This window comes from Schistocerca americana, chromosome 4, assembly GCF_021461395.2.
Source record: "Schistocerca americana isolate TAMUIC-IGC-003095 chromosome 4, iqSchAmer2.1, whole genome shotgun sequence".
Classification (NCBI taxonomy): domain Eukaryota; kingdom Metazoa; phylum Arthropoda; class Insecta; order Orthoptera; family Acrididae; genus Schistocerca; species Schistocerca americana.
The window spans coordinates 484060285-484204463 of NC_060122.1; the positions used below are offsets into that span (position 1 = coordinate 484060285).

General features: G+C 43.0%; 1 non-coding gene across 1 annotated transcript; it reads right to left on the minus strand.

Moving 5' to 3' along the window:
* Positions 1-12989: 12989 nt before the first annotated feature.
* On the minus strand, positions 12990-13062 carry Trnaa-cgc. The gene has a single exon. It is a non-coding gene; the product is annotated as a tRNA-Ala (tRNA).
* Positions 13063-144179: the final 131117 nt, after the last annotated feature.

The window sequence follows — 144179 nt, forward strand, 5'->3', positions numbered from 1 at the left end:
ACTGTGGAGACCTCACGCCCCACGTGTTGAGCAATTCGGCGGTACGTCCACCCGGCCTCCCGCATGCCCACTATACGCCCTCGCTCAAAGTCCGTCAACTGCACATACACGGTTCACGTCCACGCTGTCGCGGCATGCTACCAGTGTTAAAGACTGCGATGGAGCTCCGTATGCCACGGCAAACTGGCTGACACTGACGGCGGCGGTGCACAAATGCTGCGCAGCTAGCGCCATTCGACGGCCAACACCGCGGTTCCTTGTGTGTCCGCTGTGCCGTGCGTGTGATCATTGCTTGTACAGCCCTCTCGCAGTGTCCGGAGCAAGTATGGTGGGTCTGACACACCAGTGTCAATGTGTTCTTTTTTCCATTTCCAAGAGTGTAGTTTCCGCAGAACACTCGTTTGGTTGATCCCTCTCCTACTTCCTTGACGCCTCTTAGTGACGTTACCACTGTGTATTACTGTTGCTAAAATGTTAGTTTCATTACTTTCATCAGTTGCTTCTCTTTTTCCTTGGCGTATTTTATTCTCCATACTTCCAGTTCCTAGAACATTTGTTTATATTGTTTGCAAAGACAGATCGTGAGTCCTTGGCGTGGTCCGGATACCCTTCAGTATAGGAGCGCACCGCTGCTCCAAGAGTTTCGCGACTTTCGCCATATAAGATACTTTTTCGACTGTCATATACATTGTGAATGTCTCAATAGCTTAGCGGGTAAGTTACCCGATTTTCACAACTGCAGAACACAGAATGATGGGATTCAAGGGCGCAGGTAAACACAAGAATCATATTAACCTCAGTTACGTTTTTGCTTACGTATGATATAATGGGGCAGACGTTACTGGTACCTCCTCTCCTGACGCCGGGACTGTGGTTACCATCGCTTTTATCTTGATGCTATTTCATCAAATCCCATACATGCTTTGTTGTTGAAGTTCCCTTAGAAGATTCTTTCCAATGTCACAGAAAAATTAACAGTTCCACTAAAAAAATGCGTGTCATAATTCGAAGATTATAAACGACAAAAAGTTACTTGCGAACGCCAGGAAATTCGCCATATTGTCCGCTATAGATTGTCGAAAGCCGCAAGTCTATATATTTATTCATATTTGACATATTTGGGGTGGTCTTGGCTGTCTCACATTGTGTATTCATTAATGTCCTTTGTCGTTACTCTGTTCAGAATAAAAAATAGTGAAAAGCGTAAACACGACGCTAAGACCTCTACAACGACTCTAGAGGCTAAGGACGTATTTACATGAGTACGCAAGTGTTCAACAACTACCGGAGAACATTAAATGCCATGTGCATAAAGTAGTGTAGTTTAAGACTAAATTAAAGCTCTTTCTATTAAGCAACTCCTTCTACTCCACTGAACTCTTAAATTTAGTATTTTAAATTAATGCAAAATTAGAATTAGCACTGTAATACTGTACTGCAACGTCACTTCACTGGTTTGTCCTTAAATTAAACTTACATCCTTGACTTCTTGACAGCTCCCAGAGGCCACTCGCCGTGGGATCCATGGTAAAAAGACTAATTAATGTAATGTTCTATAGAAATTTCCATTTGAGTTAATGGAGCATTCCCGTTGTTCGGACCAACCACTAACAAAACTAGCTGCATGCATCTCAAATGCTTCATTGTCTTCCTTTAACACGACCTGGTGGGAATTAGAAACACTTGAGCAGTGCCCAAGAATGGGTCGCACAAGTGTTCTGTGGACGGCCTCCGTTATGAATGAGCTACACCCTCCTAGAATACTCCCAATTTCTGAAACATTTGCCTACCATACAATCGACCTTACATGATCGTTCCAATCCGTGGCGTTATGCAAAGTCACACCTCGATATTTAGTCGACGTGGAAAGCAACATGCCAGTATTACCGTAGTCTAATATTAAAGGACGGTTTTTCCTCTTCATCTGCATCAACTTCCAGTTCTCCACATTTAGAACAAAGTTGCCATTCATAATACAAAATAGAAGTTCTGTTCAAGGAATCCTTTATCCTCCTAACCGACCGAGGTACCTCAGTTGCTAGCGCACTGGACTCATATTCGCGTACTAATCAAACCAGCGTTTGGTCATCCTTATTTACGTTTTCCGTGATTTCCCTACCGCGCTTAAGGCAAATACCGGGATGGTTTCTTTGAAAGGGCACGGCCGATTTCCTTCTCCAGCCTTCCCTAATCTGAACTTCTTCTCCATCTCTGATGACCTCGCTTTCGACGGGACGTTGAACATTAATCTCCTCCTCCTGTATCCACCTACAATCACTCAACGACGACAGTTTCGCGTATTCTTAAGTGTCAACAGTAAGTAGTCGCAGACAAATCACTCGACTTGTTTCACATCTAGGAGAACTACTAAACAATTGAAAACCCCGTATTAGTTTCGGCATAATGGTTTCCATGGGCATATCCAGTACTGATTGGCGTGCCTGGAGGCGAGGTGGCATGGATAGCAGTTGCGTCACCTCAAGATGAAAATAACCTTTACAAACTGAACTCGTATCTTGCCCCAGTATCAGTTTAGAGATAGCCAAAGCATTTGATGGATACCGACTAGTGATAAGAGTCCCTGGAAACATCTATCGTGCAATCTCGAAACTATTTGCCTTTCTCCGCGAAAGCAATGAACTTCCGCACCCGTACCCCCACTACCTTAGACCATTCTGTCCAGTGTTCACCGCCATATTTTGTTTTTTAAATTCCCGCATTCACTTCAACCTGACATGTGCAGTTCCAAAGTGCATTATGCTTACTACCTGAGTCCACATATAACTCTGTTACTCGCTCCTGTGAATGGGAACGCGTTGTGCAGATCTTGGTGCCTCTCGCGTCCATCTAGAAAAGATAACCTGAAGATGCCTAAATAAGGCGAAACGCGTCGTTGAAAACTGAAAAAAACTAAAATTCTAAAATTGCAACCAAGACTGTTTTTAACCAATAATTCCAAAGTGGGTAAAGTATTAATTAGTTATACTAGAGAAATCCCTGAACAATAAATCACAAAAACATTTAAAATGATGTATCTATAAATAATACATCAAAGCGCAATAGAAACTGATATAGGCATGCGTATTCAAATACAGAAACATGTAAACAGGCACAATACGGCGCTGCGGTCAGCAAAGCCTATATAAGACAGGTATCAGGACCAGTTGTTAGATCGGTTACTACTGCTACAATGGCAGGTTATTAAGATTTAAGTGAGTTTAAACGAGCGATGTGGCACGGCATCTCGGAGGGAGCTTTGAAGTGGGGATCTTCCCGTACGACATTTCACGAGTGTAACGTGAATATCATGAATCCGGTAAAACATCAAATCTGCGACATCACTGCGGGCAGAAAAAGATCCTGCAAGAATGGGAACAACGACGACTGCAGACAATCGTTCAATGTGACAGAAGTGCAAGCCTACTTTAAGTTGCAGCATATTTCAATGCTGGGCCATCAACAAGTGTCAATGTGAGAACTATTCAACGAAAAATCATCGATATGGGCTTTTGGAGCCGAAGGCCCTCTCGTGTACCCTTGATGACTGCACGATATCAAGCTTCATACCTCGCCTGGGCCCGTCAACACCGACATTGGACTGTTAATGCATGGTCGGACGAATCTCGTTTGAAATTGTATCGAGCGGATGGACGTTTACGGGTATGGAGACAACCTCTTGAATCCATGGACCCTGCATGTCAGCAGGGGACTGTTCAAGTTTGTGGAGGCTCTGTAACGGTATGAGGGTGTTTGCAGTTGGAGTGATATGGCGCTCATGATACGTCTAGATACGACTCTAACAGGTGACACGTACGTAAGCGTTTTGTCTGATCACCTGCATCCATTCACGTCCATTGTGCATTCCGACGGACTTAGAAATTCCAGCAGGACAATGAGACACCCCACACGTCCAGAATTACTACAGAGTGGCTCCAGGAACAGAGTTTAAACACTTCCACTGGCCACCAAACTCCACAGACTTGAACATTATTGAACGTGCCTGGGTTGCCTTGCAACGTGCTCCTCAGAAGAGATCTCCGCCCCCTCGTACTCTTATGGATCTGTGGGTAGCCTTGAAGGATTTATGGTGTCAGTTCCCTCCAGTACTACTTCAGATGTTAATCGAGTCATGCCACGTCATGTTGCGGCATTTCTGCTTGCTCGCGGAGGCCCTACTCGATATTAGGCAGGTGTACCAGTTTCGTGGTTAGACACTGGACTCGCATTCGGGAGGACGACGGTTCAATCCCGCGTCCGGCCATCCTGATTTAGGTTTTCCGTGATTTCCCTAAATCTGAAAGGGCACGGCCGACTTCCTTCCCCATCCTTCCCTAACCCGCTGAGACCGATGACCACGCTGTCTGGTCTCCTTCCCCAAACCAACCAACCAACTGTACCAGTTTCTTTGGCTCTTCAGTGTATATCTCAAAGTTACTAAATATGCGATACAAAAATAAAGCAGAAACAACGAATCGGAACAATAGTAGGTGTGAAAGACCTTTAACGACTTATGAACAGGACAAAGAGAAACGTAAATAGCAACCAGTGCCGTATTTCTAAGCAACTATTGCTCTTGTCCATTAATTTCATTAAACGGCCAATCTAGTACGTAATAAACTGAATGCTATAATATTGCTTTTTCTACTCTGTATCCCTGCACCTACTGGCTTTCTCTGGAAATCATAAATACTTGACCTGAGCTAGCCGTACTGCTGCTTAACTATTCTAGAGCTCGTGCAGCACTAAATGTACAATTACGTAATCATTCAGTCATGGACGGCTGCGATCGAAATGCTGACTTCCAGGTACTACGGGATGAGTCCAGCTACTGTATTCTATCCAGTGCTAAAGCTGCTTACAACATTTTAATGCCCCCCCCCCCAGGGATAGGATTAATTAATTATTCCCACAGGGAACAGGTTACTATTTTATGAAACTATGAAGTCTAGGCATAAATTAACTGATGTTTGGTCTACAATAAACACAAAGAAATGCAGTCCTTCATTATACTAAACTTCCGCAAAATAACTATTAATCAACGCCAGAGCGTTCGACATTCAGTTTTATCTCTACAAAAGAGCAATACACTCGCCTAATACAGCAAATACCTTCAAATCCAACGCTAACGCACGAGCGCGATTACGGTGCACGTATCAAAAAGTGGATGGTAAACCTAATTTTAATGACGGAACTGACAGTGTTTGCAAACGGTGACCTAAGCTCGTTTTTTATGTTGAATGAAAGTAACTGAATATGTTAGTCAAAGTGATGATGTCGCAGAAATGAAAGAAAAAAAAATTAACTGTTTTATCGATGCTGAAAGTTTAATCATCATAGCACGTGAGAACTGTTAATGCTAGCTAGTTGGGTTCCTCGCCAACAAATCAATGAAATGTTAAAACTTTATTCTTTCACATGTCCTGTACTCTAACTCAGAATATCAAAACAGTTCGTCACTCATGAAAACAAAGAAGCAAAAAATGAAACAAATATTATGCAGTGACAGTAAATTTAGTTACCTACAGAGATACAGCACAAATACAGATCGATTATATGGTTTCATGCAATCACAAGTGATCTTAACTTACTTGGAAAAGATAAACAGCTCATGTAAATATATAAACAACAACAGTCAAACATATGTCCATGACCTGTCAAATTTGAATACGGTGCCTGTTGCAGCTCACATCCAATAAGAGACAGTTTATGATAGCCTATCGGGAGCAGCGTTTAGAGGCGGACAGAAGTTTTATTTGCCTCTAAAGTGAAAATATTTACTAGCGCAAACTCGCAACCTGGCAGTTTTTGTATTTTACACTAAGTGAAAGAATGCACGTGTTCTTCCTAGAAACTTGCAGAAAAGTTGTATGATTTCAAATGAGAAAGTTTAAATTTTGTGGTGGGCTTTGCTGGCGCAGAATGTAATAATAGTGGAGATTAATTTCAATGCCTGCAACAACAATTCATTTTTAAATAATGTTTTGATGCTATATCACATTACAAAGAAGCATTTGGCAATCAGTACTAGCCTAGTGATGGACTTATAGTTATACACTCACGAAGTTTATGAGCATTAAATTAAGCAAAGTATACTTTTGCAGCGAAACTAGTGTGGAAAACCATTGTCCTATATGAATCAGTGATGAGTTGGATACGTCTCAGTAGGAATTAGTTTATGAAGGTAGGGACTGAATGTAGTGTTTGTTCCACTTAGTCTGTTGTTCATTTTAACTTTTTTATCATTTCACAACTGGTTTGGCTTTTTAGGTCATTATCCAATGTTCAGCTAGGAAAAGGTGACATACGTGTAAAAATGGCAGCATGTTCTTGCACTCTCCAAGGTAGTATTATAGACCTTTTGCTGTTCCGTATCTATATAAACGATTTAGGAGACAATCTGAGCACCCGTCTTTAGGTTGTCTGCAGATGATGCTGTTATTTATCGACTAGCAAAGTCATCAGAAGATCAAAACAAATCGCAAAATGATTTAGAAACGATATCTGTATGGTGCAAAATTGGCAATTGACCCTAAACAATGAAAAGTGAGAGGACGTCCACGTGAGTGCTAAAAGTAATCCGTAAACTTAGGTTACACCATAAATCAGTCAAATATAAAGGCCGTAAATTCAACTGAATACCTAAGAATTACAATTACGAAGAACTTAAGTTGGAAGGAACACACAGAAAATGTTGTGGGGAAGGCTAACCAAAGACTGCGTTTTGTTGGCAGGACACTTAAAATGTAACAGATCTACTAAAAAGACTGCCTACAATACGCTTGTCCGTTCCCGTTTACAATACTGCTATGTGGTGTGGGATCCTTACCTGATAGGACTGACGGTGTATATCGAGAAAGTTCAAAGAAGGGCAGAAGGTTCTGTATTATCGCGAAATAGGGGAGAGTGTGTCACTAAAATGGTACAGACTTTGGGGTGCACATCAGTAAAACAAAGGCGTTTTTCGTTGCGGTGGAATCTCTTTACGAAACTTCAATCATTAACTTTCTCCTCCGAATGCGAAAATATTTTGTTGAAGCCGAGCTACATAGGGAGAAACGGTCAAAATAAGGAAAATCAGAACTCGTACGGAAAGATATAGGTGTTCGTTTTTTGCGCGCTGTACGAGATTTGAATACTATAGAATTATTGTGAAAGTCGTTCGATGAACCCTATGCCAGGCACTTAAATGATATTTTGCAGAGAATCCATGTAGATGCAAATGAAGATTCTTCTACCACTCCAAGGTTGGGCATAAGGTCTGTTCTGGGCTCGCCATCTCTTTCTCAATCTCTTTCTCTACATGGTTTATAACCCATTCCTAGTGTAGTAAGTCTTTATGATGGCATGCGAAAACCCTGAATTTTTTTATTGCAACGATGAACGTGTGATACAATTCGACTACACAGGGCTTTAACACATATCTCATAAGCACCTATTACACATGAAATCTCACTAAATGTTATTTTGAACCAAAAAGGAGTTGTTTTCTTTATCTTTCAGCAGAACAACTATAGCTTGCAGTACTGCATAATGAGGGCAAATATTTGGAAAGCAACTAATTACAACTGGTGATCTACTATAAAGATCGACAGTCCACATCAGACACTTGAACTACTGTCAAACCAATCCCTTACTTGTATTATAACCATACTTCGATAAAATTACGGGGGAAAACCAACTTCAGATGCATGGACGTGAAAACTGGGAGACCACACAAAGAGGGGAATAATTCTGCATTGACCCGCGTCATAGTGACTAAAAGGGAGAATTCCTTCACCACCACCACTGAACCACATTGGTGAAAAAGACTGTGCTACAGAATGGCTGTTTCCAGTGTCAGGACATTTCCATTAAAGTTAATAAATTCCGTAACGACTATTATATTTGAAACACATTATGCAAACTGGGATTCATTCCATTTAGAACCACTTATTCCGCTCTATAGGAATGACGGCTGTGCTCACATATCTTTACTGTTCACACGTGTGGGCCCGGCCACACAAAATACACTACATCAGAAACAGAGAAATACCTTCAAATCCCATGATCAAATTTATGTAAATACGCATCAAGACTGCGAGCGTATCACTGCAGGCGATAACTTTCACCAAGCAGTTGCAGACTTTGTCTTACTCTACATAAGGATCAACACAAATCGTCAGTTGCTTATACTGGAAGAAATTAATTTATATCAGCAGTGTTATCCTTGAAAATTGAATGAAACGCTTAATAAAATTGCCGGAAGATTCCCATGTAAAGAGACACCAGTGCTTGTCGCATATGGTCGGTATTGAGATGAACAGAGGAAGAACTCAAGTTGAAACATTGCTAGAGAAAATGATCAGGAAAAGTATTTAGTAAGATTAATTAAGCGATTTCCTAACAAAATACAAGTATCTGCCTTAACGTATCTGTAATAATGGATATCGCACATGCCGGCCGCTGTGGCCGAGCGGTTCTAGGTGCTTCAGTTCGAAATCGCGCTGCTGTTACGGTCGCAGGTTCGAATCCTGTCTCGGACATGGCTGTGTGTGATGTCCTTAGGTTAGTTAGGTTTAAGTAGTTCTAAATTCTAGGGGACTGATGACCTCAGATATTAAGTCCCATAGTGTTCAGAGCCATTTGAACCATTTTTCTCGAATCCTGCCTACGGCATGGATATGTGTGATGTCCTTAGGTTAGTTAGGTATAAGTAGCTCTAAGTGTAGGGAACTGATGACCTCAGACATTAAGTCCCATAGTGCTTAGAGCCATTTGAACCATTTGATATCGCACAAGAGTACGTTCCGAGGTTCATTCATGCCTACCAACTTGGCGGCGGAACCCCAGAGTGGCTCTCTAAAATACCAGCCAGTGACGGTTGCCGTGAAGGTCAGATTTTTTTTAAATTATGTGGTAGAAGATTTCATAGCCAGTAGTTTGGAGGGAAATAGCAGGAACGTCCTGAATTGCTAAGAAGCAAGTTTGTCAGAACTCTGCAGAGAATATTTTCAAGGTTCGCACTACACTACCACAGAGTACAAGAACATCTCGACTTTCCTCGACGGCAGATTTGAATCAATGCACCCACACACTCCTACTTGTAGAGATTATACTTGGATGGAGAGTGTGTAAGGGGAGTAAGCTGCTTGTCTCACAAAACAAAAATTGTCGCACCACGCGTATTCCCTTTCCAAGCGACAACAACATGCAGAAAAACCATCTTTGAAAGTGAGCTTAGACAACCCCCATCCATACATTACAAGCTTCCATGTCAACGGTGACTCGTGATGCTGGCATTTGACAATCATGATGCGGAAAATGGTGATCCTCGATTCTTTACCCGTCTGTTTCACGTAGTGTTACAACTGTTGTCTGTTTTAGCTACTGACTGGCCAGGCAATCCTTTTTTTTCTTTTATACGTCATTTTTTTTCCAATCGAATGCAACTAATCGCTGCGGCGGCGTCAGCTGTATGTATGTTCTTGCCTCGCTTTCATGGAGTAAGGGATTTCAGTCACCAGGGGAATCCGCCATAGTTCACTCTCACACCAGCCGACACATCGCATGGTGAACGAAGGGGGAAAATAAAGTGATTTCTATTTTCTCTTGCGTGCCAACACTCAATATTTACCAAGATAATGACATATTTTTGTGACATCGAGAAATGCAGTGGGATTACTGGTAAAAGAAATAAGCATTTCAAAACATACTAAAATAGATTTTATAATCACTAAACTAATGTAACCTTACATCGTTAACAGTAATTTAAAATGAAAAACATGTAAATTCTAGCGTTTCATTGTTTGCTTCGGATTTTTACTTGTATACTTCAAGAGAACCAGTGCAATCCTCAGGCTAAAATGTATCATAAAAACATTCAAAGCATAAAAATTCAGAATATAATGGACAGTTTGTGAAGGCACATACACCACAGTCGAATAACGAGGGATACCTTCGCTCGTCCGACGAGTCAATAATATACAGAAATGGCTCCATTTTTATGGGTCACAAAACTTCGTCCAGAAACTGATGATAGGTACTTTTGCAAGCTTTCAAGACTTTGTAGCTGTTGCGGACACATTACGATGCCGTTCCGCTTATTGGTTTACGCCTTGTTGGACTCGAGGACTATATTTGCCGCTAACTTCTTGGAAACAAACAAAAAACTATGGTAACAGTTTTCCAAAGAGTGTTAATCTGTACTGGACAATATACTAACGCGTAAACTCGCAAATACGAAACAGCTATCGTGACGGAGAACCTAAGTGACAAGAGGGATCCCATCGATATTAATATAAAACGATCGACTCAAGGGTGTTCGATCGTTTTACAGAAACTAGAAACAACGGACATGTGGTTTCTGCATGAGCATTACGGCCGTCGGCGTTGGCAGCAGGACGCCCTCATTGCTGTCGCAAAGTTTTGAATGCAAAGCCTCAAACATTTGGTGCTGTTCTCTCAAGAGGAAACACACAATTCAGCAGCGTCATGTCACCAGATACATCAGTACCAAACACAAGCGTACGTTTGATGAATTATTGGGAACAACAACAATGTTCCAACTTCAAACCTCCACTATAATTCCTGAATTCCACTCTGAATTTGTTATAAGTATAGATCACACAGAATATATCACTTCACTAGTAAGAGAACCGCATTGTTTTGAAATGAGAAAGTTACAGAAAAAGCTGTCGCCCAAATGAAACAAATAATCTATCATCACTTTTTGGACAAAATTTTGCAGCCTTGCCTAAAAATGAACCCGTTACTGTATTTTATTTACTGATGGGATTTACAAAGCTATCCGCCCTCATACAACAGCCCAGTTGTCGGTGAAATTGGAATGTCGACGTATTCATTGAAAGTAATTCAACCAAAGTGTTTGCCGTTCTGTTAAACCTACGACGTGCACTTTACCGCCCAGTGCAGAAGCGCCCTATTTAATCGCACAGAAAATGAAAATTCCAAGCAGAAGCGATGCAATTAATAAAATACACGCCAGCAGTCGTAATCATTTTCGGGCTCCAGCTTTCGATAAATGCTTTGATACGCTTGGTTTGCCATGAAATTACAGCCAGAGTGCGAGGTATTTAGCAGTGTTAACGAGGTTGCTTTTCCTAATGATATTCGCACAAAAAAATGTGGCATATGGTCCTTTACGCGTTGCTCGTGGTGCTCTGAATTTTTATGCTTTGAATATTTATATGATGTATATCATCCTGTGGATTGCAATGGTTCTCTTGGAAAATAAAAGTAAAAAATGAAAGGAAACAATTAAGTACTATAATATAATTTTCAGTTACTGTTAATTTCAGAAGATTACATCGGGTATGTGATGAAGATCTGAAATGCTTTTTTCTTTCACCAATAATCGAATTGTATTTCTCGACATCACAAAAAATATGTATGTCATTGACGTTACATACTTCTGCAACAGCAAAAGGAAAAATAGAAACAACATGTGATTGGATTTAAACACGGAGCGCAAAAATTCGAAACTGTACTTTTAGCCACTATGCTACTGACTCGGTTGGTTTAATGCCATGCGTGCTATCGGATGAAGTAGCATCAAAACTTTGACTGTCATTTTCTCGGAACATATTGAGTGTTGGCATCTAAGAGAAAAGAAGTGTCTCTTTATTTCCACCCTTCTTCCACCATGCGAAGGGTCAATTGTGTCAGAGTGCGACAAATATTGGGTTACCCTTCTCAGTGTGAGCCAACCTATCGGTCCCAGCTCTGACATTCGCGTCAGTTGTATGAATGTTTTCGTTCAGTCGCCTCGGGTGAATAATTTTACTTACGCACTTTTTCACCCCTTTCACTTATATATGAACAATGACCAGAGTGTCCGCCTCCGTAGCGCAGCGCTTACTGCTTACCACGCAAGGGGGCCCGGCAGGTGACTGGGTGTTGTGTGTCCCTCATCATCATTTTCATTATCATTGACATGTAAATCGCCGAAGTGGCGTCAACTAAAAAGACTTACAATACAGCGGCCAATAAATGCCATACGATCATTTCATTTTTTTTCAATGACCAGGGTGACAAATAACTTACCCTATTTTAAGGTATAGTCCTAAAAATGATGCAGTTACAAAATTCGTGTAGTTACTTATTCGAATACTATTTTGTCGTACTTATGACTTTAAATACAGATTTTTGGTTGATTTAATAATTTAATAAGTGGTACTACATTATACATTTATTTTTAAATAGATGATCATTCACTTTTTTATTTAAATTTATCAAATCTCTCTCTCTCTCTTCTCAGTGCTTTGCAACCATAATTGATAACTCTCTTGTCATAAATGCTTTAAATTATATTTTTAAAAATGTTTGGTGACTTAATCACTGGCTTTCTCAACATATACACTTATCGGAAGTGTATATTTTTCTCGAGAAATACCTGTCCTCATTCGTTAATTTCCTTTTAATTTTTTTAAATTAATTAATCACTTTTATATCCAGTCATGATTTCTCCATTCGAAAGCCACTCCCACGTTTCAGCATTTTGATACAGACACAAAGGTCACTATGAAGTAAAAGTACATTCACAAACATGGAAAAAAAAGTGCACTAACAGCTACTTGTGGCTCTCAACAATCAGTGAATATTGTACCAACAATAACAGTGACAACAGCTCGTTCGATGATTTGTTCCTCGGTTTACTCCTAAGGAACTAGAAGTGTAAAATAAAAATATAAAAACGGACTATAACAGAGTGCAGTCAATAACGATAATTTAAACAGTACAAAAAGAATCGAATGTTTCCGCTTAGATGTGAATGCACCGGAAATGAGGCGACTCCAGTTGTAGCTCCCAGCGGTCCAGGAGGAGGAGGATATTAGTGTTTAACGTCCCGTCGACAACGAGGTCATTAGAGACGGACCGCAAGCTCGTGTTAGGGAAGGATGGGGAAGGAAATCGGCCGTGCCCTTTCAAAGGAACCATCCCGGCATTTGCCTGAAGCGATTTAGGGAAATCACGGAAAACCTAAATCTGGATGGCCGGAGACGGGATTGAACCGTCGTCCTCCCGAATGCGAGTCCAGTGTGCTAACCACTGCGCCACCTCGCCCGGTCCAGCGGTCCAGGGAGGTGTGAACGTGGTTGCAGATTGCTTACAGCGGTGGCTACAGAGAGACTTAGCTACGAAACTGAAATACTAATGTCTGCACGTGAATGGTACTTCTTCATGTTAATGAAGTAGTATACTTGCTACTTTCAAAGACTGTAAAATGTAAAGAGGTTAGTGTGTATGGATATAATTTGTACGCACGTATCCGTGACGTAATTTTCTGCACAATGTATTCATCTTCCACTCAAATAAACAGCTGAAAAAGTGTTTAAATGCTAGATTCAGATAATTTTTAATTGATTGGCGTTATCACACCTTTTCGTATAAAAGAATGCAAACAGTCGCTAAAATGGGCAATGTTCCTTTCTTCTTGACATACTCGTAAAGGGAACTTTTACATTTGGCAATACTCTTTTCTTCTTTAAGTACCTAAAGAAACCTCTGTGCTCTAATTTGTACCCCAACGGTACATTAGCTTCATTAGATATGTGTTAATTGCATTTGGACGAACTTAACCCATAGAAATATATTAATAAACATTGAATGTGAGAAGAGGGCTTTCGCTCACAAGGTTGAGTGGATAGCAGATAGCACAGTCAACTAAAACACGTAAGAGTCATTTCAGCTGAAAAAATATCGAACACGTGTTTCAACTGACAGAAAAACTACTTCACATGAAAAGAAAGAATGAGTAATCCAGTGACTAGACAAAACTACAACTAACTGTAACGGTTGTTTTCGTTCTGTTGATCCCATAGAACGGTGTCACTCTATAGAATGAATAATAGTCGAACCGATACTACAACCGAATGAGTCGCTTGTTTCGCAACAACAGACTGAATCGATTATTTTTATTTTCGAGTATCAAGAAGTGTGAACACGTATCAAACACGTTTCTGTGAGGCACAATTACATGTGCATTATGTCACACCGTAGCACTCAATAAACTGTAATTACCCATTTAGTTACTAAAACAGTTCACAGTTTATTCACCGTTAATCACTGTCCATCTGCTGCCCGTCTCAATACAGTTACCGTGTTATGTTCGGTATGTTAGCAGCGATACGGCACATGAAAGCGACGAGCACCCACTCGGTTCCGTCACGATATCGCACCCGACTACCTACTATCGATAGCTAATTTTCAACTGTTTCACCGTATCTCACAACAAAGATGATTTACTGACCAAATAAAACTGCAGTAATACACGCGTATTATCCAATGCAGGAGTCTGAGAATTTCTAAACTTACAATATTTCAAAAGTAATCCAATAGGTAGCAAAATTATTTGTAGCTTTTTTCCCCATTTGTTGAAAAATATCTGCTATTCGTAAATAATTGTAACGAAATTTGGGATACATAAGTAAACCCAAGTTTCGTAACCAACTGTTACAATACGTCTGCCTCGTAGATATACAATACTGTTTGCAAAAATTACAACACCAAGAAAAAGACATAAGATTACAATGAAGCTTACACCACAGATTAGGTATATGACTACCCAAAAATGATTGGAATTATTACAGAACTGTAATTGTACTTGGGCCGTGAAAATTCAGTACGGTGTGGTGCCGCCACGTGCAGGAACAACAGTCACTAGACGTTGTGGCGTGGAATCAAAGAGGGATTCAAATATTGCCACGTTGTTTGTAGCTGCGATACAAATAAGAACAACCAAGTGTCTTAATTCCACGCAGCAATTAATAAAAAAGAAACTGTCCATGCTGCAGTTAATTCGAAATAACATAATTTCACTTTAACGAAAGCGAGTACGGTAACGACGTGATCTTCGTGGACACAGAGCTCCTATATAATAGGCTGAATCTTCCGCCATGTTTCCCCAACTCCGAGGATTCGGTAGTGTTTACCTTGAGGGTAGTTAACTTATTCACGCAACTTTTACAATATTTCTTAAAAATTCTTGATATTTCATGTATGAGGTGTATGGAACAATAATTACTGTTTATAGGGATATTTAGAACGCCCATTTTGTTCCGGCGTAGCGACAAGCGCCGACACGAAGACGAAGATCGCAAGAGCAAAGAAGGCGGTGAGAAGACCTTAGCCAGTAGCTCGCTGACTAGGACGGCACCACGACAGCCCTCTACCCGAAAAGAATATAAACGCCGCTCCTTCCAGCCTCGGGCGGAGAGTATTAGCACAGAAGTACCCCGGCGCTACGATAACAGTGACGTGTGAGCCATGTAAACAGCTTACGTGGACCTTGTATGCTGCAAAGGACTCTGGCTTGTCCGCATGTCGTCCATCGCTTGCGACACCGATCTAAATTCAAAATTAAGTCTTGTCAGTCTTCTTTATTGCAATAAAAACTATTAATGTGATTTGCCTGAATTGCTGTATAGCACTCCGAGAACGCAGCATCCTTTACGCACTCTAAACGAGGCGAGTGGGCAAGATCCCACACTTTTCGTACAAAAGAAAAATTAAAGTGTAATATTACTCAGCTATAGAAGCTTGCGTGGTAGTTTGTAAATATTAAATGTAATGAGTTAAGAATTCGGTAGTACCAATGTCTTCAAATATGAATGTTATGCTGACTTGCTGGCGCATCAAAACTCGGTCCCATATCAAGTGCATCTATAGACTTATGAACATGAGAGTGGGAAACTGCAGTGATAAATTATAAGTCAATATAGTACGATGCTACTACACATTATTAATATTCAGATTACGTACATCCCCCCCCCCCCCCCCCTCCGCCCATGAACCATGGACCTTGCCGTTGGTAAGGGGGCTTGTGTACCTCAACAATACAGATAGCCGTAGGTGCAACAACAACGGAGGGGTATCTGTTGAGAGGCCAGACAAACGTGTGGTTCCTGAAGAGGGGCAGCAGCCTTTTCAGTTGTTGCAGGGGCAACAGTCTGGATGATTGACTGACCTGGCCCTGTAACACTAACCAAAACGGCCTTCCTGGTTTGGTACTGCGAACGGCTGAAAGCAAGGAGAAACTACAGCCGTCATTTTTCCCGAGGGCATGCAGCTTTACTGTATGATTAAATGATGATGGCGTCCTCTTGGGTAAAAAATTCTGGAGGTACAATAGTCCCCCATTCGGATCTCCGGGCAGGGACTACTCAAGAGGACATCGTTATCAAGAGAAAGAAAACTGGCATTCTACAGATTGGAGCGTGGAATGTCAGATCCCTTATTCGGGCAGGTAGGTTAGAAAATTTAAAAAGGGAAATGGATAGGTTAAAGTTAGATATAGTGGGAATGAGTGAAGTTCGGTGGCAGGAGGAACAAGACTTTTGGTCAAGTGAATACAGGTTTATAAATACAAAATCAAATAGGGGTAATGCAGTAGTAGGTTTAATAATGAATAAAAAAATAGGAGTGCGGGTAAGCTACTACAAACAGCATAGTGAACGCATTATTGTGGCCAAGATAGACACGGAGCCCACGCCTACTACAGTAGTACAAGTTTATATGCCAACTAGCTCTGCAGATGATGAAAAAATTGATGAAATGTATTATGAGATAAAAGAAATTACTCATATAGTGAAGGGAGATAAAAATTTAATAGTCATGGGTGACTGGAATTCGGTAGTGGGAAAAGGGAGAGAAGGAGACGTAGTAGGTGAATATGGATTGGGGCTAAGAAATGAAAGAGGAAGCCGCCTGGTAGAATTTTGCACAGAGCACAACTTAATCATAGCTAACACTTGGTTCAAGAATCATAAAAGAAGGTTGTGTACATGGAAGAAGTCTGGAGATACTGACAGGTTTCAGATAGATTATATAATGGTAAGACAGAGATTTAGGAACCAGGTTTTAAATTGTAAGACATTTCCAGGGGCAGATATTGACTCTGACCACAATCTATTGGTTATGAACTGTAGATTAAAACTGAAGAAACTGCAAAAAGGTGTGAATTTAAGGAGATGGGACCTGGATAAACTGAAAGAACCAGAGGTTGTACAGGGTTTCAGGGGGAGCATACGGGAACGATTGACAGGAATCAGAAAGAAATACAGTAGAAGAAGAATGGGTAGCTTTGAGGAATGAAATAGTGAAGGCAGCAGAGGATCAAGTAGGTAAAAAGACGAGGGCTAGTAGAAATCCTTCGGTAACAGAAGAGATACTGAATTTAATTGATGAAAAGAGAAAATACAAAAACGTAGGAAGTGAAGCAAGTAAAAAGAAATACAAACGTCTCAAAAATGAGATCGACAGGAAGTGCAAAATGGCTAAGCAGGGATGGCTAGAGGACAAATGTAAGGATGTAGAGGCTTATCTCATGAGGGGTAAGATAGATACATCCTACAGGAAAATTAAAGAGACCTTTGGAGAAAAGAGAACGACTTGGATGAATATCAAGAGCTCAGATGGAAGCCCAGTTCTAAGCAAAGAAGGAAAAGCAGAAAAGTGGAAGGAGTATATAGAGGGTCTATACAGGGGCGATGTAATTGTGGATAATATTATGGAAATGGAAGAGGAGGTAGATAGAGATGAAATGGAAGATATGATACTGCGTGAAGAGTTTGACAGAGCACTGAAAGACCCGAGTCGAAACAAGGTCCCGGGAGTAGACAACATTCCATTAGAAATACTGATAGCCTTGGTAGAGCCAGTCCTGACAAAACTCTACCATCTGGTGAGCAAAATGTACGAGACAGGTGAAATTCCCTCAGACTTCAAGAGGAATATAACAATTTCAATCCCAAAGAAAGCAGGTGTTGACAGATGTGAAAATTACCGAACTATCAGTTTAATAAGTCATAGCTGCAAAATACTAACGCAAATTCTTTACAGACGAATGGAAAAACTGGTAGAAGCCGACCTCGGGGAAGATCAATTTGAATTCCGTAGAAATGTTGGAACACTTGAGGCAATACTGACCCTACGACTTATCTTAGAAGAAAGATTAAGGAAAGGCAAACCTACATTTCTAGCATTTCTAGACTTAGAGAAAGCTTTTGACAATGTTGACTGGAATACTCTCTTTCAAATTCTGAAGGTGGCAGGGGTAAAATACAGGGAGCGATAGGCTATTTACAATTTGTACAGAAAACAGATGGCAGTCATAAGAGTCGCGGGACATGAAAGGGAAGCAGTGGTTGGGAAGGGAGTCAGACAGGGCTATAGCCTCTCCCCGATGCTATTCAATCTGTATATTGAGCAAGCAGTAAAGGAAACAAGTTCGGAGTAGGTATTAAAATCCATGGAGAAGAAATAAAAACTTTGAGGTTCGCCGATGACATTGTAATTCTATCAGAGACAGCAAAGGACTTGGAAGAGCAGTTGAACGGAATGGACAGCGTCTTGAAAGGAGGGTATAAGATGAACACCAACAAAAGCAAAACGAGAATACTGGAATGTAGTCGAATTAAGTCGGGTGATGCTAAGGGAATTAGATTAGTAAATGAGACACTTAAAGTAGCAAAGGAGTTTTGCTATTTGGGGAGCAAAATAACTGATGATGGTCGAAGTAGAGAGGATATAAAATGTAGACTGGCAATGGCAAGTAAAGCGTTTCTGAAGAAGAGAAATTTGTTAACATCGAGTATAGATTTAAGTGTCAGGAAGTCGTTTCTGAAAGTATTTGTATGGAGTGTAGCCATGTATGGAAGTGAAACATGGACGATAAATAGTTTAGACAAGAAGAGAATAGAAGCTTTCGAAATGTGGTGCTACAGAAAAATGCTGAAGATTAGATGGGTAGATCACATAACTAATGAGGAGGTATTGAATAGAATTGGGGAGAAGAGGAGTTTGTGGCACAACTTGACAAGAAGATGGGACCGGTTGGTAGGACATGTTCTGAGGCATCAAGGGATCACAAATTAGCATTGGAGGGCAGCGTGGAGGGTGAAAATCGTAGAGGGAGACCAAGAGATGAATACACTAAGCAGATTCATAAGGATGTAGGTTGCGGTAAGTGCTGGTAGATGAGGAAGCTAGCACAGGATAGAGTAGCATGGAGAGCTGCATCAAACCAGTCTCAGCACTGAAGACCACAACAACAATAACAACAACGATGTCTTCATCAGAATTAAATTTTAACAACCGTAAAGTTACATTGCGAGAAGGCAATAGTCAATGTTTCGAGCAGACAAGTCAAAACGTGTAAACGTGTGGTGTGGGATAGTGATCCTTCAGTTTGGCCCATTTTTCATAGGCGGAACACTACTCGCACAAGTATCGCAGCCTCCTAACAGACCATCTGTCACGTATACTCGAAGACATTCCTTTGCAGACTAGGAGAGACCTGTGGTACCAACATGCTGAACGTCCAGCCCATAGTGCACGAAGTACTACAACATGCCTTCGCGAACTGTTTCCAAATTTTTGAATTGGACGCAGATGACCTGTACCATAGCCGGTCCGTTCCCCAGATTCTACAAGGATATACCAATTACACCCGATGATAAGCAACGACAATTACTGCATCCCGCTCGGACATCTTCACTGAAATGCTAGCACGTGTACAGCAATCGTTCCATACCAGACTGGAAGCGTGTATTGCCGCCGCCGGTGGACATCTTGAACACAGTCTATGATGGTCAGTTGTCTCGTTACTGATCAGAATTCACGTAACTAATATATGCAGTTGTGTTGTTCTTTAGCGTGTGTTACCACAGATATTGAACAAGAGTTGGTGTGGGAATTTTCCAAAATATATAATCTCGTAAACGACTCCACTAGAATTCTGCAACAAACGTCTCTCACTGACATTATAAGTTACCGTAATTTTAGTTTCTTCATGTCAATAGCCACAGTTCTATTTAAGAAATCGTAGTCTATGTCTGCACAAAAATTCACTTTCTAAGTACTATTATAATCTGTTAATAGGCTATCAATACGCGTCTCTGACTACCAATCCATTCTGTGAAAATCGCACATCGATAGCACTTTCCATTTCCACAATATATGCGGTGCACGTTTTAGGCCATTCGCCTTGTATATCTCAAAACCACAGAAGAACTTACAGCATTCCCTGTTATTTATAACGCAATTATTAAGTGTACATTGTGTAATGAAACATGTTAATGGGTTAATTTTTGTAGACGTCTGTTTGTATTTAATTGCCACCTTGTCTACTGACAGAACAAGGACGTAATACCGAGAACAAACAAACCGAGATATTATTTAAAGAAAATTACACTAATGGCCGTTAAAATTGCTAAACCAAGAAGAAATGCAGATGATAATTGGATATTCATTGGAAAAATATATTTTACTAGAACCGACATGTGATTACATTTTCACGCAATTTGGGTGCATAGATCCTGAGAAATCAGTACCCACAACAACCACCTCCGGCCGTAATAACGGCCTTGATACACCTGGACATTGACTCAAACAGAACTTGGATGGCGTGTACAGGTACAGCTGCCCATGCAGCTTCGACACGATACCACAGTTCATCAAGAGTAGTGACTGGCGTATTGTGACGAGCCAGTTGGTCGGCCACCATTGACCAGATGTTTTCAGTTGATGAGAGATCTGGAGAATGTGCGGGCCAGGGCAGCAGTTGAACATTTTCTGTATCCAGAAAGGCCCGTACAGGGTCTTCAACATGCGGTCGTGCATTATCCTGCTGAAATGTAGGGTTTCGCAGGGATCGAATGAAGAGTAGAGCCACAGGTCGTAACACATCTGAAACGTAACGTTCACTGTTCAAAGTGCCGTCAATGCGAACGAGAGGTGACCGAGACGTGTAGCCAATGGCATCCCATACCATCACGCCGGGTGATACGCCAGTATGGCGATGACGAATTCACGCTTCCAATGTGCGTTCACTGCGATGTCGCCAAACACGGATGCGACCACCATGATGCTGTAAACAGAACCTGGATTCTTCCTAAAAATGACGTTTTGCCATTCGCGCACTCAGGTTCGTCGTTGAGTACACCATCGCAGGCTCTCCTGTCTGTGATGCAGCGTCAAGGATAACCGCAACCACGGTCTCCGAACTGATAGTCCATGCTGCTGAAAACGCTGTTCGTGCAGATGGTGGTTGTCTTGCAAACGTCCCCATCTGTTGACTCAGGAAACGAGGCGTGGCTGCACAATCCGTTACAGGCATGCGGATAAGATGCCTGTCATCTCGACTGCTAGTGATACGAGGCCGTTGGGATCCAGCACGGCGTTCAGTATTACCCTCCTGAACCCACCGATTCCATATTCTGCTAACAGTCATTGGATCTCGACCAACGCGATCAGCAATGACGCGGTACGATAAACCGCAAGGGCGATAGGCTACAATCCGACCTTTATCAAAATCGGAAACGTGATGGTACGCATTTCTCCTCCTTACACGAGGCATCACAAAAATGTTTCACCAAGAAAGGCCGATCAACTGCTGTTTGTGTATGAGAAATCGGTTGCAAACTTTCCTCATGTCAGCATATAGTAGGTGTCGCCACCGGCGCCAACCTTGTGTGAATGTTATAAAAAGCTAATAATTTGCATATCACAGCATCTTCTTCCTGTCGGTTAAATTTCGCGTCTGTAGCACGTCATCTTCGTGGTGTAGCAATTTTAATGGCCAGTACTGTACAAGCCGTGCACAACATCATACTAACCTTCTACCAGTTTAAAGAAATGTTAATAATAATAGCAATATCTCTAGCATGGTGCAGACGTAATTACGTCGATCCAAAATAGTTACAAAAATATGACTCACGAATGCACTTTATACGGTTCTAGGCGCGCAGTCCGGAGCCGTGCGACTGCTACGGTCGCAGGTTCGAATCCTGCCTCGGGCATGGATGTGTGTGATGTCCTTAGGTTAGTTAGGTTTAAGTAGTTCTAAGTTCTAGGGGACTGATGACCACAGCTGTTAAGTCCCATAGTGCTCAGAGCCATTTGAACCATTTTTGCACTTTATAAGAAATTTCTTGTTTCTGCACTGCAACAGAAAGTTGTGATCTCTGTGATGTTTGGGCCTTTGTCCCGTGACTCCACCGCATGTTCATCATTCTTCTGACCACGGCATTCCCAGGAAAAGGAAGCTCAGCGAAAGCCCTGAATTTCTTAGCAGACGATCTGAAACAGATTCTTTTCCAAAAATGTTGACAGTAAAATTTCCCTGCACTTGGCGGCCTTCATCTTTTAATACTGTTATATTTTTCCTACTTGTATTTTAAATTAATGCTTTACCAATGTGGTTATGGTACACTAACTGATTAACGGTGAAACAATTTCCATTTATTGACAACCCAAATTTTTAATTTGATTTACAATGAATTATTCTGCTTCAGCTCATGAAAATATAAGCCCAAGAGAATAACAATGACAAAAGTACACTAAATGAAAAATTTTGCTCCGTACACAATATTACAGCATTAAACAACAAGTTGCTACAGCAAACTCAGAACGGCAGTTACATTCATACGTAGCATTCCTCCAAAATTCTAGAGATAACAATAATTGAAATTTGACACCGTTTTCAAAATTATAGCGCAAAAGACAAAATGGTTCATCAGGGTCAGAATGGCACTGAATTGAGAGGATCAGTATTTCCTTCATGTTAAACAACGAATGAGGAAAAATATCAAGCAGTTAAGGATAATAATTACAATAAAGTCAACAATTACGAATGATGCCTTGGCAGAAACCCAAATATTTCTAGTCAGAATACAGCCGTCACATAGGCCTTAGTACTGAAACTCAGTCCCCCAGCGGATACAAGGAGAGTTTACAGGCTACCCAGCAACAACTGAGTGTTAAACGTAGGAAACTAGAAATTCTTGGTGTGGCCAGACAGTATTGCACACTCTGTAGAAGCTTGACAAACCGACTGCACATCAACCACCTGCCGTCCTACAGGGTTACGGTTGGAGAACAGTTACCTAACATTTAGAGAACAATAGTAAAACATTCGACCGATTTATAGGCAGTACAGGTAATCATAAAACTGTCCGTCATGAGAATTCTATCGCTACATAGAACCAGAGGACAGAATGTGTCGTCAAAATCCGTTAACAAAGTATGTTGGCTCACTCACTGTAGAAACCACAAAATGGCAACATGCAAATACCAAGACTCAGTACCTTTTTCAATCAAGAGTATATATGAATTTTTTGTGCTTCAAACTTCAACAGACATACTGTAGTAACTGCCGCAAGCTCATGATGCACCGTTTCCAGACTCTACAAGACAGCGGGCCCGCTGTCGCTCAGTGAGTGCCGCCGGCCCATAAACAACCGGCACTAACGGCTTGCGGAACAGCTCCTCCCGAGCGAGCAATCGACCGCCTTTCCTCACGTGGCTCCGACAGCGATCGAATGATGCCTTCCGTGTTCTGTCCACCGCCAGATAAACACTTTGGCCATCAGCGAGGCAAGAGCACACACCGTAGGAAGTATAGCCAACCTAAGTTCAAAATGGTTCAAATGGCTTTGAGCACTATGGGACTTAACATCTATGGTCATCAGTCCCATAGAACTTAGAACTACTTAAACCTAACTAACCTAAGGACATCACACATATCCATGCCCGAGGCAGGATTCGAACCTGCGACCGTAGCGGTCACGCGGTTCCAGACTCCAGCGCCTAGAACCGCACGGCCACACCGGCCGGCAGCCAACCTAAGTCTCAGAGTAGCTAACTAGAGATGGTTCGTTCGCGAACTAACGGGTCCAAAGGAACGGTTCACCAAGATGAACTGAAGGAGCGAGTAAAAAATTATTGAAAGGGTCCTGTAGCCACCTTTCATTAGTCCGGTAGCCCATTTTCATTATCATTTCTCTTTCTTTTCCTTGTTTCTCTATTCTCTTTACTCTCATAGTAGTGTGATTGAATGAATGTGGTTGTGTGTCACGTTGCTAGACGGTGGCGTAGTCTGCTGCAGAAAGTCTGCGATAGTCGTACAGATTCAGCAGCAGTTGTACAGAATAGCCAACTCTCGTAGTGGTCAAGTAGGCAAAGAGGTTTCCGCTACTTGTGAGAAATCCACCTGCGTTAGGTTGGTGGCGGAAATGGCATCTTGGTATTTTCCGGTCCACGCGGAGCGTGGAAGAGGCTGGAGAAGCGGGAGGCAGTCTGCCGCCGGCACGGGAAGCGTCCACAGCTGTGCTCCAATCGAAGAAGGGTGAGTTAGACTGACCGCGTGGCGCGTTGTTACTTGGCGAGGGGAGAGCTGTTAGCCTTCGGTCTCGCTTTTCAAATCTGGAAGATTACTTTGCCTTGCCGCAGCAAGGAATGCAAAACTTTGGGAGATTTTTCTTTTAGCAAATTTCTGTAGCAGACTTGGATCCGCCGGAAGAGCGCCACACAAAGGTGTCGATAAGAAGTGAGCACTCGCTTCTGTATGAATGTCTGTTTGCCTTCAGCTGTGCCTGCATAAGCTTTCACCTTTCTAAATATTTAGAGCCTTGCCTTATCGTAAATTTTCCTTGCTTTATGTGTCTTTCGTCCGTGGGGAGCCAACCACGTGGTAGAACATTATAGTTGTTGGGCTACCGGCATCACTAACTGTCCGATCGCATGTTTGTTTTAGATAATGTTAACATGATTGTGTGATGTGATATTGTCGGAATTTGGCACTATGCCTAGAAATTGTGTCTCCACAAACCACGTGTTATCAGGAATCGTGTACATGCCTCACATCCTTATCTTAGGAATAAATGATTTTACCTACAATTTTCTCTTGTGTTCCGAGATTACGTTTTTGCGCCTAAGCCACTCACCTCGTAGCTTTCCCGTTAGCACTTCCAATGCGTTTCCTTATGCACAGGTCCAGTGATTAGTCTCCCCTTGTATTTTATAACAAATGCTGTAGATTAAGTCTTATTTTCAGGTGTATTGCTGGGAGCTGATCTTCTGCACAGTGTTCTTGCATGTGCTATTTTATTTTAAATGTTTGATTGTCGTGAACAGTGCGCGGGGAACACTATTAATTACATCGTATCCCATATGAGCGACATAACAACGTATGCATGTTCGTGAGTTTTTGGTCTGTAATCAAATTAATTTATTTTCCGACTCGACCAAATCTTTGATTAGTTGTATGGTTAGAGTCGGTGGCGACCCTATTCTTCTCACGTTGACTTCATAAGCAATAAGTATTTCCATTCCCAATAATAAGGAATAACCCGTAGTAACAAGTTAGTTACATTATAAAGAACGGTCTTTCATAGTTCACTTCGGCCGCGGCTTTCTACTTGTAGTTCCCGGGAACGGAAGAGGTCGGTCTCCCTCGGCCGGACTCGTCCTTCTTCGCGTGGCCACTCGTCTCAGTTCCACTGCCGACTGCTCCTAGTTAGTTCAGTATCGAGTTGTTGCTCGTTACGTTCGCTGCGCATGTTCATTCTAGATCTGCTTCAAACTTTTTTTGAACTCTCGACTTCTGGTTATTTCGTATTCTATTCAGCGTCCACGACCAGTAATTAAAATGTGTTTTATAATTACGTAAATTACATAAAAATTACGCTGTATGTAATCACACATCTATTCAGGTAACGGAAGGACATGTCAGCTTGTTTCACTATTTTGATAGACAACCGAAGACAAAAAAAGGCAAGTTTTTTTTGTTATTACACGTAGTAAGGAAGTCGGCACGGCACACAGGAGTGGCCATTCTCCGTCTTTTTTTGATCCAAGGTAAAACAGCATATTCATTGTTATGGAAGGCAGACAGACTTACAACCTGCGCACCATAATCCAGTCTCTGGTGACATATTTTGTAAAGAGCTTATGATAACATGACAATATTATTTCAGTGCTACACGGTGGCGCACGAAAAATCGACCCCGAGTACTAGACTGCTCATTGTCGCCCACCAATTGTCATCTCTTGTTTCGAAGCTGCTGTTTGCATTAGCTTATTTGTTATTTCTTTACTGCCTAATTATTACATGTTTATCTATTTTGCTCGTAGCGAGCAACAAATCGCGCATAATTGGCGAGTAGTCTGTACTCGGGGCCGGTTTTTCGTGCGCCACCTTACATTATTTCACTGCTATCAGCCACATAACGCTACAGTTGGCTAAACGAGAGATTTTGTAGAGTCACGAAAATTACTTCTACAAGTGTGTGAGGCTTCTGTAATTAATACAAACTCTGTACTCCAGGGGGGAGGGGGGGAGGCAAGGCCCTCTCTTGGCGCCTTCCGTCTTCAGTCACCTACTATGCTACTAATTTTCAATTTTTCATAATAACCATATACCATGCACAAATGAACGGTGAACGAGTAAAAATGAACGGTTCTCAGGAAAAAGCGATCACCAGCGAACTAGTTGCCATGGATGAACGAGTTTGCCCATCTCTATTGCTAACACCAACCTAGGTAATACTGCCGCACACGGCGCGACAGGCATTAAGGAAACATATGTAACTAGACCGTTACAAAGTACAATTACCATTCTTCAAATAAGTATGCTACGTCTCTTCCCCAGTGTTAAATTACCCAAACGATATTAGATCTTTTCGTCTATTTACACGCATAACGTTTACTTATGTTTCAAGTCAACTGTCATGTACTGCATTCAGCACTCTTCATCTCTTCCCCGCTCTCTTCACTTCTAAACAAGTTTTTCTAGCGATGACCCCTCCTGTACACAATTGTGTCGTTTGGAATAACCTCCTAGGATGCAGGAATCCGCCAGGTTACTTACAGACACCGTCAACAGCAGCCATCCTAACACACAACCAGGCTATGCACCCAGATGCTGCCATTACTTCCGACGACACCTCTGCATTAAGATCGACAGACGGAGTTCTGTCTGGTAGGGAGTCTACGCTGCAATCCCCTACCTATTCGAATACTGTATCATTCTGGAAATCAAGATGCGTGGAATTAACATGAACTCTCCTATCAACTGCCTTTATGAAAGAGAGTGAAAGCTCGATTTATTTAACTCAGTGAAGTAATACTAATTGATTAGGCTAAATTGCTTAATTTTCTATATCACATCATAGAAACCGAAAGAAAAGAGAAATAAGCACTCTTCTTCACACATACGGTAGCCAGTCGTAGCAATGAAATATTATATACTGACAACGCGCAAGACAGGTCCGCACTAAAGTGTAAGCTATCCACATTGAAGTTTAGGGGTCCACACCACACGGGGGCCTTCAGCTCAAAAGACTTAAAATAAAAATATGACATATTTCAACGACGCAGCTGCATTTGAAAATACCCACAGGCCGAAACTGGCCACTAATGTACACTTAGGTGGCGAAACTCATGAAATACCACCTAATATCGTGTCGGACCGACTTTTGCCCGGCGTAGTGCAGCAACTCGAGGTGGGATGGACTCAATAGGTCGTTGGAATGAAACTTCCTGGCAGATTAAAACTGTGTGCCGGACCGAGACTCGAACTCGGGACCTTTTTCTTTCGCGGGCAAGTGCTCTATCATTTGAGCTAACCAAGCACGACTCACGCCTCGTCCTCAGAGCTTTTCTTCTGCCAGTATCTTGTCTCCTACCTTCCAAACTTTACATAAGCTCTCCCCCGAACCTTGCAGAACTAGCACTCCTGAAAGAAAGGATATTGCGGAGACATGGCTTAGCCATAGCCCGGGGGATGTTTCCAGAATGAGATTTTCACTCTTCAGCGGAGTGTACTCTGACAAGAAACTTCCTGGCAGATTAAAACTGTGTCCCGGACCGAGACTCGAACTCCGGACCTTTGCCTAGTCCTGCAAGGTTCGCAGGAGAGCTTCCGTAAAGTTTGGAAGATAGGAGAAGAGATACTGGCAGAAATACAGCTGTGAGGACGGGGCGTGAGTCGTGCTTGGGTAGCCCAGATGGTAGAACACTTGTCCGCGAAAGGCAAAGGTCCCGAGTTCCAGTCTCGGTCCGGCACACAGTTTTAATTTTCCAGGAAGTTTCATATCATCGCACACTCCACTGCAGAGTGAAAATTTCATCCTGAAGTCGTTGTAAGTCCCGTGTAGAATTATTGAGGAATGCTGTCTCTATAGCTGTCCATAATTGCGAAAGTGCAGATGGTGCAGGATTTTGTGCACGAACTGACCTCTCGATTATGTCCCATAAATATTCGATGGAATTCATCTCGGGCAATCTCATTGACCAGTTCACTCGCTTGAACTGTCCAAAATGTTCTTCAAATCAGTCGCGATCAGTTGTGCCCCAGTGACATGGCGCATTCTCATCCATAAAAATTCCATCGTTGTTGGGAACATGAAGTCCACGAATAGCTTCACATGGTCTCGAAGTAGCCGAACATAAGAATTTCCAATCAGTGATCAGTTCAGTTTGACCAGGGGACCCAGTACATTCCATATTAACACAGTCCACACCATTATGGAGCCGCCACCAGCTTACACAGTGCCTTATTGGCACTTGATTCCACAGCTTGGTGGGGTCTGCACCACAATCGAACATCAGCTTTTACCAACTGAAATCGGGTCTCATCCGACGCGACCACGGTTTTCCAGTCGTCTAGGGTTAAACTGATGTGGTCACGTCCCAGGACACGCGCTGCACGCGATGTCGTGCTGTTTAGAAAACGCTGCTGCCCTAACCCTTTGTTTGGACGTGTCACATGCGTGTATTGCACTCAGTGTTAGGTTTCCTTTAGCACTGACAACGCTATGCAAACAGTGCTGCTCTCAGTTCTTAAATTAAGGGCGTCGGCCACTGCTTTCTTCATGGTGAAAGGTAACGCCGGAAATTTGGTATCCTTGGAACACTCTTGACACTGTGTATTTCGGAATACTGAATTCGATAACGATTTCCGAAATGAATTATCACATGCGTCTAGGCTCAACTACCATTCCACGTTCGAAGCTGTTAATTCCCGTCATGCGGCCATAATCATGTCGTAAACCTTTTCACGTGATTCGTCTAAATACGAATGACAGCTCCACCAACGCACTGTCCTTTTATACCTTGTCAAAGCAATGCTACTGCCATCTGTATATGTGCACATCGCTGTCCAATGACATGTCACTCAGTCTAATGTAATACATGATACAATGAAGGTCATCTTTCATAAAGAACTTGACAGCCTGTAGAGGATATTTAAAAATAAATGGTTCAAATGGCTCGGAGCACTATGGGACTTAACTTCTGAGGTCATCAGTCGCCTAGAACTTAGAACTACTTAAACCTAACTAACCTAAGGACATCACACACATCCATGCTCGAGGCAGGATTCGAACCTGCGACCGTAGCGGTCGCGCGGTTCCGGACTGTAGCGCCTATAACCGCTCGGCCACTCCGGCCGGTGTGGATATTTCAAACGGTTTCATCAGTGAAAACTTATGTCGAGATTGTGGACCCATAAATGAAGAAACTAATAAACGTTATCATTTTTTTGGCTTACTCGGCTGAATTTCTCAGTGGACAGTTGATATGAAATAGTCAACATACACCTTTCAAAGGCCGCTCGCCCTCTCGGTAAGACCTTTAAAAGAGCAGTTAAAGGAATTTTGGTAGTTCGAAGTGAAGTCTGTTCGACTTCGGAAGGCCCACTTCTTCCATATCTCATTTCATCCAGCCCTCGAAACGGGGCAGCAGAATGCTTTTCGTAAGTGTTAAGTGCGCCTGGCGCTTTAGCATGCTGACAGTGTCTGGTCTTTCTGCAATTTGACTCACACAGCAATTCGTAGCCTCCAGAGCAAATGTGGTTATTTTTTCTTACGCTGTCCATTTCGTGTGAGTGAGTAATGCAAGAGCGCGAGATTTCTGAAATTCGCTCTAGCGTGGCCGGAGTTTTATAGAGCGGTGGCACTGCAATGCCAGTTTATTTTGTAGACAGTAGTGCTCAAACCAAAGAGGTTGGCCAGTGACCGGGGGCAGAAGTCTTCTTTTGCACAATACAGTTGGATAGCTGTTGACGAGAATCTCCTCTTCCACGGCAGGCGGAAGGACGCTCTCGGATAAGTAAACTGTAGACATCCTACCGTCGAGCCTGTTAAGCAATGGATGCTTTCTTAAAGTGCTCCTCTGGCATCATCAACAAAGACATTCTGTTACAGTTAATTCTTTCCATTTCTTTGCAAAGATTAGGCAAATAATCCATGATCCTTTATTATTCTTAATTTTCTTACTTAAATTCGCGTGGTGATTGTAACTTTGTGTGACTCGCTTTCTGTCGTTAAGGAAGCCACAAAAACTGTGTTCTTACTGGGATAACGTTAAATTATCACGAGTGGTTATATTTTCAGCATCATGTTGCTATCTTTTTGTTATTCACATACAGAGTTCTAAGCAACAATTTTTCGCAGATTCCGATGGAATATTCTATGTGACTGATTGTCTAAATTCTGACCCCCAATCTATCACGTGATCCCCACTAAGAGATTGTTGTTAAATGGTATTGGTTAAACGACAGAACTCAAAGCCTTAGTGTAATGAATACCCACATGCGCGTGAAATTTCTATTTCTTTCATGGTTTTTGAATTCACTCGAGATGGTCTAAGTTGTGGCCCTCAGCCGATTACATGGCTCTTTCTTAAAGGTTACCGAACAGTCGCTTTTCTTAGTGCTCAACACCCTGAGTATATTAACACTTACATGTATGTGTAATTTATGTTTGCTCTGCAGATGTATAATTTACTCAAGACTGTCTACACTCTGGCTCTCAGCTAGTCATGTGGCCCTTACTTAAAGGTTATTGATCAATGGCCTTGCGTAAACGATAGAACTCAAAGTCGTGTATGTAATGAATGCTTACATAAGTATGGAATTTTTATTTGCATCGTAGAGTTCGAATGTACTGGAGATTGTGTAGACTCAGGCCCTCACCCAAATACAAGGCACTCACTTAATGTTTATTGAGAATTGGCATTCCTTAACCAATTGAACTTGGAGCCCTAAGTATCATAACAACATGGGTGAGGAAATTTTGTTTGTTTTCTGTATTTTGAACTTATTGGAGTTCCAGCACTCAGCTGATTACGTGACACTTACTTAGAGTCTATTGATAAATGGTATTGATTAAACGATGGAACTCAAAGCCCTGAGAGTAATGACTACTAACATGTACATGAAATTTTAATTTGATTTATTGAAGATAATCTGAATTTTGGCCCTCACTTGACTACCTTCATTCAAACTTGATCACCTTCGATGATTAATACAAGTAGTGTTTAAGACTGGTTAACTGCGAATACAATGACTAATTACATATATACACACACACAGGGTGTACATTTTAACTGAAGACATTGAAATATCTCGAGAACTACACATCGGAGCATAAAAGTTACAATTCCAATTTGCTTGTTTCAGAAAGGGACATTCAACGATACCACATTCGACCCCCCATCATAAGCCGTGCGTGTGTGCCAGGGGACGACTCTGAAACCTTCAGGTGGAAGCCCCGTTTTTAACTGCAGATTACAATTCTACGTTAAAATCCACATACGTTTTCTTGTGTGAACGGTTTTCTTCCTTTCGCCACAGATGACGCTGTAATCGGAGGAATAGAAATGGGTACACAATTGAAAATTACGACATGCTACTCAATGGCTCGTGAATATCAAATGGCATGTGGGACCCACATATATGCTGCGAGGGTAGGACAGGCCAATATTTTATACGAGGGTAATCTCAAAAGTAACGTCTCCTATTTTTTTTTATAAGTACAGAACGCCGTTTGTGTGGCAGTTGGTCACACTGTTATGAAGAGTGCTTCACGCACTGTGTGTAAACATCCGCACGCCGCGCTGAGGCGCTCAGTATTGGCTTGGCAGCCGTTGAGAATGGAGCTCCCTTTGGATGTTACCACCAAGTGCGAATTGGGCGCAGTTATTCGGTTTTTGAACGCAAAGGGCACTACGCCGATTGAAATCCATCGCCAATTGACGGAAGTGTATGGTGAGTCGTGTATGAATGTCAAAAATGTTCGTAAGTGGTGTAGAGAATTTGCAGTTGGTCGGACCGAAATTCACGACGAACAAAGGAGCGGGAGGACAGTGAGGGGACAGTGTTGAAGGTTGAGAAAAGTATGCATGAAGATCGGCAGATCACCCTAGATGATCTCTGCACGTTGGTTCCTGAGGTTTCCCGAAGCACTGCCCACAGAATTTTAACGGAAACATTGAACTACCGGAAGGCGTGTGCAAGATGGGTGCTACTCATGTTGACTGAGGACCACATGCGGCAACGAGTTGATGCTTCTCGCGCATTTCTTCACCGCCTTGCCGCCGAATAGGACAACTTTCTGGGCTCAATTGTCACGGGTGACGAGACTTGGGCATACCACTTTACCCCTGAGACCAAGCAACAATCACGCCAGTGGTGGCATCCTTCTTCGCCAAAGCCACGGAGCTGGCGGCGAGCTGGTATGACATGGGTCTACAAAAACTGCCACAGCGTCTACAAAAATGCATCGACAGAAATGGTGATTATGTCGAAAAATAGCTAAATGTTCAAGCTGTAAACTGATGTAAACCATTGTAGAAGTAAACAGGTCTATGTACTTATAAAAAAAATAGGACACCTTGCTTTTGGGATTACCCTCGTACCTTCCAATTGGAAACCTCATTCGCAACGTTGTATTCCTCCGAACTATCGAACAGGGGCTACTCGACACGCTCCTGGGGCCGGCTAGCGAACTATGACGTATCGTAACAGGCAGCACAGTGCGACTGGAACTCACGTATTGCGCAGACGTAGAACAGATAGCAGCTCTAAACGTTACAATACTTGCGCAGTGTTTATTGCCTGCACAGCTACCTGTCATTTGGACAAGAGAGGTGCAAGTGGACGTTGAACGTTGCAACCACAGACGAGAAAACTGAAATGATCCTGATTTACGGAGAATGTAGGAGAAATGTTGCGGCTGCTGTTGCCTTGTATGCCGAGCGTTTCCCAGAGACAACTCGCTCTTGTTCGTTCTTTTACAAGGCTTTGAACGCCTTTGTATCTGATTTCAGCGGACAGACCGGCAACAGAAAACGAAGCAAACGTATTACAAGAGAATGTAATGAAATAGCTGTACTAGTAGTAATGCACTACAACCCACAAATAAGCGCCCGACGGTTACACCGCGATTACGGGATGTCGGTAGGTAATGTTGGCACAATACTGCACCGTCATAAGTATCACCTGTACCACGTGTCACTGCATAAAGAACTTCATGGCGCCGATTTACATAGCCGGGTAGTGTTTTGTGAATGGACACGTCAACAAATGCAAACGGCCCCCACGTACTTTTTTCTGATGAGTCTAGAATCGCAAAACGTGGTAGCTTTAACAGGCATAATATGCATTACACGAGTCTAGCCAATCCCCACTGGCTACGGCAAGTTGACCATCGACGTCCTTTGTCGGTTAATGTGCAATGTGGCATCATGGGCAACAAACTCATCGGTTCGTATTTTATCGAAGGCAAGTGGAAAGGACGCAAATGTGATCGTTTTTGGAACAGGAACTACCGATACTACCGCAGAATGTTGTTCTGGATGTTCGACGACGTATGCGGCTCCAGCTTGACGGTTTCCCAGCCCATTGGGCAATTAAAGCACGGGTGGTACTAGACTGTGTTTACATTGGGTGGTGGATCGAAGGACCTGGCCCTATTAATTGGCCCGCTACGTCGCCGGATCTGTCGTCGCCGGAGTTCTTTCTGTTGGGTATTCCAAGGACAAGTTACTGTAGAACAGGCAGTGAAGACATGGTCGACTGCATCAGAAACGCCTGTGCTGACATTCCCGAAAATAAGCCTCTGTCCAGTGTACAGTCATATGAAAAGCTGATCACTGTGTGTATTGGCGGTACTACGCGCGAACCCTTTCTCTAGTTGGAAAAGTAGGATAGCGTTCGCCTCGAGCCACAACCACAGTGACATGTCGAGTAGTCACCTGTTCGATATGTTGGAGGAATACAGCGTTGCGAATGGGGTTTCCAATTAGAAGTTATGAACTACTGGCCTCTCCTACCCTCGCAGCAAGGAGATGACGTCCCACGTGCCGTTGAATATTCAAGGTTGGTTGGCTGATTCGGGGAGGGGACCAAACAGCGAGGTCATGGGTCGCATCGGATTAGGGCAGGAAGGGGAAGGAAGTTGGCCATGCCCTTTCCGAGGAACCAGCCCGGCATTTGCCCGAAACGATTGAGGTAAATAACGGAAAACCTAAATCAGGATGGCCGGACGCGGGTTTGAACCGTCGTCTTCACGTATATTCATGAGCTACAGAGTACCATGTGGTAAATTGCCATTGTGTACCATTTCTATTCTTCCGCCATCTGTGGCGAAACAAAGAAAATTGATACGCCCGCTAAACCCGTAGGGCAGAACAGGTGATTAGGATTGTGGAAAGGGCCAAATAAGGTGGCGGTCAGTTTCACTTCAGAATTGTAATTTATTGTAAATTAACAACACATTTATACCAAAACGGCACATAGCCGAATCTTTACAACTATGAGTTTCGAAATCCAATTCTTTCACGCCTGAAGGCCTCCAGACAAGAAATATTAAAAATCAGCAAATTTCAAATAAAATAATTATATATATATATATATCACAGCTCGGCTGAAAGCCTCAAGACAAAAATGGATAGAACAAACATAAACAAGGTGTAATACCAACGGCTGAAGGCCACGATTAAATTTCAAAATTTTAAAATATAGTACCATAATCTTTCGAGGCAGAAGGCCGCAATGTTTTCGCTTAAGGGGAAATTTTGAAAATAAGGTTTTAAGCGGCTGAAGGCCCTCAATTGATTTTCCAAAAATTCAAAATACCTTAAACCTTTAAGTTTTAAGTGGCTGACAGCGCACTAAATGAAAAGATAGCACAACAATAGTAACTTTCAGCAAAGTATCCACTTGCCAGAATTCAAACTTACATATATGGGCTGAAGGTCCTTCATTTGCATAAAACACAATATAAAATTTATCCTTTAAAGCATTGGCTATAATATATTACCAACAGACCATTAAACACCCATGAAAAGGACAGTATAGACAACGGTAATCAGAGGCCTCCAGCGGTGAGAGAGAGGGGGGGGGGGTGGGTGAGGCTGCTCTCGAAACATTAACGTTCACTTAGGTGAGACAGGTGGTGGACCCAACTACACTTGATCCGCCCGTAACCATACCAAGAGACAGTCACGGACCGACCGACCAAACGACTTGCTACTCACCAGTCGGTACATGAAAATTCAAAGACCAAACTGTTACGGACATGATTATCCACAATGAAATATGTATTAAGCTGTCAAAACTACACACCGTGTTGGACAGCGACAACAGGTGAGAAAAGGACACTGCCTGAAATTATGGTTCAAATGGCTCTGAGCACTATGCGACTTAACTTCTGAGGCCATCAGTCGCCTAGAACTTAGAACTAATTAAACCTAACTAACCTAAGGACATCACACACATCCATGCCCGAGGCAGGATTCGAACCTGCGACCGGAGCGGTCGCTAGGCTCCAGACTGTAGCGCTTAGAACCGCACGGCCACTCCGGCCGGCTGCCTGAAATTATGTTAGTGGCCAGGGCAGGTAAACGGAACACTAACTGCCACAAGGGAGAAAATTCCGCTGGTACACTTGAATTTGAAATAAAGTAATATAGTTAATTCCAATAAAAAAGAACACTACCTGAATTTACGTCAGTTGCCAGGGCAGGTAACCAGAACACTAACGGCCACATGGCAGAAAATTCCGCTGGTGCACCTGAATTGTAGTGAACCAATATAGCTAATTCCACCGCACAGCATCTCGATTTCACCACTACAAACACTCGGTGTTGCTCACAGGAAAAGATCCCCAGCAGCGAACCACTGAAACGAACGGCACAACATGAACGGACGTGGCTTGAGGTACTTAATACACCACTCAACCTTGGCGTCCTGGGTCGGTGAGCCACGAAACTCGTAGCGATCTGACAGTTCCACACACGCTCCGACACTGCGCAGGGACCGCCAGCGGACACAGCCGTCAGAGCTGCATGGAGGTATCCTCCCTCGTCCGCACCAACCGAGCGACTGCCCACACAACCCCTAGCCGCAAACTAATATGCACAAGACCAAAGATGGTACACGGTGCAAATATCGATACACATCGCTGCTGCCACACGTAGAAGGAGGAAGAACCATGGCATAACCGCAACAATGGCGGGAAACCAAACACAGATAGACAGCCAAGTTCAAGGAAACGCATAGTTTGGAGTGAGCACGGCTCAAAAATGGTTCAGACAAAATACCTTAGATATTAGTTACTGATTTTTGTATATTCGCTCTACTTTATGTAATGGTCATAGATACAGCGTGCCGCATTAGATGCAGGTCGCTGGCTCTCCCACACACTCTCTGAGTCTCAGTAAGCTGGCATACTGCAGAATTGAAGTTGCTGGGGCCCTGCATGTCTCTGTACACAAAAAAGTTAATTTCTCCACTTCCGTTTCCAGTACTGTTTCCACATCCCTGAACACCGTACTCCGCTCTTAGTATTTTATAAAGACCCGTTCGTTAGAGGATCATAGCAGAATAGTATTTCCCCATTGTGTCCATGTATTGTGGGATTGTATCCCGTGACCACTTTCACGATTCATAATTGCTGAATACACTCACCTTATGCCTACTGAATCTCCTGACAATTTATCCCATCCCCATGATCCACAATTCCTCTTTTCTGTCTGAGACCCCAAAGTACAAATATGAAGTTTGCTTTTAGTCGTGTCACGAGTTGAGGCAAGTGTGGTATTGTGTAAGTAAATTTGATACAGAATCAGAAAAAAATGCACTGCTAAAGAAATCAGTTTGCCTGTGCTCCACATGCAAAAATGTGTGTGTGTGTGAATTCCTAAGGGACCAAACTGCTTAGGTTACCGGTCCCTAGACTTACACACTACTTAAACTAACTTATGCTAAGAGCAACGCACACACGTGCCCGAGGTAGGACTCGAACCTCCCGCGAGAGGGGCCACGCAGTCCGTAACATGACGCCTCAAACTGCGCGGCCACTCCGCGCGGCTACTCCACATGTATATCGAGTGATCAGTAGGTGCTCATCCTAGTTATCTGTTGCACATAAAAAGCAGTAATGATCATCTTATTTCTTTGAACGTAACTTACCTGATGGACATGCAGCGCTGTGAATATGATGCACATGAGCGAAATTTGAGTGACCTCAGGTGGCCCTAAACTACGACACAAAAACAGAGGACACTTACAACTTTTTATACTCAGCCCTTTCACACTATCCGATTAGAAGAATCATGACATCCCTATGTAACGCGAATTGTCACGAGAAGCGAACCAGCCAGTATAAAACGGGGAGGAGAGCTTTGCGTTGTCAATAGAGAAGCAGTAACCGCAGAATGGGCTCAGTAAATTCGAACGTGGGGAAGCTGTTGGCAGTCACCTGAGTAACTGATTCATCGTGCACTCTTGAACCCCTATAATACTGCTCAAGTCAACAGTAGGTGATATGAGTGTAAATCAGAAACGCAAAGGATCAAGCACAGCTAAATCAAGGCTAGGCAGTCCTAACGTAATGACGATCTAGTACTGATATAAATAATGTATATGAAATCAGCGAACGTAATCACTCGTGAATTCCAATCGGGAATTCCAATGTGCTATCCAGCTAGCACAATGACTGTGTGCAGGGAGTTAAAGAGGTTGGGGCACATAGGTCGAGCAGTTCATCAAAAGCCGCACACATCTGTAGCCAATGCTAAGCGAAGCTTGAGGCGACGTTAAGGACGACTTTCAGTGATGAATCATTCTATACCCTATGGTAATCCGATGGAAGGCCTTTGGTCTGACGAATGCCTGTAGAATGTTACCTGTCACCATGCGTGGTGCCAACAGTTGTAACCTCCCCCTTACTAACTGGCCTCTCCTGCTTGCAATATAAAATATTACCATGGATCGCTTGTATGCCTAATGGATTTTTACTAATTGCAAGATTTTAAACATGGCTGAAATTGGATAAGGCTATCTCTCCTGAAGAAATAATATTGGTAAGTTGGAGGAAAGTATACAACAGACCCTTCTGATGGAAAAGTCTACAAAAAATAAAACGTTATTAAACCGAACAGGGTTTTAATTTGGAAAAATGAAAGTTATTTTGTGCATTCACTCACGAACAACACCGAACAGAAAATGGGTACCACTGATCATGAATCCGGAAGTTACACTAATGAACGAAAAGGAAATAATTAGCGGTCACCTGTCCACTAGGGCAGTTTACATCCAAAATCCTGTACAAGATGATGGAAAAGAAAAACATTTGTTATTAAACACTACGTGGCAACTGAAGGTTGTCACGTTTTTTGACGCTAATTTTAAGTTAGTATGTAATGATAAAGAAAACTGAGGAGTCACTCTTACTTTATGTTTGCCATTAAATTTTGAAAAATAAACAATCGAGTAATGATTTGAAAATATGCAATTAAACTGTATGTTAGTGCTGAACTTCGTTACGTGAACAATGACTTTCAGTGACCTCAACGTAACGTCATCAAAGAAATTTAGAAAAAAAGTAAGCACTTTCTACTTTGCAGTTACTTATTTTGCAAACTAGATTTCAAATTATTGTCTGAACAACTGAGCCTTTTTATTGACTTGAACAGAAATAAATAATATAATACGTACCAAACCAAACAGCCATGTGGTCCAAGCTATATGTAAAATAAATAAAACTTCTGTACTCTTAATTTGTCCATTTCTTTAGACTTGGATTTTTTCCAGTGATTGGTTCTCAAACTTGAAAAATGAAATTGTTTTACTTTACTCATATACTGAATCCTCTGTTGTACAACGGTTAATTGCAAGTAGGCTAAAATTCTTAATAGTGAAATTATTCATTAATAAACTGTTTGTTTGTAATGACACTCGGTTAGCATATAAGGAAACAAGAATCAAGGACCCTGCTTGGTAACAGTGTCTGAGGACAATGAGGACATAGTTGCCCTGAGTTTAACTGATTATTATTTAAATCAAATCACATCAGTTGTTCTGCTGGGTTAGCCGTTAATACTTCTACCAATGAATAGTCTTACTTCAGTACTGCGCATATGACGAAACTCGGAGCCGACGACGTATCTGCGTTGATGGAACTGCTGCTGTTGTTGAAGACGGAAGCATCTTGCGGAGCATGGATAATTACTCGGAACGGGCAATCATAATACAGCCTCTACCGCCCGTCCTCTGTACTTGCTCCTGCTACTAGACATCTGGCCGGCGCGCGCACATGATGCCGCCGAAACGGTACACTCTCTTGCAAGAGCATGAGCACCGCTCTTCCGCACACTACAAGCGCTGGAACCCGTCTCTCTCTCTCTCTCTCTCTCTCTCTCTCTCTCTCCACACGCTCCGCGCAACAACTTACCCAAAGATTTTACAACGCACAAGCAGTGCTATTATCATTGCTAGTCGATGCAAATAACAATTCCTTTGGCTTTTTCCAAGACCTTATAAGTTTCACAGTAAGACACAGATAAATACAATGAAATGTCAACAGACTTCTACCTAAATTTACACATACAGTGAAGCAATGTCCTTACTTATTAAAAAAAAGCATTTAAATTACAAATATTTACATACAATTCAGCAAAAAAAAATTATATATCGGTAGCAGGTGCCATGCATCCTGCATTTTCGGCGTTACACAGTGAAGTACAGAGGTGATGCTACGGTACAGGGGACTGGAAGGAGTGGGTTCGTGGCTAGGGTGTGAATCGCGTATTGCGCTGATGAATTTAAATGTGTTTTACAGCATTGTGTGCTGCATACAGTGGAAGAACAGTTCGCATATGATGATTGTTTGTATCAGCATCGCAGTGCACCTTGTCATGAAACAGCATATTTGTAGCAGTGGTTTGTGGACAGTAACATAGACTAACCTGCCCAGCGTCTCATACTGAAGCCAATGGACCACCACTAAGATGAGTTAGGACGTCTACTTAAATACAGACCCCAGCGTAGAATGTTTTCTGGTTTCGGCTGCTGAGTAATGGACTGCCATTCTTCCACAGACATTGAGACACCTCATTCGGAGTATCCTCAGTAGAGTAAAAGCCGTCACAAAAGTGATGTATGAACGCAACACACATTAATGTCTATTAATAAGTGTCCAGATCCTCTTGAACACATGAAATGAAATGACTGTGTGGTACCATTGCCCGGAAGACCCCATCTGGGGTAGCTAGATCGTCTAGAGCAAGTCTTTCTATTCGACGTCACATCGTCAACTTCCGCGTCTTTAAGAATGACGTGAATGATGAAGATAACACACCCCCAGTCCTTGTGTAGAGAAAATCTTCGAACGGGCTGGGAATCAAACACGGATCCCCAGGATCAAAAGGCAGCATCGCTAACAATTAGACCATGCGTTTCAGACTATTTGATCAACTAGTGTGCAATGTGTCGCCAGAAACGGGTTCTTAAGCTGTTGCACCAGAAACTTTTTCCACATTTTTGTTAAATGTGATACCTGACCGAGGGCTTCAGATTTTTGCCGATTTCTGCCGACTAAGGACTGGGGCGTGAATGTATGAGAGACCTGCTTCAAAGTATATGATACAGTAAGAACTTAAATGAAAAACACTTCTCACATGCATCACATCATTTCTTCTGACTTTAATTTCCCTTCAGGAAACGCATTAAATGGAAGCTCTGTATCTGATATTTAAAAATGCTTCGCTGATTTTGGTGCCGAATATACCAGATATATTGATACAGCGAAACTAGATAACGAAATAGTTGCTTTCGAGTTCTAGGTAACATTGAAACTCCTACCCGTTTGGATATTATGAATGTATTTTCAAATTATGGATTCGGAGATGATTCTCCAAATACGTAGATAAGGTTCGAGGATATTTATTACAATACCAGTGACTGCAACATTTGTTAACACATTAAAGATGATAAGAAACTACAAGGGGAGTCAAATGAAAACGAGACAGGTGACACAGAAGTAAGCACACTCTTTATTACGAGGGTTGGAATTTAAATAGTGGCAACTATTTATTGACAACCGATAGAAAAGAATTACATGTTTGCATCTGTTACTGTCCTTCAAAGTAGTCACCAGCGTTGTGTAGAACCCGTTGGCAGTGATGTGGAAGGCGTAGTATACCGTTAGCAGAGCCTGTTCTGTTGATGGTGTGAATGGAGTGGTTTACTGCCTGTCGAATCTCTGGAACAGTTCTGAAGAGAATGCCACGAAGTGGTTCCTTTGAGAGGCACCCACATGCCTTGCTCATACTGTGGCGTCAAGCAATCAGGCTTGCAAGATGAGTGGTCTGCCAAGCGAGTGGATTCATTCTTATTTATTGAGTAACGTGAACTCTCGTACTCACAATTAAGTTACAAATTATCCTCCTGTATGAATATTACGCAACGGAAACGCACGTCTGACTATCAGTAATTTACAGAACTCTGACTGTTCACTATGCACTGGCAATACCACATTTTCTTTCTTATTTAACGGCTTTGATCAGCACGTGGCCATCGCACTGAATATGAATGGCGCACACATTATAAATTCTGGATATCATGACAACATACAATTCGAAGGAAAACGCCACCAATCTTTTTCTTTTCACTATCTTATTTATTCCGATAAATTCTATAACCTAAACACACAAATTCCATAACCTACAACAATAACACATTAGAAATTCCGCCCAGTGGGCATGGCTTTACATTGGTGATTCTCTACCTTATGGTCTCGTAATTATTTAACGCTACAGTGCACTTTCTGGATAGGATGGTGGATCTTTTTCTATATCTCACACTTCGACTCTCACAACCATCATCACGAAACTTTCCTCCAGACCGAGCGGTACAAATGGAACATGCATAATACACTAGCTCTGAAACTACCTTGCTACTCTCCCATGCAAACCACACATGCTTAAATTACATGACATACACCACACTGCAACAAGGAATACAACACAAGGAATAGCCACAACATTATAATCACATCACTTTCAGCTTTCCCACTTCATTTAGTATTTATCCCAGTTTCACGCGACACTGCCCCACTTCGTAATTTTTCTTTCCTACTATGAACTCTGGAGGATATATGCACGTCTTCCTGTGCAATGCAAGCCATGTGGCGTTGCTGGATAGACGGCTGACTCACCTTGCTTCTCTCTAAGAGTATTATAGTTTAAATCAAGCGTCACACGGAAACATAACACGCAAAGTAATATTAAGAACATATTCATCACACACGTGAGTCCTCAACTGATACCATGGACGAGTACTTCTCTTTATCCTTTGTCTCATACACAGATTGAGACTCACACAGTACTCACCACGTGGAAGTACTCGTCTCTAATTTCAAGTCCTGCACACGCCTTTTCTTAAATATTTCCAACTTATAGTACACGCGCTAGTAATTCAGCTTAACTTAAGCACTCGGAAGTATTTCAACTTATTGCTACACGTGGTTTCATTGTGACCGTTGGCCACTCCCGAAGATTACTACGATCCCATTAATATTACCTGCCTGACATTTAATTCTCCGCACAAAAGTTCCTGAACAGAGAAATTATTATTCTAAACTACTCTTAAGTATTTCACATGCATACCATGTCTCCACTCTTTTGTCCTTACGGAGCACGCCTAAGACAGGTCTTACCAACACTAGATCCAGCGGCAGAGTGCCGAAACATGGCCGTTCTTCAGGTCCTCTCGCACATCTGCCGAAGTGGGGGAGCACCTTGCTACCGTATTGGTCAGCCACATTTCAGGCACTCAAAGCTCAGGTAAATTTCATCTCTTTGGTCCCACCAAATGTGGCCAAAGGATCGTCTCAAAGATGATCATATATTCACATTCACTATCTGCGGTTAGCAGATGACCATACATTCATTCATTTCACAGATCTCACCAAACTGGATGTAGGGATTTATTTTGTGGGAGTGCACATGTGATCAATTAAATAAATAAATTCCCACACTGGTATCCGGCTTCACTGTATTAATTGAAATTGAGTTATTTTTACAAAAAATGTGTTGTTCTGACAAGAATAATGAAGCATGTTGTACCTATTTTCAATGTCGGGCGGTACTGTACCCTTTCACCACTGGCTACCCATGCAGTGAAAAATGGCATGGTACTCTCCTTGCAATGCGGGGGTAGTTCCAAACATTTTTTTAAGAAAGCTGTATTAGAACAAACGTAGCAAGTCATCATAATAACCAGGAGGAGACCTTAGCCCCTGGTGACCTCAAATAGACGACCAAATGCTGTTACTTTACCAAATTACTGACACAGTTGTTGCATTATTGTACTCTCCACAATCCGGAGTAACGTACACATACAAATTTACATCAATCTAAATGACAAATAAAACATTACATCATACAAATAAAAAATAATGGTGAGATAAAAATTTGCTTAGTTACTGGGATCTCCGTTATTTTTAGGAGTAATCCAAACTTCAATAGTTCTAAAACAAATAAAAAAAATACTAATTGTACTAATAAAACTTTAAATAGCTCACCGTCCAAACACAGAACAAATAATCTGACATTCATAAATTGCGTTGTAATAATCTTTACACAGCAATGGCTAAATACATAACAAAATCAACAAAAGAAAAAAAGTTGTGTACACTAGTTACATGTATAATGTCAGGCTCCATACCATTACCCTAAAATGTACATCAAACCTACAGAGAAAATAAACTGAGAAAAAAAAAACAATGAAATATACCACAAGTTACATACTGGTTACGTAATATAGTCAATCTATGACATCATGTCATACCTCATTAACTATCATCACTTAAGCAATTGCCACCCACTACTCGACTGTGAGTTCAACCTTATCCTTGTCCACCAGTACAAATACCTGCTGCTGAGCTAGTCAGTCCATCAACTTTGATCAATGCACGCAGTAAATAGTTAGCAAGAAGTGCTTGAATCCACCAGTAGCTCTTGTATCTTACTCTACTGCTCATTTCTCTGTTGTTATACATTTAGACGACAAGAACGTGCATTTCGACTAGCCTTCGTTACACTTTAATGTGAAATATCACCAATGTGATAATGCAAATAATTGGCTTCATTCAACACACCAACAAGATCATTACTGTCCACGACATCAAATACATCAGTTAATTCCGGTATTTGTTGTGCAACGCAAACTCTTGTCCCCTGTGACAACCTTACTGACCAATGCAACAAGAGCCGCTATGTTAGTATTACGCCACTGGCTAATAATTAAAGCATCATTGTACCAAACATTCTAATAAACATGCTACGTGAACTTGATAACCCAGAACAAACAAAAAAACACTAACTATTCTAAACACAAATGTTAATAAAATACAATTACACTTGCTGTCCCTTCAGGAATGAAACACATAAAAAAATTTACACGATTACAAGTACAAATACATTATTCCCTATCTTGGGAGTCACATGGAATCATTTCATTCTGTGATTTTCTTGGGGTCAAAAAGTTGCTGATAGTTTTCCTAGAAACACCGTCTCGGTGTCAAAGCTCTCCCATGGTTACCCGGACGAAAGTCTTTAAGTCACTCAAATTGGCTTTTTGAATACATTAAACACAAATGTCATAGTCACTCTCAGAGTACCATCCACACGAATCTGGTCGTCCAGAAATGGCCCTACAACTACTATTACCCACGGTTCTGTCCTTTCAGTTCATGGTGTAATTAAAAGTCGTAAGTTCCAACAAACAGCACTTATTCCCGCACCAATTAAAGAAATGTCTCCTACTACAAATGCAAATGTCAATGTGCCACTTTAGTTTTTTTTTTGCGTTCAGACAATAATTAGTCACCAAATGACAGCTGTCCTCTTTAAGTATACCAAGCGTCCCACATGCAATTCACAACGCACACTTAACAAGTCACTGCCAAAAGTTTATGGATCCCACCGTTCAGTGGTCAAGACAAAACAAAACAATCGTCCTGTGTGCTAAAGACAAAATCTTTTCCACCACTCACACCATGGAAACACCAGTCCTTCACTTTCCAACTTATTGAGACACATGAGCAGTCATCTTGTTTCACGGCTCCACACTCCAGTACTAGTTAATAGTTGCTGTTAACAAATGCCCGTCGGACTCTGCCGTGCGTCGTTCATTCTGCCGTCGCACCGCCGCTGCGCGAGCCGTTGAGCAGAAGAAACCACCCACTGTTGCCTCCGCGGGACACTGTATCCAGTCGTAAGGGTGGCGGAACTTATGAATGGCGCCCCAGGCCATTGACCTGCTGTAGCGGGCGCATGGAGTGTACCCCGACTGACAGTGGCGTGGGGAGCACCGCGGCTCTGTCGCCTCTTCCATGGCGACGTCAGCTTGGCCTCACGCTTTGTTTTTGTGTAGGTATGGGCGCGTTCTGCGTGGGCACCCCAGCGCTACAACACCCAATCAGTCAGACCCTTCCGTGCATCTCGCAACATTACAGACAAAAGGATATTCTTACAGTATTTAAATACTCATTGATTACATGTATGATCTATTACATACATTGGTAATAAAAGAATCTTTGTTCTAAAAAAAACATAAAATCATACACCCTAGTTTTCTACACATACAACATCAACATTTATCTCTTTTCTATATACAGCCCACACTTGTGCTATTGATTGTACCTGTCGTCCCTCATAAAAAACATGAAAGTGTCAAAAAAAAGGGAATAAGAAACAATATATACAGCTCATAATTACAATATCAAATAGTAGACTACTCTAACATCCTATCACAGTGAAAATATTAGAAACTGTTGATTCTAAAACTACAATATACAATGAACCTTTGTGCTTGTGACAGACTGAAATTAATACCCCTTGAAAGTGTTCTAACAAAAAAAAGAAAAAGAAATAATCTACACAGCTCATAATTACCTACCACATGTTGTTAAATAGTAAACTACTTTAACATCCTAACACAATAAACATTTTAGAAACTGATGACTCTAAATCTACAACATACAGTGCACCTGACAGACTGAAATTAGTATCTCTTTATATATTTTACCTTTTTATTATGTATAACAACATTTCTAGGACATGTATGTACCATCCACATGATGTCAGATCCTGACCTGCCATCGAGGTTCATCCAAATCAAACAATAAAACACAATAATGTTTTAGTTATGGATCGGTAGCATCCCCTTTACAGGAGTGTGCGCATTGATCACACTACTCTACGACTCTCACTCACCAGACATCACATTTTCCTTCTCATTCAATCCATTAATACACTAACAGAATAGGTCCAGAAGTCAGCTAACCTTAACACCACCACACTCACGACAACATACCATACCTTTGCTCCCTTATACTCAACCACATAACACATGAAGCTGTTTCGGAGATAGCATTCCAGTCTCCGAATTCGTCCTTTCACTCTGGCACCTCTCTCCATCAGCTTACCTCTGCATTCACTTTACCGATTATTCATCCTGCTAAACACCAACTTAGAATTGCGACATTTCATCTAAGAACAAAAAATACACAAATTATTCATCCTGCAAAATAACTGTACACATTCTTTGTACCATTTTGATTAGTTATACCGGTACCAGGCATCAACAACAAAAACAAAAATTATTTTTTCATATTGCAAATGTTATGGTAAGAATTAGATTTACACTTATATTACATCTTACGTCAGTATTCCACAACGTTCACCATCTGGATCTCATACTCCCTTTATGGCCTTTCACGTTGTGCAGTTGTCCTCATCTCTTCATTCGTATTTCGGCTCTCCGTCGGTCGGTTACTCCATCATTTCCTGGTCTTCCTTCGCCAATCGCATCAATCTCGATTACAGCATACACAGGCCTCTCTGTAGCATACATCTAAGACAACTCCACATTATTAATTCTACTCACCTTTATTTACCACTGTTTCATCACGTCGAATCTCTCTTTATTAATCACACTGCTTCACGTCGCTTCTCACCTTAAATATCACCTTTATCCACTACTATTTATCGTGTCGCTTCTCTTTCCATCTACCATCTTTATCCACTCATTAATCATCACGTCGTTTCTGCTTGATCCTTATTCATATGACAAAAAATACGTACATACACCACTCTGTCGACTCCTGTTCGTGACTCATTCGACCAGTCTATTCCGTCATACTTCCTGACATCCCGCCTGAAAATTCTTATATTCGATTTGACCCTGCACAACGTTACACACCACAAATAAATACACTATCTATCATACTTGCCTACTTTCGATCTATCCTTAACTTTTCCATAATTTGATGTCAGAAATGTGATGAAGCCCACGCGATTGTTTTCCCCTGATCGTCTCAATCAGTACAGCATTTTCATGGACATTCCGCCTCACTCTGAATGGTTCACTGTACACATTAAAGAATTTGCTAATTAGGAATCTGTGCTTACATGAAAATTAAATGTGTGCACAGAGTATACAAGCTGGGAGAGATGGGACAGCCCAAGTGTTAGAAACTTTGGTGCTAGTGGCCTCTTTCCCTAACACCAGATTCTGAACAACCATACGCGGCACCTCATAACGCTCACTATGACAATGACATGCTACCGATCAGATGGCAGCTAATCTAAAAACTTCGGTCACAATGTTGACTTTTTACATTACGTGTTAAGTACCTGCAATAGTCAAATCGCACTAAATAAACTGGACTCATTGGCATTATTACATAACATTTTTGCAAATTTTGCTCTGAGAGACCAGCCTAACAGATTCCATTACTGGTGTTTTATTCTGTGATCAGAAGTATGGTATTTGCACTCCTACATATCAGTAGAGTATGTCTGCTACATAGACAATTTTCAGTGCCAGTGGCAGGGCTGATATGTTGGATTAGTTTCTCCTATCCATCAATCTATTACAACAAGAAAGAAATGCCAGGATTCCATGCTCTCCTGTCATTCTGATGGTTTCTGCCGTTCCTATCCTCGACTCTGTCTGACCTATGAGTCGTGTCTCTGTTCACAATGTTGCTCTCATTACCAAGTTCCTGTACCAAGTGCTGAAATGATGCAGAATCGTCTAAGCCTCTGCCTGCTATCACTATAACTCTGCGCAATCTCACTGGCAACTTAGTTATACAAATCCGAATGAGCTCCCCAGTTTTGTATGGCACATCCAAATACCTATTTCGTCTCAGCATTTCCTGATAGCACACCACAGGATCTCTTATACCACCTTCGTTACAATTTGGCATCATCAGTATGCTTTGCTTAACATGGTCCTGCCTACTTTTCGACCAGAATTCATTTAAAAACTTGTCACAAAATATCTTGTAGCTACTACAGTCTTTAATAACTTCCCGCATTTTCGCTCTAGCCTCGTCCCTCAAATGGTTACACACAAACTTCATTTTGAGGAGCGGTCCCCACGATGAAGGTAATGTATCTTGAAATTGAGACAGCCACAGGCATGGATGATGGTAGTTATCAGGATCCAGAAAACAAGTGTACGTTTGTACCGACACGAAGTGCCTCCTACATTCTTCTTCCGAATTTATGTTTTCCGACCTTGGACTATACCCAGCTGGGTTTGACACCTGTTTTATCCGACACAACCGTTCTTCTAACTCTCTGAGTTCGTCTTCCTCTTTCTGCCTATTTTCGTTTTTTGAATTTATCTCCCTCTCCCTCTGAAATCTACCTGGTGGTGTTTCACCTTCGCTATTGCACGCTAATTGCAACTGTGCTAGTTCTTCCCTATGTTTCCTATTTATTTCTAATTGTGCCTCTTTAAACTGTAATAGTGATTGTATCTCCTCCTGGTCGGCATGAACCTCTCAGAGCCTGTTTCGCCTCTTATACTGATCTTTTCTACAGCTGCGCTAATCGTATTCATTCTGACCACTACCTCCGCAACTTCATCCCTGTGTTTATTTAGCGCCACTTCCTGCCGGATGACTTGAGCTTCCACGCTGTCTAATGCCTCTTGTTTATCTGCAAGTAAGTCATCCACTATCTCTTTGATTCGCTCATCCGGCAACACGTTCTACGTTCTGTAATATCACTCTCTATTGCACTTATTTGTACCTCCAAATTATTGGCTTTTTCTTTCACGGCATCACATACTTGCTTCAACGCATCCAGATTCTTCTCTTCCTCATCTAACCGATTATTAACTGTGGACAGACGCTCATCGATGACTGTGTGTAGCTTCCTCATTGCCTCTATTTCCCTTATCCATTGCCTCCAACCTTTCCTTATTTGCTTCCAGTCTTTCCTTAGTCTCCCTATCTCCCTCCTTATTATCTCTATCCATCGCTTCCAATCTTTCCTTATTATCTCTATCCATCCTCTGTAAAAACTGCAGTAGCACATTGTCATTTGCTACTTTCAGTGCGCTCACCTCATTCGCCTGAGAAACCGTAGCTTCGCTAAGGGTAGCTACACTTTCACTGCATACCTGATCTAGTCCTGGCTCACCCGCGTCGTCGGGAAAAGCCCCCGATTGTGGACAAAGCCCACCGCTTAAAGGATCACCTAGCCACGGTCCACTGAACAATTCAGCCCCTTCCTAGTGTTTGCTGTTCTCGCTCATTAACCCAAGTTCGACACCTACTTCCTGCTGCACTGCTACATTCACCCCAGAATCACTATTCTCCATGCTGACTACACTTTTCGACTGCAACCTAGTTACTATGGACATTACGCAAAAAAAATTTGTACAACGGCCATCCAGCCTTGGACTACGTAACAAGCGATTACATAAAAAAAAATTAAAGATCCTCACCAATCCAGAAAGAGATTGCAAACAAAAAAAAATTTACTTCTTAACGCTATCACAATATATTCCATTAAAAAAAAAATCTTAACAGCAAACTCTAACAGCAAAATCCTGGCAGGGTCGAAAGTATGAGAGGCACCCACATGCCTTGCTCAAAATGTGGCGTCAAGCAGTCAGGCCTGCAAGATGAGTGGTCTGCCAAGCGAGTGGATTCATTCTTATTTATTGAGTAACGTGAACTCTCGTACTCACAATTAAGTTACAAATTATCCTCCTGTATGAATATTACGCAACGGAAACGCACGTCTGACTATCAGTAATTTACAGAACTCTGACTGTTCACTATGCACTGGCAATACCACATTTTCTTTCTTATTTAACGGCTTTGATCAGCACGTGGCCATCGCACTGAATATGAATGGCGCACACATTATAAATTCTGGATATCATGACAACATACAATTCGAAGGAAAACGCCACCAATCTTTTTCTTTTCACTATCTTATTTATTCCGATAAATTCTATAACCTAAACACACAAATTCCATAACCTACAACAATAACACATTAGAAATTCCGCCCAGTGGGCATGGCTTTACATTGGTGATTCTCTACCTTATGGTCTCGTAATTATTTAACGCTACAGTGCACTTTCTGGATAGGATGGTGGATCTTTTTCTATATCTCACACTTCGACTCTCACAACCATCATCACGAAACTTTCCTCCAGACCGAGCGGTACAAATGGAACATGCATAATACACTAGCTCTGAAACTACCTTGCTACTCTCCCATGCAAACCACACATGCTTAAATTACATGACATACACCACACTGCAACAAGGAATACAACACAAGGAATAGCCACAACATTATAAGCACATCACTTTCAGCTTTCCCACTTCATTTAGTATTTATCCCAGTTTCACACGACACTGCCCCACTTCGTAATTTTTCTTTCCTACTATGAACTCTGGAGGATATATGCACGTCTTCCTGTGCAATGCAAGCCATGTGGCGTTGCTGGATAGACGGCTGACTCACCTTGCTTCTCTCTAAGAGTATTATAGTTTAAATCAAGCGTCACACGGAAACATAACACGCAAAGTAATATTAAGAACATATTCATCACACACGCGAGTCCTCAACTGATACCATGGGCGAGTACTTCACTTTATCCTTTGTCTCATACACAGATTGAGACTCACACAGTACTCACCACGTGGAAGTACTCGTCTCTAATTTCAAGTCCTGCACACGCCTTTTCTTAAATATTTCCAACTTATAGTACACGCACTAGTAATTCAGCTTAACTTAAGCACTCGGAAGTATTTCAACTTATTGCTACACGTGGTTTCGTTGTGACCGTTGGTCACTCCCGAAGATTACTACGATCCCATTAATATTACCTGCCTGACATTTAATTCTCCCCACAAAAGCTCCTGAAATTGAGAAATTATTATTCTAAACTACTCTGAAGTATTTCACATGCATACCATGTCTCCACTCTTTTGTCCTTACGGAGCACGCCTAAGACAGGTCTTACCAACACTAGATCCAGCGGCAGAGTGCCGAAACATGGCCGTTCTTCAGGTCCTCTCGCACCTCTGCCGAAGTGGGGGAGCACCTTGCTACCATATTGGTCAGCCACATTTCAGGCACTCAAAGCTCAGGTAAATTTCATCTCTTTGGTCCCACCAAAGGTGGCCAAAGGATCGTCTCAAAGATGATCATATATTCACATTCACTATCTGCGGTTAGCAGACGACCATACATTCATTCATTTCACAGATCTCACCAAACTGGATGTAGGGATTTATTTTGTGAGAGTGCACATGTGATCAATTAAATAAATAAATTGTCATGCTTTCCCACACTGGTATTCGGCTTCGCTGTATTAATTGAAATTGAGTTATTTTTACAAAAAATTTGTTGTTCTGAAAAGAATAATGAAGTATGTTGTACCTATTTTCAATGTCGGGCGGTACTGTACCCTTTCACCTTCATCTTCCGTATCAAATCAAAGTCACAAGGCCTTAAGTCCGGGGAGTATGGTGGATGGTACAGTACTTTCCAGTCCCATCGACAGAACAGAGCAGCCACAGCTTGCGCAGAAAGTCGCCGCTTCTTTCGGAAAACTGGTCGCAGGTGATGCTCCAAAAACGAACAGTAATACTGTGCATTGACGTCTGCCGTGGAGGGACGTAATGCGTTAGGATAACACCATCACAGTCGTACACGAGAATCACCATAACTTTCACCATACTGGGGCTCTGACGCAATTTCGACTGTCGCAGTGACCCATAATGACGCCATTCGTTGGATTCACGTTTCAGTTTTGGCTCGTACGATGTGGCCCATGTCTCATCCGGTGTTACGATACGGCGTAAGAAAGCCTCTCCTTCGCACTCATAGGGCTCCAAGTGCGTCTGAGCAGCGTCGTAACGCATCCATGTCTACGTTTTCGTCAAGTCATGCGAGACCCATCGTGACGCAATTTTTCGCACGCCCAGGCGTTTCTTCAGGATGCGAAGCACAGTTGTATGCACTAATCCGGTTTCGTGGACGAACTCACGAATCGTATGGCGTCGATCACCGTCCACTAACGTGGCAACATGCACTTCTTCTTCAGGGACGCTAGGACGACCTATCAAATGCATGTCTGCCACAGTTTGCCGACCTTCGTTGAAGGCTTTTACCCAACGTGCCACTGTTCTGTACAGCAATACCGGTTCCCTGTACGCCTCTTGAAAACCTATATGACACAGCCATGCTGTATGATCTCTGGCACATTCAATCTGATCCAACTCTGTTGTTCCTGTTTCGAAAACAGAGTGACACCGTTACGTTAGACCGCTCGCTCACAAGTGACTGTGTTTCCCTCGAATGTGCGCACACCGGTTACGTGGGACCGTCGAGTTCATTTGCTCGGAGATAAAGTAGGTATGTCAACATCGTGTGCTATCAGCGACAATAGTAGATTCTATTGCATAGTGTCTCCACAGCAGAGTTGCCACTATTTAAGTTCCAACCTACGTATTTCAAAAGTACTGATCATCATTTATTTCACTGTGAGACAAGACGGTCAATGTCTTTACGGAAAAACGTTTGCGGTTGCCTACGGAATCAAGATTCTACCGACGCGTCCATCTCTTTGTCCGAAGCACATCGACAGCCAAGAATGTTTTCCTTCAGGGCTTCAAAAACATGGAAATTACATACAGAGTGATCGGGACTGTATGGATGACGTGTAAGGGCTTCCCAGAGAGACAACCTTGGCAACAAGTGTGCCCGCCCATATCCACTGTAGAGTCCCGATTTCACCCCATGCGATTTCCAAATATTTGGAACTCTGAAGAAAGAGATTCGTGGCTCTCGATTTGCTTCGGACGATGTCGTGCACTCATGGACACAATCATGGTTCCGCATTCAGCCGCAACAATTTTTCTATGAAGGGAATGAACGTCTATGAAGGCAATGAAAAAGTATTGACACTTATGGCGACTACTTTTGAAATAAGAAACAGTTTCCTTATTTTTATTGCATTTGTGTAGCTTTTATTCGATTGCCCCTTATACTTATGATCAAGTATAGATGAAAGCAGAATTTTAAATTTCCTTTGTGTCGTTTTCATTTGATTTCCCCTTACATTTGTGGTCGAGTATAGATGAAAGCAGAATGTTAAATTAACCATCTTGTCAACAGAATATGAAACATCTGCTAGATTTGAATTCAGTGACGTAATCAATGAGTTTGGTCAAAGTTGGGAAATACAAAGTAAAGATTAAAAAAAAAAAAAAGATAATACAATTCCTGGAAATAGATACTCTCCGATCTCTTAGTTATAGCACTTTTTAGTAGCAAAAAAAATAATTCAAATGGCTCTGAGCACTATGGGACTTAACATCTGAGGTCATCAGTCTCCTAGAACTGAGAACTATTTAAACCTAACTAACCTAAGGACATCACACACATCCATGCCCGAGGCAGGATTTGAACCTACGACCGTAGCGGTAGCGCGGTTCCAGACTGTAGCGCCTAGAACCGCTCGGCCACCCTGGCCGGCCAAATGTACGGCAGCTGCCATGAACAATAACACATATATTTCGGTTTGCTTCAGTTTTATAATGTATATACAATTCGTTCAAATGGCTCTGAGCACTATGGGACTTAACTACTGCGGTCATCAGTCCCCTAGAACTTAGAACTACTTAAACCTAACTAACCTAAGGACATCACATACATCCATGCCCGAGGCAGGATTCGAACCTGCGACCGTAGCAGTCGCGCGGTTCCGGACTGCGCGCCTAGAACCGCTAGACCACCGCGGCCGGCATACAATTCGTAAATTATTTGCTACAATAATGCATTGACAAGCTGTGTACAATATTTTTTCATCAATACATACTGAGGTAACGAAAGTCATGGGATATCGATATACCGATACGTAAATGGCGGTAGTATCGCGAAGCCGAGATATAAAAGGGCAATTTGTCCGCGGAGTTATCATTTGTACTCAGATGATTGGTATGACAATGTGTCCGACGTGATTATGATAGCACGAAGGAAATTAGCAGACTTTGGACGTGGAAAGGCGGTTGGAGCTACATGCATGGGACAATCCATTTCGGAAGTCGTTAGGGAATTCAGTATTCCGAGATGCCGAGTGTCACGAGTGTGCCGAGAATGCCAAATTGTAGGCATTATCTCTCACCACTGACAACTCGGTGGCCGACGGCCTTCGTTTAATGACCAGGAGCAGTGGCGTTTTCCTAGAATGATCAGTGTTAAATGACAATCAACACCACGTGAAATAAACTCAGAAATCCATGTGGGACGTCCGACGAAAGTATCAGTTAGGGCAGCATGTTAATGGGTTGTTAATGGGCTATGGCAGCAGACGACCGACACGATTGCATTTGTTGACAGCACGACGTCGCCTGCAGCGCCTCTCCTGGGCTCGGGACCATAACGGTTGGACCCTGAACAACTGGATAACGGTGGCCTGGTCAGATGATCATGGTTTCGATTGGTAATAGCTGACTGTAGGATTTGAGTGTGTAGCAGACCCCAAGAAGCCGTATATTCAGTTTGTCAACAAAGCAGACTTCATTTCCGAAACAGTGACGCAATTTTTATGGGTGACAATGCGCCACGTTAACGTGCCACTGGTTTGAAAAACATTCTGGTGACTTCGAGCGAATGATTTGGCCACCCATATCACCCAACATGAATCCCATCGTATATTTATGGGACAGTTCGTGCAGAAAAGGCGCTGCAGTCTGGAACCGCAAGACCGCTACGGTCGCAGGTTCGAATCCTGCCTCGGGCATGGATGTTTGTGATGTCCTTAGGTTAGTTAGGTTTAACTAGTTCTAAGTTCTAGGGGACTAATGACCGCAGCAGTTGAGTCCCATAGTGCTCAGAGCCATTTTTTTTTTCGTGCAGAAAATCCTGCACCAGCAACACGTTCGCAACTATGGACGGCTGTAGATGCGGCATAGCTCAATATTTCTGCAGGAAACTTCGAACGACTTGTTGCGTTCATGGCATGTAGAGTTGCTGCCCTACACTGGGCAAAAGTAGGTACGACACGAAATTAGGAGGTCTCCCCTGACTTTTGTCCCCTCAGTGTAAGTATCAAACGAAAAGTATCCGACACCCCAATGTAATGATGAAATGACCACTAGGTGCCACAAAAGGCGAACTCCTCGTCTAAAAGCAAGCGGGGAGTATTACGTTGTTAGTAGAGAAGCAAAAACAACTCACTCATTTTGAACTTGGACTAGTCATTGAATGTCATCTGAGAAATACATCATTGAGGGAACCCATCGAAAGCTGCCCAAGTCAACTGTTGCTGATAATATTGTATCGTGTAAGAACAATCACAGCTAAATCAAGGCCCGGTAGACGTCATGTACTGACGGACATTGCAGAGGGTGGTTGTAAAAATAGCATGATAGCGAATCCCTGACGTTCTACGGATCGGAGAGTGGAATCTCAGATCCCTTAATCGGGCGGATAGGTTAGAAAATTTAGAAAGGGAAATGCATAGGTTACATTTAGATATAGTAGGAATTAGTGAAGTTCGATGGCAGGAGGAACAAGACTTCTGCTCAAATTAACACAGAGTTATAGACACAAAATCAAAAAGCGGTAATGCACAAGTTGGTTTAATATTGAATAAAAAAATAGGAACGCGGATAAGCCACTATGAACAGCATATTGAACGCATTATTGTAGCCAAGATAGGTACGAAACCCACGACTACCACAGTAGCACACGTTTATATGCCAACTACATCCGCAGATGATGAATAGACTGAAGAAATGTATGATGCCATGAAAGAAGTTATTCAGATAGTTATGGGAGACCAAAATTTAATAGTCATGGCGGATTGGAATACGATAGTAGGAAAAGGAAGAGAAGGAAAAGTAGTAGGTGATATGGTAAGGAATAAAACAGGAAGCGGCCTGGTAGAATTTTGCACAGCTCGTAACCTAATCATAGCTAAGAGTCATTAAAGATGGTTGTATACGTGGAAGAGGCCTGGAGACACTGGAAGGTTTCAGATAGATCCACTTTATGAGTATCAAGATCTCAGATGGAAAACCAGTTCTAAGCAAAGAAGGGAAAGCACAAAGGTGGAAGGATTATATAGGGGGTCTGTACAAGGTCGATGTACTCGAGGACAATATTGTGGAAATGGAAGACGACGTAGGTGAAGATGAAATGGGACATGTGATACTGGGTGAAGAATTTGACAGAGCATTGAAAGACCTAAGTCAAATAAGGCCCTGGGAATTGACAACATTCCCTTAGAACTACTGATAACCTCGGGACAGCCAGCCATGACAAAACTCTACCATCTGGTGAGCAAGATGTATGAGACAAGTGAAATACCCTCAGACTTCGAGAAGAATATAATAATTCCAATCCCAAAGAAAGCAGGTATTGACAGGTGTGAAAATTATCGAACTATCAGTTTAATAAGTTACGGCTGCAAAATACTAACACGCATCCTTTACAGATGAATGGAAAAAATTGGTAGAAGCCGACCTCCGTAGAATTGTTGGAACACTCAAGGCAATACTGAACCTACGACTTATCTTAGAAGATTGATTAAGGAAAGGCAAACCTACGTTTCTAGCATTTGTACACTTAGAGAAAGCTTTTAACAATGTTCACTGAAATACTCGCTTTCAAATTCTGACGGTGGCAGGGGTCAAATACATGTAGTGAAAGGCTATTTACAATTTGTACAGAAACCACAAGGCAGTTATGAGTCGAGGGGCACGAAAGGGAAGCTGTGGTTGAGTACGGTGTGAGAAAGGATTGTAGCCTATCCCAGATGTTATTCAGTCTGTATATTGAGAAAGCAGTAAAGGAAACAAAAGAAAAATTTGGGGCATGAATTAAAGTCCGTGGAGAAGAAAAAAAACTATATTGTTTGCCGATGACATAGTAATTCTGTCAGAGACAGCAAAGGACTGGGAAGAGCAGTTGAACGGAATGGACAGTATCTTGAAAGGATAAGATAAAGATATACACACATCAAAAAAGTTTTGCATCACCTCGGTTCTGAAAGTTCCGGAACCTGTACAGAAAATTGGAATAGAGATCAACATAAACATCATTTCCGCCCTTTTCATTGCTCATGAAAACCACACATTGCATGTTGTACCACCATACAGCGAGACCTCCAGAGGTGGTGGTCCAGATTGCTGTACACACTGGTACCTCTAATACCCAACAGCACGCTCACTTGCATTGATGCATGCCTGTATACGTTGTGCATACTACCACAAGTTTATCAAGGCACAGTTGGTCCAGATTGTCCGTCTCCTCAACGGCGATACAGCGTAGATCCCTCAGTCATTGGTGGGTCACGTCGTCCAAAAAACAGCCCTTTTCAATCTATCACAGGCATTTCGATAGAGTTCATGTCTGGAGGACATTCTGTCCACTCTTGTCGAGCGATGTCGTTATCCTGAAGAATGTCATCACAAGATGAATTGTCCTCCATGAATACGAATGCCTCGCCAATATGCTGCCGATATGGTTCGAGAATGGCATTCACGTGTTGTACAGCCGCTACGGCGCCTTCCATGACCACCAGCGGCGTACGTCGGCACCACATAATCCCACCCCAAAACAGCAGATAACCTCCACCTTGCTGCACTCGCTAGACAGTGTGTCTAACGCGTTCAGCCTAACCGGGTTGCCTTCAAACACGTAAACGACGATTGTCTGGTTGAAGGCATATGCGACACTCATCGGTGAAGAGAACGTGATGCCAATCCTGAGCAGTCCATTCGGCATGTTGTTGGGCCCATCTGTACCGCGCTGCATGGTGTCGCGGTTTCAAAGATGGACCTTGCCGGGTACGTCTGGAGTGAAGTTGCGCATCATGCAGCCTATTGCGCATAGTTTGAGTCGTGATACGACGTCCTGTGGCTGCACGAAAAGCATCATTCAACATGGTGGCGTTGCTGTCAGGGTTCCTCCGAGCCATAATCCGTAGGTAGCGGTCATCCACTGCAGTAGTAGCCTCTGGGCGGCCTGAGCGAGGCATGTCATCGACAGTTCCTGCTCTCTGTATCTCCTCCGTGTCCGAACAATATTGCTTTAGTTCACTCCGAGACACCTGGACACTTCCCTTGTTGAGAGCCCTTCCTGGCACAAAGTAACAAGGCGGACGCGATCGCACAGCGGTATTAACCGTTTAGGTATGGTTGAACTACAGACAACGAGAGCCGTGTACCTCCTTCTTGGTGGAATGACTGGAACTGGTCGGCTGTCGGACCCCCTCCGTCTAATAGGCGCTGCTCATGCATGGTTGTTTACATCTTTTCGCGGGTTTAATGACATCTCTGAACAAAAAAAAGTGATACAATATCCACAGTCAATGAGTATCTCCAGGAGTTCTGGGAACTGGGGTATGCAAAACTTTTTTGATGTGTGTCAGATGAACACGGACAAGAGTAAAATGAGGGTAATGGAATATAGTCGAATTAAATCAGGTGATGCTGAGGGAATTAGATTAGGAAATTAGATACTTAAATTAGTAGATGAAGTTTGCTATCTGGGGAACAAAACAACTGATGATGGTCGAAGTAGAGAGGATATAAAATGTAGACTGGCTATGGTAAGGAAAAAGTTTCTGAAGAAGAGAAATTTGTTACCATCGACTATCGATTTAAGTATCAGGAAGTCTTTTCTGAGAGTATTTTTATAGGGTGTAGTTATGTTTGGAAGTGAAAAATGGACGACAAATAGTTTAGGCAAGAAGAGAACAGAAGCTTTCGAAACGTGGTGTTGCAGCATAATGCTGAAGGTTAGACGGGTAGATCACGTAACTAATGAGGATGTATTGAACACAATTGGGTAGGAGAGGAATTTGTGGCATATTTGACTAGAAGACGTTCTGAGGCATCAAGAGATCACCAATTTAGTACTGGAGGGAAGCCTGGAAGGTAAAAATCGAAGAGGGAGACCAAGAGATGAATATGCTAAGCAGATTCAGAAGGATACAGGTTGCGGTAGTTACTCAGAGATGAAGAACCTTGCAAACCAGTCTCTGTAGTGAAGACCACAATAACAGCGGATCCCTAGTGAATTCCACTGTTCTACCAGCAGTCCAACTATCACAGTCGCTGTGCGGTACGGAGTTGAAAATGTTGCGGTAAAATAGTCGAGCAGCTCCTTATAAGCGAAGTGCATCTCTAGCCAATGTTAAGCGGCACTTGAGGTAGTGTAAAGAGCTACGTCAGTTAACAGCTGATGACTGGTAAGAAGTAATTTAGAATGATACTATACCCTGTGGCAATGCTATGGTCTTTGGGTTTGGCGATTGGCTGGAGAGTGTTGCCTGTCACTGTGCATGATGCCAACAGTGAAGTATGGAAGAGGTGGTTGGTTATACGGTACGAGGCTGTTTTCCATGGTTAGGATGTGATCCCGTTATTGTGCTTAAGAAAATGCTAAATTCGAAAGGTTGTGATCACGTTTTACAACATTGTGTACTGCGTATAGTAGAGAAACCGTCCGGAGACGATGATTGTTTCAGCTTGGCAATGCACCCTGTGGTAAGGAAGCTTCTGTGAGGCATTGGTTTATGGACAGTAACATGCCTGAAATGGGACCGAGAGAGGTGGTCCAGTAGTTAGCACTCGCATTCGGGAGGACGACGATTCAAACCCGCGTCCAGACATTCTGATTTAGGTTTTCCGTGATTTGCCTAAATGGCTCTGAGCAAATGCCGGGATGGTCCCTTTGAAATTGCACGGCCAATTTCTTTCCCCATCCTTCCCTAATCCAATGGGATCGATGACCTCGCTGTTTGATCCCTTCTCCCAAATCAACTAAACAACCAATCTGAAATGGACTGGCATGCCCAGAGTCCCGATCTGAACCAAACGGAAACTTTTGGGGCTGAGTTAGAACAATGACTTCGGTGCGGACCCCAGCGCCCAAAACAACTGCTCTTGAGGAAGAACAGAATACCAATCCTCCACACATTCATACACCCATCTAAAAGTGTCCCCATCAGTTCAAGCCACCATAAAGGCAAAGGGTGGACACAACCCATGGTTGTCTAATGGCGGTTGTATACATTTTCCAAGCGATCTGGGCCTTGAATTTCATATTTGCATCTTCGGTCATGTTCATCCAACTTAACAGGCAAATGCTGAAATACACTGACGGAAAAGAGATCGCAACACCAAGAAATAATTAATGTAGAGCAACAAAATTTCGGAAATGCATCTGCCTACGTCAGGTATTTATGTGATTAACAAGGCAAGATCATTGGTTAATGTAAGCGCCAGATAAACCGTTGCAAATGAGAAGTACCGGTACATTAATAACCAGTGCAGCCGCCATAATGTTGAATGCAAGCTTGCAAACGTGCATGCACTGTTTTGTACAGGTGCCAGATGTCAGTTTGTGGGATGGACTTCTCTGCCTGTGGCACTTGGTCGGCCAATAGAGGGACGCTTAATGCTGTTTGTGGATAACACCGGAATTATAGTCTGATGATGTCCCGTTTGTGCTCGATTCGAGACAGATCTGGTGATCAGGCAGGCAAAGGAAACATGTCGATACTCTCTAGTGCGTGAAGGGTTGCAACAGCGGTTTGTGGGCGATCGTTATTCTATTGGAAAACACCCCCTGAAATACTGTTCATAGATGGCACCACAAAGGACGAATCACCAGATTGACGTACAAATTTGCGGTCAGGATACTCGGGATAACCACGAGAGAGCTCTAGCTGTCATACGAAACCGCACCCCAGACCATAGCTGGTGTGTCTAGCGCGCAGGCAGGTTGATTGCAGCCCGTCGACTGGCTTCCACATAACCAAAACACGGCCGTCTATGGTACAGGGGCAGAACCAGCTTTCTTCAGAAAACAGAACAGACTTCCACAGTGCCCTCCAATGAGCTCTCACTTGGCACCACTGAAGTCGTAAATGGCGGTCCTTTGGGGTCAGCGGAATGCTCTCTACAGCCCGTCTGGATCGGAGATATCTTTCAAGTAAACTATTTGTAACAGTTGTGTGATTGTGCTGCGAACCAAATTGATGCTGCAGACGCAGTACGCCTCGACAGAGTCGTATACCGAACACGGTGGTCTCCCATCTCGGTAGTCCCATGTGGGAATCCGGAGCCCAATCTTGCTGGAACCGTACATTATCGTGAGTCTTCAACACCGCCGTCAGCAATCATGTGCAGTGGCTGCATACCTGCCAAGTCCTTTCTACAGTATAGCAGTAGGAATACACAGTTTCTCGAAGCCCCATTACACGACCTCGTTCAAACCCTGCAAGGTGTTGATAATGCCGTCTTTGTCGCCCTAAAGGCATTCTTGACTAACATCAACAAAAATGACTCTAAGCACTATGGGACGTAACATCTGAGGTCATCAGCCCCCTAGACTTAGAACTACTTAAACCTAACAAACCTAAGGACATCACACGCAACCGTGCCTGAGGCAGGATTCTAACCTGCGACGGTAGCAGCAGCGCGGTTCCGGACTACTAACATCAACCCACAACGACCAATATCAAATGAAAGTAACGTTCACGACTGTTAAGCCGTCGGCACACGGACCGTGCTGTCGAACGTTAACGTTGAGCGTGCCAAGTTCAACGTGATGTTGAACGCTCAGGAACGATGCGACGTGGGCCCGAACGTGGTATACAAGATCGCAACCCTCTCCAGCGGCAGTTGAGGGATGTTTCTAGTTGGTAAATCACACTGTTTACACAACGGGCAAGCGTAAAATTCCCACGTTAGCTCTATAAAACGCACATTTCCTTCATCGTCCACGAAGAGGAAATTACCATGTCCAATCAATAAGGACACAGGCTTATAAAAGTTCCATTACAATCAGTGCGGTACAAATTTGGAATACTTCTCCGCATAAAATAAACATTATTTCATCATTCCCACATTTTAGTAAAACCCCAAGGTCAGCCTTACTTGATCATTGTTCTTACCCAGTAGCAGAATCTTTGCAACATGTGAATTACGAAGCTTAAAAGAAAAAGGAGCAAAATATCTTTATACAAGTAGCGCAAGCTGTCCCGTAGGTTAAGCCAATCGAACAAAGTCACTCCTCAAAAAAGGTGAACTTATGTTTACATAACATCAAATATTATAGTATATACTTATATTAAACTAATAATAAAGTTTCAGAACCTAATAAAAACGCGAATGTTAGGGAAAAAAAATTTGGAAGTGCTACGACGCGAACCATCGCCCCATCAAAATCTCATGGATGGACAGAGATACTACTCACTACGCTAAACGAACAACAGGCTCCATGTATTTAATCATATTATGTTACCCCTTGCTAACAACGTTAATCGTAGATAATTATGTTACTAATTGAAATTTAATTATAACAAAATGTACCAAGAACAATGCGTTTTGGGTGGATCTTCAGTGTGTCGCTGCCTTCAAATAGCCTACTCTCATAATACACAAGTTACAATAATTCTTTGGCTTCGAATATGATGTTTCTCATTATTTTACTGAATCGAAATCACACAAATAACAACGGGTTTTCCAGTGATTCTCAATTTGCTGGTGCTCATAAACGGCGCATATACATACAGGCTTGAAATGAATGCCAATATGGCGCCTCCCAACTCTGTAATGAAGGGAGATGGCGTGCGTGTGACGTAGGTGGCGTTGTTCCATCTCATTGGTCAACGCTCAGACGCACGCTCAGAATATCTGACACGCCAGATATTGCTCTGCACGTTCGGAAAGACTCCCGAACGTGCTGTTCCACGCTATGACGTCAGAATCTCGGCACGCTCAACGTTCAACGTTCAGATTCACGGTTCGTGTGCCGACGGCTTTACGGCGTGTATGTAAAGCAAACCTGATCTGCATGCTCATAGTGGCACTACTAGAGCCACACTTACACGACTGGCGCGAAATTTGAACAGACATCCTCTTTCAGATGTAGAAACTCGCCTACCAACTATCGTTTATGTCGCAAAACTCCTTCTTGGTGTTGCCATTTTTTTCGTCTGTGTATTTTCAGCAGGGTGGAGCAGGTTACTTAACGCGTGTGGCTGGTAGCGGTCAGCGTCGGAAGAGTGGGGCGCCGACGACAGTGACGTGGACGGGAGGCGGCCGGCGCGGCGCGGCGCGGCGAGAACGGGCAGGTGCGCCGCCGTCCGGCGGATGAATAATTCGGTAATGGCGGCCGCAAGATGGATGGCGCCAGAGCCCGCGGCCGCAGCCGCTTGCGTTGCTTTACCGGCCGCGGGCTGGACTGCCGGCCGCTTCCTCGCCCTTCCCCCCTCCTTCCCAAACCCCTTTTTTTTATTTTCCCGCTTGCCGAACAACGCTGTCGCCATTTTTCATAATCTGAGCTGGAAACGGTCGCGGCTTGGGACTGCTCAATAATGTAGCGGCGGCGCTCCTGTCTCGGCGCTGTGGGCTGTGGTTGGAGGGAGGGGGCGGCGTTGTTGCGACTGCAGGCCTTCCCGTCACGGCCCTCTGATCGCCCCCCGGTTCCAGCAACAAAGCGCCTGGAGGGACCCCCCGCAGTACAAGCGCGGGCTCCAGTCGGCACGCAACACTGATTGATAGCGCTCCTAAGCTGCAGCAACACACGCTTCAGGAAAACTGCCTTCTGCGATCTCGTTCAGCCGTTAACGTGACACAGTTCTCCCTTCGTGTACCTACGTCTACAAATACATACATACTCCACAAGCAACCACAACGACAACAATTGTTCCAGCGCGCTATTCGTGAATTGAACGGGGAATGAGTCACAGAATTATCCTCCGCCACACACCGTACTTTAGTTTAAGACGTACTGGTTGTTCATAAATGAATAGCGGGATTTCAACGCTTTATAATATTTATTATATTAAACTTACACTTATAAACGATATGTCAAATGAAAGAGCAACTCAAACAGTTTCACCAAGAACCTTATAAATGTTCAATGTGAGCACCATTCATCACACGGCAACATCAAGTCTGTAGCCGAGTTCTTCCCAAACGTTGGTAAGTGTGTCTTCAGTGATTGTAGCAACAGCTGCTTCAATCCGGTTTCTTAATTCAGGGAGGTCTGCTGGTAGTAGTGGCACGTACACACGATCTTGATGAAGCCCCAAAGGAAAAAATCGCATGGCGTTAGGTCGGCTGAACGTGGAGGCCATGCAAAACAAGCCCTGTCATTGGGACCCTTGCGGCCTATCCAGCACTTGGGTACAGTGAAGTTCAACCGATCGCGTATTTCGCTATGCCAGTGCGGTGGCGCACCATCTTGCTGGAAAATGGAGTTCTCTGGCTTATCTTCCTCCAACTGAGGGGAGAACCATTGCTGTTTTGTATCAAGGTAAGAACTGCCAGTTACAGTAGGTTCACAGAAAAAGAAAGGCCCATAAACTTTCCGCCCGGATACGGCACAAAAAACAGTCACTTTAGTAAGGGGAATCTCGTTGCATTTGTACCACCTCGTGAGGATTTTCTGAGCCCCAGATGCACACATTGTGAGTGTTAACATGTCCACTAAAGTGAAAGGTCGATTCATCACTGAAGACAACATGATCCAAAAATCTTCATCGTCACGAAACAACATTTCGTTAGCAAAGTTGGCACGTAATTCATGGTCTTCCAGGTTTAGAGCCTGTAATAACTGTAAATTGTAAGGACGTAGTTGTAAGCGTTTTCTTAAAACTTTCAAAACAGTCCACACGGGAACTTGTAATTCACGACTAGCCTTCCGGACTGGCTTCTTTGGGCTGCGAGCGAACGACTCTCTCACTCGCTCAACGGTCTGCTCACTAATTCTTGGTCGACCTGTGCTCCTCCCTTTACAAAGGCAGCCGGTATCTTCAAATTGATGATACGATCTACGAATGTTATTATCACTTGTAGGAAGACAACCGAACTTCAGCCGAAACGCACGACGCACAGTAACTACAGATTCTGTCTTTGCAAACTGCAAAACACAAAGCGCTTTCTGTTCACTAGTCACCATAATCGTAACTACCGCTGTCTAGCGGACTGCGGCGGAAACATTGCACGTTGCTCATGCGAACTGGTGCCAAACACAACTGTTTGAGTTACTGTTTCATTTGACATATCAAATGGTTCAAATGGCTCTGAGCACTATGGGACTTAACATCTATGGTCATCAGTCCCCAAGAACTTAGAACTACTTAAACCCAACTAACCTAAGGACATCACACAACACCCAGTCACCACGAGGCAGAGAAAATCCCTGACCCCGCCGGGAATCGAACCCGGGAACCCGGGCGTGGGAAGCGAGAACGCTACCGCACGGCCACGAGCTGCGGACATTTTTGACATATCATTTATAACTGTTTGTTTAAGGTACTAAATATTATGAAGCGTTAAAATCCCTATATTCACTTCTAAACACCCTGTATATGATGTGTCGGTAGTCGAAGTGGCCAATAACGTCAATAAGACATCTACAAAAAGATAATATTTTAATAGGTTTATTTACAGTACACTGATAAACCAAAACATTATGACCGCTGCTCACCTAGTAGTTGGATGCCACCTGGTGCCATGTGACGCGGTTGCAATAGTGTGTAAGCGGATCAGACACGGACGAGGGATCGCCCTAGCGAAGATATGGGCTGCAAATGTAGAACTCCATTCAGATAAGTGACTCTGACAAAGGGAAGAATACTATTACACTACTGGCCATTAAAATTGCTACACCACGAAGATGACGTGCTGTAGACGCGAAATTTAGCCGGCAGGAAGAAGATGCTGTGATATGCAAATGATTAGCTTTTCAGACAATTCACACAAGGTTGGCGCCGGTGGTGACACCTGCAAAGTGCTGACATGAGGAAAGTTTCCAACCGATTTCTCATACACAAACAGCAGCTAACCGGCGTTGCAGGGTGAAATGTAGTGGTGATGCCTCGTGTAAGGAGGACAAATGCGTACCACCACGTTTCCGACGTATTTTAGTCTATCGCGATTGCGGTTTATCGTATCGCGACGTTGCTGCTTGCGTTGGTGGAGATCCAATGACTGTTAGCAGAATATGGAATCGGTGGCTACAGGAGGGTAATACGGAACACCGTGCTGGATTCCAACGACCTCGTATCACTAGCAGTCGAGATGACAGGCATCTTATCCGCATGGCTGTAACGGATCGTGGAGCCACGTCTCGATCCCTGAGTCAACATATGGGGACGTTTGCAAGACAACAACCATCTGCACGAACAGTTCGACGACGTTTGCAGCAGCATGGACTATCAGCTCGGAGACCATAGCTGCGGTTACCCTCGACGTTGCATCACAGACAGGAGCGCCTGCGATGGTGTACTCAGAGACGAACCTGGTTGCACGAAGGACAAAACCTCTTTTTTTTCAGATGAATCCAGGTTCTGTTAACAGCATCATGATGGTCGCATCTGTGTTTGGCGACATCGTGGTGAACGCGCATTGGAAGCGCGTATTCGTCATCGTCATACTGGCGTATCACCCGGCATGATGGTATGGGGTGCCATTGGTTACACGTCTCGATCACCTCTTGTTCGCATTGATGGCACTTTGAACAGTGGACGTTACATTTCAGATGCGTTACGACCCGTGGCTCTACCCTTCAATCGATCTCTGCGAAACCCTACATTTCAGCAGGATAATGCACGACCGAATGTTGCAGGTCCTGTGCGCTCCCTTCTGCATACAGAAAATGTTCGACTGCTGCCACGGCCAGCATATTCTTCAGATCTCTCACCAACTGAAAACGTCTAGTCAATGTTGGCCGAGCAACTGGCTCATCACAATACGCCAGTCACTACTCTTGTTGAACTGTGGTATCGTGTTGAAGCTGCATGGGCAGCTGTACCTGTACACGCCATCCAAGCTCTGTTTGACTTAATGCCCAGGCGTATCAAGGCCGTTATTACGGCCAGAGGTGGTTGTTCTGGGTACTGATTTCTCAGGATCTACGCACCCAAATTGCGTGAAAATGTAATCACATGTCAGTTCTAGTATAATATATTTGTCCAATGAATACCCGTTTATCATCTGCATGTCCTCTTGGTTTAGCAATTTTAATGGTCTGTATTACGCAAGGCCTCCGAACAACTATCTTGAAAACGGCGAAACGGTTCACATCTCATGTTCACGCGCTTCTGTCGTGTTGGAAAGAGGTAGGAGGACAGTGAAACTACGGCTAGGCTCTAAATGGTTGGAAGTCTACGTCCCTTGACAGAACGTGAGGTCCAGAGGCTTGTCTGCTCTGTAAAGCAGGATAAGCGGTGATTAGTGACCTCTCTGCCGAAAGAGCACCATGCTTGTGCAAGCACAAGTGTTTCGAAGCACACCATTCATTCACCATACATTGTTGAACGTGGAGCTCCGTAAAAGACCAACCCTGTGTGTTCATATGTTGACTTAACGACATCGGCAATCACGATTGCAGTGTGCACGGGACCATCGTGATGCGACCGTCCATCAGTGGAAGCCTGTCGGCTCTTCGGATGAATAATATATTTGCTATACTATGTCGATGGTCGTCTCCACAACGCCGCCAACGAGGTGAACGACGGCTCGAAACGTGCAGCGCGCTACAGACACAGGCTGGTGGAAGCAGTGTGATAGTATTGTCCTGCACTTGCATGGAACCTGTGGTAGTAATCAAAGACATGCTGACAACTGTGAATCACCTGGATCCCTTCGTGCTACATGTCGTCCCCGACGGCTACGTCATCTTTCAGCAGTACAACTGACTGTGCCTGGGAGCCACAACTGTGCTACAGTGGTTTGAGGAGCATGATTGTGAACTCACACTGATGTCTCGGCGACCAAACTCGCCTGATGTAAATCCTATGGAACCCTTCTGTATCGCCATCGGGCGTCATCACCGCGTACGCAAATCAGCGGCTCGTTATTTACGCGTATTACATGACCTGTCGGAAGATATCTAATGCCACACACCTTCACAAAACTGCCAACAATCTATCGGATCCCCGAAGTGCAGAATCAGTGATGTATTTCGTTCCAAATAGCTCAAACACGCTATTAAGCAGGTGGTCATAATGTTTTGGCTCATGATTGAATGTACGCTTAATAGCTGGCGTACCGGTAACTTTGAAGTTCGTTTGTGGTGTCGACGAGGAGAAGAAGGCAAATGCCATAACCAGATTTCCCAGAAACTTCGCTCAGTGGGAGAGAGGTCAAAATAAGCGAACTCGAGTAGCGGCTTATGCGAAGGTACTCGACTTCCTGAAGAAACGGCGGTCAAAGTCTTCAAAGTATTTTCGTGGTACTGTATGTGCTTCTCGCAGCGCCACATACACAGATGTATTGGTGGCACAATGGTCTGTAGAAGATTAATCGAAAAATGATAACTTTGTCTTTATTCGGCTACCAACAGGATGCCAGATGAATGAATTGAAAAAAACGAGAAAATTATTTGAAATTGTTTTCGGTGAAATATCTGTAGTGCTTTTTTAATCAGTTCCAAGCGCTAGTTTTCAGAAATATTATGCACATTTGTTGCGAAATTATCGCCTACTTGCTAAATCTTCATAAGTCTTAACGACGTTTCATTCCCGAGTGATATTCGTACATACTGTGGCAAACCTGCTTCACGCGTTGCTCGGGGTATTCGGAACATTTGTGTTTCGAATGTTTCTACGATCGCCATCCAAGAGAATGACGAAATCTTCCTGAAGAATAAACGTATGAATGAAACATAATAATTAACGTAAGGATTAACACGAGAATGAAATGTCAGAATACGAGAATTTAAAAAGACTGAAAGTACCATACACACATTTATTACATGATAAATATGTGACACTTATTGTAAAACCCAGTTGTAATCTTACAGTTGATATGACGCCCTTGTATCTCCTAATGCAATAAGAAACAGTCATGTAGAAACCTTATACAGACAGGGGTAGATAAAAGAAAACAATAAAAATAAAGTAAATAAACAATAATCGGGTTTCGAAAATGGGGCGCAAAATTAAGAACGTAGGATTCTAATCACTGTGCCAGCATTTCGTCCGAGAATTTCGCCCTGTAAAAGACATTTAAAGTACCTCGAAAACTATGGTCGTCGTTTTTTCAGGAACGATCGAGAGTATGCATAAGCCGAGATACATGATGACTTATTTTGACTCCTCTTCCACTGAGCGAAGTTCCTGGGAAGTCGGTGGATGACACTTGCCGTTTTCTCATCGTGAGTTATACATTGTGGAAGTGACGTTCTTGATAGAAACAAATAGTCGTGAATGCTGATACAGTCACTAACACATAGTAATGCTTATCTTTGTACGTCGATGTAATTTACGCACTGCAGTCTTCCCTAGGGAGGTGGATAGGAGTTCGAAAATTCACTTAGTCTGGGGATGAAGCTCTGAATTGAGGGTGCTTAAAAAGACTTGCCGGCCAATTAAGTCGCAGGCAGTGAGGTCATGACAATTCTGCACCCCCCATCAGAGACAGCGAGAGATGAAAGAGCGAGGTGGTCGTCGGCGCACTGGTGGAAGCTGTAAACGTGCCATCTCCTGCATAGCTGTGTGCGGCGAAACGCGCTTAGCGCAGTCATCGAAGAAACTGTTAACACCGCAGTGTAGATGTTGAAATAATAAATTTATTAACTCCTGCTTCATTTGTTAGGAGGAAAGTTGTCTGTCACATTCTCAACTTTCAGTGCTGATTTACTTTCGGGTGTTCTTAAATCGGAGACGCTTTGCCAAGATTTATTCTGTATAGAGCTGTCGATCTTTGAAACCATGTCTATCTTTGTCCACGCGCAGTAGGTCGCCAGTAGGACACTTTTAAAGCGGGTCGATTCCGGCGAACCATTCAGAATCTAGCGCGGCACGCGGCTGGTAGAGAACGTTTGGATTTGAATGGACAGAGCATAGATCCAGTCGGTCGCTGATGTTCGAGAGATGCGGGTGTGCTAAAACACTATCATAGTTATCTAAAGTTTACGAACAACGGAAGTCCGAGTCCGTCGTACAGTTGCAGAAATCATGCTCTAAGTGCGTGCGTTTTCTCTGACTCGTATTGCAAGATTTAGCTTGGCAATTTCAGAACTTTAATGAGCATTGTGTATGTTGAGACAATACTTTCGTGGCACGATGAGAGGTGTGAATTTCGAAGCACAGTACGAAATCGGGCTTATGTTAACCCGGCAGAATATCAGGACATTCGAATTCTCAGGTCACCGATTGGAAAAAAAATTTCAATAATTCCTGAAACAAATCGATTTCTTTGTGATTAAATACTCCGCCTAAAGTGATTCTTTGTACCACGTGTTCTGCGGACGGATAATAGTGGGCACCATGGTGACTTCACTCACATTTAAATACAATTAAATATCTTTTACTAAAATATTATCGTGTTCATTCACGATACCTTGTCATTTGTAATTCTGATGTCTTTACGGTCGAGCTCTACTTTGTAATTGCCATCAAGCTATTTCATGTAATCGTCATCGAGCCTTCAGCAGAGGCAGTATTTCTCTTGAGTTATCATTGCGATCAATGTACATGTGCTTCAGGACACACATGAGCAACATGCTACATCGATTTTTCTGCGCATGATTTTTGCTGTACAGGAGGTAAATCATCAGTTAGAGTTCCAGAAGGTACCAGCATTTCGTCGTTTTATGTATGACATAATCGTTTGTGTCTGCAGAGATTCAGATTTCTAAATAGGGAGGCTAAGCTCACAGATTGCGCAGACATGACCATAGCACTTGATCTGGACATAAGCTGAATTTCTTACACATCAGGCCATTCCCATGTTCATACTTAATACCTTATGAAATTCAGTCAAGTGTCTGTTTTATGACCATTATTAGTCTACGCATAAAGTAAGCTTCACCTGTTCTTCTGTGACATATCTTTGTAGACACAGTCAGATGACGTTACCATATAAATTCATGGTTCGAAATTGTGTACCTATAAGGGCATCTTTTCATTCTAGGCGTATTTCAGATAACACATTTGCATGTAATCCGAATTTAAAACTTTCTCAATAGTTGTGCTTTATCACATGTACAAGAAAAATTCTGTCTTATGGAAATGAATTTGTTTGTTCCAGATATATTTCTCCTCTTCAATGGTCTATAATACAAAGAAAGAAAATTAGTTTATTGTACATATTTTAATATAAGATCTGTAGTGAATCTATTTCTGTTTACAACTATATGATTGTGTTTATTTTTTACACTTACATTCATGTTATGTTCCATTGAGGTATCCATTTATTGTTCTGTATGTACTAGATGCTTATGGTACAGATTTATTACAACTGATATTTCGTATTTAAACATTTCTCTGTAAGTAATCTATACTGTCCTACTACACATATTCTTGGTCACGTGCTTTAGGGAGTTGTACATGGATGAGGGTAGAGTGGGTTATTGAGAGTGGATGTGGAAGGAAGGTGGATCGTGCGGCGCTGTGTCTGTGTGTGTGTGTGTGTGTGTGTGTGTGTGTGTGTGTGTGTGTATACCTCAATTTTCTTTTCTTTTACGGTTCCGTACCTCAATCGGGGAACGGAACTATTATAGGATCACTTTGTTGTCTTCTGTCTATCCCGCTGTTAAGAATCCTTTTTCTCAGGAACGTGTAGAAATAACAAGTTGAAATTAATGTCAAATATTAATATCTAAAGTCTGTTGGCGGTGCAGAAAATTTGAACTTATAGGTCAATGCAATCAAAAGATACGGCTATTTAGGTCGTATAAGTGACAGTCGCGAACACACTCATCAGAACCTGTAGGATGCTTTCCGGTGACCTAGAATCATGAAATTTGACAAAATGTAAGATCTCATTGTGAAATTAAAGGAAAAATTCGAATATTGTTAATTTTTAATTATATCACATTAATTTTTTTGCCATTTGCTGTCTGTCCGCCTTTTAAGACCACTTTTTCTCAGGAATGGTTAAATATATCAAGATGTAATTTACCTCAAAAATTAAAGTGCCTTGGCAGTGTGAATAATTAAAGCTCTTAGTCAGCGCAATCAAAAGATACGGCCACATATATCACATACTTCTATATTTGCTAAGATACTCATCAAAACCTATAGATGAAGCACCTATATACATGTCGAACCTGGTGGTCTAACGGTGCCGGAACTGCAGATCAGCGTGCTCAGTCAGGGGCCTGGCAACCACCCTCCGAAAAAAAAGGAACCTGTACGGGTATCATCAATGGAGTCTGAAGGAAGTCATGCAACATCCACTCAGAACTACTGCTGAAAAACAATGAAGAAAGAGATCAAAAAAATCATTAAGAAAGTGGTAAAGCGCCTGTCTCGAAACACAGAGGTCGTGGGAGCGAGTCCTGATCGACACCCAGCAATTGAGCCACACGAAATTATTATTATTGTTATTATTATTATCATTATTATTATTATATAAGTTTGTACGGACCCCTCAGAGTGCAAACCCTACTCGCATTTGTCCGGTTTCTTATGGTAAACTGTGAATTAGTTCGAATATTCTTCTCGTTTTGCTCTTTTGGTAATTGAGCATATTACGTTTTTATTCATGGCAAACTTTTTGAGACATTCTTTCTGTAGGGTGAACATTTCCTTTCTTTTGTTGTTATGGCATAAGACTGTTAAGTCTGTTTTATTTCAGTGTGATGCAGATTTTATTTTATAAGATGTTCTACATATGTGGAGCGGGTACGAACACTCTTCAGTGCCCTTGTACTGCCTGTCCATTGTACTTGATATTAAAATTTTTTGCAGTCATCCCATTACATTTACAGTTGCAGCTATCACATGTTAATTATTGTATTCCGGAACTGTTGTATTTATATTTCTTTTCTGTCGGAGTTTTTAGTTTCTTTGTATTGTGCTATTTGTCTTGAAATACATATTAATTACGTCTTTTTGAAAATGTTAGTAACCTTGTTTGTGGGTTGATTGTGATACATTGCGGTATGCCATATTGTGTTGACGTGTTATCTGGTGTGAGTGTGCATTGCGTATTACTCTTATCCGTTTGTATATGGGGATTGTTTTCAATCTTTCTGTCTTCTGTCTTTTTGGGTAGAGGTATTCTGCACAATCTGTATACCATATGCCTTATGGCTGACAGTTTTTGAGAATGACGGTGGTGCAGTTCCTTACTTGTTGTCGTGTCTGTAACTGTTTACTTTTAGGAACACATTGAAGTTACGTCTGCTATTAGATTTTGTGATTATAACGTTAAGTCCGTGTATTGTCTTTTCTGTTTTTGTGTCCATGGTGAATTGAATGTTGTGGTGTATGTTATTTTTCTGACTTTGTAACCTATATCTTCATGCGGTTAATATGTCAGGCATACGATATCGTCTACCTATATCTGTGCCAGTACAATACTTCATATTTTTTGTTACTACTTTTTCTGCAAAAAATTTTCTTTCCGATGTGGGTCATTAGAATATATGCTAGTTCATATGAGACTGGGACTCCCATTGGAAGCCTTCTTTTTGTTAGTAGAATGAACTTTTAAAGTGAAAGTAGTTTTGCTCAGTGATTACTTCCATAATATGTATCAGAACTTCTGTAGTGGTGTTTGGAATTTATGAATTTTCTGTCAGTTGTTTTTTTATGATGTTAATTGTGTCATTAAGTGAGAATGAAGTATAGCTGTCTTCCACATTAAACAATATCAGTTTTACATTTGGTGGAATGTGTGTATCTTTTATTTTTTTGATCAATCCTAGGGAGTTTTTATACTTCTGTTGTTTCCTGGTTCGAAACGTTCAGTCAAAGGAACTAGTGTGTGAACACAAGAGGAAATTTTACAATTTTGTCTGTTTTCTTAATGCTGTAGGTTAAAGAAAAAGAGTTGTAAGTGGGTACATTTGATTTATGAATCATACTTTTTGGTCTCAGACTTATTTCTGAATTGTGTGTCGCGTTGCAAGTGAGCTAATGCATTTTAGTAATGCATGCGCAGGACAGGTACACATATCTCGAAATAAAAACATAGTAGAAGCTTGATTTTTTCTGGAAATTCTGAATACTACAGTCTTTAAAGTAGACTTTTAAAAAGATGTTGTTGTCATAAATTAAGATTCAAAAAATTTTATTATGTTTATCAAAAAAAATTCTTTGATTATCAGATTTAAGTCATAAGAGTAGTCTAGGTTTTAGTTAAGAATATTTTAAGACACTATTCAAAGTTTCAGCCCTTTTTCTCTAATAGTTTTGAAGCAGTGCGTGGCTGAACATTAAAAATTGAACTTACAGGAAATTCAAGTTAAAGTTAAAACTTGTTTCTCTCTCTAACCTGTGTAACACTAAAACATCCCAGGCCCATATTCATCATGTTTCTGGAGTTGTTCTTCCTCTTATTTCCTTTTCACACTTCTTCTTATACTTACTTTTTTGGTGGTTTCCAACACCGATTTCTCTGGTTCAAAGAGTCTCCTGTGGTCATTGGCAACTAAAGGAGCCCCCACAAATATTGCAATGATTTCCGACCAAGATAAGACTTGCAGTCGGGCGTACTCTGGGCGTCAGATTCCTCTGACAGCTGATCCTTTCACACCAGGAACAACATCTTGGTCCTTTTCAGGACCACATCCGACCATCATATCGGTTAATATAGAAGTTATATCATCACCAAAAGAAGAACTTCTACAAGTGCTGGGCAGACAAACCAAGTGCGATGTACTCTGCATACAGGAGACCCACAGAAGATGTGAAATGCGCAGACCAAAAATAAACAGAATGTGACCGACTACGAAAAGCCCCGCTCAAAACACAGAGGCGCTATATTTGTCCAACCAGGTGTACAGGTAATATCAACAGCCTTTACTGAAGCAAATCATCTTGAAGTCTTAACTTTGGCAATCAAATTCTGTACAATCACATCTGTATAAAAGTCACCAGATATTGAACTCAAAATCAATGTACCTGGTAACTTTTATAGTCAACACGTACAAATAGTGGCTGATGTCTTCAATCAAAGCACCATGTGGGCCTTGGGCATGATGATGGGAATGATATAGCATTACAAGAATTGACGTAAGGCAATCATCTGAGCCCTATACATGACCCTAAGCAACCTGCATCTTTCATCAGTGGCAGATGGAAAAGCGGATACAACCCCAATCTGACATTCTGCAGCGAGAACATCTCACAACAGTGTATAAAAACTGTCTGCAAGCCTATTCTAAATACACAGCACAGATCTATCATAAGTGAAATTTACGCAGCAATTAGACCACTGACAGTTCCGTTTAGAAGGAGATTTAACTTCAGGAAAGCCAATTGACCAAAGTTTGCAGAAACGCTGGACGCTGCACTTCCAAATATTGAGCCGTCATCTGACTCGTATGACACTTTTGTGGAGGCTGTAAAGAGATGCTCCAGAATTGCCATTCGTCGAGGTTGTCGAACATCATACATTCCTGGTATAACTTTAGAACTCAGTGCTCAATTTACAAAGTACAAGATGCTATTCGAAGAAGATCCATTCGGCGAGACAACGCTGGCGGCTGAGAATAAACTTATTACATCTTTGAAAGGATCCAAAAGGAATTATTGGTTTAAAACAGTAGCAGAAGATGATCTAACAAGAAGCAGCCATAAACCATGGAGATTATTGAGACGCCTCAATAATGACTCAACCAAATCCGCAGTACACTGCGATATCACCGCAGATCAGATAGCACACCAACCATTCGTGAATGGGAAAGAAAGCCAGAGAATCAAAGTGTCAAAAATACTCCAAGAGGCCCAAGGACAAACAAGGGATCTGGCTCTCCCATTCCAGATATCTGAGTTAAACAAGTCTATTAAGGAGAGCACTGTGCCGTGGCGGCGGTATTCCCGTTCGATTCTCAATCGTTGGGCCTCTGACAAGGGAACCTCCCCATCGCACCCCCTTCAGATTTAGTTATAAGTTGGCACAGTGGATAGGCCTTGAAAAACTGAACACAGATCAATCGAGAAAACAGGAAGAAGTTGAGTGGAACTATGAAAAAATAAGCAAAATATACAAACTGAGTAGTCCATGCGAAGATATGCAACATCAAGGATATACTGATCTCAGGAGCGTCGTGGTCCCGTGGTTAGCGTGAACAGCTGCGGAGTGAGAGGTCGTTGGTTCGAATCCTCCCTCATGTGAAAATTTTAATTTCTTTATTTTCGCAAAGTTATGATCTGTCCATTCGTTCATTGACGTCTCTGTTCACTGTAATAAGTTTAGTGTCTGCGTTTTGCGACCGCACCGCAAAACCGTGCGATTAGTAGACGAAAGGACGTGCCTCTCCAATGGGAACCGAAAACATTTGATCGCAAGGTCATAGGTCAACCGATTCCTCCACAGGAAAACACGTCTGATATATTCTATACGACACTGGTGACGGCATGTGCGTCACATGACAGGAATATGTTGTCGACCCACCTAACTTGTGCACTTGGCGAATGGGTAAAAAGATTCTTCTACGTTGCCCAATTTTGGTTTTCTTGTGAATGTGATAATTACTCCCAAAAAAGAGATGAAAACATGAGAGTTTGTCACATAAACTGCAACAAATGAATCCAACAGTTTCACAGTCGCACACTTTTCCCTGTGCTCTGTCAAAACATATGTTTCTAACGTTTTCAAATTTTTCCATGTGTAGACCGTCAAATCCTGCATATGTCCAAGCAAATCTGAACATGTCCTGGAATTTTGGAGAGCGAAGTTGATTATGTGTGAGTGCCTGAACTTTGATAATTGACTGAAAATAAAAATTAAACTTTTCGCTCGAAGAAAGACTTGAACCAAGGACCTCTCATTCCGCAGTTGCTCACGGTAAGCACGGGACCACGGCACTCCTGAGTTCGGCCTGCCCTTGATGTTGCCTATCTTGCGCATGGACTACTCAGTTTGCATAGTTTGCTTATTTTTTCATAGTTCCACACAACTTCTTCCTGTTTTCGCAATTGATCTGTGTTCAGTTTTTCAAGGCCTATCCACTGTGCCAACTTATAACTAAATCTGAGGGGGGTGAGATGGGGAGGTTCCCTTGTGAGCGGTGTTTCTTTCTCCGTTGCGGGGCGCCTCCTGGCGGCGGGTGGCGCCGTCTCTGCCCGGTGGCGTGTTGTGTGCGCGGGCAGTCAAGTTTGCGTCGGACGGTGGGTCCCTCCGCGCTGTCGCTACCCGGGGCTGGTGTTACTTGCTGCTCCCCGCCTGATTACCAGCTTTCCTGCCCTGTCTGACTGTGCCTTGCTGAGGCCTGGGTGACGATACTCGTACTGGATCATCTTTCTCGCGGCGATTTCCCTGGACCGCGCCTTGGCAGGAGCTTGTGGCTGTGCTGCTCCCGGATATAGTTTACAGGGGAGTACTTTTCCGTCCTCAGAAGTTTCGTGCTGTTTGTGTGTTTCAGCGCGCTATGGTTAAGAAGATTATCTTCGTTGTTATGATTGTGTCAGAAACGTGGGCAAACCCCAGTGTTCGTGATTCTCGGCACTCTGTGGGGTGATGTACCTTGCTTAGTGTGTTTTTCTTGGCTTTCTATTGTGCCGTTGCAGAACTTTGTTTAACCTTCTCCCTCCTTAGTCTTCTTCAGTGTGCCTTTGGATCCTGTGGCCTGTAATTTCGTTTGTGCCAACTTATGGGGTTTTGGGGGATAATTGATTAAATTATGTTATGGAATTTATGGGATTCTGTGTGTTTGTCTGGGGATTTTCCTGGCCTGTGCCCGTACGATTTCCCGTTTCCTCGCCCGGGCGTCGTACGTAAAGTTTAAGGTGAGTGAATTTTGGTAGTTCCCGTGCAGTGGTTCGGTCGGCCCCGTGACGAATTTTTTTTTTTTTTTTTTTTTTTTTTTCACCCTGCCTGTCTCATCTCCCTGGCTTAAGGTTGGCTCCTCTGTGCCCGTGCGCGAGTGTGTATGTGGGCGACGGTGATCGTTTCCTCACTTGTTTACCGTTTCTTGCCGACTTCTTTGCGTAGACTGCCGAACCTGTAATTTAGTTATATGCCATGTTATACTTGCTTCAAGTTGGTTCGCACACTCCCCTTGGTAATGACATCTGCGCACCTATGAGATTGAGTAATGTTTTGAACTATTGTAAGCTGGCCGTTGTCGCCATGTGTGTCAAATTTTAACTTGTATTTGAGTTTTGGTGTAATTGTATTTTGTTAACTAAGCTAATTTTATCTTGCCTACTGGTTTGATGTCAGAAATGCTAAAATCTAGCCTTGGGCTCCTTGTGAATTTTTATGTTGATAACTAGTGCAGCATTTTAGTGTAATGATTTATCTTTTACGTTTTGGGGAAATTTTCTCTTGGCAAATCCTTGGGGTTAAATTGTGCAACTTATGTCTATGATCTATGGAAATGTTGGGGTGGATTGCACTTTCTCGTTAGGCCTATCACTTATTGTTTCACTAAAGGCATTAAGGGATATTTGTTGAAAGTTTTGTTTAATTTAATAGTCATAAATTTAATCTTACCTGTGAAGCCATATTTGTGGAGAGTTGTTATTTAAATTTCATTGTCTTCCCAGCTTGCCCTTTGCTACTGTATTAAAAGTGTTTGTTGTTTTGATTAATCGCAGCTGCTTGTCTTAAAGAACTAAAGCTGATTTTGAAAGATTGAGAATTAGTGTAACTGTTCACTCCAATAAAGCCGCCCTGTTAAAAGAAAAATTTTGGTGCTACCATTTATTTCCCCCTTGTTCCCCTTCCACGGCTCAAGCACAAACTGGTAAAGCATCCGGTTTAGATGACATCCGTATGGAGAAATTTAAGAATATCGGCTCAGCGACAAGAAAATAGATCCTGCAGCTTTTCAACAACTACATGAACCAGTGCCAAATATCAAAGGTCTGGGGAAAAAGCCGGTTGATAGCTGTTCCGAAACCTGGAAACGAAGCAGAACATCCCACGAATTTCAGTTAGCCTTTTGAGTCACCTTTATAAACTGTTCGGACCTAAGATTCTGAATAGAATCCCATCAGTAACAGACCCTCTTCTCATACCCCAACAAGCAGGATTTCGACCATACAGAAGCTGCAGTTTATAGAGGATGGCTTTGAAACCCGACAAGTAACGGGCGTGCTCTTCGTGGATCTCACAGCAGCGTATGATGCTGTCCATGATCGGTTAATAAATGCAAAATTATACAGTGTAATCAAGAACGCCTACCTAATTAGACTAATCAGCACCGTCCTCCAAAACCGCAGACTTTTAGTTGAATTTCAAGGACAACGCAGTCACTGGAGAGCACAGAAAAATGGTCTACCTCAGGGAAACGTCTTGGCTCCACTTCTCTTCAACATTTATAACAACGACGTGCTATTGTCTACGGGCACAAGGAGATTCTTATATGCAGATGACCTAGCCCTTGCTACGCAGAGCTCATGCTTTGAAACAGTGAAAAGATACCTGACAACTGCACTTGGAACACTGTCAAGCTTCTACAATCGGAAACAACTCAGACTAAACCCTTTGAAGACACAGGTGTGTGCCTTTTACCTAAAGAACAGGAAAGCTAATCGTGAGCTACATGTTGAATGGTCAGGCATCCAACTACAGCATCATCACGCCCCTAAATACTCGGGAGTCACTCTCGATAGAACTCTGACATTCAAAACCCTCTGCAAGAACAGCAAAATGAAAATCTCCACTCGAAACAACCTAGTTTGCAAACTAGCGGGGCACAGTGGGGCTCACATCCACAAACTATTCGCTCTGCAACGGCACTGAGCTTCTCTACTGCCGAATATGCTTCCCCAGTCTGGTACAGGTCATCTATTGTCAGACAAGTAGTACTGGGCACATGTAATATAAATACAATTTTTGTGTATATATATTGATGTGTATGGCTACTGTAAATTTGTATGTTTCTGACTCGAAAAGATAATTATATTGGTAACTAAAGGTCGTTGCATACTTAGTCCACCAACCACTACCATCAACTCCTTAATCTTATTCCTTAACACTGAACCATCACTGAAACATATCAGAGCATCCATCACACCCAGTTTCTAAGTATTTAGTCCTAATGGAATAGTTTTGATATGTGTTCCCACATGCAGCTGTTAAAACTTTCGTTTGGATTTTGAGACCTACCGTGTGAACACTTCCTAATAATCTTGTGTCACTAAGATTCCTATATATAGGTTATATTACTCCCATTATAGCAAAGGCAATGACTGCTTATGTTTGTTGGTCTTGCCTTGACAGTAGTCCTCTGGTAGCAACACCTCGACTCACTGTCAAGTGGATGCAGTGCATGACACGGGTTGTCATCTGTGGATGTTTCACGAAAGAAGGTAGCCTATTCTGCCTTTTTCATTCCATTACGTTGTTTTTATTTTACCTTATGACTTGCCCATAATATTCCTGCAACCTATTTATTTCCTTGTCAGTAAACCGACCATGTCCACTAATACACTTGCCGTCAGCTATTTTTTTTTTTTTTTTTTTTTTTTGCTTCAAATTACTCTTCAAATTTCTCAGTCTTGTACCTAACCTTTTCTGAACATGTCCAACACATTCCATTTTTTTCTCAGTTTTTATGTCACCATAACGTTTGGACTCTCAAACTTTACCGTATCCCTTTGAGTCTCTATCTCCCACATAAGACGTATACGCCACAAGATATCTCTCATTGCTCTGTGAAATACCTTCACAACGTCTTCAGACTCCATCCCTTCACTATAATCACTCAAATTTATCAAATATTTATTATTCATAGCGCCATTATTATATCCATGACAGAAATTGTTTATACATTCCATACTTTACCATTGTCCAAAATAGCTGTCTCTACACCGTTTAAAGAACTATGGCCTCTGCGTTGCCAAGATGCATCCAGGGCTGCAGTCATGCATGTATTGCCATTATTCATGTCGACACTTTCTTGAACAATATTTCTCGTAGTATCATTTGCTACTTCTACTAAAGTCTGCAGAATAATTCTATTGTACCTGTCAAACCTTGATGGGAGAGGTAAGCCCATAAGAACACGGAACATTTGTGCACTTCTGTAGCCTCTACACCTCATAACATAAGCAAATATACTCTCTAAATGGTTAAACAACATGTATAATCACATTCATTTAAATTACAAAAATTACAGACAAATCTTAATTCTTATACATAACCTTTCTATTCCCTCAAGTACCTTCATACCACAACTACCACGTTCCTTAAACTGTGAAGCTTTGTCTATTGGTTTAAACAGAGCAGTACGTTCAACAATTACACAACCTGAACCAATAGTGGTCATCTCTATATCATCGTCATTAATATTGACACGCCAAATGTGTTTAAATTTCAGTTTTTGTTTCGAAGCACTTGATGATGTTGAAGCTGATTCAAAGTGTACATCATGTACTGCTTCAGTGTTATCCGAGATAATCCGTTTGGTAAACCTATTTCCATAGAGTTTAGGTTGTTAACATCAATCTTTTTAATTCCTACTATAGCTCTGAAGTAGAAGAAATTTTGCACGTGTACAATTACTTCACTGTAAACACAGATAGCGGCAAAACTGCGCAAACCAAGACCAAACAATCTGTATAAACAACAGCAAAGCCACCATGATGCTTTGACAGGTTGGTCAACAATAGATACTAAAAATTTTTGAAACTCAAACGACTGAGAACAAAATTATGTTTTTGTAGAGCTTTCTGCACGACAGAGGGGCGTCATCATGTGTGTAGCCACTTTTAAATGCCTTTAAGGCTTTCTACACTCAGACTTCCTTAAAGTAAACTTTTTGTCGTTCAGAAAATTACAGAGAGTTTTTTAAGTCAAATTTTTTAAAATAGAGTTTTTTACATTTATTCACATACTGGTCCCCTTATGTAACAGTGAGCGAACTTTGCAAGGTGATATGCTAGAACATCTGTAACATGCCCCCCCCCCCCCATTTTTACTAAATCTCCAGAAGGGTCTCAGTTAGTGAGTCCGTAGAGGACGGCATAAGCGGCGTGCAGTACGACTGGCTGTGGTTTTCCATCTGGGATTTATAGAGATTGAGACAATCTGTCCTTGGACTATGTTAGTGAGTCGTCAAGTAGGATTCCCTCCTACATGTTTTGTTGCGATGCTCTCGTAGCTGATGTCCCCTACAGAAGCAGTATCAGCGACGTTTGATTCTCTACATCCTGTAATTTCTAAGTGATGAAAACTGGAACTACGTTAGCTGAAATAGTGTTCTTAGATGCCCTTATGATACGTTTATTTACAAAAACACCGTTATCTGACAATAATGGTACAATCCCTTACTTTTAACTCGAAACTAGTTATTTCCTGAGAGCATGGTTTCACGACAAAGCTAGATCGAAAGGCATCCTAGTGGCGACTGGCAACTATGATGCACAGTCTAGATCTCGTACTTACAGTTGTGAAACTTCATAACTGTTTGTATAATTTTGTCACCTTTAACTTGTTGATCTGTTTACTAAAAAGTTTACTTTGTGTTGTAAAGTTGTTGTAAAATGTGTTTATGACCATTAAGCTATTCCTAATATCTGCTGTGGAAAAAGTTGTTTTTATTTGTAAATATTTGCTAAACAAAATCAATTTCTTGATACCAGAATGGCTGTGATTTCCCTATATATCATCCACTGGTCTAACAGACCTTTCCTCAGCGAGACTCATCACCTGACCCCATAATCTACCGGCAACGCCAGATGGTCCCGCAGCTGCATCAGTCGATGTGCGAACTGCAATCTTACTCCCTGGTATGCATTTGGCAGTGCTGTCTGAGCTTATTGAATGCTACAGATATCTGCAGATGCAATGTAAAATGTAAATATGAAAAATAAGGAAATAAAATATAATCTGGAAATGAGGATACCTTATATACTCTTGAAATCAATAGCTGGTCTCATTGAAATAATGTACTTACGTGTTTTGGGCTGGCTTCTGAGCGTTGACGCTGTATGTTTATGTACTAAGTTTGTGTGAGCATGTTTTAGACATCGTTTTATGTGTGTTTCAGTTTTGTTTGAAAATTATTCTTTTTTTCACTCATATAGTCCTGTTTATCCATGAGGACTACAATGTTACTTTTGTGTGCTTTTGTATGAGGTGGATTCAAGTTCTAAGGCCTCCGATTTTTTTTCTAATTGACTACTCACCCGAAATCGATGAAACTGGCGTTACTTCTCGACGTAATCGCCCTGCAGACGTACACATTTTTCACAACGCTGACGCCATGATTCCATGATAGCGGCGAAGCCTTCTTTAGGAATCTGTTTTGACCACTGGAAAATCGCTGAGGCAATAGCAGCACGGCTGGTGAATGTGCGGCCACGGAGAGTGTCTTTCATTGTTGGAAAAAGCCAAAAGTCACTAGGAGCCAAGTCAGGTGAGTAGGGAGCATGAGGAATCACTTCAAGGTTGTTATCACGAAGAAACTGTTGCGTAACGTTAGCTCGATGTGCGGGTGCGTTGTCTTGGTGAAACAGCACACGCGCAGCCCTTCCCGGGCGTTTTTGTTGCAGTGCAGGAAGGAATTTGTTCTTCAAAACATTTTCGTAGCATGCACCTGTTACCGTAGTGCCCTTTGGAACTCAATGGGTAAGGATTACGCCCTCGCTGTCCCAGAACATGGACACCATCATTTTTTCAGCACTGGCGGTTACCCGAAATTTTTTTGGTGGCGTTGAATCTGTGTGCTTCCATTGAGCTGACTGGCGCTTTGTTTCTGGATTGAAAAATGGCATCCACGTCTCATCCATTGTCACAACCGACGAAAAGAAAGTCCCACTCATGCTGTCGTTGTGCGTCAACATTGCTTGGCAACATGCCACACGGGCAGCCATGTGGTCGTCCGTCAGCATTCGTGGCACCCACCTGGATGACACTTTTCGCATTTTCAGGTCGTCATGCAGGATTGTGTGCACAGAACCCACAGAAATGCCAATTGTGGAGGCGATCTGTTCAACAGTCATTCGGCGATCCCCCAAAACAATTCTCTCCACTTTCTCGATCATGTTGTCAGACCGGCTTATGCGAGCCCAAGGTTGTTTCGTTTGTTGTCACACGATGTTCTGCCTTAATTAAACTGTCGCACCCACGAGTGCACTTTCGACACATCCATAACTCCATCACCACGTCTCCTTCAACTGTCGATGAATTTCAATTGGTTTCACACCACGCAAATTCAGAAAACGAATGACTGCACGCTGTTCAAGTAAGGAAAACGTCGCCATTTTAAGTATTTAAAACAGTTCTCATTCTCGGCGCTGGCGGTAAAATTCCATCTGCCGTACGGTGCTGCCATCTCTGGGACATATTGACAATGAACGCGGCCTCATTTTAAAACAATGCGCATGTTTCCAACTCTTTCCAGTCCGGAGAAAAAAAATCAGAGGACTTAGAACTTGAATGCACCTCGTAAGTTTGCCTCCCTTTCCCGAATTTTTTCTTGGTGTTCATTATTAATGTTGGTATCAGACTCTGATTAGTCTTGCGTTTATATAACTGCCTTGGTGTTTTCTTCTTGTACTAAAAGTATATGTTTTTCTAGTATAATGTCCCTAATGTCTTCATTTTGTAATTCACTCTTCTTAATGTTGTATCTTTCTCTCACAAAAGTTGTTTCCGCTTGATTCAGTTATAAGTCCGTGAGATTCACTATTGTTGGGCAAAATGTTTGTGTCATGAGAAAACAGCTGCAGGATAGATTATCTAGCGTTCAAGCAAATAAAGCGAAACTTCCCTTAATAAAAAGAATTTCCACAGAAGACTTAATGAATATGGAGAAAGATCTTTACTTCCTCGATATAATTTCATCAGTATCAAAACTAATTAACTTTTTGGAATCAAGGAACACCTGTAATTTGGTCGCCCTATTTGTCTACGATATGACACATCGATCTGGCACCGTTTCACTGTTTAAGACAGCATGATTTAAGACGCGTCTAGTGCAATCTCCCAAAACTGTATTTCTGGACATTGCAACATCCTGGAGGTAGGACGCAAAAAAAGATCGAATTGAGATGAAGTGTAGTAAGAGCTTAGATGTGTGAGTGATTAGTATTTCAGCATAGCCACACAATGTATGCAAGAGTAATTCCACCTACAATCTGTGTATAAGGAAAGAGTATGCAACGTAATTCCCACCCAGGAATGACATTTGAACGTCATTTATATGTGAGCAGATCTCGTTAAGCTCCATGTAAGAAAGAGGAATATGTCACATCTCGAAAGCGACAAGAACAAAGGTTATCGAGAATGTGATTTATCGTTTCGTGATTTTCTTACTCGCATCGTTTGGAACCTAAAAACTGTCAAGTGTATAAGCAAATTATGGATTAAGGCGATTCATACTCAATGCGATGCAGGATCACAGCAGTCCCAGACGGCTAGCAGTCGAGAGGATATTGTTCTCACGGCTACGTAGTGAATCTTGAAACAGGTAATGGATCTGTTTTCAACAAGACAAGTCATCCATGGTCAGTGCGACGACGTCCGAAGTGCTGTCAGCACGACGGACACTGTTGCGACTTCCCCTTTTGCGATGGCCCTTAGAAAGAATGGAAGAAAGATTAGAGTATAACATCCTTCGACAAGGAGGTCATTAGAGATGCAGACACGTTTGGATTAGGTAAGGATGGAGAAGGTAGTCGGCCATCCTCACATCAAAAGAACCATTCCTATACTTATATTAAGAGATTGACAGTTCTCACGGAAAACCTAAATCTGGATGGCCGGATGGGAATATGAACGACCTCCTGCCAGGTGCGAGTCCAGGCAGCCGGGAGAGGCGCGTCGGTAGTGGTGCGCCCAGTGACAATGCTGGACACGAAGGTGGCACCATGTTGTTGTTTCAGAAGAGCACCGCTACTGCGTACAGCATCTGGATGGAAGTATTCGCGTGTGCCGCCTCCGAGGAGATTAAATGTAACTAGACTGCATCCATCATCATCATCATCATCATCATCATCATCATCATCATCCGGACCCAGCACCTGGCGTGATCGTATGGGATGCTATAGGGTAAACGACATATCACCTCCAGTTCACGTAGCCGGTGATTATGACAGCAGACATTAAACTCCCAGCCAGTTAATGACAGCGACTGTGTCTTATCTTTGAGATCTCCGTGTAGTTTGATAGATAGATAGATAGATATTCAGCGATCACAGGCCGTGCAGACCACGCGCTGCTTCCGCAAACTGCCTCCATTCCTTCCTGTTTTGTGCCAGGTTCCTACAGGTGTCTTCAGTTCCCAGGGCTGGTAGGTCCTTCACCAGGTCGTCCGTCCAGAGCTGCCTTCGTCGTCCAATGGGGCGTTTGGTGTTTGGTTTCCCCGCTAGTGCCAACCTCGCCTGTCTTCCATCTGTCATATGGGCTATATGGTCCCCCCATTGTACTCTTTTGCTCTTTATCTTCTGTAGGATAGTTGGTTGTCGCAACAGAAGGTAGATTTCCTCGTTTTTCCTCCTCCTCCGGTATGTAAAAACCATCTTCCTCATTACTCTTCTTTCAAATACTAATAGTTTTTTCCTTTTATCGCTTAGTCATGCTCCATGTTTCTGAACCGTACATTACTGCTGGGCATATCACTGTGTTGTAGATTTTCGTCTTAGTGTTGACTGAGATCGATTTAGAGCTAAGCGTCTCTCTGATGGAACGCAAGCATTTCATTCCCACTGCTAGTCCATTTTTATGTTGTTATCCGTGGTAAACCAAGATCCCAAGTATTTGAACTGGTGTACTCTCTTGAACTTCTTGCCATCTATCTCAAGAAATTCTTCCTGCTCCTGTCTTCTTCCTAATTGCATGAACTCTGGTTTGTCTTGATTCACTTTGAGCTCTATATCGTCTGTGCATAATTGTCCATTTTGTGGTACATTTCTTTCAACTCGTGCATTGATTCGCTTAGTAGTACTATGTCATCTACATATGCGAGACAATTTAAGTTACCGTCCATCTCTACTCCAGCCCATTCCTGTTGCCTACCCTCTTTTATTACTTTCTCTAAGCTGACATTGAACAGAACACATGAGAGAGCATCCCCTTGTCTGAGGCCTGTCTCAGTCTCGAACGTTTCTGATGTGGCTCCTCGGAAAAGTACTGCTGCCTTTGACCCTTCCATACAAGCCTGCACCATTCTCACTAGCTTCTCAGGGATTCTGAAACCACGAGTTGCCATTTAAATAAATAATTTTATATCTTATGTTGCCCTTACTGTGCAGACCCACCTCGATAAAGATGTTGCCCGGGTCAGCACCTTCTGAAAATCTCTAATCCACTTAAAACATCCTCGCTCAGGTTGTCAGAAGACTGGAACAACACCACCACTCACTAGCCACCACGATTAAAGAACTATGTACCATAGTTCACTGATTAGATCTAAGGTTGTTGCTGACTGTTTCTGGTTATTGCACTGACCACAGTCAAGATACAGGATGGCGTAATTTGTAGCTGAGAGAGGTGGTTATTCAGTAGTGGGTCGCTATGTGCTGTATGTTGCCTCACCGTTGTCAGCAAGGTGGTAAACTTTGATAGTTGATGGTTGGAAAGACAACATCACAGTAACATGTAGTCTGCATAAACCAGTTACGTTGGCCACTGATGCATCGTGTATACGGTTGGTGTTAACCCCTTTAGCATCAGCTAAGGCACGAAGATGGAGCACCGAAGCACAGAACTGGTAGCCGTACAGTAAATGACGTCATAAGGACAGTTGTAGGTGTTTCATCTTCTTACATCAGTGAATGGCCGAAGTCCCCCTGACGTCCGATCGCAAGGATGGACATACAAAAAATGGACCCAAGTTACCAACAGGGCCCTCTGCAAGCTGGTGGTGGCTCTGTAATGGTGTTGGCTGTACAGGGAACAGACTGGGTCCTCTGGACCAAATGAACCTATCATTGACCTGCACCGCGAACACATTCGTAGTTATGGAGGGCTAAGTGGTAGTTACGATACTGCGTGAAGAGTTTGACAGAGCACTGAAAGACCTAAGTCGAAACAAGGTCCTGGGAATAGATAAAATTCCATTAGAACTACTGACAGCCTTGAGAGACCCAGTCCTGACAAAACTCTACCATTTGGTGAGCAAGATGTATGAGACAGGCGAAATACCCTCAGACTTCAAGAAGAATATAATAATTCCAATCCCAAAGAAAGCAGGTGTTGACAGGTGTGAAAATTACTGAACTATCAGTTTATCACGCCACGGCTGCAAAATACTAACGCGAATTCTTTACAGACGAATGGAAAAACTGGTAGATGCCGCCCTCAGAGAAGATCAGTTTGGATTCCGTAGAAATGTTGGAACTCGTGAGGCAATACTGATCCTAAGACTTATCTTAGAAGATAGATTAAGGAAAGGCAAACCTACTTTCTAGCATTTGTAGACTTAGAGAAAGCTTTTGACAATGTTGACTGGAATACTCTCTTTCAAACTCTGAAGGTGGCAGGGGTAAAATACAGGGAGCGAAAGGCTATTTACAATTTGTACAGAAACCAGATGGCAGTTAAAAGAGTCGAGGGACATGAAAGGGAGGCAGTAGTTGGGAAGCGAGTGAGACAGGGTTGTAGCTCTCTCCGGTGTTATTCAATCTGTGTATTGAGCATGGAGTAATAGAAACCAAAGAAAAATTCGGAGTAGGTATTCAAATCCATGGAGAAGTAATAAAAACTTTGAGGTTCGCCGATGACATTGTAATTCTGTCAGAGACAGCAAAGGACTTGGAAGAGCAGATGAACGGACTATACATTGTCTTGATAGGAGGATATAAGATGAACATCAACAAAAGCAAAACAAGGATAATGGAATTTAGTCGAATTAAGTCGGGTGATGCTGAGGGAATTAGATTAGGAAATGAGACACTTAAAGTAGTAAAGGAGTTTTGCTATTTGGGGAGCAAAATAGCTGATGATGGTCGAAGAAGAGAGGATATAAAATGAAGACTGGCAATGGCAAGGGAACCGTTTCTGAAGAAGAGAAATTTGTTAACATCGAGTGTCAGGAAGTCGTTTCTGAAAGTATTTGTATGGAGTGTAGCCATGCATGGAAGTGAAACATGGACGATAAATAGTTTGGACGAGAAGAGAATAGAAGCTTTTGAAATGTGGTGCTACAGAAGAATGCTGAAGATTATATGGGTAGATCACATAACTAATGAGGAGGTATTGAATAGAATTGGGGAGAAGAGGAGTTTGTGGCACAACTTGACAAGAAGAAGGGACCGGTTGGTAGGACACGTTCTGAGGCATCAGGGGATCACAAATTTAGCATTGGAGGGCAGTGTGGAGGGTAAAAATCGTAGATGGAGACCAAGAGATGAATACACAAAGCAGATTCAGAAGGATGTAGGTTACAGTAGGTACTGGGAGATGAAGAAGCTTGCAAAGGATAAAGTAGCATGGAGAGCTGCATCAAACCAGTCTCAGGACTGAAGACCACAACAACAATATTAATAATGGTAGTAAGGTTTAATATTTCTGTAGGCGACTGCCAACAAGTTACTGAGTCCGTGCTACGTCGAGTTGCTGCTTTAGGAGGTATCCCATGACTTCGGTCATCTCAGTGTATTTCGGAGACGTTTGAATACCACCTCGTATTTCCTCCTGGCACTCCGCCTGCCCCACTATCATCTTGCTTGGCATATGGCTGAAGAGCTCCTGCGTGTGAAATGGATCATCACGGGTACAGTCCCAGAGAAGTGCGCTCCGTCAGATTAGGACTCTTAGGACGGAGAAGAACGTTTTTGTTTGGCTCCGTAGCGAGTGTAGCCACCTGCAGAAGACGCGGGAGGAGTCGTCGCATGGGCTGACAGGCCGTGCGCCAGCATCCCCCAGCAACCCCTGGCGCCAGCGCCGTGGCAGGAAAGAAGCGTGGAGCGCGGCGCCGAGGCCCCGGCCATGAAATATCCAGCAGCCGGCGCAGTGATTCCTCGTGCAGGCGCTAATGGTGCCACCGGCTGACTTACATTGTCTCCCCGAGGGACGCCCAGAGGTGCATTAGGGGCGCCTCCACCCGACTGCGAATCCTTTCGCTCGCTGCCGGGCGGGCGCGGGTGCGTGCCACGCATACGGCCGGCTATCTTTCTGCTATCCTACAGGTTCGAGACCTCCTCGAACGCTGTACGAGAACAGGCAGCTGCGAGCATAAGACGCAGTGTCGGTATTACTCTTTTCCCATCTATTCACTCTTGAATGCGACACACATTTCACAGCGATAGATGAACTGCCAGAGATCTTGGGCATAGAAATCTACATTTAGGTTCCAGAATGCAGTGGAGTGGGCGCTGATATGAAACTTCCTGGCAGATTAAAACTGTGTGCCGGAGCGTAGATGGACAAAGAAATCACTAGTAGCCATGTCAGGAGAATATGGGAAAGAGCTGGGGGAGGGGGTGGGGGCAGATCCACGATTCGGTTCTGAGTGATGGGTCACAGTTTGTTCCTATTTCCTCCTCCCCAAACGATATAACTAGCTGTAACCCCTGCTTCTAACATGCCACACGTATCTAAGATTCCAATAATAAGACACAGAAAAGTAAAGCACCCTGGGAACGCGGTTGGATGTCAATGTAACAGCGTACTCGGACACGCCATCGACAGGTATGCAAATGACTGCAGCTGCAGTTCTGTGTTACCGAAAGAATGAACACCAGAGTGCCATAGTGTTGGTCATGTTTAGTGTTCTTACCAGGACTGGTACAGTACGTAGGGCGTGAACAGCGGCAGATTCTGTGCGATCACTGTGAAGTACATGGCGGTGCTACTGACTGGACTCTCATTTAGGAAGACGACAGTTGAAATCCGTACCCGGCCACCCACATTTGGGTGTATCAAAATCCCCCAGGTAAAGGCTTGGATGGTTCCTTCGGTAGGCCATGGCCGATTTTCTTCCTCATCCTTGAACCAATCCAAGCGTCTGCTCCATCTCTAATGACCTCTATGTCTATGGGAACTTAAACCTTAATTTTCCTGCCTCCATACTAGTGTGAGACAAGTTTATAAGCCGGCTGGAACCGCGCGATCGCTACGGTCGCAGGTTAGAATCCTGCATCGGGCATGGATGTGTGTGATCTCCTTAGGTTAGTTAGGTTTAAGTAGTTCTAGGTTCTAGGGGACTGATGACCTCAGCAGTTAAGTCCCATAGTGCTCAGAGACATATAAGCCGGCTGACAGGTTTTGAAAGGGACCACATTGTAGATCTCTGTTAGGCCAGCTGGTCAAATCATGCCATATCCAAATTTGTGGGGCATTCAGATGCGACAGTGACCCGATGTTGGGCTGCAAGGGAACCTGAGAGCAGACATACTCATTCAAGATTCTGGTAGACCACATCTGACCACCACAAAGGAGGATCGCCATATTGCGAAGCAAGTACATCGTAACACCTTCACACCTGTGCCTACCCTCTGAGAACAAGCACTGGACTCCTTGTAACATTTGTGTCATCCCATACCATTAGTGGAAGACTAGCAGCAACCGGACTAGGAAATTGCCATCCAGCGCCTAGTCTGCCATTAATACCGCAACACAAAAGGCTTTATATCCAGTGGTGCCGTGACCAGAAAGCTTGAACTGCTAATGAATGATATCGTATTGTGTTCAGCGATGAACAGTGATTCTGCACTATCCCAGTTGTCCGTTGTCAGTGAGTTAGTCGGCGACCTGGCGATGTTTTGAAGAAGTGCAGCGGTGTTACTCCTGGCATCATGGTATTGGAAGCCTTCAGGTATAGATTCAGGTCACGGCTAGTAGTGATTGAGGTAACTCAGATGACACAATGGTATGTCAGTACTCATCTGACAGTATTATGGTACCATTTTTCAACAGGACAATGTCTGTCCACGCATGACACATGTCTCTATGGACTGTCTGCATGATGTCGAGGTACTCCTGTGACTAGCAAGATCCACAGATGTGTCAGCGATAGTATATATGTGGGACCAGCTTGGATGTCGACTCTATCCCAGTCACTAACAACCTTGACCTGAAGTCATACTGGGTGGCTCCCTACATCATGACACCAGGAGCCTAGCAAAAGCATTGAAAAACTGGGACATCTCCCACCAGCCACCGTCATACCCATGAGCGATGTTCAACTGGGAGTGCACAACCGGCAGTCATCGGTGGACGCAATGGGGTACCGTTCATCAGCAGCCCATGTTTTCCAGTCGCAGCACCACTCTAAACGCAGCTGTTTGAGTTATGGTGTGAATGGTAGCGTACTCATTGAACGAATGGCTCAAATGGCTCTAAGCACTATGGGACTTAACCTCTGAGGTCATCAGTCCCTAGACATAGAACTACTTAAACCTAACTAGCCTAAGGACGTCACACACAACCATGCCCGAGGTAGGATTCGAACCTGCGACCGTTGCAGCAGCGCGGTTCCGGACTGAAACACCTAGAACCTCTCAGCCAGAGCGGCCGGCCTCATGGAACGGTTATTCTCTGGTCCAGCTGCTGCTAGTCGCTGAACAATGGTACGGGATGACACAGAATTTTGCAGCGAGTCCATTACTTATTGTCAGATGACAAACGCAGATGTGAAGGGGCTACAGAGCGTTCGGTGCACAATATGGCTATCCACTACTTCGGTGGTCAGACGTCGTCGGCCAGGTCCTTCACCACAAGTATGCCTGTCCATATATTCTCATGCATCCCAACATTTTATCGTTGTCCCCTGAAGTCCTTATCCCCTGCTCGTACTTACTTCATGAACAACCTCCACCTTCACATCTGTGTTTTGTGGCCGCCAGCAATACCTCTGAATCCAGTCCTACTTCTTCACCATATTCAATATACTCTTCCAAGTCTTCCTTTTGCTACAATACCTTACAGAAATATTGTCCCTTCCCTCATTTGTTAACTTCTATTTCCTGAGAAATGGTACCATAACTACTGTTCCATTTATTTCCAAAATGAGAGAATCCTCCAACTGTATCTATTGGAAAAGTCAACACCAATTAACATTTCAGTACTCAAGCCCAGAATTATAAAAAAAAATTGTGACACAAAGGGATACCATTTGTTTTAATGGGCAACATCATGTTCAACTGATTTCTTTACCTATTCTCTAGCTACTCCTTTTTAAACACAGATTGCTGACATTATTACTAATGCTTCCTTATCAGGTAAAGCATATAACGATTTTTTACTAACAGCCCAAAGATCAGCTAAAAACTGCCTTTCTTCAGCTTTTACCAGCAAATTAATTATTGGCTGTCTTCTTTTTCCCCACTTTTGCGGATTTCATCGACTTTCAGTAAAACATGTACAATTTTCCTTCTATGAAAACGTGTCTAGAGATAGCACACATGTTTGTAGGACTGAACTCAATATTTATCTTTTTTAGCTTAGTCAACAGTCTACTAATAACAGATCAAAACACTTCTCCAAATCTCTCTCTTCTGTTTTCACGGTAATCAATCTGTTCACTCACTCCTTCATTTCACTATACTCTCCATTCTTTTACAAACTTTCACTAACTGACTGACCCCCGTTATGCTCATCACCTGCAAGTCTCCCGTTATTACACGTAAGTTTTCTTTAATTGACTCCAGTATTTCCTCCATCATTTTCCCGTCTTGATCCTGCAATCCTCCATTAATTATGTTTTCACCTTTTTCATGACAAGATTCCTTATCCGTTTCACTGCACATACTTTCCTGTTTATCAGATTCTTCATCCTCTACACTAATAGTATCATATTCTGTGTTCTGCAGCGTTTACTTCAACCATCATTATCCACAAATTCATCCAATCAAATGTTAAATACCCATATTTTGACTTCATTAACCTCATTAGCGTCGCTTGTGTCACTTCTGTCGCTATAACGAGATTCCGCTACTTTGTTATTACCGTATACTAAGTGCATGGATAGCAGGTTCAGTTTCGTGTTACCCGTTCTGCAAATGCTAGCCACTTCACTGACGAGATTTAGTCACAGTTTCCCGTCCTCTTTAATTTTGCATAATTTACGACTTGTGCCCCCACCTGTTGTCTCTTTGAGAAATCGCCATCCTACAGCATTGACAAACACTATCCGCCCGCAGGTGCTTGCCGTCAGTTTGTGTTTTTGCCGTAGTATGGACCCAACTCTTTACCCTTCTACTACCGGTATTTTGAAACAGATCCTTTCTATTTAAATTAACACTTCACTGGGCTTCCGCGTTCTTCTAACATCTAAAGCTCCGATTATCCCGCTCCTCTTCTTCAACAACTTATCAATTCTTTCCAAGTAATTAATAAATTTATTAATGTCATCCCCAAGAGCAGCTGGAAACCTTTTAAGCCAATTCATGGGCAACTTACCATCCAAACTCCGTAATAAATCATTGAAGTTCCAAGTTATTTGATGAAGATGATAAAGTAGTAATCCACTTCAAGTCAAAACCTTATCACGTCTCTTTTCTGGGAAACATTTTCACCTACTCAGAAGCTGTTTGTCAACCCCATCTGCTTCTGTTTACCCCATTATCAATTTAAAAATGTTTCTTTAAACTGTTATAACATGTCATAGTCCGCAGCTCGTGGTCTTGCGGTAGCGTTCTCGCTTCCCGCACACGGGGTCCCCGGTTCGAGTCCCGGCGGAGTCAGGGATTTTCCCTGCCTCGAGATGACTGAGTGTTGTTGTGTTGTCTTCATCATCATCACTCATCCCCATGACGATCGAAGGAAGGCAATGGCAAACCACCTCCGCTAGGACCTTACCTAGTCGGCGGTGCGGGTCCCCTACGCTCCTCGGAGTATGGGACCTCATCATCATCAACGTATCATACTACTCAGTAGCAGCTACACCCCGTGTTCTAGCTTCTCACAAGTATTTCAACGTAATAAAATCGATATTTTGCCTATTTGTCGACAAACTAGGCAACACACTTTCAAAATCATTCCAAAATTGTTTTGGTTGCATATTTCCAGATGGATGAAAGCAGTTATCTGTTAATAATATAAGGTGCTTCAGATGATTCTGTCATAAAATTACATCCAACACTCATAGTGTCTATTGCGATGCATTTCTCTACTTTAGCCGATACAGCTTACTTCTTACTTTCTCAATCAGGTTAATCGACTGATCTGTATTAAATTCTACCACTTCCACACGATCAGACACAACCTTCACAAATATTAAACAATCTGCGCTTTTGGCATTAATTTCACATCTAAAGCTTAACGTCATTTTTGCAAATCAGTTATACAGCAACAACTTACTGCTCAATCTTATGAATTTTCTTTGTTATTTTATCTATCCTTTACTTGCTTCCAATAGCAACAGTCTTCGTTAATTGACTTTTAACACTTTCTGAGCACTTCTTATAGTTTTTATCAACCATAGACATCCTTCCATCAACCTTAGTGTCACACACATGCAAATTTTTTCCCACATTTTCTTTAACTCATCAGCCTTGTTTTTTCTTTCAATTTTGCATTAATTTCAGATTTAGATTTCTAAAGCTCACCAGTCACACTATTAATACTACTGAACTGGTGCTCAATTTTCTTATCGAGATAACCAGTCTGTTGTTTGAGCTCGCTATCTAAACTCTTAACTGCGTACATAAAACTTCCCTTCACTTCTGTAAAATTGTTTTTCATAGTACCCATCAGCACAACAAACATTTCCTACATACTTTCTGCCCTACTTTCTTCACATGAAAATTCCTGTATTTTTCTCTCAACAGGCAGCAGACCCAATTTCGCATCTGCTTCCACACGTTCCTATCCAGTGTCGCTGAATGAACTAACATCAGAAAAAGTAGCATCACTATGATCGTAAACTGATGACTGTCAAAATGGGAAATAACTCCCATAGCTGCATTTGCTGAATCATTCTGTTCCATTTCTACCCCCGTAAATGGTGACAACTGAGGAACATTTTCCACTGAAACATCGTATTTCACTAGATCTCCTGCTGGTCTTTTCTCAAGACTGCTTGTCTGACTGACACACTGAACTGAACCTCATCATCTTGCATCACAATTACAGAACTGTGACTTTCTTCCATCGTGGCAAGTCTTTTAATATGAGCACGTTGCAGAGCAAAGAATAACGTATCTCCCGTTGTCTACCGTAGATGCGGTGTGTGTCTGCCGGTCCTTCTGCTAGGTATCTGTTTTGCGGGTCACCGTCCTCTACATAAGTTGTCACCGCTGATACGCTCCGCCGGCCGCAACTATAATATCTCCCGCCTCGTCGTCCAATTCTATGCTGAGTCCTCCGACGTATGGATGATCTTCGCCGTCCGCTTTCGCTCTAAAAATACAGTTCTCTTTGCATCGATCTCGTTTTCTTGTGCGCCATGCCACGCTATCTTTTGTTCTCTGAGTTACACTGTTCTCTTTCAAAATCCCTCACGAACGCGGTTTGCACCCACTACAGCTTTTTTGTTTCCCGGACAATTATTCACTACATTCCTAATCATCTTGGGGTGATCCTTCTTCTGCAGTCCACGCCTGACCTGTGAGAAAACGAGTAATGTTCCCCAGCTAGAGAAACCTGTAGCGGAAACTAGTCACACTTACATTCTTACTTCTCTGAGACAAGTTATTTGCCAAGTCCGTGTTAATCTGAAGTTACAGTTTCGTCATTCACACGCAGTCAGTCACTCGTAATAGCCAGCTTAAGGTATGCATGCTAATATTGTTACCCAAAAGGATTGCAAACAGATTGTCTTGTAAAATAGAATGCTAGATCCAAATTACACGAATAGTCAATTTGAAGACATACTTCCCAGTTGCCACTCATATAATATGCCATGCGGATTTAAGTTTTTCAGGAAATCACAGCTCACACAGAAAATCCGGACACATTACGGCACTTGACGACCTGTATAAAATAATAATTCAAATGGTTCAAATGGCTCTGAGCACTATGGGACTTAACATTTGAGGTCATCAGTCCCCTAGACTTAGAACTACTTAAACCTAACTAACCTAAGGACATCACACACATCCATGCCCGAGGCAGGATTTGAAACTGCGACCGTAGCGGTGCCGCGGTTCCAGACTGAAGCGCCTAGAACCGCTCGGCCACACCAAAACAATAATTCCGCAGAGCTCGTGCAAACGCGTTCGATCGTGACGAGGGCTGAACCCAGAATGAATTATCGACTCAAAAATAATTCTCTAGCTCCAAAAATTACGCGCAGATCTCTTTTCTCTCTTCAGACTGGCTGAGAAGCATTATAGCCAATGCCTTATCAATGTTAAACTGCACTGTCCAGCATCTTTTACTATGAACCAATCACAACATAATATCATTTCTGAGTAATTTACTAAACGAACGAATTCAGAAAACCAACAGGTATCAAAATAATTCCGTCTTTACCTAAATGAATTGTTTGAGTATGGTTATTGTTTCCCCGGTACCATAAACTGGCGAATTACACATTACAAATTTTAGTAAGTATATGACTCACTCTCGCTGCCCAGATAAAATCCTCACACTATCATTTACTCAGTTAAGAGACACAACAATATTCGTTTCTCTTATGATCGTGCTTTCACACCATCATTCACAGTAATCAAGTTTGTGACATTGTCAATCAGGAGATACGCCATTACGCGATCTATTGTAATTTTTTTATTTATGTTAGGGATTGAAAGTCCATGAAGTCCAGGTAGCAAACTAAATCTTCTTTTCATTGGATGGGTTACAAGTTTCGGCTTTCTTTTTATTTTATCTTGTCAGACGAGCTGTATTGATGCCAGCTGTTTAATTTCAAATACATTTACATCTCGTTGCTTAAAATACTATTAGAACATGTAGATTTTATGTAAGTTGTATAGCGAGCTGTTAACGCCACCTAAAGGTCTTTGTCCCAAGCAACATGTCAAAATCTAGTGACCGCCAGTCCCCATTTCACTACAGTACTGGTTACACTTTTACATACTATCTTTGTCCCAAGCAACATGTCAAAATCTGGTGACCGCCAGTCCCCATTTCACTACAGTACCGGTTACACTTTTACATACTATGTACTCGTGTATACAGAATGTTGCGTTTCTTGAACATTGTAATGGGCATCAGCTGCCATACTGTTCATGTGTACCACGTCACAGCAACATACATATGTTTATCTGTATTATGAAATGATGTAAATACTGATTCCGTCGGTTACTAAGTTTTAACGGCATAACGTCTTTGTTAAGACGAGACGTTTTACATTTAGTCATTTTAGTGGATAGTTTCTTATTCAAATATTGCTCTTTCATTTTCATGTCCTCCTCTCTATATTAATGTATACTTTCAGTTTTATAGCCGTCGTCCAATTACACTGGCCACGAACGATGAAGTGCTGTTTTTAAGTATGTCGTGTATTGGGGCTGTCATTTTAACAAAGGTTTTTACGATGTGTGAAGCCATAATGCACCAGTACTAATTAAGAATGTTTTAGGGTATGTATTCTGCAATTAATTCACGTGTATACTCTTGAACCCTGTTACAGTATTATGCGCTGTTCTGTAAGCGATTACATGAAGCTAACATGAGAAAAAAATCTGTTTTATTTCTTAGATCTGAAGATGACTAGATTGTTAGTCGAAACTAGCAATCGATCCAAATAATAGGGGAGAATAAGCGAAGGCGTGAATTGAAGTTTGTGTGTGTTTTTTTTTTTTTTTTTTTGTCATCAGTCTACTGACTGGTTTGATGCGGCCCGCCACGAATTCCTTTCCTGTGCTAACCTCTTCATCTCAGAGTAGCACTTGCAACCTACGTCCTCAATTATTTGCTTGACGTATTCCAGTCTCTGTCTTCCTCTACAGTTTTTGCCCTCTACAGCTCCCTCTAGTACCATGGAACGAAGTTTGTGTTACGGAGGGCATTCTACTAGGGTGGTCCGTACAGCAGTGTTACTTGTACTGCTACGGAAGATTGGGGGTAAGGCCGGTATTACACTATCGAATTTCTTTGTCAAGACTGATGTGTCAAATATTTTTAGGCCAGCCGTTGTGGCCGAGGGGTTCTAGGCGCTTCAGTCTGTAACCGTGCGACCGCAACGGTCGCAGGTTCGAATCCTGCCTCGGACAGGCTCACGTAACAAGTTTTCTTGAATGCTTTTATCGTCGGCCTGGCGGCCAAGGTCTGTGGCTCTACCCCGTACAAGTACTTTGTCGGCATCATGGTGGCGCCTTCGACAACCTGTGGTGGCCTTCGCTCTTCTCCTGTTTACGGGAGAAGGAGTGTCCACGGCCGCTGTATGGGTGTCTGAGGAGCTATTGCGAGGATCGGGAGGTCTGGCTATCATCCCCTGGCACAAGAGTAAGAGAAACTATCACAAAAGGATGTCCCCAGGGCTCCGTACTGGGTCCCCTGTTTTGGGACATCCACATGGAACCCTTACTACACAAACTGCAGCAAAGTGATGAAGTGCTAGAGGTGATAGCCTACGCGGATGACCTCCTCCTACTGGTCGGCGGCCGTAGCCGAGAAGATATAGAGCCCAAGATAGAAAGAGCAATAGAAACACTACAACTTTGGTGCCGAAACACAAAGATGAAGATTTCACCAGCCAAGTCCACATACCTTCTTCTAAAGGGACAACTAGTTCGCAATCCAACTGTCAGGATAGAGGGCTCACCAGTTCTCCGGCGACGTGAGACTCGCTATCTCGGTATCATTATTGATGAAAGGTGGTCCTTCGGTAGGCACATCGGAACCGTAACTCAAAGAGCCCTACAAGTACTCAACAACCTCATCCCCATTGGACGCAAACGATTTCATCTCCCACCACATCTCATCAAACTTTACCACAATAGCATACTCACCTCAACAGTGGGTTACAGCTTGGGAGTCTGGGCGCACAGGCTCACGAGGGTGGTGCCCGCCATGACAGTGAGAAGAGTGCAGAGAAATATGATTATGAGATCAGTGGGGGCAAATATGAATACACCGGGAGGAGCCCTGTTAGTCATAATGGGGCTCTGCCCCTTGGATATCAAAATTCGGGAACAGGCCGCTTGGTACTGGGCAAAGAAGGGAAATTTTAGGCAGCAGGACTGGGAACAAAGTTGAGATTAGGTTAACAGGGGATCAACTATGGCAACATTCGTGGGAAGGCGAAGAAACAGGGTGCAGAACTTTTGATTTTCTACCAGATGTTAGGGAAAGGATGGGAATGACTTATTTTGAACCAACCCGGGGACTAATTCACTTTCTCACTGGACATGGACCCTACTCGACATACTTATGTCGATTCGGGAAAAAGGTGACATCTGCGTGTGACTGTGGTGTTCCGGATGGTACTCCTGACCATGTAGTCTACGAGTGCCCCCTTTTCAATGATGTGACCTCAGTGTTACGCGACCAACTACCGCACAATGACACATATAGACTGCTCAGACAACACGACACTTTTCAGACCATTAACGAACTGGCTAACGTGGTATCACAGAAAGTCTTAAAGGACTATCTGAGAGAATTAAACTAGCACCTATAAGAGACTTACCTAAACACCGATAGAGTCCGCTACCCTATTCCCAAACCGCCTGGGCGCGGAAAGGCCGACTTCCTCAGTCTTGAATCCGCCGCGCCTCGGGACTTCGGAGGAATGGGGTGCAACCTTACCGATCTGGACAACGCACCTGATCCGACCTTAGGATAAGTTTAGTTGTAGGACTTAGTTTTTAGACACTATCCGTAGGAACCTGCAGCGATCAACATCTTGGCCTGCCCAGTGTCAGGAGCACGCTCATTGGGGTTAGCTCAATGAGCAAGGATCTATAGTAGGTTTATATTTCAACTGACACATTTGTAACGCTGTAGGCCTTAGTGACTAGTCTATAGTTAGGTTACCTTCTTAGAAGTAAATTAACACACTAATTTGCCCATTGCATTTTCCTCATAGCTTACCTACTAACTGGTTACTAAAATATAGCTTAGAATAGCTGCAACGTATACTATTGTATCACTATTTCGGCCCACTAATCACATAAGGCAGTGGGCTAAATTGTATAATTAATAACTTTTTCTGGAGATGAAGAATTTAAAAAAAAAAAAACCACGGCTCCACCCACGTATGTTTCCTTTTTTTCCCCGCTTCTCTCCCACATGTGCACACAGTGCAATTGTGGTACATGCAACTTCTGTGGTTAATAACAAGTTGTTGTTGTCAGCCACCTTGAACATTGACGAAAAATATGGTGACAGTGTAATACCCCTTTTTAGCGCCACGTCAAAGACCTTTGTCAAATAAATTTGACGAATATTTCATCATATCTTTGATCAAATCTATGACAAAGAAATTTGATAGTGCGGCCAGGACATGTGCTTAGCGTCCCGTCGGTATAGTGGCATTCGCAAGTTTGTTTACTTCCCGCGAACGCGTGTCGTTTACTACAAGTTCATTGAAGTAACATGGCGAACTCCTATAGGAAAAACACTGTCAAGATTATCTTACAAGCCGAACACCCACGACCGCGAGCGTATCAAGCAGAAAATTTCTTTCGTTATAAACTACATCTAGGTCCACAGGAAATAAGCATTGGTATTCAGTTTTCGATCACGGCCAGTGTCGTCAACGCTAAGATGATTAACGAAAAAGCTTGCACGAAGGTGGTTACCGGCTGCCGACAAACTCCAATTTAGGCACTATTACCTGTGAACATGCAGGTCCAGACAAGAGGAACCTCCTGGTTTTCGAGCTGCCTTTGAGGTATCCGCCGATTCCGTTATCTTCTCTCTTAAGGCGTACGGGATTGTCATTAGCCACGTGGCTGAGAAGCGGCAGGCTTTTTACAACGTACCCCTTACTCACTGGAGTAAGACAGGTCAAAATCGAACTCGCGAAGCGTCTTCCTTCATACTTATATGTTACCGGTTGTCGTGCAATTACCATTTACGATGTACAACCGAGCACATGCTCTGGATGTGAATAGCAGGTGTAAGTAGGCTGTTTAGGTTTTTATTGTGGTGTCACCGCCAGACACCACACTTGCTAGGTGGTAGCTTAAATCGGCCGCGGTCCATTTAGTACAAGTCGGACCCGCGTGTCGCCACTGTGTGATCGCAGACCGAACGCAACCACAAGGCAGGTCTCGAGATACGGACGAGCACTCGCCCCAGTTGTACGGACGACATTGCTAGCGACAATACGGACGAAGCCTTCCTCTCATTTGCCGAGAGACAGTTAGAATAGCCTTCTGCTAAGTCCATGGCTACGACCTAGCAAGGCGCCATTAGCCTTACCTAGTTTGAGAGTTATCGTATAAATGTCTCAAGAAGAACGTTGTAAACCAACAAAGAATAAAGTTAAGTTTATTCCAAAGCTACGTATTTTCTTTATAGCAGTCATAACGTATCCTGTTCCAGACTTGACGCCAGTCGGCGTGTGTGTACGCGTGCCTTTCGGCTCCCTTCTCAGAGTGGCGTAACTAGCTTGTTACGCCACAACAGATTGGCGACGAGAGAAGTGTTCTTTCTGATTGCTTACATTTACTTGTGTCATGGCTTCGCCAGATGTACTGTCCGAATTTTATCACTTGCAGAATCAGCAGACGCAGGCGTTATTGAATGCCCTTGTACAGCTCGTCCAGGGTCAACGTGCCATTCAAACCGATGCGGCAGCCGCCGCTTCACCGCTACCGCAGCCACAACTCACAGTTGCACCGCCTTTTAGGCACTACGATCCAGCGCAAGAATCGTGGCCAGAATGGTCCTGACAGTTTGGCTTTCATCTAGCCGCCTACAGAATTCAAGGTAATGAGCGGCAGCCGTTTTTGCTTTCTTGTGTCGGTGTGTCCACCTACTGTGTGATAGTGAAATTGTTTCCCCGACGCGACATAGCAACTCTGTCCTACGAAGAAATTTTGTCTGCTTTAGATGCCTATTTCAAAGAAACAGTTAATGTGGTTGCAAAACGGTATACTTTCTTTCGTACAAAATGTATGGCCGGTCAAACTAATAGGGAGTGGGTAGGAACATTGCAAGGACTTACTAGGGACTGTGCCTTTGAATGTGACTGTGGCCTTTCTTATTCAGATACAATGGTACGTGATGCAATTGCACAGAACGTTTCTGATGTTCGCATACGGGAGCAAATTTTGAAACTAGTTAATCCCTCCCTTCAACAAGTGATAGACATATTGGATAGACAAGACACACTTGACTGTGCTCAGGAATCTTTTGAAACTTCGCCAGCCGTGTGTAACATTAACCGGCCCGCTGGACGCGCTGCGCAGCCCGGTCACCTGCCCTCGCGCACTTCGACGCAGCTGCCGCCGCGCTCTAAACCTGGTGTGCCGCGCCAGCACACAAATGCAGTGAAATCATGCCCGCGGTGTGCTACTAGACATTCGCGTGAACATTGCCCGTCACGCCAAGCTATTTGCTTTTTCTGCAATAGGAAAGGACATGTTCAAAGTGTTTGCCAGAAAAGGCTCAGATCAGACAATCACAATCATTCCAGGCCCTTTGCTTCGCGCCGGAATCGAACCAAGGACACTCAGGCTCGTGGACCTTCGCCCATGGACATTCATGTAGTTAATTCCACTTCGTCCAGTGACACTTTCTCTAACAGTGACTGTGTTCGTCCCAAAAAAACTGTGCGTCGACGTCGCCGGAAATCACGTCAATTAGCAAGTGATTCTGTACAAGTGTCTGTTCAATTTGCACAAAACAGTCGCTCTTGTCGTCAGCAGGACAATAAACTTTTTGTAGATTTGGACTTTAATGGCAAGGTCATACCATTCCAGCTCGATACCGGAGCTGCAGTTTCTTTGCTCAATCACGACACGTACACACAACTGGGCAAACCTCCATTGCGTGCCGCAAATGTTCAGTTAAAAAGTTATTCAGGACAGCAGATCCCTGTGTTAGGACAGTGCACTCTTCTTGCAACATATAAAGGACAAACAAAACTTGTGTCATTTTACGTTCTTCGTTCTTCTACTGCAGTGAACTTGTTTGGTTTAGATTTATTTCAATTGTTTAACATGTCTATTGTAAATCAGGTCCTATCAGTGAATCAGACTGTGCCTTCAGACAGTGTTTCTCGTCTGTGTGAAGAATTTGCAGACATTTTTGCACCGGGCTTAGGTTGCACTAAAAACTATGGAGCACATTTGGAACTGAAAGTCAACGCGCAACCGAAATTTTTCAGAGCGCGCAATGTTCCCCACGCATTGCATGATGAGGTCGCAAGAACATTAAACGATCTAGAATCACAGGGTGTAATTGAACGTGTGCAAGCTTCTCTCTGGGCCTCACCCTTAGTAATTTTGCCAAAACCTTCCGGAAAATTGAGACTTTGCATGGACTTCAAGGCCACAGTGAATCCACAACTAGTGACTGCTACTTTTCCTTTGCCCCGCCCGGAAGATCTTTTTGCTAAACTGTGCCCGGGAAAATATTTTTCAAAGTTGGACCTAGCCGATGCGTACTTGCAAATACCGGTGGACGACGAATCCCAGTGCGTATTGGTGGTTAACACGCATCTTGGATTGTACAGGTTCAAAAGACTGCCTTCGGGTGTGCATCCGCCCCTGCATTGTTTCAGCAATATTTACAAACTATTTGTGCGTCGGTCCCTACTAAAGCAAACTATCTGGACGATATCGTGATCTCCGGACAGACAGAAGAAGATCATCTTGCGAACCTACGAACGTTATTTCAGGTCTTGCGACAAAATGGTCTTCGCTTGCGGAAGGACAAATGTGTGTTTTTTGCTCGTGACTTACCATACCTGGGACATGTCATTAATGCCCAAGGCATACATCCGAGTCCAGAGCACCTCTGTGCCATACAAGAATTGCCTTCGCCACAAAATATGAAGCAGCTTCAGAGTGTGTTGGGCAAAATTAACTATTATCATAAATTTGTGCCGCGTGCTTCTTCCATTTCAGCTCCGCTTCATCGCTTACGCCGTAAAGGTGTTCCATTCGTCTGGACGACGGAATGCGAACGCGCCTTTCGCCAGTTGAAATCGGCATTGCTTTCTAATACTTGCCTTACGCCATTCGATCCCCAGAAACCCCTTTTGTTGATGGTAGATGCATCGGATTTCGGGATCGGTGCTGTGCTTGCGCACAAAGTTGGCTCGCATGATCGCCCTATTGCCTTTGCGTCCAAATTGCTCTCGTCGGCGCAAAGAAATTACTCACAGATAGAGAAAGAAGCTTTGGCTCTCGTGTTTGGTGTTACTAAGTTCCATGATTTCTTGTATGGTCGTCACTTTACCATCATCACAGACCACATACCTTTGACATCGCTTTTTCATCCGAACAAGCCTGTACCTCCGCGTACAGCGCAGAAATTCATTCGCTGGTCTATTTTCCTCTCGCAGTACCGCTACGATATCTTGTATCGGTCCACCGCTAAGCACGGAAACGCCGATGCGTTGTCCCGTTTGCCTGTTGCTGAGGATAAAGCATTCGATTCTTCCGAACTTGCTTGCATGTTCATTGATTCGGAAACCGATGATGTGGTCGAATCGTTTCCGATTGATTTTCGTCGTGTAGCTACAGCCACAGCTGCTGACCCTGTCCTTGCTACTGTCTTGCGTTTTGTTGCTACGCAATGGCCTTTGTCAAAGTCTCGGATCGAGGATCCGTTGGTTCGCCGATTTTTTGCTCACAAGGAGAGACTTCTTGTTCTACGTGGTGTTTTGTTGTTGCGTTCTGATAATGATCAGTCCAGAGTCGTGGTCCCGCGTTCGTTGCAGTCCTCTGTCTTACGGCTTCTTCACCAAGGACATTGGGGTATAGTGCGAACGAAACAACTTGCTCGTCAGCACTGTACTTGGTTCGGAATCGATGCTGCGATGACGAATATGTGTTCTTCTTGCATGGCGTGTGCCGAACAACAATCCGCACCGCCGCGGAAAGTCTTTGCATGGCCAAAAGCCACTTCCCCTTGGCAACGCTTGCACATTGATTTTGCTGGTCCCTTCTGGAATGCTAGATGGTTGGTTCTGGTAGATGCCTTCAGTAATTTTCCTTTTGTTGTCCGGATGTCTTCCACGACGTTCTCCGCCACCATCCAAGCGTTGTCTGCTATCTTTTGCATTGAAGGTCTTCCGCAGACTATTGTTTCCGACAATGGCCCACAATTCATGTCCGCAGAATTTCAGTCATTCTGCAAGGCCAATGGTATTCAACATCTGACATCCGCGCCGTTTTCGCCTCAGTCAAACGGTGCCGCTGAACGATTGGTCCGGACTTTCAAGTCACAGATGTTGAAGTTGAAAGAGTCGCATTCTCGGGTGGACGCGTTGTTGCTCTTTTTGTCTTCGTATCGCTCTCAGCCCCGGGATGGTCGCTCGCCGGCTGAGTTGCTCCACGGTCGTCCTCATCGAACCTTGATGTCTTTGCTGCATCCGCCGCATCAGGTTCCTGTGCAGCGGCAGACTCCTGCTTCTGCTCCAGACGACGTTGTATTTTATCGCAACTATCGAGGTTCACGGCGTTGGCTCGCAGGGCGCATTCTTCGCTGCCTCGGCCGCGCGATGTATTTGGTTTTTGGGGCCTCTGGTGAGGTGCGTCGGCATCTCAATCAGCTGCGCCTCTGTCGTCGCACGGGTTCTGCCGCTCCCCGTCTGCTTTCAGCGACGGTGCCGTCCGGTCAGCGCCCTGGGGACCCATCTACTGGCTCGCTTCATCCCCAGGTGTTACCGACGATTCCTTCTATTTTTCCCCATGGCGACGCGCCGCCGCAGCCGCAGCCGCAGCCGCAGCCGCTGCCGCCGCCCCCCGCATTCGACGCTTCGATGCAGCCGCCAAGCGCCTCCCTGGGTCCCGCGCCGCCGATCGTTGCCCGTGACCAGCTGTCCTCCGCCATGGAACTCTTGCCCGCTCCGGACCACATGCCGTCATCGCGCGTTGGGTACCCCGACGCAATGGAGGTCGACCCTTCGGCCTCTCCTGTCTCTTTACGGGCGCATACACCGCATGTTGACGTGCACCCTGGACTAGGTTTTCAGGCGTTTCCTAGCTCCCCTCGGACCGAATGGCCGGGTGCGGGTGGTACAGCCTCGCCTGTTGTTAGGCTCCCCACCTCATCGCATACGTCAACATGGGGTCCTCCCCACGGCGGGCGGAAGCCTTATAACACGACCCTTCGCCGATTTGCGGGGGAGGAATGTGGTGTCACCGCCAGACACCACACTTGCTAGGTGGTAGCTTAAATCGGCCGCGGTCCATTTAGTACAAGTCGGACCCGCGTGTCGCCACTGTGTGATCGCAGACCGAACGCAACCACAAGGCAGGTCTCGAGATACGGACGAGCACTCGCCCCAGTTGTACGGACGACATTGCTAGCGACAATACGGACGAAGCCTTCCTCTCATTTGCCGAGAGACAGTTAGAATAGCCTGCTGCTAAGTCCATGGCTACGACCTAGCAAGGCGCCATTAGCCTTACCTAGTTTGAGAGTTATCGTATAAATGTCTCAAGAAGAACGTTGTAAACCAACAAAGAATAAAGTTAAGTATATTCCAAAGCTACGTATTTTCTTTATAGCAGTCATAACGTATCCTGTTCCAGACTTGACGCCAGTCGGCGTGTGTGTACGCGTGCCTTTCGGCTCCCTTCTCAGAGTGGCGTAACTAGCTTGTTACGCCACAACATTTATGTTGGTAACTCCACGTAGCGCTCTGTATGAAAATCACTGACTGTGCTGTGGGCAGTCTGTGGCTGGTTGGCATTGTTAGAATGTTCGCTATTGTAGTGTTGGGCAGTTGGATGTGAACAGCGCGTAGCGTTGCGCAGTTGGAGGTGAGCAGCCAGCAGTGGTGGATGTGGAGAGAGAGATGCCATAGTTTTTAGGGGTCACTATAAGCTGACGATTTGGACGTGTGTCCGCCAGAAAAAGGAAATTTGTAAAGATGGATTTCATGTAGATGTATATATGATGATTTTTGAACATTATTAAGGTAAATACATTGTTTGTTCTCAATCAAAATCTTTCATTTCCTAACTATGCCTATCAATAGTTTGTGCCTTCAGTAGTTAGAATCTTTTATTTAGCTGGCAGTATTGGCGCTTGCTGTATTGCATTAGTTCGAGCAACGAAGATTTTTGTGAGGTAAGTGACTCATGAAAGGTATAGGTTATTCTTAGTCAGGGCCACTCTTTTGTAGGGATTATCGAAAGTCAGATTGCGATGCGCTAAAAATATTGAGTGTCAATTTAGCGATGATCAGAATAAGTAAAGAGAGAAATGTTTGAGTACGTTCAGTTTTGGTCAGCTGTTTGAAAATCAAATAACGTAAGAGGTTTACTAGCACAGTCATTTAATAATATTTTATAAGGGGAAGTTACAGAGGGTCATGTTCGCTCTGATTGTTGGCAACGGCGGATCACCCAGATTTCATCAGGAGAAGCGGTATAACATATTCCTCCTTCGATTCTGCCAATTACTTATGCACAAGAGACGGCACCTACGATATCTGGCGATGGGGATCGGGACAGGTTACTACCGCAGACAGACCGACACGTTATTTACAAGCCACATGCCGCCAGGTCACTGCAGAGGGAATCGTCAGATAAACCCGAACAGCAACTGCCACCGCACTACGAGTGGATGGCTGTTACTCTACGAATCGTGCGGTGGTGTAATGGCTAACACATCTGCCTAGTAAGCAGGAAACTTGGCTTGAAGACCCGCCCGTGGCACAAATCGTAATCCATTTCTTCAGCTTCTATCAATATTATAAATTAAGAAGAGTTCATGTGCTATCTTGACTTCATGCGCGCTAATGAATTTTTTTTTAAATCACACTAATAATTAAAACATTAAGTCAGCAGAAGTCATAAATTTAGTAGCAGGTAAGAATTATTTACGAAAGTAGATTGATTTGAGCCGTCAGGAGTGGCCGAGCGGTTCTAGGCGCTACAGTCTGGAACCGCGCGACCGCTACGGTCGCAGGTTCGAATCCTGCCTCGGACATGGATGTGTGTGATGTCCTTAGGTTAGTTAGGTTTAGGTAGTTCTAAGTTCAAGGGGACTGATGACCTCAGAATTTGTCCCATAGTGCTCAGAGCCATTTGAACCATTTTTTTAGATTGATTTGCCTGTTAAGATTTCATTGCTTGCACAATAGTGACATCAGCCGGAGCTGTACTACATATCAACTGCTGGACCTTAAGCCTACCCTGCCATGAGAGCTGTGACCCGTCACTGCCTGTATGGAGCTACTCGCAACCTCCAGGTTTCTATGGATACGATGCAAGCCGCTACGTCACAAGAGTCCAATACTTTTGCAGGCACGCTTCGCAACACACCGTTAAGCAAACCGGAACATGACGCTCCGCAGGTGACCAGCCCAACATTTTCGTATGTTGACTCAACAGTACCATCACTTACGACTGCAGTGGACAGAGGATCTTCGAGACTGGATCAATTTGAACGATCGCCTCAGTTAAAGAAGAGGGAAACAAGCCTTTATCTAGCTTACGTCATACAGTAGAAATATCTCTGGAGTGAACACACAGGTGCGCAGAAATGATCTTGTGTTGTCAACATACATTGTCACCGTGGTCGCGTGACCTCGAGATGGGATAGGTCTGTCCGTAATGCGGTCTATTAATTTTGAAAGTCATTATGTCGTTAGTACAGAGAGATTCTCTTCGTAAAAACTTTTGATTTCATATAGACGTTTTGTAGACACCATAACGATTTGAATCTGATACCTGGAATAAATTGGACTCTTAGCTTTGAAGAACGAAATGAACGGGCATCACGTTACGGCACCGTCACGTCAGCGTGTATTACAGTGCCCGTCACGTCACGTCAATTCGCTTAGCCCAGTACCGAATGGCCAAAGTGTGGTTACCAGTGACTATCCGTAATACAAAAAGTCAGGTATAGTATCGAAGTTGAGGAACTAACAACGACAAAATTTTCTAAGTACCAGATGAAATTGATCAGTTTTTTTCGATAATGTGAAACACCATTTCAAAACATCGAAATTCATTTTCTAGGGGAAATATATGTACACACAAACATATCAAACAGTAAAGGAGTAAATGGGGCCTGGTTACCCTATCCGTTACGTCTTTCGTTTACTGCGTAACTAATAACGCCATAAGCAACTGTATTTTTTTCTCTTCGTTAAAGCTGACCTTATTACTTAATATGCAATATAATGGAAATTGCTCCGTCAACTTAGGTTCTTATTTATATACATCTTGGGCGTAAGCTCTGTTCTGTTATTGTAAAACATAAAAAGCTTTCACTTTCAGATATTTGGCGTCGCTCTAGTGAGACCGCTCAATGGATTTGGATAGGATTGGATTGTTTGGGGGAAGAGACCAAACAGCGAGGCCATCGGTCTCATCGGATTCGAGAAGGATGGGGAAGGAAGTCGGCCGTGCCCTTTCAAAGGAACCATCCCAGCATTTGCCTAGGGCGATTTAGGGAAATCACGGAAAACCTAACTCACGATGGCCGGACGCGGGATTGAACCGTCGCCCTCCCGAATGCGAGTCCGGCGTGCTAACCACTGCTCTACCTCGCTCGGTGCTCCGCTCAATGGAAAAAATATCAGAAGTCATCAGGTAACATTTCAGTTTGCCACGAAAACGAAGCGCAATTATAAAATAAAGATTAAGAAGACACAAAAGCGCAAAATCCGCTACTATGACACGAGTGATAGCAGCGAAAATAGGTTAACTCACGATGTTAGCAGATGACGACACCGTAAAAACTTTCTTCCCACGAAACTGTGACCTGTCGTGCAATGACGTGACGGTCCGTTGACAACCTTTGCGAATGACGCCATTTTAAATGTATTGTGTAATGTTTTGGCGTGAAATGGCGTGATGGATAATGTCAACTGGTCTTAAACACCGTCGTCCGGAGATTACGCGACAATTCCAGCTTAATGCTGATAACATGCGCAGGATGTAATGCTCACTCTAGATATATTTCCATGTCTGTACCTCGCGAGTTACGTCAGCTAAACAAACACCCTTCACATAGCTTTCGGAGACACAGCGCGACTAGCGTCTTTCAGACAAATAACTTACCCGCGGCCATCGATGACAGATGGAGTGCGAGTACGTATCGCCATACGTACACACGGCCGCGGCGAGGCGGCGTAACACCGCAGAACACACGCACTGGCCGCTGCTACGTTTTAATTTATTTCTTGCCGCTTTCCTTTTTCCTTGTTCGCAGGTGCACAAATAAAAGCGGACTGTGCGGCAAAGCAAATGCGGACGTCCTCTGCGCACACACACACACACACACACACACACACACAGTCGCTCCGGACGAGAGCGGCGTCGCCAAAGGACAGGGCGCACGGCCGCGTCCACGCACCGCCGGCCGACAAAGTATTTGCGCTGGCGTGACATCGTGGTGCGGTCCGCGCCCTTCGCTAATGGAATTTGCCAGCGAGGTCCGCGCTGGCCGGTATGTCGGCGTGTGTGCACTCAGCAAAATGCGATATCGGGAGCTCGAGCAAATACGCGCGCGTCCGTACACACCGGCCGCCGGCGCGGAAGGATTTTTAAAAGATGAGGGCTGCCGCCGTCCCTTGCACGCATCGCCACCCAACCAGCACCACCCTCTCCCAAAAACCTCCCTCTCTGCGACCATTAAAAATGTACCCCTGGCCGGAGGTGCAGTCCGGGGATCACCGATACATTTACGAGCTTATTTCCTATCGCAAAGTGTCAACAGCCGAAGAGACGGGATTAGTAATGTCTTCCTCTGACGGCGGCGACCATTACGCATTCAGCAGTCGAAGCGAGCGAGAGGCTGCCGGTTCCCTTCTCGTTACCTCGGGCCGGGCCAGCGCCCACTGCTAGGGCGATCACAGATTACGAGTTTTATGGCGCCTCTGTAATAACGTTGTGCTTCACTTTTTAGATTGCCTACCTGCTGGGTAACCTGCAGGGCGGTTAACCAGATTTCGGAACTCCCCCTTGCCAGACTTCCCCTGGTCCCGACTGCAACTTTCATGGGTATTGGTGCGCAAGAAATGACGAGGTAGGTTTTCAGAACACCAGCCGCGGATGTTGCTTCAGAGCGCGCCACTCAGCCTATTGCCCGTCAAGGAGAGTTAAAAATTGAAAGAAATTCACCTCAATATGTATCCAGAGAAACGTACCATCCATCAACAAGATTGTTGGAGTTGTCATTTTCTGCAGAAATTATATAAAAATTCGTCTTATAAATTCAGACATATTTTTTCTTTCGCAGTATAGCACTTAAACACGTTGCAGAAGCGTTTCACTTTTTATATTAAAGCCATCTTCAATGAATTTTTTTAAGTTGCTTTTTTAGTTACTCATCTGTCCTACCACAAGTTGCGTTTTTATGATGCCGTCTTAAATTAGAGCAGGCCTGTTCACCGATCTGCTTGGGCGAACTAGCTCCCTCTCACTCCTCGCTGGTGAGCAACAGGCCTGCTCTCGGCGAGTAATGGTGGAGACGATGTTTGGTTTGTGGGGCGCTCAACTACCCGGTCATCAGCACCCATACAAAGTCGCTACCAGTACCCAATCCAATTTTACACAATCCAGTATATCCACTGTCACGAATGATGGTGATGATGATTACAACACAAACACCCAGTCCCCGGGCAGAGAATATTCCCAACCCGGCCGTGAATCGAACCTGGGACCCCGTGATCCAGAGGCAGCAACGCTAGGCACTAGACTTCGAGCTGCGGACGATAGAGTAATGGTGGGGGAAAGGGTGGGAAGCTTAGGGGAGGGGAAAGAGGAATCGAAACTAGGCAGCTCGGCACGAGTAACTGTTGTCAACCATTCTATTCTACAACCGCTAATATTGATTCTACGGGCAAGTAACGCTTCGCTGTAGCTAATTAATATCTTTCGTGACAAACTGATTTCTTAAGGCCATACACTAACGAAAACTGATAATGGAATGTAGCTTGCACTTCTTTTAATTGACGAGGCGAAGAACATGAAGTAGCTAAGTGCGAAACATGATATTTGTTACTAATGTCGTTCTCGTAGGAACATTAAATTGACATCAATTTGTATTTAGTGACTATTTTATTCATAAGTTAAACATAAAAACACTGGATGTCAATGAATTCTACTTGTTTTGCTTCTCAGTAAAGCATCAATGTGTGGCACCACTGTCGAGCATAGATAATTCTAAGCTTTTAAGCTGCAATCAGGGAATGAGCTTCTGTGGGTAAGTTCGTTCTCTTCACTGCGGCAAACAGTTTCTCGCACAAGTATCGACATAACGGTAGCTGCAAACTTGTGAAGTTGTGGCATTTATGATGAGGAAAATTTTTATACGAGCGTGCAAGATTTACGTGATTTCGTAGCAAAATATCACTCAACTGGGTGTCACACTACACGTCTCTAAATAACTACAGCTAGCCATCCTGCACAAATGTCTTATGAACTGATGTTTATGTTCTGATCTTGGCTGTGAAGTTCCTAACACGGCCATAATGCTGCTTTTCATTGATTTACAAACAACAACTCTCCGTTTAAAGTACTGCGCCGTTACGTACGATTCTACACGACTGCGTCGCTACGACTAATGTAACACCAATCATTCCTCCTAAGAAATCGTAAAGTTTGCTCTTCCCGGCGCTACATAATGACGTCCGACCTTCCCATTTTACCGTGAGCGCAAACTACCCAGGCGGCGATCAAGCGCCTAGCCGTCTCCTGAAGGGACCTGGGTTAGAGGGTACGCTTTGTAAAGCCTAGTTTACACGACACTAGGTTGCAGGCAACTGCGCTACCGGCCACTACGCATGCGCGCCGCGCGTTTGAGCAACTCGTCGGTGAAACTAAACACTTTCGGCGTGTTCCAACTTTGGCGACACTAGTTGCATGAGCTTTGAGGTTATGTGTGTTCGCAGAGTGTAGAAAAACTAAAATATGATGTGGGGAACGGAGAATAACGTTCACTTTTTCGATATCTATGCTTTCCATAGGTGTTTGTGAGATTTCAGTGATGCTGATTACAAAAATAGCCAGCATTTTGCTGCTCCTGAGACCTTCACGTGCGATCAGAACATAGATAGTCTGACAATATCTGAGCTTCAGGGCAAAATTTATTGAATTAGGAGCACATATACAACTGAATTAAGAAAAATAATAGAAATGCTCTTATCTACAAAACTAAAATCCCACCGTTCAAGTTGACCAACTTCTTCTTTTTTTTTTTTTTTTTAAGGAATGTTGTTGACAGGAGGGAAGGCTACACCAGTCAAGAAGCTACATTCTGTATTCAATATTCATCTATTTAAAACGTCGCAACAGTGCTCCCCATTAACATATGTTTGACTTTTGAACTATTGCCACTGTACAAATCTATCTTCAAGAGAGTAGTTTGCAAACTATTCTCTTCTTAATGCGGCCTGCTGCGAATAATTACTGCTGTTAACGTTAATAATTCTTACTGTTAATGTTAATAATTATCGGTGTTAATGAAAAAGTGTCATCACCAACTAAAACCACTTCTTATAGCTTGCCGAGTGTTCTCGATTGTAACGTTAACAGTTCTGGTGACATTCTAAGATAATTTAAAGAACTTCTTGGGTCTTCCATCATACATTATTTCAGCAATGATCCTGAGCAACAAAGCTGATTTCTTTTCTTCATCCAACACGAATCGAAACACGTTTCTTATTTTTTTCTTATATCAGCGATTCCACGCAACAAGATTTAACTCCATCACAACTCGTGCGACGTGCAGCTACCAAAACGACTCAGGAACCCACAAAACGACGAGACTGAAGTGTATACTGGTTTCACCTTGTCTACGGTCAAATATGAAACCATTTGCGTGCAACACATTCCACGCAACGAGTGGCGCAACCCAATGTTGTCGTGTAAACTAGGCTTAAGGATGGTGTTCTCGCAGCTCGTCCGAAAATCGATGTGCCCATACGAGCTTAGCGAGAAACAGCATTGAGGACACGTGAAAGTAAGTATGACGGCGGATTGGTTTGCTGTGTGTTTAACGTCGCTGGCTGTATAAGTCGGTCAGTGAATTGTCGTCAAGCTGTCGTAGCACCTGATAGTACGGGTCTCTCGCGAAACTTTGGCTTGGAAATGACTCGTCTGCGGGTGATGATAAAGTATTCTCAAGTAATGTAGTTGGCAGTAGCGTCAAATGGTTCAAGTTTTAATTACGAGGTGAGTCAAGTAACTCGCAAATACCAGAATACCGCATATTATTTTATATATCGCGCCTATACGAATGTAGAAGATGGCAGCACATGTCGAGAGAAAGCTAGCCGATAAACAATATTCCGCGGCCAATGATGATTGATCTGCAGTCAAAAGAAGATGGCAGGTGCTACGAGCACGTAGCCAACTAGAACAACGCGATTTTTTGGAGCCAAGGGACTGTCCGCACACCATGTCTGTAGCGAAATTCGTCCCGTGTACGGTCAGAACTATATTTCATGGAAATTGTTTCTCCGTTTAGGACTATATCGCTACCCCCAGACACTTCGGTTTTATGGGTTGCAGCAAGTTAAGGAACCAAACACACTTATTACGTTCCAAGAGAACAGTCGTTAGATGCAAACGTTACCACAAGAATTCTATGCTCCAGAAATTTAACGCCTGGTCGAGGGCTGGGATAAGGGTCGAAGTTCACAAGGCAGTACGTTGAAAGGAAAATAAATTTCAGGCTTGTACATACGGTTCTGATGTCTCCATCCCAGTTCGCGACTTACTTATCGACACGTCCTCACACATTCCTGATCATTCACATCTACATCTACGTCTATACCTAACGGATGTCCGGGAAATAAGGACAGATTTAAATTTTGCACCATTTTCTCATATGACGGGTGGCAGCCGCGGTTTTTTCGCACTGTTATCTGCGACCCTTCCCATTAGTAGACTGAAACCTTCTGTGTGGTGAGCATTGTTGTTTGATGTTTATTTTTGTCATGGAGCAGATGACAACTAAGAAACGAATCCAAGTGATAAACAGTTATTACAAAAACAGTAAAAGTCCCACGGCAACTGTTCGTGAATTGCGTGTGATACTCGGACGTAATGCTGCTCCAATGGAATCATCAGTTCGGAAACTGATCCGGAAGTTTGAGACCACGGGTTCTGCTTCTAACGTTAAGAAAAAATGTTCGAACAATGCGTGGCAATGTGACCGTAAGACCCAGAAAATTGGTTCGCCGACGACCTCAACAACTGAATTTATCACCAGATTCACTGCATGAAATCCTTGCAAAAGATCTGAAAATGCACAACAGGTGAAGCCTGCAGATCATGGAATGGATCTTGGCTCGACAAACAGAGAATGAGAACTTCACAAAAAGAATAATTTCCTCAGATGAGGCGCACTTCCACCTCACTGGATGCGTCAATAAGCAGAACTGCAGAATTTGGGATAGGGAAAATCCACGAGTGACTGTGGAAGAGCCGGCCGGTGTGGCCGTGTGATTCTAGGCACTTCAGTCTGGAACCGCGTGACCGCTACGGTCGCAGGTTCGAATCCTGCCTCGGGCATGGATGTGTGTGATGTCCTTAGGTTAGTTAGGCTTAAGTAGCTCTAAGTTCTAGGGGACTGATGACCACAGATGTTAAGTCCCATAGTGCTCAGAGCCATTTGAATCATTTTTTATTTGAATGTGGAAGACGAGATGCAGCCACAACACGCGACTGTGCGGTGTGGGTTCAGGGTAGGACGAGTGGTCGGCCCGTACCTTTTTGAAATCGATGAGAGAGCTGCCGCACTGTGAACTGCGACCGCTACGAAGCACGCTTTCTGATCGGTTTTTCCCTCTTATTGGTGAAAATGACTATTTTTGCATTCATCAAGTTTGTGCGATGTGGCACACATCCCGTGAAATGAATCCTCTGCAGAATCAAAAGTTTCCTCAAAAAATTACATTTTTGGGTGGCAACCAGGAATGGCCATCTAAATCATACGGTCTTACGCTTTGTGACTTTTTTGTGGGGATTTGTGGAATCAAAAGTGTATGTCATCAAACCACAAACAATACACCAATTGAAGGGTGAAATTAAAAAAGGTTATAAACGGCATCTCACCAACGGGCTTGTGAACGCGTCATCGAGAATTTCAATGAACGCGGCCTTGGGTTGTCATATGAAAAAAAACATTACATTTTCAATAAATTATGTATGTTCTATAGTAGTTTAATATTCGTCCCTACTTCCCAGACACCCTCTACATCTATATGGACACTCTGCAAGTATTGCCAGAGGATTCATTGAACCATCTTCACAATAATTCTATACCATTCAAACCTTGAACAATGCACGGAAAAAATGAACACCTATACCTTTCCGTGCGCGCTCCACTGATCTCCCTTGTTTTATTATGATCATCGTTTCTCCCTACGTAGGTCGGCGTCAACAAAATATTTTCGCATTCGGGGGAGAAAGTTGGTGACTGAAATTTCGATAGAAGGTCCCGCCACAACGAGAAAGGCCTTTGTTTTAATAATACCCACCTCAAATCATGTGTCATGTCCGTGACACTCTCTCCCCTAGTTCTCGATGGTATAAAACGTGCTGCTCGTCTTCGAACTTTCTTGATGCACTCCGTTAGCCCAATCTGGTAAGGATCCCATCTGGCTGAGCAGTGCCCCATAGTAGGACGGACAAGCGTAGTGTAGGCATTCTCTTTCGTATATCTGTTGCATCTTCTAAGTGTTCTGTCAATAAATCGCAGTCTTTGGTTCGCCTTCCCCACAACATTTTCTACGTGTTCTTTCAAATTTAAGTAATTAGAATTCCTAAATATTTAGTTGAATTTACAGCCTTTAGATGTGATTGATTTGTCATGTAACCGAAGTTTAACGGATTCCTTTAAATACCTATGTAGATGATGTCACACTTTTCATTATTTGGGGTCAATTGGCAATTTTCGCACTAGACAAGTGTCTTATCTAAATCGTTTTGCAAGTGGTTTTGGTCTAATGACATTACCAGACGATAAAGGACTTCATCATCTGCAAACAACCTGAGACGGCTGCTCAGATTGTCTCTGAAATCATTTATAGGCTGTATAGATAAGAAACAGTAGAGGGCCTATAATACTGCCTTCGGGAACGCCAGAAATCATTTCTGTTTTACTAGATGACTTTCAGTCAGTTACTACGAACTGTACCTTCCTGACAGGAATTCACGAATCCAATCCCATAACTTATACGATATTCCATGAGCTCGCAATTTGATTACAAACAACTTGTGCGGTACAGCGTCAAAAGCCTTCTGGAAATCTTGAAATACTGCATCAATTTGAAATCCCTTGTCAACAGCCCTCAGCGCTTTCTGTGAGTAGAGAGCTACTTGTGTTTCACAAGAACGATGTTTTCTAAAACCGTTTTGACGGTGTGTCAATAGCCCGCTGACTTCGAGGTAATTCATAATGTTCGAATACAATTTATGTTCCAAAATCCTGCTTCATATCGACGTCAATGATATGAGCCTGTCATTTAGTGGATTGCTCCTATTGGCTTTCTTGAAAATTGGTGTGACTTGTGCAACTTTCCTGTCATTATGTACGTATCTTTCGTCGAGCGAGCAGTTCTATATGAATTCTGGATATGATTGTTAAATATGGAGCTATTGCATCAGCATCCTCTCAAAGGAACCTAATTGGTACACGGTGTGGACCAGAAGACTTTCTTTTATTAAGTGATTTAAGTTGCTTCACTACTCCGAGGATATCTACTTTTAAGTTATTCATGTTGTGAGCTGTTCGTGATTCGAATTCTGGAGTATTTACTTCGTCTTCCTTGGTGAAAGAATTTCGGAAGGCTGTGTTTAGTAACTCAACTTTATCAGCATGTCATCGGTAGCATTGATTGTGTCTTGCCGCTAGTATACATTACATACGACCAGAATCTCTTTGGATTTTCTGTCAGGTTTAGAGACACATTTTCGTTGTGGAAACTATTATAAGCATCTCGCATTGAAGTCCGCGCTAAATTACGAGCTTCTGTAAAAGGTCGCAAGTCTTGAGGATTTTGCGTTGGAATAAATCCGTCCTGCTTTTGTCGCTGTTTCTGCAGGAGTGTTCTGAGTGTATCAAGGAGGATCAGCTCCGTCGTTTGCTAATTTATTTGGTATAAATCTCTCAACAGCTGCCGATATTATTTGTTTGCATTCGAGCCGCGTCTGGTCTGCGCTTATATTTTTGATTTGGAAGCCATGGAGATTCTCTCTCAGGAAGGCGCCAAGCGAATTTTTATCTGCTTTTTTGAATAGGTATATTTTTCGTTTACTTCTGGAGGATTTGGGATTTACCGTCTTCAGATTCACTACGACAACCCTGTGTTCACTAATCCCTGTATCCGTTTTGATATTCGTTATTAGCTCAGGATTATTTGTTGCCGAGGTAGTTCAGTTGAGTGCTGTGGTATATAGTGTTGAGTGAAGTAAGACAGCTACATTTAACTTCAGGATCCATACCATATCCTCCTTTAGGACGAGACAGAAAGAAGGCATCCACAGAGAAGTGAACAATGATAGAATAACGACATTGCCTACACAATTACCACTTAACTTACGAGAAATCGGCACATTTAATTTGAGATCTTAAGATTTCGTAAGTTTCTGTACTCAGTCTTTCGTTAACTAAATGATGTCAGACATAAAAATCACAGCCGCCCACTGTGGCCGAGCGGTTATAGGCGCTTCAGTCCGGAACGGCGCTGCTGCTACGGTCGCAGGTTCGAATCCTGCCTCGGGCATTGATGTGTGTGATGTCCGTAGGTTAGTTAGGTTTAAGTAGCTTAAGTCTAGGGGACTGATGACCTCAGATGTTAAGTCCCATAGTGCTTAGAGCCATTTGAACCATTTTGAACAAAAATCGATTACAACTGAAAGACAATTCTGATAAGTGTCCTTACTACATAACAAGTAAAATGTCTAAAATAACTTAGCAAATGATAAACGAAGTATGGGAACTGTGAACCCTGAAGATCTTGACGATAGTATCTCCATCTACATCTGTCCTCTGCAAGCTACCTTATGGTATGTAGCTGAGAGTACTTAGTGAACTGCCCGCATCTCGTGGTCGTGCGGTAGCGTTCTCGCTTCCCACGCCCGGGTTCCCGGGTTCGATTCCCGGCGGGGTCAGGGATTTTCTCTGCCTCGTGATGGGTGGGTGTTGTGTGCTGTCCTTAGGTTAGTTAGGTTTAAGTAGTTCTAAGTTCTAGGGGACTGATGACCGTAGATGTTAAGTCCCATAGTGCTCAGAGCCATTTGAACTTAGTGAACTGTTGTCCACACCCCCTTTCTAATTCCAGTTACGAATGGTTCGTGAAATAAACGAGTGTCTGTAAGTATCCGCGTGAGCTCGAAGCTTTCTAATTTTATCTTCATGGCAATATCTAGGCTGACTCGTCTGGGAACGTACGTTTCCAAATTTAAACAGTAGACTACATCGTGACGCAGAACGCCTGTGTTGCAGCGCCTGCCATTGGAATTGGCTGAGCATCTCCGTGGCGCTTTGTCGCGTAGTAAGTGAACCGGACCGAGCGAGATGGCGCAGTGGTTAGCACACTGGACTCGCATTCAGGAGGACGACGGTTCAAACTGGCGTCCGGACGTCCCGATTTAGATTTTCCGTGATTTCCCTAAATCGCTTCAGGTAAATACCAGGATGGTCCCTTCGAAACGGCACGGCCGATTTGCTTCCCCATCCTTCCCTAATCCGCGACTAAGCTCCGTCTCCAATGAGCTGTTCGTCGACGGGAATTTAAAAACTGATCTCTTCCTACACCTGTTGATGAGGTTACGACAGGAAGGGCATCTGACCATTCTCTGATATTAACAGTGCCAAATGCGATAACTAACATGCCGCCACCGTGTAGATACGAGGTAAGGACAAAAGAAAAAAAAGAAGACTTCCGTATCTGCTGATGAATCTTCATCCAATATAATATGCTGAGTTCTTCCCAACAAGACAGCTGCAATCCAGTAAAACATAATTGTTGGTATAGCACATCAGCCGGCCGGTGTGGCCGAACGGTTCTAGGCGCTACAGTCTGGAACCGCGCGACCGCAACGGTCGCAGGTTCGAATCCTGCCTCGGGTATGGATGTGTACGATGTCCATAGGTTAGTTAGGTTTAAGTAGTTCTTAGATGATCTCAGATGTTAAGTCCCATAGTGGTCAGAGCTATTTGAAGCACATCATAATTTTGTTAATAAGCAGTAGTGTGGTACTAACAAAGGAAACTAACTCCCCATCGCACACCCTCAGATTTAGTGATAAGATGGCCCAGTGGATAGCCCGTCAAAAACTGAACACAGATCAAGCATGAAAGCAGAAAGAAGGTGAACTGAAATGAAACCTTGCTGTTAGGTCCCCTCTCCCCAAATCAACCAACCATCCAGATCTATCTATATAGTGATTGTTCTGTTACATATTGAGGGCCAACTTCCAATCCTCTGTAGGTATTCCTGCATTTTGCTTCAGTTTTGTGCGTTCCGAATTCTCTCTACACAACACCATCATCCGTGAACAGCCTCATGCAACTTTAGACATTACTCACTGCTTCATTTATACGTATTGTGTCCGCCCCGATAGCTGAGTGGTCATCGTGGCGGTCTGTCACGCCAAGGGGCCCGGGTTCGATTCCCGGCTTCGTCGGAGTTTTCTCCGCTCAGGGACTGGGTGTTGTGTTGTCCTCATTATCATTTCATCATCATCAGTGGAAGGCAACGGAAAACCACCGCTGGACTCACTTCCCTAGACGCTCATGCGGTGGACCTCTCTGACGACGCTTACCCCATGACTAGACCTGCCGTAAGGCAGAACACAAAGAAGTATACGTATTGTCAAAATTAATGGTCCTGTAACACCCGCTTGCGTAACACCCGAAACTACTCTTACATCTGAACATTTCTCTTTGTTGAGTGCCACATACTGTGTTCCGTTCGCTAGAAATTCTAGAGCCCTGTAATATAACTAGTCTGATATTTCGTGCATTCGTACATTTTTAGGTAGGTTGCAATGCGGAACCGTATCGATTTGCCTTGCGGAGATAAAGGTAGACGGCATCTACCTGGGCGCCGGGATCTACTGCTTTCTAGGGCTCGTGGGTGGACAGAGCGAACATGGTTTCAGATTATCTTAGTTTGCGGAACACATTTTCATTCCTACACAGAAGAGTTTCGGTGTTCAAAAGCGTCATAATACGCAAGCATAAAAGAAGTTCCACAGTTGTACAGTACACCGACGTCGAAGATAGAGGCTAACAGTTTTGTGTGTCTGTTCAAGGACTCTTGTTTAAAAAGGGAATGGCCTGCGATTCTTTCCAATCACTAGTAACGCTTCTCTTCTCTAGCTACAGTACGGCTAGAAGAGGGTCAAGTTCTCTCGCGTACTCTATACACAGGGTGTTTCATAATTCCTATAGCAGGCTTCCAACGGTTGTCGGGAGATAAGGAAACTGTTCTCGGAAATGTACCGTTTCGATATAAAATAAGCTTGAAAATCGGATCACTTTCAAGTCTCACGCATCACGGTACGCAGACGAACTGAAAAGGAGGCTGTAGGGAGGGGGGCGGGTCGTCAGCCCCTATTGTGATTATGACATCACATACCATCTTCGTCCAACTACAATGACGGCTGTGAGAAACTTAGTTCGCAACTGGACGGGTCTAGGTGTAGCGCGCCGCACTCTCGACTTTGAAGAGAACCAGACTAAGAGTACTTGAAACAATGCCTATGTCACGGGCTCTTGTAGCGCACACATGTCAGAGCTCATTATCTCTGCTGCATTGGTACTACGAAGCGGAAAATTCGAAAGTGATCCGATCTTCAAACTTATTTCACACCTAAACGGTGCATTTCTGGTGCAGTTCCTTATCGAAACTGTATCTAGTAATTACACTGTACAACTGCAAAATGACTTTAATATGAATTGCGAAACACCCTGTAGAATCGTGTTGGTATCCCGTCACTTGCTGTGACGTTTCCTTCGGAGAGCTGTTTCAGTTCCTTTTTATCCCACGGCCACTTATTTCTGTGTCCGTCATAGTGACGTTCGTTCTGCAATTGAAAAGAGGAACGATAGTACAATCTTCCTCAGTGAAACAGTTCTTTAAAAAGACGATTAATGTTTTGACCTTCTGTCATCCTCTGTATCGATACCATTCTGGTCACAGAGTGTTTGGACACACGGCTTCGATCCGTTTCCTAATTTAACGTGAGACCAAAAGTTCTTAGGACTTACTGTCAAATCGGTAGATACGTAGAATTCTACTTTCAAATTTGTTGAAAGCTTCACCTAATGCTTCCCTTACGGTACTCTTTGTTTCGTTCGGTCAGTACAAACTTATCTGAAACGTAAACTTTTCGATTGAGTCTCTAACTAATTGACTTTAAATTTCCCACTAGGCCTTCCTTAACAAGAAAGACAGTACAGTACTACTTACGCACTTCGCATATTACAATTTACCGAACACTCATACCTGTTAAAGGAGATGTTCTGCATATCGTTATCACATTATTAATAGAACATTTCTTTTTCTTATGACGCATGAATTTCTTCACCTTTTCAGTTGCATAAATGAACAATTTTGCCATGTTTATCAGTTTTCAAATACATTCATGAGAAATTTTCTAAAATTTAATTACATACTTTCACGTGTTCTTCAGATGTAATACACTACTTACGCAGTAAAACAGTGTCCTCTCTTAAACATGTAGGTACAAAATTAGGCGATATATTTCTTTAACTTCTATCTTACATTCCAAAAGACAGTGAAATAATTTGTAAATTATACAGTTGAAAAGTCCCATTATCAAACAAAAAATATAACGGAAATTTTATATTTTAATTCTTTCCATATAAAAGATAACAAACTTTTATTCACGCGCTAACAATGCAATATGTTTACTTGTTTCTGCTTTCAATGAAATCTTTTAAGGATCTAGGGAATTGTCTTAAGTGGAACTGAATAATTTCTTCTTCTATCATTTAGCACTGGAGTAAGATTCATAAATTTATGTCTGTTACAGAGGACCGTACGAGTATATATAGGTTCTCTTTCTAAAAAAAGAAAAAAACAGAAAGAAAAAGTACCTCTTTTCCACAATGGTATTACCAATAGCCGAAGGAAGGCAACTAGTGTTTGAAGGAGGGAGTCTTGGGGGTGGGGGGTTATGGCAAATGATAATTATGTTGCTTCTGTGGGAAAACGTTCTGAAAGGTGCCCTGGCTGCATTGTCGACACTTCAGGTAGTTTGGGAAAATGTTTCGGTGCACAAGATCTTTACTAAAGTTAAGTAAACAGTCACTAAACACTACAAAATTCTCTTTAGAGTAAATTTAGAGTCTGTTCCAGTGTCGATTCTATTACACTGAAGAGCCAAAGAAATTTGGTACACCAGCCTAATATTGTTTAGGGCCCAGCGAGCACGAAGAAGTGCCGCTATACGAAGTGGGATAGACTCGACTAATGTCTGAAGTAGTACGGGAGCGAACTGACAGCATGAATCCTTCAGGACTGTCCATAAATCCGTAGGAGCACGAGGAGGTGGAGATCTCTTCTGAACAACACGTTCCAGATATGCTCAATAATGTTCATAGCTGGCAAGTTTCGTGGCCAGCGGAAGTTTTTAAACTCAGAAGAGTGTTCCTGGAGCCACTCTGTAGCAATTCTGGACGTGTGGGGTGTCGCATTGTCATGCTTGAATTTCCCAAGCCCATCGGGATCCGTAATGGACATGGATAGATGCAAATGATTAGACAGTATGCTTACGTACGTGTCACCTGCCAGAGTCGCATCTAGACGTACCATGGGTCCTACATCACTCCAACTGAACACGCCCCACACCATTATAGAACGCGCACCAGTTTGAACAGTCCACTGCTGACATGCAAAGTCCATTGATCCATGAGGTTGTCTCCATACACGTCCATCCACTCGATACAATTTGAAACGAGACCCGTCCGATCAGGTAACGTGTTTCCAGTCATCAACAGTCCAATGTCGGTGTTGATGGGCCCAGGCGAGGCATAAAGCTTTGTGTCGTGCAGTCGTCAAGGGTACATGAGAGGGCCTTCGGCTCCGAAAGCCCATATCTACATCTACATCTACATTGATACTCCGCAAGCCACCCAACGGTGTGTGGCGGAGGGCACTTTACGTGCCACTGTCATTACCTCCCTTTCCTGTTCCAGTCGCGTATGGTTCGCGGGAAGAACGACTGTCTGAAAGCCTCCGTGCGCACTCTAATCTCTCTAATTTTACATTCGTGATCTCCTCGGGAGGTATAAGTAGGGGGAAGCAATATATTCGATACCTCATCCAGAAACGCACCCTCTCGAAACCTGGCGAGCAAGTTACACCGCGATGCAGAGCGCCTCTCTTGCAGAGTCTGCCACTTGAGTTTATTAAACATCTCCGTAACGCTATCACGGTTACCAAATAACCCGGTAACGAAACGCGCCGCTCTTCTTTGGATCTTCTCAATCTCTTCCGTCAACCCGACCTGGTACGGATCCCACACTGATGAGCAATACTCAAGTATAGGTCGAACGAGTGTTTTGTAAGCCACCTCCTTTGTTGATGGACTACATTTTCTAAGCACTCTCCCAATGAATCTCAACCTGGTACCCGCCTTACCAACAATTAATTTTATATGATCATTCCACTTCAAATCGTTCCGCACGCATACTCCCAGATATTTTACAGAAGTAACTGCTACCAGTGTTTGTTCCGCTATCATATAATCATACAATAAAGGATCCTTCTTTCTATGTATTCGCAATACATTACATTTGTCTATGTTAAGGGTCAGTTGCCACTCCCTGCACCAAGTGCCTATCCGCTGCAGATCTTCCTGCATTTCGCTACAATTTTCTAATGCTGCAACTTCTCTGTATACTACAGCACCATCCGCGAAAAGCCGCATGGAACTTCCGACACTATCTACTAAGTCATTTATATATATTGTGAAAAGCAATGGTCCCATAACACTCCCCTGTGGCACGCCAGAGGTTACTTTAACGTCTGTAGACGCCTCTCCATTGATAACAACATGCTGTGTTCTGTTTGCTAAAAACTCTTCAATCCAGCCACACAGCTGGTCTGATATTCCGTAGGCTCTTACTTTGTTTATCAGGCGACAGTGCGGAACTGTATCGAACGCCTTCCGGAAGTCAAGAAAAATAGCATCTACCTGGGAGCCTGTATCTAATATTTTCTGGGTCTCATGAACAAATAAGGCGAGTTGGGTCTCACACGATCGCTGTTTCCGGAATCCATGTTGATTCCTACATAGTAGATTCTGGGTTTCCAGAAATGACATGATACGCGAGCAAAAAACATGTTCTAAAATTCTACAAGAGATCGACGTAAGAGATATAGGTCTATAGTTTTGCGCATCTGCTCGACGACCCTTCTTGAAGACTGGGACTATCTGTGCTCTTTTCCAATCATTTGGAACCCTCCGTTCCTCTAGAGACTTGCGGTACACGGCTGTTAGAAGGGGGGCAAGTTCTTTCGCGTACTCTGTGTAGAATCGAATTGGTATCCCGTCAGGTCCAGTGGACTTTCCTCTGTTGAGTGATTCCAGTTGCTTTTCTATTCCTTGGACACTTATTTCGATGTCAGCCATTTTTTCGTTTGTGCGAGGATTTAGAGAAGGAACTGCAGTGCGGTCTTCCTCTGTGAAACAGCTTTGGAAAAAGGTGTTTAGTATTTCAGCTTTACGCGTGTCATCCTCTGTTTCAATGCCATCATCATCCCGTAGTGTCTGCATATGCTGTTTCGAGCCACTTACTGATTTAACGTAAGACCAGAACTTCCTAGGATTTTCTGTCAAGTCGGTACATAGAATTTTACTTTCGAATTCAATGAACGCTTCACGCATAGCCCTCCTTACGCTAACTTTGACATCGTTTAGCTTCTGTTTGTCTGAGAGGTTTTGGCTGCGTTTAAACTTGGAGTGGAGCTCTCTTTGCTTTCGCAGTAGTTTCCTAACTTTGTTGTTGTACCACGGTGGGTTTTTCCCGTCCCTCACAGTTTTACTCGGCACGTACCTGTCTAAAACGCTTTTTACGATTGCCTTGAACTTTTTCCATAAACACTCAACATTGTCAGTGTCGGAACAGAAATTTTCGTTTTGATCTGTTAGGTAGTCTGAAATCTGCCTTCTATTACTCTTGCTAAACAGATAAACCTTCCTCCCTTTTTTTATATTCCTATTAACTTCCATATTCAGGGATGCTGCAACGGCCTTATGATCACTGATTCCCTGTTCTGTACATACAGAGTCGAAAAGTTCGGGTCTGTTTGTTATCAGTAGGTCCAAGATGTTATCTCCACGAGTCGGTTCTCTGTTTAATTGCTCGAGGTAATTTTCGGATAGTGCACTCAGTATAATGTCACTCGATGCTCTGTCCCTACCACCCGTCCTAAACATCTGAGTGTCCCAGTCTATATCTGGTAAATTGAAATCTCCACCTAAGACTATAACATGCTGAGAAAATTTATGTGAAATGTATTCCAAATTTTCTCTCAGTTGTTCTGCCACTAATGCTGCTGAGTCGGGAGGTCGGTAAAAGGAGCCAATTATTAACCTAGTTCGGTTGTTTAGTGTAACCTCCACCCATAATAATTCACAGGAACTATCCACTTCTACTTCACTACAGGATAAACTACTACTAACAGCGACGAACACTCCACCACCGGTTGCATGCAATCTATCCTTTCTAAACACCGTCTGTACCTTTGTAAAAATTTCGGCAGAATTTATCTCTGGCTTAAGCCAACTTTCTGTACCTATAACGATTTCAGCTTCGGTGCTTTCTATCAGCGCTTGAAGTTTCATTCAATGGTTCACAAGCTGACACTTGTTGACGGCTGAGCATTGAAATCTGCAACAATTTGCGGAGGGGTTGCACTTACGTCACGTTGAACGATTCTCTTCAGTCGTCGTAGGTCCCGTTCTTGCAGGATCTTTTTCCGGCCGTAGCGATGTCGGAGATTTGATGTTTTACTGGATTCTTGATGTTCACGATACACTAGTGAAACGGTCGTACGGGAAAATCCCCACTTCATCACTACCTTGGAGATGCTGTGTCCCAATGGAGGTGCGTCGACTATAACACCACGTTCAAACTCACTTAAATCTTGATAACGTGCCATTGGAGCAGCAGTAATCAACCTAACTACTGTGCCAGGCACTTGTCTTATATAGGAGTTGCCGACCGGGGCGCCGTATTCTGCCTGTTTACATTTCTCTGTATTTGAAAACGCATGCCTGTACCAATTTCTTTGCCGCTTCAGTGAATTTCATTCCTTGTTGAAGACGCTACTGTTAATTACCATTCCTTGGGTGCGTACTGTTTCTTTCTGCACTAAATTTCACTGTTCCACATTAGCTATGTCATACCGCACTTGTGCAAACCAATTATTGTGTCAACGTACCGCTTCATATAAAACAGATGTAATTAGCGACTGTCTACGCGTCTTACGCGACGGTCGGTACAATGTTTTAAGCGCCAGCTAACTTGACTGAAAGCATGAGCCAAAGCTACTTGCATTGCTTTCTCCCGAACTGCTTGTTGGAAGTTAACAGGGTGGGGGTATAGGGGAGAGAGGGGGGGGGGGGGAGATTATACCGATGCGTTTACAAATAAAGTACTGGTTAACTTCTGCGGATGACATTCTCGGATTTTAACAGTAAACCACACCGTCTTACAGAACGCGTCAATGTAGCTAGAGGTGAATGAGCACTCCGTGGCGCTTTTCCTTGAACGAAACGAACCTGCTACGACACGCACTGCTCCATAGTCCGATTAAAATTACCTGACAGCTGACGCCTGTCACTTGCCGCTACAGTGCTGAAGCATCCGCTGTCGGCTATCGCTCGGTTATAGGCGACACACAAACACTGCGGGTTCACTTCACAAATGCTGTTAATGTGTAACGCGAAGCGATGTTGGAAGCGGGCGCCGCGAGGTGTGGCGGATACGGGAGACGCTCTGCCGACAGTCACCAATGACTGAACTACGGCAGACCACGGACTACGCAGTCCTGATCTCAAACTCATGCCCTAACCTAATCACAGGCTCGTGATGTGCAGTGTACCCTAAAAAACAGTGATTAGCACAACTAAAATCACGATCGCTTTGTTCACGGCATTTAAGGGTAATCTCTACGAGCAGAGTGAAGCCAGAAAAATTTCGTAATATGTTAGTTTGCAAAGCCATTTTCCGCAGCAAAATTTCAGTTTTAGCGATGAAAACAAACTGTAATTCCTCGCTGTCATTCGTTACCTAAAACTAGCCTCACACTTGCTACATGGGATATCACGTTAGCAATCTATGAGAAGTCCAGGTTGGCACTTGGTTGGAATTTATAGGCGACCCAAGCTTATTCGAAATGAAGAAAGAATGACAGGAAGGAAAATAAGAGGAAACGAAACAGTCAATACGATGACGAAAAGTATTTGAAACAACATAACATTTAAATCTGTTAACTGTATAAAAACGATAATCAAAGTCTTTTAACTGGATTCAGGAAAATAAAAATCTGGGCTGATTTTGACGAGATTCGAACAATCCACCTTTTATACACTATGTTTATCCACTAACTAATACGCTATGCCATTACCCACTGCAAAAGAGTGGCATGTTTATGATTCTGGTACCCCAATCACAACGATTAATTGGCAACACTCAAAAATTCGGCTTCACTCAGTGTCGAAGCTTATCTAATGTAAGCTGATCTCTGTGATTAAACTAACTACATAAATAACGTTGAATCGCGTCTTCTGCGGAAGGATCCGGGAGTGATTGGTTAGTGTTGCGTATGAAACGGGTGTATTTCATACCCTCGTTGTTATAATTGTTGTTTCTGGTGGTGGTGGCGGTGGTGATGGTAGTGTTGCGTGTGTTTGTGTTTGTGTGTCAGTTCGGCAACGGCGAAAGATTCGGGCATGACGTTGAGCGCATTGATTGGAGGAACCCAGCCACAACATGTCGAAACCTTCCCCTCTCCTCTATATCTCTTTTGTTGTGAAACCTTCCCGTCTCCTCTATATCTCTTTTGTTACGCAACCTTCCCTTTTACAATAACCTATGATTCCTTCCCTTAGGATTTCTACCTCTTGCTTCGTAATAAGAAATGAAATCTTCCCTTTGAAATTAATTCTCTTTCTCAATCTTCGCATACAAGTTATTTGCTGATTATTTCGACGCAACATAGAATGTGTCTCGTCGTGGCCCTCAGTCGTTACCTGCAATAACCCAAATCTGTTCCTTACCTTTTTTCCTGTTACTGGATCGCCATCTGACTGCTACATCGAACTGCGACATGAATATACTTACTCTGTTTTACTATACACTATTAGCTGCTGGTGGGCTGTCATAATAAGTGGCTGTATTTATTACCAAAGCTGACGTTATTCTTTAATTAATTTGACTGAAGTTACGTAATTCATAGTTAAACTTTTTCTTGACAACAATAAAATTTTGCAAAGTTTTACGTTGATGGTTTTTGGGATGGATTATAATCAGTAATGCAATATTGCTGGCAAAATTAATTATATACTGAAAACGATTCTTCAAATACTTACTGTTGGTAATGAACTGATTTTACAGACATTCAAACGGGACTTACTTTTTACAATAATCTAACATACCTTCAGTAGTCTTGAGTTTCTCAAAAGAAAAAAAAATCAATAATATTAGTTCCTCTTATGATAACAGTTAGCTGATGTCTCTGTACATCCGTTTATTATCTCTCGTAAATCATAGCTGGTGGCTGGCAGGCACACCGCTCCTCTCAACCTCTCGCTTCAGACCTGCTTCCGACTCGCTTCACATCTCGCTTACTACTGACTTCCTACGAGCGCTAAAGTGGCGTTTCTCCTGCCAACAATGCTTTCTGGTGCAGACAATCCCTGCTACCATTACAAAATGTATCAATGCGCGGTCTTTCCCGCTCTTTTCTTAAAATGTATCCATACGCGGTTCCAGACATTCCTTGCTACCAGAATTATTTCCAACATGACAAATATTAATTATTCCAACTTAATCCTATTGATAAAATAATAACATCTTTCATGAATTGTGGTTTGACAATAGACAGTAGAAATATGCACGTCTTACAATGTGAAGTGACAACTATCGAGTAATTTTAATCGGACTATAGTTCGTGATATTCGTAGTGTCTGACTTCCGGACCCGGAGCAGAGCGGTTAGTAACACTGGGATCCTGATTGTCCGGGCCGCGTGTCCTTTGACAAACTGGCGCCGTCATAGCAGGAAAGCGCCGCTTCAGCCGGCATACATCAGGAGACGAGTCGCCGGCAAAGAGCGGCTAATGCGGCGAGCTCCGGCGGAATCATTGTCAGCGGCAGCCGGGAGACGCCTAATCCCCCGGCCAGGCCAAAGGAGGGTCCGAGTCGTGCTAGCGGCCGCGACCGCCACTCACAGCCGGAAAGGGGCGCGACAAGATGAAACGCAAATTACGTACGGCGGCGCGCCTCACACAGCACAGCACGGAGATCAAAGCCATCGGCGAAATTACTCCATTAAGATCCATCCGCCCCCGCTGTATAAAGCGGCTGCCGGCTGCCGCGCAAATCATTCTGTCATTAGCGCGCGCCTGACCTCTGCCCCGCTGCCGCGAGGGACGCACGAGGTGTGGGCTCCCGTAGCTAGCACACGGCACGCTCACATAACGTTGCGGAGAGGGCTTTTTCCGTTTCTCGTCGCGCGCACACACACACACACACAAATATACACAGCGTAGTGTTACGTTCCAGTTTGTCATAAGCTCCCGTTGCATTGTCTTAGAAATAAGCCGGATAGTGCAGTGTGTGACGTCCCCTCACGGCCGCGTGCTGGTGTTGTCGACGCCGTGGAACTGTTACCGCTACAGCTCGGTCGGTGGAGTCGAGACGCAATGCGCGATGATCGATGTCTCCGTCGGTTAACGAGAGACAAGATCTGAAAAAAGCTCTTAAGAAATCGTTCCTCGGGTAATGATTAAAGTTTGATTGCGAACCAGCACAGTTTCCTTATTAATGCGAACTTCGCACTCTGATTGTCTCTTATGGTTTGAAGTTGAATTATTATGTGCACAGTTAACACTTTAGTACAGTAACTGATGAATCTTCCCTCATGCGCTTCGTCCACATCACCAAAAGCGAAGAAAAAGTTCAATTGCAGATCGTATTGGTCGTTGTTTGTTCGTTCCTAAGTAAAACTGTTCGCTCTATATGACGCGAGATCCACAGATTTTAACAATGCCTTATGTGGTGTCACCGCCAGACACCACATTTGCTAGGTGGCAGCCTTTAAATCGGCCGCGGTCCGTTAGTATACGTCGGACCCGCGTGTCGCCACTGTCAGTGATTGCAGACCGAGCGCCGCCACACGGCAGGTCTAGACACACTTCCTAGCACTCGCCGCAGTTGTACAGCCGACTTTGCTAGAGATGGTTCACTGACAAATTAGGCTCTCATTTTCCGAGACGATAGTTAGCATAGCCTTCAGCTACGTCATTTGCTACGACCTAGCAAGGCGCCATTATCAATTGCTATTTATCTTGTGATGCATGTGCCGTCAGACCGATGTTCACCAATTATGTATTAAAGTTAAGTATTCCAACAGATACGTACTATTTTTGCTAGTCTCATATCCCTGACCTGTTCCAGACCTCACGCCATCCTGCGTGAGTTTAAACGCGTGCCTTTCGGCTACCCGTCGTTGTGGATTGGCTGTCTTGCCAGTCCACAACACCTTAATTATCTTGCATCGTAATATTATGTATGTCCAAACCTTCCTTGTCTCAACTAACTGTCCACGAATTTACTTCCAAGTTAAATAGTCACTGTTCATTAACTTTTGATGAGCGGTTACCAAATATTCATAGAATGATGGAGGCGACACGTTGAATTCCACTTCTGATGAACAATTTTATTGTTCCTTTTCGCTAAATACTTTATAAACATCACGCCACACGCACACACGGTTAATTAGCACTGGCAGTTCTGTTAGTTTCAAGTATCGTGACAATTACGACAGCGTTAACCCTCGGCGTAATTGTATCTTCTTCATGTATTCGTGTCAGTGTCTCCTACTCTAGACAAACGTGTATTATAGGCTTTTGAAACTTTGTCCATTCCTTTCTATAAGTTCACTTGTATGAATGTTGAGTCTAATATTGCCTACTTCCGTTAATAAAGTCCAACAATTCGGTATACACAGTCAGCATACTATCTCGGCTCAAGTCTCTAGTCTAAATATCAGTTCACAAAATCCGTGCGTCTACGTCACGCAACAACGACTCTTGAAACTAAAACAATCTTGTCACGCTCCGCTCGCTCAATTATGGCAAGAGCTGCTCTCGTATGACTTGACAGCACGATAGCTAGCAAGCGAATTACTTTTTCCGTGAATGAGTATTGTAGATGCATTGAATTTCTTCGTTGCGTTTACAATTCTCTTCCACATAAAAGTTATCTCTGACCGACATTTCTTTGGACTTAACTTTCGTGGTATTAATTTGCAGTTATTACTTAGATGTTTGGCAAGTAACTAAATATGACCTTTCTTTCTACCAAAACACACTCTGTAATGCTTAATGTTGGTGTTTATCAAGCCTTTATGGTGTTATAGCATCGGCAAAGTTGTCGTACCTGTCAGGATAACTTTTCCCTACTTTACATCAAGATGGTCTTTCCTAATTGGGTTTTGGGTTTCATTAGGGTGCTACAAGTGGAAGTGGGTGCTAACCTTTGTTGTTGTGTTCATTACATGAGCCTAGAATGGTCAGTATATAGAGATATTTCTTCCTCAACCTCTCTTCATTGCTACACTCACGGAAAAAAAACGCAGCACGAAGAAGGATTAGTACGACATAATCGAAAGTTGGTAGGAGTGCTTCCACATCTGAAAGATAATGTTCATTCAAATTTCGATCCAGTCGCGTAAGAGTGCCGCTGGTTGGGCCACTGTGAGGATGCAAATCAGGTTTGCTTTAAATACCGACGTGAGTTTGACTTTGGACATGATGAATTGATATTAGTCAAGATCGCTTTTAAGGCGACAAAGACACCATTATCAACACCTCAATGAATTCGAAAGAGTTCGTGTAATAGGGCTACGACAAGCTGTGTATTCCTTCTGCAATTCTGCAGAAAGATTTTGAAGGAATGTAGCCACTGTACGTGATTGCTGGCAGCGGTTGTCACGACACTGTACGGTCGCAACAAGACCGGGCTCCGGACGGCCACGTAGCACTACAGAGACGGACAACCATCGTGTTCGGTGTGTGGCTCTGGTGCATCGTTCTACGCCTTCAGCAGCAATTTGATCAGCGGTTGACACCGCAGTGACACAACGAACTGCTACAATTCTCTTACTTCCAGAACAGCTACGGACCAGACGTCCTGTAGCGTGCATTCCACTGATCCTAAACCACGCCCGTTCGCGTCTTCAATGGTGTCAAGCGAGAGCTCATTGCAGGGCAGGGTGGACGTCAGTTGTGTTTTCTGATGAAACCTAATTCTGCCTCGGTGCCAGTGATGGCCATTTGTTTATTAGAAGGAAACCTATTGAGGGCCTGCAACCAATTTGGACCTACACCTGGAGCTATGGTCTGGGGTGCGATTCCGTATGTTATCAGCAGCATCTCGTGGCTATCCCAGGCAGCCTGACTACAAAACTGTACGTCGGTCAGGTGATTCGACCTGTTGTGCTGCCATTCATGAACAGCGTTTTAGGGGATGTTTTCCAACAGAATAACGCTCGCCCACACACCGCTGTTGTAACCCAACATACTTTATAGATTGTCGACGTCTTGCCTTGACCTGCTCGATCACGAGATCTGTCTCCAATCGACCACATGTGGGACATCATCGGATAACAACTCCAGTGTTATGCACAAACAGCATTAGCCATTCCTGTATTGATCGACCAAGTCCATCTCACAAACCGACATCCGGCACCTCTACAACACAATGCATGCATGTTTCCATTCATCGTTATGGCGGTCTACCAATTATTAATGTAATAGCGTTTCACATTTGCAATGCCCTTATTTGGTGCTTACATTAACCTGTGATCTAGCAATGTTAATCGCTTAAACCTGTCACCTAGAAAAATTTATTACAAAAAAATTGTTACTTTTCATTCATAATTTTTTGGTATTTCGATTTTTTTCCGTCAGTGTATATTTGTGAACTGTGTTCTTCACTGATTATCACAGGTTCTCTAAGGCGCTGCAGTCATGGACTGTGCCGCTGGTCCCGGAGGAGGTTCGAGTCCTCCCTCGGGCATGGGTATATGTGTTTGTTCTTAGAATAATTTAGGTTAAGTAGTGCGTAAGCTTAGGGACTGATGACATTGCAGTTAACTCCCATAAGATTTCACACACATTTTTTTATCACAGGTTCTTAATATGCTGGTACAGAACTAAGCTGTTACAAGGAGACAACTTTTTGTCGTGAAATGTTTTCTTTTCAAGGAGGCGTGCAACGAATTTCTACCTTTGTTGCTCCAAAGATATTCGATAAATTATATGTAGCAGCCGATGTGTAATTGCTGGTTTTTTCTTATACGAATGTTATTGTTTGTTGTAGACATTGACTGCAGCTTCATAAAAATGAACAGACAAGAATGTTTAGCTTTCAATATTCACTTCCTATCTTTGATTAAAATTACTTTAACATGACTGGTACAGATGTCTTCACTATTACGAATCAGTTCAGTTGGATTTGTTCCACAGATAAAAGTGCGCGGTACAGACTGTGGTATGATGGCTGAAAGAATATCATGTAAGGAAGCAGATTCTGGGACATTGTTTACTGTCGAGTTACGGCGGAAAGGATTCTCTCTAGCGTTCCTTGTCAATCTGGGCATGTTTGCCGTACTCTGAAGCAGCGGTTTCCGTGCGTTCATCCATTACGTGCAGCTGCAGGGGTACCTTATTAAAAGTGCCCAATTGACTCGTGGCAAGTATATATTCGGCATTGTTGTCAGAAACAATCCCATCTTTCCCGTTTGCCATGAAACTTCATAAATTTCGTACTATCTCAAAATAATTTCTGTCCAATCAACCCTTTGTATTGCCTGTCTCACTAAACGCTGTGTGTGCTGTGTCAACCAGTAGTAAAAGACCGTCAGACTCGGTAACGGTCTCGTTTTTTTCCCCCCACATTTGTTCGCTGTATCTGGGAAACTTTTGTAGTGGCCCCCTCTGCTTTCATACTTCGAGGCAATTTCACGTTCATCACATTGGCTACAAGTCTATGCTGTCGTCCCTCCAATGGACTTTGGGCTGAGAACAGAGAACTTAGAATTATTATCATTCACATCCTCGCTTCCATGCTGTGCAGACAGTGCAGTCTGAAATTGTAAGTGTCGGTTTTTTGCTGTCAGCATGAGGTGTTAGTTTCATACTTCGGAGTCCATACACTGAGCAGCTCGCATTTAACTAATTCTTAGAGTATCTTTGATGTGGGCTTCCTTGGATTATTTCTCGTGGTTAACTGAAAATGCGAGTTGTGCAGATGAAGATCTTTATTTTGTTCTTCATTCAGTCTTCCTAACTATTTCAATCAAAGTCACAAATAGCTTTTGTTTTTCACGATAATTTTCCGATGTTCTTAAGAGTAACATTGTAGTGACATTCCATGTTGGTTTTTGAATTTGAATAAATATTCGGTAACTGTGAAATCGACTTCCATTTTCGAATCCTACTTCCTACAACTTCTCGCATGATTAGGTGACTGTTACTTACCAAATATGATCAGGAATACACTGAGGTGTTGTTCCAATGTGCTGACGTTTCCGTTACGTGCATCGGCCAAATTATCAGTGGAATGTTGCACGATATGCAAAGCTGTTAATTGTGGTGACAGGGAGAGCACTCGCACGTTTTTACTTCAGTGCAAAGCAATTAATAATGCTGATTACTTTCATGGTGACACTTTTTCAGGATACTTTCCTTTGGATTCCTATGTTTACTTTAGTCTGAAAATCGCATTGAACTGCAGCTTAGGATACAGAAGTTATAGCGACCAACTCTTTCTCTTTGATTCAGTTGTGCATTTATCGTGGCTGCAGCGCAGTTACCTATCATTAGCCTTGAGTATATTATTCTTAATTTAGCTTTTTATATTTTCTGCGTTTCTGTTTTATTGGGGAATAGTTAGTGTATTTTATGATGCGTTTGGAATTTTGTGTGTGAAGACCTTTTATCGCTCGTTTAGGGTTTATTTTCATTGTTACTGCTATAACGATTCTTTTAGTATTTGAGATAGTTACTTTATCTGTGTAATGGAAATGACTAATAGGGCTCGTTTGAGGGAAGCAAAAAAGATTAATAAAGAGGAACAATTTATGGATTTATCGAAATTTGTGTCTCATTTTTCTTAAGGAAAAGCGTCGGCTTCTATCACGCCACCCAGGAAACAGCTATAACTTTGCAGCAAAGTGAGGCTACTTCGGCTTGTGAGACTGGAATGACCTTTGCACAGAATAACGAAAATTCCGGATCAATGGGCAACATCTCACTCTGGGCTAAATGGATGATGGAAAGAGGAGAGGCTTATAGACAAAGAGCACTCGCTTTTAGAAAGGAAGCACAGGCAGAAATAAAAGAGCAGAGGTTTATACGAGGGTTGGAACTTTAATAGTGGACACTATTTATTTACAGCTCGTGCAAAATAGATATGTGTTTCAAAGTTTTACTGACCTTTAAAGTAGTCACCAGCATCGTGTATAACCCGTTGTCAGCGATGTGGAAGTCGTAGGATACTCTTAGCAGTGCCAGTTGTGTTGACAATTCGAGCGGCGCGGTCTATTGGCCGACGAATTTCTGAAGTGAATGCCGTGAAGTCTTTTGTGGAGAGATCAGCAATAACCGATCCCAAAATCACAGGCGCAATTGTTCCCATTAGATGCAACGAAATAATGACGACCGATTCTGTCCGTTGTTCAAGGCAAACGAAGAGAGTGGTAGTACAAAAGGGGAGAAGGGGGGGGGGTGTATGCTTGAAATTTGGAGTCCAGCTCCAGGCAGGAATTACCAGGTATGACTCACAGATCAGAGGAAAACATAGGTAAATCACAGCTAGTTTCATGAGGACAAAAAGAGGTGAACTTCTATCCTACATCAAGAATGCTGACTTTGTCTTAATGACAAAACTAGCTAGTAAGTATTTAGATTTGTGTGCCAATATGATTTAAAAGTGTAGGGTACTTGAGATATCACGTCTGGCCCAGTATCCGTGTTAATAATAAGGTTTTGGTACTGTGTGACTGTAAATATTGGGCTATTGGGTTTTTTAAAAAAATGTGTATTTTTACGTGCTCATGGAGTAATGTTATGTTCTGCAGTACTGAAAAAATGTGAAGTACTTAACACTGCGTCGCTTATAGGCAGTGATGCAGTCAGTGACCATGTACATAAACATATTCTTAATTTTATATTTAAATCATGTGGAGGACGTCGGAATCTTAGTCCCACTACTTTTAGAGTACTGTTCACTGAAGTGAGAAAAGTCATGGGATAGTGATATGCACATATACAGATGGCAGTAGTATCGCGTACACAAGGTGTAAAAGGGCAGTACATTGCTCGATTTGTCATCTGTACTCAGGTGATTCATGAGAAAAGATGTCCAACGTGATTATGGTTGCACGATGGGAATCAACAGGTTTTGAAATCGGAATGGTAGCTGGAGCTAGACGCATATGACATTCCATTTCGGAAGTTTTCAGGAAATTCAGTATTCCGAGATCACAGTGTCACGAGGCATTTTCTCTCACCACGGACAACACAGTGGTCGCCGGCCTTCACTTGAAATTTGGCGTTAATGGCCTACGGCAGCAGATGACCGATTCGAGTGCCTTTGTTATCAGCACGACATCGTCTGCAGCGCCTCTCCTGGGCTCGAGACCATATCGGCTGGACCCCAGAAAACCGCGGCCTGATGAGTCCCGAAATCAGTTGGTAAAAGCTGATGGTAGAGGTCGAGTATGGAGCAGATCCCATGAAGCCATGGATCCAAGTTGTCAACGAGGCACTGAGCAAGCTGGTGGTGGCTCCATACTTACGTGGGTTGTGTCAAAATGGAGTGTACTGGGTTCTCTGATCCAACTAAACCGATTATTGACTGAAAATGGCCGGCCGCGGTGGTCTAGCGGTTCTAGGCTCACAGTCCGGAACCGCGCGACTGCTACGGTCGCAGGTTCGAATCCTGCCTCGGGCATGGATGTGTGTGATGTCCTTAGGTTAGTTAGGTTTAAGCAGTTCCAAGTTCTAGGGAACTGATGACCACAGTAGTTAAGTCCCATAGTGCTCAGAGCCATTTGAACCATTTGACTGAAAATGGTTATGTTCGGCTACTTGGAGACTGAAACTTCCTGGCAGATTAAAACTGTGTGCCCGACCGAGACTCGAACTCGGGACCTTTGCCTTTCGCGGGCAAGTGCTCTACCAGGCTGTGGCTAAGCCATGTCTCCGCTATATCCTTTCTTTCAGGAGTGCTAGTTCTGCAAGGTCCGCAGGAGAGCTTCTGTAAAGTTTGGAAGGTAGGAGACGAGATACTGGCAGAAGTAAAGCTGTGAGTACCGGGCGTGAGTCGTGCTTCGGTAGCTCAGATGGTAGAGCACTTGCCCGCGAAAGGCAAAGGTCCCGAGTTCGAGTCTCGGTCGGGCACACAGTTTTAATCTGCCAGGAAGTTTCATATCAGCGCACACTCCGCTGCAGAGTGAAAATCTCATTACTTGGAGACTATTTACACCCATTCATGGTCTTCATGTTCCCAAACAATTATGCCCCATGTCACCAGGCCACAATTGTTTGCGACTGGTTTGAAGAACATTCTGGATAATTCGAGCGAATGATTTGGCCATCCAGATCGCCTGACATGAATTCCATCGAATATTTATGGGACATACTCTAGAGGTCAGTTGGTGCACAAAATCCTGCACCGGCGACACTTTCGCAGTATGGAAAGCTATAGAGGCAGTATGGCACAGTATTTCTGCAGGCGACAACCAATGACTTGTTGAGTCCATTCCACGTCGAGCTGCTGCACTACGCTGAGCAAACGCAGGTCGGACACGATGTTAGGGGGTATCCCAAGGCTTTTATCACCACAGTGTATATGGTGAACTATTAAATTTTTGCAGTGGCCATTGTTTCCTCTGATTGCATGAAGTTTTGAGGGGTGAGGCTAAAATCTTTGATGGATGAGGTGTCACTTTTGAGTAAATGAAACGTGGAACATTTGTAGATTTGCCTAGATGTTCTGAGTGGTCAGTAGGGCGCACTGTAGATTCCTTTTTTTTTCTTTTTCTGTAATATGGCATGCCACCAGGAGCGAGACAATAGTTTGCCACGGAAGGACTGTGCAGTCTTGAATTTATCCATGTTTGGGACTAGTATTTTTCTCTGTGCCAGTTTGTACTTTTACTAAAAACCAAGAAGAACAAATTATTTTTGCCATAATTTTGCAACCAAGTAAAAACTTTCTGTGCAATATGCACATCTCACTAGTATGATTACAAGGACAAAGAAGTGAAGGAGCATCAAGGATAAAAACATCTTTTTATGTATGTTCTCTTTTGGGGTTAGCACTTCAAACAAAATTGTAAAGATGTTATTAAAGTTTTTGACAACACAGTAAAACGCAACTGTGAGAACCTTTTTGAAATTATATGGCAACTTTTATTAAACAAGTTAACTGTGAGGTTTATTATTACTGCTTTCCTTTTAAATTTCATAATTGCACATACTTGCTTTTTTTTAGAATCGACTGTAGTTAATTTCTTTGACAGGATTACCAGTTTATTAGGTAAAATTGTATTTAAGTACAAAACATACTCATAACAATGAAGGGGTTAATTTTATATAATATTTTGTCTGTCTGTTGCTATGATGAAAACAATAAACACTATGTTGTAAAACAAATATTAATAGAAGTAAATTGTTTGTTACAGCATAAAGTCAAGCACGGGCACGCCAGTCGGGAACGATAGAGCTGAGTGGGTTGTGAAGAAGACGTCAGCTGAATGACCCCTCTCCAGGATGACAACGTAACAGCAGCGGCCTCTATGTGAAGAGAACAAGCGCCGCGGCAGACTGGCCGCGGCCTAGTTCTACAGAAGCGTCAAGACCAGCGGCCTGGACAGTAGCATTGGCTGTATTTCTTCACTTGTATTAGGAATTGTACATACTGAAGAACACTGAATATATTGCATTCTGCCTTTTGCCTGCGACACATCTGTATTTCTCAAAGTTAAGTATTGTCATGTACTTTTCGTAATAAAACTCATTAGTACGATTTGTTTGAATTGTTGTCTAGTGATCCGAGACAGCAGGTTTCCTAGACAAACCACAGTTGACGAGTAGGCAGGATTCAACATAAACAGCTTTCATGTCTCATTTGTAGAGGATGTCTACTGCTACTGTGAAAATTTTGCACGTGGATATGAATTTTTTTTATGCAGACGATCTTGCCATCACAGAATGATAAGTAGAGGGAAGAGGAAAACTTACTGTGTTAGAATCAATTTATGCTGATTTGGACACTCATGAAGTTAAATTTTTACATGTAAACTTCTTTTATTTTCCAGTATGTTGGCACTTCATTTTGTTAAGCAATTTTTTTTAACTGCATATTTAGTTGTAAGTTTTTTCTTGCACGAATATTTTTGTTATTCCTCACACAGTTAGAAGATTTAAAAATGACTTTTTTTGTTTTCCATCATAATAGCATGTCAAGTCAAATTATGGTGACATTCTGTGAATTTGCACGCTTAGTTATAACTTCCTTATTCACCAAAAGGTTTTTCCATCACACTTAATTGTCCTCATAACCCATAAAAGAAAAGATTTTGTATGAATTTGTATACGCAACAACAGTAATTTTTAAAGATAAGTTTTTACTTATATCGCTTTTAATTTTATGTAGATTTTTGTGTTGGAAATAACCATATCAGCACATACCTTATTAGAATATATGCTTCCCTAGTCATTTGTTCAATAATTTGAAGACCTGATGATGCCACACAGAAAAAAATTGCTAGGTCCACAGTGATTTGTCAATATCACTGTTATATTAAGACTCAACAGACAAAGAACACAAAAAGTAACTCATTTTTCATTTACAGTTTTATGTGGGACTGAATTCGTTTCTGTCATTTGCTTTAGCTTCTCCGCGCGGGATTAGCCGAGCGGTCTAGGGTGCTGCAGTCATGGACAGTGCGTCTGATCCCGGCGGAGGTTCGAGTCCTCCCTGGGGCATGGGTGTGCGTGTGTTTGTCCTTAGGATAATTTAGGTTAAGTAGAGTGTACGCTTAGGGACTGATGACCTTAGCAGTTAAGTCCCATAAGATTTCACACACATTTCAACATTTGAACATTTGCTTTAGCTTAAGGTTGTGAATCGACACAGCGAAACATCGCCAAATTCTCGACTGTTTTTACGTCGCTGTTTTCTGTTCCATTGTGGGTAAACGCGGCACCCATCTTGCGCTCTGCTTTCTCATGACCAAATTTTCAGTGATTATGCGGTGTACAGCACCTTTTGAGAGGCCTATGATGTCTGCTATCTGGTGCACTTTTAGTCGACGGTCATCGAATGACATTTTGTTGAGTTTCTTCATAATTTCTGACGCGGTCATCTCATGCGGTCGACCACTGTGATGTTCGTCTTGGCAGCTTGTACAGCCTTGAATTTAATTCTTCCACCCAACATTTTGCTGTTGTAAACGGAGGAGTAGATTTCGTCAGAGTAGAATCTCGCTCAGCTTTTATATCAGGAGGACTAATACCTTTCCAATGGAAGATTCTATCACATAGCAATGAAGTGTTTTATCCAAATTCACGGAGAGCGTTCACTATTAATGTCTGCCAAAGAAAATGCTAAACAAAGTCGCATCGTCAAACTTAAAACATAAGGTGTACAAAATTGGTACTTTCTACCACAGTTATTAATTTGAAACAAGAACCGTTATCTACAAGTCACGTACGGTACTTCTGCAACAACTCATATATACAATTTGAGATTTTTTTTTTTTTTTTGAGGACGGAATATGTAACGCTTATTTTAGTCTCGATTCAATTTCCTTCACGTAACTTCTATGGTTTCTTATCCATAATGTAATATCTTTGTTTCAATGTTCTTTGACTTATCATACGTGTAAATAGCCGTTCTTTTTTTTTTTTTTTTGTCAAACTGTTTAACAAGAATTAATCCGTGAATGTAATTTTCGAAACTATGTTTTTCTTTAATGATAATATGTTAAAGTGTTCAGTTTAAAACTGGTTCATGCGTAGGGTACGTAGTTTTATACAGGCGTAAAAGCTGGAGGAAAGTCCCTCCGCAACGAAAACCTATAGGGTGGAGTGTAAAATGTGGTTTGGCGTGTTGGCGTGAAGTACGGCAGAGGTCTCTGTGACACATGTAGCCGATAGCTATCTTACAATCGCTGAACATCCTTGAGCTAAAGGAAGCAAGGATAGCAATAAGACTGTATTATATTTATTTGCATATACGAGTAACTTGCTTAATACGCAAAAAAAGTACTTCAATTTAAATTTACTTACCTTGGAACGTTCCTACACCTAGTGATGCAATAATTCCGAGTTTCCGATTTATAATGAACTATAGAATCACTGTTGCGTTAAAATTGTTTATTACCTTTCCTGCAGCGATAATTTCCTCAAGTGTTTAGTTAGTCGCTATTATAAAAGGTTCCACGTGATCAATACAAGAGAATAGTTAAAGTATTCCAGAATGCTTGTAAAGACAAAGGTCCAATTACAATATTTAATTAGTATTCCTATCAAACGATTTACTCAGTATTTAAGCAACAGAATATCACTGTGACTATAAGAAGTATTTGCAGACCATTACGGTTAAAAGGCCTACTCAGTTATTCTTTATTTTCAGGTTTGCTATAGTGCTTGGATTCTAATGTTTCCATTTATGCATGTATCTTAATTGTGTCTGGTTGGAAATGGTAGTTCTATACCTGTTAAATAGATACAACGGCTTCTGGGTCTTATCTCCTTCCCCCCCTCCTACCCCCCCCCCCCCCCAACCTAATGCTGAACGAATAGTTTAATAATTCTCACAGTGAAAATATTTACGAAATGTATTAATCATTTTAGAGACATTTGTTTTCTTGTTAATATAC